Source organism: Tamandua tetradactyla, chromosome 1 (genome assembly GCF_023851605.1).
Source record: "Tamandua tetradactyla isolate mTamTet1 chromosome 1, mTamTet1.pri, whole genome shotgun sequence".
NCBI lineage: Eukaryota > Metazoa > Chordata > Mammalia > Pilosa > Myrmecophagidae > Tamandua > Tamandua tetradactyla.
Window position 1 is genome coordinate 25,998,620 of NC_135327.1, and position 144,179 is coordinate 26,142,798.

A 144,179-nucleotide genomic window follows, 5' to 3' on the forward strand; every position below is an offset into this window, starting at 1 on the left:
GAAAAGAGATTGTTAGGGCAGAACAAATTTCAGATTTGGTGACCCCATTCTGGAACTCCCAGAAGTTAGAATTAGGAATGGATACCACAGAACACAAGAAACGGCCCACATGCATTTTCTTTTGAACGAAACTTCATAATCAAGCTTTTAACGGTCTCCACATTTTCTCCTGAAAAAACAATTTCTTTCAAAAAGACAAGAGAAACCTCAGCAGGATATAAGTTCAACAAAAGAGTAATGCAGTTGAGTCTGGAAGTCATAAGTGAAGTTCAAAAACCCAGAGAGGGCAGGATTTTGACCTACTACCTTCTCGAAGATGTAGAGCTCTGGAACATAGAAAAATCTCCTGTCTGAACATGGTAACAGATTGGGGGAGGGAATGGGAAGTTTGGGTTTTTTTTAATATAGATATCTTTTGGTATTAAACTCTTAGTTTACAGAAACATCAACTGGCATCACAGTGAAAATAGAATTAAAAGGGGTTTCAGTTTGTTTCTTTAGTCAGTAACAACTATTTAATAAACATCTACTGGGAGCCAGACGCTGTTCAGCCCTGAGATTGTAACTGGACAAAGTGGATGGACACAGCCCCTACTCCCACGATGCTTCCATGCCATTGGCAAGAATGTCGGTACACAGTAAAGCAAATCATTAAGTAATTGGATTTGGGGTCAGGATGAGAAAAATATATCTATAGAAGGGGCAGAGAAGGGCAAGCAGAATGAGGAGAGGGGTGCCCTTTTGAACAGAGGGCCTCTCTGAGAACTATCTGAGCAGAAACCCCAAATAGAGAAGGAGAAAGCTCAGCTTTCATGCAAAATGTGAGAGAACTTTCCAGGCAGAGAGAGCTGCATGTGGGCATGAATTTGGCATGTTCCAGGTCAGTCTCACCTACTTTTCCTTCAGATCCCACATCAAAGGTCAGTTCCCTGGGAAAAACTCCCCAGACCCCTCAAGCTAGTTGGACCCCCCATTACTAAAGCTGTTAGGAAGAGCCAGGACTTTTCCTGTACAGTGGTCTTCTGAGCTGTACTTTGTGCATGTCTCTCTGTTCACTGCTGGGGCCCCAGTACTGAGACCTGGACCTGGCATTCAGAAGATGCTCCACTGTCTCCTTTAGTCCTCAATGACCCTACCAAGTGGGTGCTGCCACTATCCCCATTTCACAGATGAGGAGACGGAGACTCGGAGAGGGGAAGGAGCTTGGCCAAAAACACCCACTAGGTCCATTCGACTCCAAGCCCAACTGGCATACCCCATCCTCTGGGCATGTGATTAGTCTTGTCAGAGCTGGGACAACATTCTTTCGGTGGAGCCGAAGACTGGAGGCAACAGCATGGCAAACAGAACAGAGAGGCTGAAATTACCCGGATGGTGGGGATATCGTTTGAGGCACTGAATCAAGCTTCATTGAGCTAGACATGCATCTGGATCACCAAGTCTTCATTTTCTAAGCCAGTTTGGGTCTGGGCCCTTCGTTGGTCACATAAATATTTTCATACTGGGGTAATGTGGTGGCGGCGGACATGCCCACTTCTCCTGGGTTATTGCAGAAGAAATACGTATCACAGAAGAAATGACAACCTATAGCAGGTCAAAAGGTATAGATGTTTATTTGGCCAGATGTGGTGACTCATCGAGTTTCCTAGAAGGGTTACTCCAGATTCCAGCCACTCACCCTGTCCAAGGCCATGGCAGGATAGACAACCCACTCCTTGTTGCTACGACCAGCCCAGAAGGAATGAGACGCCTGGAGATGCTTGAGATGAGAAAATTCTGAGCCTTGCCTGTGTTTTCCACAATACCGTGAATAAATGATTAATTTATGCCAAACACTGAAGTGGAGGTGCAGTCACGTGACAGCTGTGAAGCTTGCGAGAGATGAATCCATCAATCCCCGGCAGCTTGGGAGCTTTGTGCTAGGCACCCAGGGGCATGCAGGCACAAGACATGCTCTTCACACTTTAAAAGCCTGTGCTTTGCCAGCGAGATAAAAGGGAAAGGCAGGGAATTGTTAGCGAACAATGCGAGGCAGACTGCAATCAGAGGCTAAGTGGTGTCCTGCTGTCTGGAAGGGCGACGGGCAATCAGAAGGGGCGAGGCCCCCTCCCCCAGCCTGCCTGGACTCCTCAGAGAAGCGTTCTTCAAACCGGCATGGTTCACATCCCACCGCCATGAGTTTTGCCATAGCTGGGTACCCACACACATAATTTTTTTCTTTAATTCAATAACTACTTTCTTCCTTAAAATGTTTGCTTTAGCAAGAAACAGCATCAGTTATGCAAATGGAAGCCAGTCTTACATGCCATAAAGAATACAAAATTAAACGTAATGAAAGCACAAACACCATCATCAAACGTCTAACCAGGTATTATTGCTTGCCAAAGGCTCTGGGCTCCCGGCTGGCTCTCTCTTTAAAAGGGAGCGGCCTCATCATTCTGTGATTCAATGCCAAGGTCAGGTCAGGTCCCATGTGAAAAGATCTCATGCCCCACACTTTGGGCAGGATGGCAAGGTAGCCATAGGCAAGGGCTTCTGGACCCCTGAGCTGGGCTCCTGACGTCACTCCATCCTCCTGCTCCTGGGCACATAGCTGAGCTCTCTAAGTCTCACATTTCCTCTTGGAAATATGGTGACACTGATGATACCTAGCTGGTTCAAAGCATTGTTAGGAGGGCTTTAAGGAAGATGACATATGCACGATGACACATATCAGAATGGCTCGAGAAATATAAGTTGTTCTTACTTTTGCCACAGCAGCAGTGGTGATGATGCTAGTTGGTGACCCACAGCCTCGCCTGACTGGTTCAGAGCCCCTGGCCTCATTCAGCATTTATTTACCCAGCGAATACTCATGAGTGCCTTCTTGGTATCAGACATTGTTCCTTCCCTCCAAAAGTTTATACCTTACTGGGGGAGCTGACATTTGCCCAATAAAAAGTAAGATGACAGCTGTGACAGTGGCTGCAAGTATAAGTTCAAGGTGCGGGAACAAGGCAATCTGACCCTGTATTGGGAGGAACATAAGGACCCCATGAGTGAGGAACCCTGGCGCTGAGATCCAAAGGACAGAGAACAGGGAATGTCAGCTTGGGTGGAGGGAATGTCCTGCCATGCAAATGAGCAGGTATGGGCAGTCAAAGGGAAGGCGCTCCAAGACCTGGCCCATCAAGCCAGAGCAGATCTTAATTTTGGTCCTGGGGATTTTGAGCCACCCAGTGTCCCTCCTCCGTTCAGGGGGAAGGCCACAGCAGGCCTCACTAGACTCTGGCTGGTGAAGGTGTGGCCAGTCAGCCCCACCGTCCAAAGGGCTGCCTGGGTACGCCCAGACTTTGCCCTGGAGAAGTGCTGCCACCACCCCTCCACTCCCATTGCCTGCTGTGTGTCTTCCAGCAACAACTCCTTGCTTAGGGCACCACAACAGAGCCTGAAGCCAGGGGCACACAGAGGCCAATTCTAAAGCAACTCTTTTGCAAAGTGTAGGAATTGTATCAGGTTTGCTTCAAGGAGACCTAGTGACACAGGAGACAATTCCAGAAGACGGTCCAGCTCAAAACCAAGAATTCGACACTGGCTTCCGAATGCATCTTAGGAGCAGCGTTCCCCACAGAGGTGCTGACTGTGCCACAAGCATGAGGGACTGCAGTCCATGTCTGTTCACAGAAGGCAGTTTCTGCAAAGCTGTGCATGAATCATAATTTTATTATTCTAATCAGAAGCCGTCCTTTATTGAGTCTCTGCCATGTGCCAGGCAAAATGTGAAACTCTTTCTATACATCATCTCTCCTAACCATCAGGTGACCTAGGAGGCAGGTGCTCTTAGGATCCCTTTTACAAAGTCTGGGGATCAGGCACAGAGCAATTAACTTGCCCTAGATCATAAAGGTGAAGAAAGAGAGGTGCTTGGGCCTGAACTTTGATCTATCTAATGTCAAATCCAGGCTTTATATAGAGTCCTCATGCTCTCGCCTTTGTGGTTTTGTGCTCTTGCCCTGACCCGTCTTAACCCACACATTTCCCCTCCCGGAAGACGAGCTCCTTGGGCACCAGGCCAGTGTTCTCATTCCCTCCCGTTCCCAGCATCTTGCAGTGACTGGCATGGATTGGCACCCAGTTGCGAACGAAGTTTGCCAAACTGAGTTGATATCTGTACACATTTTAAATGATGGATGGTTGGTGTCTGGATGAATTTTCACATCTGGGCTATCACTTAGAGGTGGGGGAGCCTGGGCCACCCTCTGGAGGAGAAAAGGGAGCTCTGCTGGCCTGGGGGACCCATTTGCCCATCTCCACCTGGAGCTGGTTCATGAAAGACATCATCCTGGAGCAGAGGCAGGGGAACATACAGTGGACCTGCAGGAATGCTATGGCAAGGCCACTCAACATCAGGAGGGGTCTCCCCAGTTGCTACTCCTCCATCCCCAAGTCTACTTGCTCAGAAAGAAGGCGGCCCATCCAGGAGACAGCTACAAGCCCTGGCAGCCAATGGAGACAGCTGAATACCACTGGTCTCTATAGAAGGTGTGTGTTATGGGCTAAATGTTGTTCCTCCAAAAGACATGTTCTAGTCCTAACACCTGTCCTGTGAAAGTGACCTTATCTGGAAAGGCTCAAATTTGAAGATGTTATCAGTTAAGATGAAGCCAAACTGGATTAGGATGGGCCCTAATCCGATATGACCAGAGTCCTTATAAGAAGGGGAAATTTTAGGGGGTAGAGCCAAGCAGATTTGGAGACAGTTTGAAGTTGGAGGGTAGAAAAATGATGGAAAGGAATCCAATGCCTTCTCGGATTTTGGCCTCCAGAACATGGTGAGAGAATGGATGTGGAAATGTTTTCAAATATATGAAGTTCTGTCTGGATGAAGAAAATTCTTCATACCCTTCTTATTACTGAAACCAGGGTGGGGAGCAAGCCCCTACGCTCCAGAGTTTGAAGGTAGGATCTCAAAGTTCTTGCCTTTAGCACTCAATTGACTTTCATCCTTATTTCAAACTCAAATCATATTTTCCATAGAAAAATTTTGGAGGTCAAAAAGAGTTATTCCCAGAAGCTGAGCTCACAACCCAGCATGAAGAGAGGACCTCCCTCCAGCTTCCCTCCCTCCACACACTCCTTGGAGACATTACTCTTTGCTGGGCCACCTGAGCCCATCAGATGACCTCCAGGTGTTTGGTGACAGGGCCCACTCACTGTCACCAAGTCATCCATATCTCAACACCAAAGTCATCTGCAGCTTGAAATGATCTTGGAATCTGTTAACATCACTGCTCTGAACTGGTTGAAGACAAAAGGAAGTGGCAAACAAAAACCCTTTGAAAAAATAGATTAGCATGCAACAAACAGTCTCCCACTTCATCCCTGGAGGAGGCTGAGGTAGCTTTGAACTTTCTGCCTTGCATGCAGATTTAAAGGACAGCCGGGAGATGCAGAATCTACCATATTTTAATTCTTGCTTAATTTCCTCCCCCCCAACATCTTTTATCTAGGGAATGACTATTAAAATAAGTGGTCTCCAGGGGCTTCCTACTGCTGAAGTCTAAAAGATAAACTAAAAATTATCATTACCAGACATTGGCACATGATATCTATAATTCACAGCAGCAAGGAAAGTAATTTTATTCTTGTTTTACAGAGAGGAAATCGAGGGTCAGAAAGGCTCAGAGACTTAGTCATACTCTTCTTTTTTTAATTTTTTTTTTTTTACATGGGCAGGCACCGGGAATTGAACCCGGGTCTTCTGGCATGGCAGGCGAGCATTCTTGCCTGCTGAGCCACCGTGGCCCGGCCTTAGCCATACTCTTACAAGGGAGAAGTTGAGTCTGGAGACTTGAACTTTTGGGTCATCAGCTCATAGATGGTATTATAAAACTCTTCGCATGAGCTCGCCTTGGAAATAAGTGTGGGTCCAGAAGACATCTGTAGGCTGAGTCCTGGAGTGACCCAAAGTTTAGATCTTGGGAAGAGAGAGAAGATCTAGAAATAGGGACTGTAAAGGAGAATCCGGCTGTCATTAAATTGCATTAGGCCACACTACTTTCCACTTAAAATGAGAGAGGGGTGCATATTCACGAACCCGAGGTTACCCGGCATATTTTCAACAGGCTCACCTGTTTGCTCAGCCACACTTTTTGGAGAAGTGAGCAATGGACTGGACACACCAAGGAGCACCCTGGCTAGAGGAGAAGATTGCAGGGACAAAAGACTAGACTAAAAGGTGGTCTTCCTACAGCAGGCCAACAGGGGCCGGTTTCAACTAGTGGCCAATGGACAGCATCGGTCAGAGCACCAGGCCAATACCATCCTGCCTGACTACATCGACCAGAGTGATTCCAGTAAAGAAAAAGAAAGAAAAGCCCCCAGGCAGTGTCAGGATCCAGAGTAATGAGAAAATCTAGACGCTGGTCTCAAAAAGTTGAAAATCTAGTGGAAGACAGGACCAGAAGGCACATGTAAGTAAAGGTAAAACATGGCAAATTCTAATAAGGCACAAATGTCGAGTTTCTGATGGCGATGGTGACCATGTAAGTCGAGTCTTTCAGACCACTTTAGTCCAAAGTTAGACGAGCTTAAGGGGACATCCTGTGCCTCTTTGAAAGTGTAATTAAAGCAAATCATTTCTTTCTTCTCTCAGCTCCCCTCTAAAGCATAACTAGTCTGCAGTGACCCCGCTGAAAATCTTCCCTCCCCCAACTCTTGAAAGGGGAGGGGAAGCCAAGTGCGTGACCCTGGGTGGAGGCCCCTGAAACGGGATCCTCGTCCCACAGCCACTTTAGTTTTGCCACGTGATGCCCGGCCCAAAGGGCATCACTTGGAATGTGCCCCGGAAATGCCATTGGAGTGATGTGCTGGGGGCAGCCGCAAGGTTTCCAAAGGCAATTTTAGGAAAGGTGGGGAGGGGCGTTTTTAAAGATCATTAAACTTTCAAGTGAAGAAAACGTTCTTCATCTCTTTCCAAAATATTGTCAGGAGACAGGGAAGGGGATAAAGGTCAAGGGTTAATGACCTGGGGGGACAGAAACCCCAATGTGACATCCACTTTTCATTCAAGTCCAGTGTGGGGTCGTGAGCACTCAGAGCTTCACAAATGACAAGCAGACACCATCCTGGGCGGCTGTGGTCCGGGAAGCCAAATGCAGGCTATTTTCCTATAGAATAAACTTTCTTTCTCTGGGTAGAAGGTTGAAAACGTAGGTCATGTTTCAACAGACCGATCAAGGCTATTTCTTAGTGGGGGGAAATGGTTTCTTTGCAACAATGTATGAAAATTCTTACCTTTTCACACCCTCAGAAGCAGAAAAAAGCTTACTATGCCAGTGTGTTGACCAGGATTCCTATAGCAGTTTTTATCTTCTTTGCTGGGGACCCACCCAAATTGTATGTGTTAAATGTGTCGGGCCTTTGAATATAACCAAGTTCTCTTTGACCACTTTCTCTTTCTTGAAAAGAAATTTCATTTTAAATACATATAGGTCTACAAATGAAAACTTCCATTCCAGTTTGAGTTTCGTCTGGAAGAAATCTGTTACTTCGTGACTTTTTGGAAAATATTTCAAATTGAGGGATCCTTTTGAGGTTTAGATACATGAAATGGTAAATGGCTGCAGAGTCATCAGTGGTAGGAGAAAGGATCATTTTTTGCTTGCTTCAAATATTTACTGTCTACTGGTCCCTTAGATTTCTTTGAAAGACCAGTTTTTAAATACATGTTATCATGGTCTATCCAGGCAGGAGCTGTTTGTAGATCAATCACTGATTGTATCAGGTCAGTTTAAAGCCTGGTGAATGGAGCAAAGATTGGTCTTGCTTGTTTTTGGTTTTCTACATGGGCTATATCTAAATTCCTCTTTTTTTCTTTTTGCATGGGCAGGCACCAGGAATTGAACCTGGGTCTCCGGCATGGTAGGCGAGAATTCTGCCACTGAGCCACCATCACGCTACCCACTAAATTCATTTTAAATCAATCTTTCTTGTGTCGCTGAACGATATACAATTCTCTCCTGTTATTGCCTGACATTTTCTCTTGGTGCTCCCCTCCTCCTCAACTAAAGTTGGTGTGTTTGGGGGAAACACTTGCAAACTTATCTCGGGGGCTAAGAAAAATCCCAGGCAAAGCAGAGGCTATGAAATTAGAGGCTAACCTGAGAATGAGTCCCCAGTCAGCTGAAAGATGTTTGGATTTGATTTTGGCCATGGGTCTATTTCCACAACCGAGTCAAGAACTCTGACATTTTTTCCAGGAAAGAGAAAGGCCCTGTGGGAAAGGTCAGGAGAGGGCAGCATTGCCTGTGCACCTCTGGACACGGTTACATAGACTGGGGCTTCTGTTCCACCTCAGAATAGAGTTATGAATAAGATTTCACGGTCAGTGGTAGCCTGAGACACTCAGGAAAGCAAGGCCTGGGTCTCATGAGAAAATACTTACATAAACCAAAAAGGAGGCCAGAGGTTGTCTAAATAAGCTTTGAGAAACAATAATTCTGAAATAAGCTGAAACCAGTTCTGGGGCGTAATGAATGTTCAAAGCTTTTCCAACAGCGCAGATGGCAGCAGAGTGAGGGGAATGTTCCCAAAACGCAATTAAACAACTAGGGCTGAGGGTTTAGCAGAGGTCCCGTCCCCTCGGGCCCAAGTGGCTACAAATTTCAGCCTTGCACTGCCGATACTAGGACTTTTGCACCTGCAAACCCAGGGAAGGGAAGGCAAGCCTCCAGATGACGGAATCTGATTAATGATGGGACCTGCTGTAAACATTCAGTTCCATCACGTTGGCAGCAAGCAAATTCGTCATCTCAAGAGGAATTTGATGTTCTAAATAAACAAGTGTGATCAGGATGATAAGCAAACTTCTACCTAACTGAAACCTCTCATTATGAAGAGAGGAAGACAGAGGTGGGGTGCAAATTTGAGCAGGACAGGAAATGTTCAGCAAAAGATGAAATGACTCCACGCAGACCAGCGGGTGAGCAAGAAAACCAATTTATCTCCAAGAAGCTCCTGGAATGTAAATGGCTTAGATCAAGCTCAGCATCTGCATTTTGAAGATGTCAACCTGCTTCTAAACCATAAATTCCTCAGGGAGCAAGATCTTGACTTTTGATCTCTCTTAGTATCTTATTCCATTTCATTTCATATATATTTTTTTGCGTTCTCATCCAATCCATGCAGTAGCTTTTATAGGAGACATGCAATAAATTATTCAAAATAAGGTATTGCAAGTTTGTTTGCATCAGTGATTCTCAGCCGGGGGTGAACTTGCCACTTGCCCCCACCCCAGGGGACGTCTGTCAATATTTGCAGATGATCTTGACTGTTGCGACTGAGGGGAGTAGGGGGCTGCTACTGGCAGCTCGTGCGTAGAGGCCAGGGACAATTCTCAACATCCTACAATGCCCAGGGTGCCCCACCATAGAGAAGCATCTGGCCCAAATGTCCAGGGTGCCAAGGCTGGCGACCCCAGGGCTACTGCCCTGGACATTCGGAAGTATTTAGTCGGCCAGATGACTAACCCTTACTGAGGCTTGCATGCCAGGCTTTGTGTATAATAATCAGAAAAGAGTCTTTAGTGGGCAAGGGACAGAAAGCCAACTCAAATAAGCTAAGTCAGAATGGGAAATTCATTGGCACAAGTAACTAAACTTCCTGATGGGTGCAATTGTAAGAACATTCTTTCATCAACTGTCACAGTACCACGCTCATGCAAGGTGTTATAATGGTGGTGGTGGGGATATCTATGGAAACTCTGTATTTTCTGTAAACCTACTACTTCTCTAATAATTTTATTTTTAATTCATGATTAAAAATGCTACTTCCTGCACTCAAATCCACCCTTCCCTTATTTCTTCCTTGTTGAAAATCTCTTTCAGAAACAGTTCAGCAAACTTTATGGTTCCTTAAAAAAAACACCGCACATCATAAATGCTCCTGATACTTTCTTCTTGGGTTCTTTAGTTCAGAGAATGTCCAACTAGACTCAAGGGATTTTTTTTTTCTGGCTGAGGAAGAAGCAGCAATGGGTACACGTGTGATCTGTTTTTGCTCTTTGCAACTTGACAGCTTGTCTTGGTTGAAAGCTCGTAATTAAAAAAACTGTATATTTAAACCTCGTCATTTAAAAACTACGTAAAAAAGCAATTGTATTACCTTTTTCATTGCATTTTCTAATTTAAAACAGTTTTTTAAAAAATGTGTTTTGTACTTTTGAGTCTTACAATACTTTAAGATCACAAGCTCCTGAAAGCTGGAACTCTGACTTCTGTATCTCCAGTTATCCAGTGGCTTTGGACATCAATTGAGGTTGAGGAGAAGCTGGTGAGAGAAGCAAACAAGTATTGCTGTCCCCATTTTACATTCAAGGAAACCAGTGCCATGCCATTTTGGAGGGATCTCTCCACGGTGACATGGAAAGTTAATAAAAGAGCCACAACAGATTGTTCTCTTTACTACGCTGTTCTTCTGAGAACTGTTACAAAAAGAATTTTCTCCCTTCTTGTGGTCCACTGTCTCCACTGCCTTCTGACCCCACCGCTCTGTAAAACTCTGTCCCTTTGTCTCCTGGGCTGTTCATTCCTGTCCAGAGACTGCTCCGTGGGTTCACATTCTGGTTTCCCACCCACCCAGCTATAGTCATAACTCCAAGCAGGGAGATGATTGCCTGGAAAAGCCAAACAAGGCAAAGTGAACGAAGTGCTACTGGATTAGAGAAATGGAAGCGGTATCTCCACCGCAAAGGGCAGATGCCTTGAGGGCAGGATTCACCTTTGTCTTCCCAGCAACACACACACACACTCTGTAGCAAACAAAAATCCTCATTTGCACAATCAGTCAGTGAGCCTCAGAGTCATGGACTCATCAAATGCTCTTCTGAGCATCTTATGTGTGTTACATCACTGAATTCTTAAAATACCTCTAGAACCAAGGTTAACACCGCCACTGACACCATGGACCTTTGATAGTGTGTGATGAGAATGACGCTTTGCATCTGTGGTCTTTTCCCAAAAAACCTGGTAACTCCTGCCTAACCGTAAGAAAAACATTAAAAAAAAAAAAAAACCTAAGGGACAATCTACAAAATACCTGACCAGTACTCCTTGAAATAGTCAAGGTCATCAAAAACAAAAAGTCTGAGCCACTTTCATAAACCAGAGGTGCCTAGGAAGACATGACAACTAAATGGAATATGCTGACCTGGATGGGATCTTGGGGCGAAAAAAAGGACATTAGGGAAAAACTAGTGACATCTGAAAAAAAACATGGGTTTTAACTGCTAGTAATGTACCAGTATTGGCCCCATGGCTGTGATGATTGTACCTGGAAATAGAACATGTTAATAACAAGAGAAAATGGTGAAAAGGTAGATGGGCGCTCTCTGTATTATTTCTGCAACTTTTCTGTAAATTTGTAAACTTCTAAAAGTCTAAAAAAACAAAATTTTAGCAATCACTAAAATATATATATATATAACTCTCTAAGGTAGGTAATATTATTTGCCCCAATTGATGGGTGAGGGGACTTTTCAGAGGAGTTAAAAATCTTTGTCTCCCAACCTGATTATCATTCAGGTAACTTCTGAGCTCCTGCTCTAAGACTTGTGTTTACACTGCTGAGATCCTCCCAGAACCCCCAAGAATTAGATCAGGAAAGAAGATCTGGAAAGGGCAATTTCTGCTTGGAACAATGAGTGGCCTAAATTGCTCTGTAGGGAAGACAGAGAAGGAGTTGGCAAGGTCTGGGTGCTGGGAGGTCTCACACAATAATTGAATCGCTGGAGCACTCCCAGGCAAAGCCATTGCAAGATTGATTTAAAGGAATGTCGGGAGACCTTCTCCGAACCCCTGCAAGTCTGAAATGTCTGAGTGGGTTGAAAAATGGCCCCAATCTAGCAGAGCCTGGGTGGCAGGAAATAGTCAGGAGTCACCTCTAACACCAGAAAGACACCAAACTTTCTCTTCTCTAAAAAGGCAAAGGCCCACAGCTGCTTCCAATCACAGAAAGTGACCCTTCCATCCAGGGCACCGCGTTCTCCCACACTCCCATCACAGGCGCTTCAAAGCATGGCTTCCTCGCCCTGGCGCAAGGAAGAAAGAACATGCCCTTTCCACATCCTGGATGCCATGTTCCCCTTCTCCCCTTCTCCTCACTGATGCTGCTGCTTTTCTAATCGGAGAAGCGCCAAAGAAAAGGGCCAGATGGAGAAAGCATACCCTTTCCCCTGGCAATTGTAACTGCCCATTAAATTTCCCCCAAAAAACATTCAGTTTTATAAACTTCCAGTGCTGCTCAAATCTGCAATGACCTGCAACGGAATCTTTTGGTTTTGCCTTCCCAGCTTCCAGCTCCCTTTTCCAGGGAATAGCCCAGGCATTGCCCCTCCCTATGGGCTTGGTCTCCATTCCTGACCTTCTGGTAGGAGAGATTCTGCCTCCAGGCTTGGCTTCTTCAGAGCCCCCATAATGGGTTCAGGAGACACGAATAAGAGCTGAGCAGGTGTGAGTTGGATTTTGTCACTAGCCGACTAGCATCTCCATTCCCCTGAACAACACAGAAAGCCCGCGTGATGAGATGCAAACCACGTGTGCTGGTCCTCATCTACACTGGTGCCCAGGGCCTGGCTGGTTTAGCAATGGGTCCTGCCTCTTTCACACAAAAGGGCCCCCTTTGCTGGTAGTTATGCGGCCGTTATTTATGATGCTACCTTCTCTCAAGAAAGTCGCCATCAACTGATGGCCACTTAGTCCTCCTGCTTTTTTCCTTCATGCTCAACTTGAGCGCATCATTATTGCTTGTGGCTTATTTTTGCAAAAATAGAGGTATCCTACCAATACTGTTACACAATACCCCATCATAGTGACCAATCTACTCGCTCTTTACTGCAGAATGTTCCATTGAATGAATACACTATAGTTTATTCAGCATTGACCTGTTGCTGGACGCAGAGGTTGTTCCCACTGTGTCAGCCTCATAAAAAATGCCTGGGTGCACCTGTCATATGCTCTGGAGAACAAACCATCCTGAAGTGGAAAAGTTGCTTGAAAAGGAACTTGCTCTGGGCTCTCCTTTGACCCAGGTTCTGTGGCCACCATCCATAGAACCTTCCAGCTTGGCCTGTGAGGACAGAGCATGGAGTACCCTCTTAGAGCCCCCATGGTGAGCCAGCTTAACAGCTATCTGGCATTTAGAACTGCAGGTGTGTTACTGCATTGAAGCCTGTGAAGTCAGTGCAATTATCATCCACCTTCTACAGCTGAGAAAATTGAAGCTCATAGAGGGGGAAGGTAAGTAATTTGCCCAAAGTTACATAACTGATAGGTGGGAAAATACAGATTTGACCCCAGTCCTAGTCTCTCTCTCCCAGGGGTGTGTGCCTTAGGGTCCGATACATTTGAACGATCTGCTCAGCCTTAATGCTTTAATCCTCAGTGAACTCTGTTAACACAATGTTCACAATAATCAATTTTTCAGAGCAACTGGTGTGGGGTGGGAAAGGAGGTTCTCCTCATCTGCTTTGAGTTATGAAATCAGGATTATGTTGATATTTTTCATGACGTGTCCTGGAGGATAAATGATTATTTTCTTTCATTCATTTGTTTTCTTGTTCTACCAACTTTGCCTCCAAAATCCTCCCCGGTATAACCTCCCTGATCCTCCCAATATTTCACAGGATGAGGAGGATTTGCTGCTTCCTGAGTATGTCGGTGCTTGGGGGCAGGCCAGGCACCGCACAGACAGTCGGGCACTTCCAAGGTCTTTGGCTTTTGCTCTTTTTTGTCCACAAACTTTTTGGTTTCCACAGGGAAAACACACTTCTCCAACACCCCCAGCTAGAAACCTACATGAACGTTTCACAGATGGAATGTGTCTGAAGCCAAGTGACACCAAGCTGTGTCCTCTCGTGTTGCGGCTACCATATGCCTCAGCCACTGGTTCTGACAGTAACACGGGCTGGACAAAGTAGAAGACAATGACCAAACTCAGCCTCACTCTTCTCTCACTCTTGCTTCCCTCCAACGTTTTCCAAAAATTCTTTGGAGGGAATTTTCTTGGAATTTCTGGGTCACTGCGTAGCAGGTAAGATGGGCAGCCCCACCCAAGAGTCACTGCCACCACCTTTCCTTGGTGGTGGTGTGTGATGGCAACCCTTTGAACTTACCACTTTCATACCAGCCACCTGGGACTCACTACCAAAATCAGTGTCATCCCAGTAGGGATCTAAGAGAAGCAGGGAGACTTTCATGCATCAAGTTGGGGGGTGGGGGTAGTTCTACTTCCAGACTGTATGGCCACACCCAACAAATCCTTCATCCAAAGGGAAACACTGACAGATTTAGCCAAAGTATCAAGGACATAACACACATAAAAGTTTCACCTGGTAAACCCCACCCTGAACCAACCCCCGCCCCAGGTTAAAAACTTGACATTCTAAAGTATCAGCAAATAAGGATTTCCATGGCCAAAGACACTGGAGACATTCTCAATGGCATCTCCGGGAGCTGAGGGAGCCCAGGGTGTGGGCAAGTAGAGTCAGGCAGAGGCACCCCACCAAGTCTTAAATATCAGGTATGGGTAATGGGTAAGATAAACACCAAGACCATGGATAGATCTTAACAACATAGGACTTAATGGAAAAATTCAGAAACGGGATAAGATATGTAGCAAAACCATTTATATAAGCTGAAAATGCATGCACAAAATGTACCTATGGTGACAGATGTCAGAATAGTTAGGGGTGGGCAGTAATTGACTGGGAGAACCTTCTGGGTTTTGGAAGTCTTCTATACATTCTGAGAGGTGGCTGTGTGTATGCATGTCTAAAGTCCATCAAGGGATACACCTAAGATGTGTGTGTACATGTATATACACATTTTGCAAAAACACAAGCAAAATGATTAACACATTTCTGTGGTTCTCAGCAGGGCAGAGGAGAAAGGGAGTGGAGTAGAGTGGTAAAAGGGTACAGGAAGATGGATGGTTGGATGGATGGATGGATGGATGGTTGGATGGATGGATGGATGGATGGATGAATAAAGCTAGTAGGTGGGGAAGAGATAATGTTGGCATTCTTGACCCCCCATAGGAGGCAGGAATCCAAGCTACATCCCTCAGAAGCTGATTTTAGCTTTGATAAATAAGGAATTTATCAAAAGGACATCAATGAGCTCACAAAACTGAGACCAATATTGGTGAATCTAACTCAGAAAACAGGCCAGTCCCAATGGAGACTGGACAGCTGAAACCATGGAAGGAGACACCACATCTGGCCCTGCCCCCTGCCACAGAACTCCCCCATCACACATGGACAGGCTCTAGTGGTCCCTGTGTCTTTGCATGTCTTCCTTAAGATGCACAGTCCTGAGTGGGAACATACAATTGACCCAGTGAGGATGCATGGCTGAGCCACCACAAGGGGAGGTGAGAAGGAGGGTGACTTTCCATTGCCCTTTGGCCACTGCAAGGGCAAAGAGAGAGGGTGGTCTGGTGCCAGACACTCACTCATGCCTTCCTGCTTTGACAGAGTTGGGGAGGGATGAGCTGAAGGTCCCCAGGGCCAGTTCTAGTCAGAAACCAAATGGATTTGTGTAACGTTAGGCTCCAAAGCAAGCAGCAACCAGGAGCAACACTGCTGAGATGAAAAAAAGAGGGTCAGTGGTGGGCTTTGAGTGCAGTGATTTGTCAGGTGTAGGGGAACTGACTGTGCCAGTTTGTCCAGGACTGCGGGAAAGTCACAGGCAAGCCAGTACACCCTGGTCACCCAAGCAAATGGTTTCATCTGGTTAGGGAAGGAAGAACGGGCTCACCTAAGCCTTAGGCTGAGTCAGTGCCCAGTGCCCACCTGGGCCTCTTGATTCTTAAGGTAGATTTCTGAAAAAGTATGATGGAGTTTGGGAATGCAACAAAAAAATGCTAAATATTAATGGCTTCTTCCCCCAGGTGCTTCTGATTTAGTCTGGAGTGTTTAGTTCCATGATTTGGGGTATGATGGTAATGAAGTAAAATCCCTGCACTTTCCTGCTAGTTCCACCCAGGGCAAAAACTCCATTCCATACAGTTACCAAGTTAAGTCCATGGAGTACATGACAGAGCCTTGTAAATTGTAAAGCCTTATGCAAATGTAAGTGAGATATTATTACCACCCTGGTTTGCAAAGGGCTCTTGTGATATATATGATTTTTTTATATGACAAAGATCTATGCTTTTCTGTGCTGGATTAATAATTCACTTTTATGCTAATAAAACAAAGACACCCAACTGCCAATGTCTCAAAAACAAGCTCAAATCTTCCTATGAATTCTAATGTGTTTTTGTTTTTCCTCTTCTTCTTTTTTCATTTTAACCGGCAAATGGGAACAGGTGAGTTGCAAAGTCTGTGGACTATTTGGAGCCCCCCTGTGCAAATGGGCCATAGTTTGAAAAAAGAGAGAGAGAGAGAGAGAGAGAGAGAGAGAGAAATATTCTGCCTTTGTTTGGCCTCAGATTGTGCTCCCACTACAGGTCGTTTGAATTACCTACCCACCTTTTAGGCCAAACGAGAGAGAGCTGTACCACTTGGACATTTTTTCCCCCTTTCCCTTAAATCTGCCTGTTTCCCTTGCTGTCCACACAGGTGCGCAACTGGGCGGGCCCCACTGTGAGGAAACTAAGAGGGGGAGAGCTGCCTGGACGGCTAGAAGACTTCTAGAACTTTCCCGGAGATCTATCACATATACTTTTCCTCTGTGAGTGACTTCTAGTCCCCAGGGACTATTTTCCAAAGCCTCATACCTCGATTCCCAAGGGCTCTCTCAGTGCCTCTGGTGAGAAATGAATTAGCCCTTAGAGAGCGGGTTTAACGCAGAAGTCACAGCTGCTCCCATTTCTGGGAAGCTTACAAGTCTGGCCCTGTTCAGGGTTCTCTGCATGAAAGGTGGTGACAGGGAGAAGGCAGACTCTGGAGTTAGGCCATTTGGATTTAAACGCTGGTTCTGCTGTTTCTAATGGTGTGATATTGGGCAATTTCCTTAACCTCTCCATGCCTCAGTTTCCTTGCCTGTAGAAAATGGAATGAAAATAATGTTTATCCTGGAGGGTTGCAGTGACACAATACAGTGGTCCTTAAAGTGTGGTCCAAGGTCCCAAGACCCTTTCAAGAGGTTGGCAACACTATTTTCATGACACTGTTAAAATGTTATTGGCCTTTTCAACTCTTATTCTCTTGTGAGGATACAGCAGACTTTTCCTGGGGCTACCTGAAATGTGGCATCGCAACATAATGTAAAAGATGTGCAAAATGGAAAACAATGCCCATCTTGTCACGGAAATTATTTTCATCTTGGAAAATATTGTGATTTTCCATAAAAATTTTATGTTCACACGTAATGGGTTTATTATTATTTTTAAATGAATTTAAGAAACGTCTTTCTTCGTTTTAATTTTTTAATATAAGTATCAATCACTGTTTTGTAATAGCAAGTTTGTAACAAAAGCTCTATTTCTGATTGAATACATGTACTGCATTCCAGAACAGTATTGAATATTAGTACTGTATTTTCTTTAATGAGTAAATCTGGGAGCTGATTCTTACAGTCCCCAATTTACAGAGGGGGAAAATAATGCACAGGGAAGTTTAATAACTGGACTTCACCATAGAGCCAGGTGCAAACCCAGGCCTGTCTGGGTCCAAAGCCTGTGTGCCTGAGGTCCTGGCCTCCTTTCCAGCCAATGTGTTCTTTCACCTAGTGTCTGGTTTGCTATGGTTCTGCATATATCAGGTATTCTGAAAGGCTTGTGGAACAATAAATGAATTAATGAATGACTCAGTACAACCCGACTAAGCTTATTTTGTGCCTCCCAGGGGACAGACCTCCCACTCGGGCTGGAAATGTGTTTCCTGAGAGCAGGGATACTTCTGTCTTGGTGTCTGAGCCAATCCCCAGTCCAGGCGATTCTCATAGCAGCTATTTGATATAAAAACAAGTCCAGATGAGTTTGGGAAGTGGGTCTCTTCTCCATGAAACCAAAAGCTTTTCTCTAACAAGAAAACCACTACCATCATCAACCCCATCATTAAAATCTTGTGTTTTGAACATCGGAGAAAAATCTGGAAGCTCAACAGGGAAGTATCTGCCAACAGTGAATGCTAAAGAGTTCCTATTAATTAGGAAAAGCCTTCCTGGGCTACCCCTAATCTTATCTGTACCTTCAGTGAACTCGTGAAATAATATCTAAAGCCAGAGCCCATCTGTTTTCTGCCTCTTCTCACTTACAGGGTAGAAAATGGCTGGATGCACCCAGAGCAATTTCATATTCAAGGCAGATTTGGACTATCCTCAAGCCAGGGCTACTGAAAGGGAGTAGCCCTTTCCTTCCTGCAGGGAGGAAAGTAGCAGGGGCTGCACCAAGGAGCTGACATGGCAGGGACCTTCCAGCTGGGGCTTTCCCTCCAGTCTCCACCTCAACCTTCCCTAATTGTATGGCCTCGTGGTGGAGTGATTCTGCTCAAGTGCATATATCCACGGGCTGCGACTCCCGTGCCGACATGCGTTCTCCTCTGCTACACCAGGCAGCCATTGGAGATGCAGGTACATGTAATTGAAAGCTGCATTTCCTCCCTCTGCACATGAAACCAGTAAGCAGTGGCGATCAATAGTCAAGCTTCCTCCAGCCCTCAGTCTTGAGATTTAAGGTAGAAGTCAATTAAATTTCTACCTTTAAGTTCTCTGCTACACCAAAGCATATTATTTTATTCAATCTGTCAGTAATGCCCAACAATCTGGCTATAAAATCAAAGTACAATCTGTGGTTGGCTTTGCATGGTTTTTGTTTTTACTCCTGGTCCTGCATCATGCGCTGTGTGTTCCTGTGTCTAAGGGTTTCTTCTCACCCAAGGATTGTCTCTTCTCCAGCTCTGTTAATGTGTCATGGCAGACCTGTCCCCAGGAGGGGCCCACGGCTTTACTCTCTTCACCACTTGTGAAAATTGAGTCATTACAGCACAGGGAGTTGGTAATTATTTATAATGTACCCCCCACCCCGCACCCTCCCCCCCCCCCCCAGCTGGGAATCCTTTAGCTTTGGGGTCAGCCACACAGGCCAAGGCAGGTACCAGGACAGCTGGGACAACAAGCTCATCTTTGTTACCCGGGGGGCTTCAGGCTGCCTTCAAGCCACTAGTGGTTTAAGATGGGAAACGTTCTTCCTTCTCAACAGTGTCCTTAATTAAAGACTAATATGCACCTTCTGTTCTCAGGCTCCGACTTCTGCAGTGTTATCTTCAGACATTTGAAGATAGCGAATTTTGAAGCGCTTTCTCCCCTGAGTGTCCCTTGCTATAAATACCAAACACAAGGTACCAAATAAAACACCAAATAAAAGGTACCAAATATAGGTACCAAATAAAAGGTGATTCACGCGCACTGACCCAGGAATTGGGTTTTGAATCAGAGGATCTCAATGGGAGAGAGCTCAGTGACTAATTGACAAGGCTAAGCTTTTCCAACTTTAAATGCATGTTAAATGAGGACTGAGATGGCAATGCAAAACAGAGCAGCCCCTGTGGGTGAGAGGCTCTGCGGGAAACTGAGCAAGATCACAGGCAGTTACAGTTTGTGCTTCCTCAAGCCAAAAATAGGGTCTGTTTCTCCAAAGCTTCCCCATCATTCTCTCTGAATGAAGACAGAATGAAAGTCTTCTAGTCCGAATCTCAGCTGCTAGAAATCTATCAGATCCTGATTCATTTAAATTCTGTTCCTAAATAAGTCCGAAGAGGAATTCTTACTCCATGAGTCCCATAACGCCCAACACTAGACCTGAGACATTTGGAATATTCTAGAGGTTATCATGACTTTTTTCTTTCATCTTTTCATCCAGATGAAGGCAAAAATTGCAAGACGATTCAAGCCATCTACTCCTTTATTAGAGGGTTTATGGACTGCAGTTCTCAAATCTTGTGGTTGACTGACCCTTTAAGTGTTTCATTTTATAGCTCAGATGATTCCATTTAGATGAGCCATTGTGAAAATTACAATGGCCAGGTTAAATCGGATGCTGAGACCCAAATGGGTCTGTACGGACTATTGAGCAGCTCTGAACAGCTCCCCCTTGAGCCACATCTAATGAAGTTATTTCAATCGTAGGTACCTCCCATCTTCAAAAAATAATACCAACCTTATAAGCAGGAGTGTGTATTTAAATTTGAAGTCAATTTCTAGCTTTTCAATCCCAGAAGAACCTCATTCCTAGGTCCCCAAACACTGTGTAGATTTCTGGGTCATGCTGTTTAAAATAAAAGCATAATCCTTAACAAAGCCATCGGGAGGTGGTCTTTGCCCCACTGTTGTCTCACTCTCTGTCTCTCTCCTGCCCACTCTACACCCCGGTCACCACTGTCCTTTTAGGGTTGCTCTCACTCAAAGCTCACTTTTCCTAGAAAACCCATTCCCTATTCATCTGAATGAATTCCTGTCCATCCTTCAGAGTACAGCCTAAAGGTTCCCTGATTATGTGGGGTCCCCCAATTATTTTCTCTCATCTCATCTGGTATGGTTCCTTTTTGGCATCATCAGATTACAAACATAATGTGCAATCTTTTGTTTAATGACATCTTCTCTACTAGGTTGGGCCTGGAAGATAGTAGATGCTCAATAAACACTTGTTGGATGCATGGATGGATGGATAAACTGTGGCTGGCTGGCTGGATGAATGGATGGCTATTCATATATGGATGAATGGATGGTAGGTAGATGGATGGTAGGTAGATGAACGGACAAGACAGTCAAAAGAACAGATGGATGAATGGATGGATGGCCAATTGTCATGGTCAGGGACATGTGTCAACTTGGCCAAGTTGTGGTAGCTGTTTATCTGTTTGGGCAAGTGCTGGCCTGTCTGTTGCAATGAGGACATTTCATAGAATTAGATCATGATCACGTCAGCTGCATCCACAGCTGATTCCATTTGTAATCAGCCAAAGGGGAGTGTCTTCTACAATTAGTGGTGCTTAATCTAATCACAGGAAGCCTTTTTTTTTTTTTCACAGAAAGCCTTTTAAGGAGGTGTATTAGTTAGGGTTCTCTAGATAAACAGAATCAACAGGGAACACTTGCAAATATAAAATTTATAAAAGTGTCTCACGTGACCACAGGAACACAGAGTCCAAATCCACAGGGCAGGCTGTGAAGCCGACTACTCCAATGGAGGGTCTGGATGAACTCCGCAGGAGATTGAAGTGGACACTGTGATGTACCACCTATTTGCCCCTCAGTGAGGTCTGATGCATCATCTGTTGGGACTGCTGTTGGCAGGCAGCCTTCAGCCACCGATCCCTTTAGGGATTGCCTTAGCTTCAGAGTGCAGCCTCACCCGAGATCACACTCCTTTTCAGGCAGCCCACATCCAATGACTGATATTGAAGGGGTATAAAATTCTGGCCTGGCCAAATCTAAAGAGCCATTCTAGCTCCAGAGCATCCCATGGGGTTGGCCAATACTGTCATTGGCCTGTATCACAAGTCAACTTCTCCCTCTGCCCATCCTGCCTCCCTAATAAATCTCCTACAGATTGAACTCCATTTCAGAATCTGCTTCCCAGGGATCCTACCTGCAACATGCATAAACCCTAGTAATTAAAAACACTCTCCTTACAGATGGATGCCCCAAATCCTCAAAATTCATGTTCCCAGTGGGGAAAAACAACAAGCCATATTCCCAACTGCACCCCTAAATTGAACTATAACAATTTTTCCAAAGACTCTAGAAGAAATGATCTTTCTGGAACCATCAACAGCAATGAGGCATCTAGAAGTTTCTTTCAGATGACTGAAAGTAATTTTAAAAGTAGAAAAAAGTCACAGGAAGTATAACCTGGTACCTGGCAACATACTAAATACCCAATAAATGTTTGTTGAAACAATGAAAGCTTCTTTTTTCTTATTCTCTGTTTCTCGCCAAAGAATTTAAAACCAGAGAACGATAAAAAGACTAACACATTCAGCCCCATGCAGTTATTTTCTCCAAATCACTTGTTTTTAGCACAAAAGGGATAACTACTTGTGATGTATTTTTCCATTATTTTCTTTGTGCAGGAGGCTTTTAAATTAATTTATTCTCTTTCTGCATCAAGTTGTCTTATAATTGAAGATTTGAAGTGTTTGTCTTCCAAAGGTTTGCTGGTGATGTCTTTTTTGCTGTTAACATCTTCTTTGTCTATGTCTGTGATCCCTGACAAATTGCCCATGGAACAGCAACTCAAGCGCATAAATTATGAGACCACATGGGCACTGCTCACATCTATTTCAGTCTAAATGTCTTAGAGGAGAAGTTTTCGTTTTGCAAAGCAAACACAATCAAACCTTGATTAACTAGGATATTTGGGGAATGGAACAGCCTAGATAATTTAATTTTCTGGGTAATTTCCAGTTAACCAGAAATCCATTGATATTTTCAACCGCTGGGGCGGAAAATCTTTATAAAATGTGTTATTCTACTTTCCATTCTTTTCCAGTACAATAGAACATAATGGGAAATTTCTGAGGCCCAATGTGACTGGGGCAAGAATATTGGACTTCAAGGCTGAAGCCCTAAAGTTTCAACCACAGCTTTGCCTCTCACTCAAGCCAGGACCAAACCCTGTGGTTCTCAATGTTCCCTAAAAAGAAAGCACAAACTAATGCACTAGATCTGTCCAACCAAATCTGAAATTTTCCTGGTTCCCAGCATCGGGGCTCATTCCTTTCCATATCATTTGGCTTTAGGGGTAAATGAGACTGTAAGGGAGTTTAGGTTGAGGTTAGTCTCACAGTAAAAGTCAATCCCTTGATTTGTAAATATTTCCACATGCCTTCTATATGTTCAAACTGCGTGTTGATGCTGGTGAAGGAACAAGCAGCATCTGTTCACGAGAACTTGCTTTCCTGTTTCCTGGTTCTTTTTCCTCAAGATAGAATGGGGAGTGAAAAAAAACATGAGATGTGGGGTGAACTGGACCATAACCAAAAGATATTCTACTGTGTGTAGTCTCTAGAAGGCATGTCCTAATGCATCTGTGGAGGTTCCACGGGATGTGGTGGAAAATATACTGGATTTTGGGTCCTGCAAAGGTGAGGCTTTATCCCCACTGAGGCTCTTTCTGGGGTCCCTAACATACTGTCAGCTTATCTATGGAGCGTGGCATGTCTTGATCTCAGCACCATTGACATTGGGGAACAGATAATCATTTGTTGTGGGGCTGTCCTGCCCATCATAAGAGGCTGAGCAGCATCCATGGCCTCCACCCATTAGAAGCCAGTAGCTACCTGCACCCCTCAGTTGTGAAACAAAAATTACTAGAAATTGCCAAAAGTTCCCTGGGTTTCAAAACTGTCCCCAGTTGAAAAACACTGCATTAAAGGTGCTCTTGTTCCCTTTCTTGAGAAGAAGAATACAGGATTGAGCAAATCGAAGCACCATATATTTGATGGCTTCCCTCGGGAAATTCAGATCTAAACTAGTGCTCACCTGGATTTCTTAGCTGCTGTGGCATCCAAGAGGCATCATTTCCTATGCTCTGAGTTATCTGGCAACTAGCATGTTTGCACAGGTAGACCCAAGTTGCTGTGCACAGGTGGAGAGAATGCTTCCTGATGCTAAGTGAAGCTAGTAGGAGGGCAACAGAAGTAAGTACAAGATGTGTGAGGAATCATTCTGACCTTTTCTGCTTTGTGTGAGAAAAATTGAGGTTGATGACATGAAATCAAGGCGATAGGTCTTGATGCACAAGTTGATTTCTCTCTCTCTATTGAGGACTATCAAAGAAAAATGTTTATTTGCATTAGGATGGAGACACACTTTCTAGCATCCCTTCACTTTCTTAGTCCTTAGTACCATCTGATAGCATGTGGTTCATGTATTTGTTTGCTGGCTCATGAGATGACACCCCATGCCTCCCGATAAAAGTGCTTGCAAGTCTTTTTTGCTCCTATATGCTCATATACCTACTACAGACTAAGCAGTCAATAAATATTGAATGAACAAAAAAAGTTTTGTGCAAAATATTCAAAAATATTTTTGAATGAATAAGTTGCTAAATTCTAAAATTGGTAAAGAGAACCTCTCTAGATGCCTTTTTAAATCTCTGATAGTGAGAAAAGTCTTCCATTATCCATTTTAGAATCTTCCTTTTCTTCTCCCTGACTCTCTGTGAACTGTTTTCATTCATTCACTTAGCCAGTGTGCCTGAGCAGGCCCTCTTCCAGCTGGTAAGAACACCAAGAGGAAGACATTATGGGCCCTATCTTCAAAGAGACCCTTGGGGCTATATATATATACCTGTCTTATTTCCTAATTCATTTGGCTCCACTCAACTCAGATCTTTAACAAGAGGAGGGCTTTCTAAGTATGTCTTCCCATCTGTGTGTGTGTGTGTATGTGTGTGTGTGTGTGTGATGCATGTGTGTTTACATATGGGAGGGAGGGGGCCTTAAGGCTGGGCATGTCTAACTGGAACCCTAGCATTGTGGTTTACATCTTAATATAGAAAACACTACCCTGGAGTTTCTATTTACGATGAAGTCAAGAGGGCCAGTTTCTGAATTATACCCTATTACACACTCAAAAGGGAACCAGAGTCCCATTGTGGCCAGCAACAAGGCTGGTTCACCCTGCCTTAGGTGCTGCACATACAAATATCATTGAATTCTTAAAGGAATCCATTCACTCATGCATTTATGCAGAAAAATAATTCATCATTTATGGACTGAAATCACAGTAGACTAATCCAAGGATGATCAATTGTAAAAGCTGTTGAATTTGCTTCTGGAAGTAACAGAGGGAAAGTGAAAACAGACATCTGTCACAGCAGGAGACAAGGTTTCAGACACCACAGAGCAACCCCTTCTGTGTTCACAGACCAAAGATCAACAAGCTGTCACTGAGCGGGAGACTTGGAACTTGCTTTCCATCATTGTTAGTACAGCAAAATCCATTTGCTTCAAATTTAGAAGTATGGAAGCAAGTCTTGCAGCAGAATTGATGGATATGTTTGTGGTTCAGCATGAATCCTTAACCATGCTTTCCTTGTAGACATCATTTTATACTCACCAACCAACCAACCACCAAAACAAACAAACAATAAACATATTTTGCAGCAAAACAAGATGCAGTGATTGTTCCTTTGAGATTGAAAGATTATATGGCCATAATCCTTTGGGTTGGAATGTTAATTATTCAACTATTAATGTTTGACTGAAGAAAATTATCTGAAAAACTTACATCTCTGCTGGTGGTCACCAGTTCTATTGACTTGGAAAAAAGAAGGGGAGAGACCTGTGAGTAACAGAAATTAGAAAAACTAGAGAGACTAGCAATGCATGTACTTTTTTAGAGTAGTGCAGTATTTACCCAAGTGTGTTAGATATTACACTGGTGATATGATGATGATACATAAGTGGCACATGGGTAAAAATAATTTAAATAGTTTTATATTTATTTTAATGCATATTAGAAAAATACACATACCTAGCAAACCAAGCCTGTGATTTCACAGATATTACTTAGAGCAATAGTCTCTTCTTTAAAACAGAGATGATACAAGTAAAAGCATTAAGTAAACAATGTACCTACATGTGGCAAATGGCAAAATGCATTAAGATGCTCTCAAATGACTGAAGTTTGATATAACGGATTAAGTTATTACTATTAGGGTTCATTGAATTAGAAAACAGACTATTAAGATCCACCAATATATCTGCTCCCTCCATATCCCCATTCCCACTTTTTCACCCAATGCCTTGTGTCCCCATTGACTTAAAGTAGACTTCAGGAGATAGACACATAGAAGAATAATATTGTGTTGACCTGTAAAATAAGTCTACTTATTCTTGCAAAGAATATAGGAATTTTCTTTACAAGGAAGTATTGTTTGAATTAAGAATGTTTGAATAGTTATTAAATATCCAAGAACTACTAATTCAAAGGGGATAAGTTTTGGGTTATTGCACTGTGGATAGTGCCCTCATGTGGCTTCAAAGTTTAGCTACATTTAAGAATTTTAAAGCACTTTTCTAAATTATGAACCACAAAATATGACAGATAATGACAAACAGGTATCAAGACTATAGAGGAAAGGAAATAGAATGAGAAAATGTGATCATTTGCCATTACCTAATCTTTGTGTTGAATGGAACAGAATACCAATATGGCGGACAGGATATCTGGTCAACTAGTTAGGAAAAGTCAGATGTCCAGTTTACCCAGGAAACTGTTTGTCATGGTTTTGATTAAAATGTTAACAAATCACACAAGACATTTTCATTGTCAGTTTTATTTTATCAAAACAAAATAATTTAACAATATAAAGAAGGAAATAAATGTCAACAAACTACCAAGAAGCCAATCGTTTCCCTGATTATGAACAATTGATAGGTTTAGTAAGTCTTGAACAGTAGGCTGTATATATAATATATTGAGTTATCCTCTAAGGCCAAGAGTGGCAGAGGCTGACTTTTTCCTCCTGGCTCCTTTTCTTCCAATGGCGAAGTAATGTCTCAAATGTTCCTCTACTTCTCCAGATCAAACTATGTACATTCTCATTAAGTGCCAAGCATGAGTGAAAAGAATCTAGCCCACAAGATTTGCTAGGCCCTGACACCTCTATTTAATGAGTCCTGAAAGATACAGTCAACAAATTGTGCTTAAATATAGGAAAACATAGTGTTTCAAAAGCCAAGGAGTCTCCTTCACAAGAACTGGTGGAATAATAACTGATGTGAAGAAAAATACAAAAGCCATGTTTGCTGCAGTAGTAAAAATACGATCGTCCATAGAGCCAGGCGGGCCATTTTCTCCTCACCATATTAAATTATGTCTGGGGAGTTGAGCAGCAGCACATTCTAATGATGACAGTTTCCATAACTATAAAAATCTGCTGCACCAGGCAAATTTTGTGCAAAATGCAAATTTCTATGCTGGGGAAAAAAATGAATAATGTGATCATTCTAAGTAATAAATGTAAATGCAAGGATATACTTTTTGGCATGAGAATGCAATTTGTTCATCTTTCATGCCAAAGACTGCGGTCACAGTACACTTTTACAAGTCTATTCTTTCCATCTCAGCTTCTGAAGAGGGATTTTAGGAAGGAAATGTTTAACTTGTCTTTATTCACCCAATATGTTATTGGCAGTGTTTTTATTAAAATTCAGAGAACTTCCTTCATCAAAGATTGTACCTAATGAGATGGACAAGCTCTTCACTTCTACCAATGTCCGAATAAACCCAAATGATGCATTAGAACAAGGAGGATTCAGGTCCTCCATCAAGAACAAGGTGACTATACGTATCACTTAACAGCACAGGTTGCCAAGAGTAAGGATGGTTTCTGTAAGCCCTTTTCCTGACACATTGTCAATAAGTGAGGCCTGGGTTGGATGCGTGCAGTTAGAGATGAACCTGGGGGTGAGTCTTGAGTAACATAGACCATGGGACTTGTATACGTTGCCCTGAGAGAACAATAAATTCTTCAAAGTACTCATTAAACCAGGCCATCTCAGCATCCCTGGAGCAATTCCCAATGGAAAGATCTGAGGTACCAGTTTAGAGCCCTACCTGAAAGTATGATGTAAGTTGGCAGCACTGGGCAAAGAGGAGAATCCCTGATCTTTAAACTCTGGTTTGTCTTATTCTAAAGTAGGTTTGTTTTCCCTTAGCCATAGGAGAGTGGGAAACAGCAGGAATTACCAACTGATAAGACTGAAATTTTATTTTCAATAACCCAAACTGGGTCATACGTCACTGATGTCATTCTCGACATGTGTTTCCATGATTACATCCCACTTTAAGAAAACCCATAGGAAAGTTAAGATTTATAAAATCAGAGGTTGTTCATTGCTTTATAAAAGGACTGATTCTTCATTTAAAAAAAAAAAGTTTTTTTACCTTAGCATACCCTTCAACAGAACACTGCTCTAGAGTCATTCAAAATACATTTTGATTTATTTCTTTAAAAATCCATTGAAATACAGCTTTTCAGAAATTCAGTCATATAAAGTACAATACACTTGTAAACATTGTCACCAGTAGCTAAACGACTGGCTGAGACAGGATGGTTTGGCAACCTGCCCGCCTTTGTAAGAGAGACACAGGAAGCTAAAGAGATTAGATCAAAGCTCATGGGAGGCTCATGGAAGGACTGCCCTGGAGCTGTGGCTTGCTGATTTGGGACCAGTGATCCAGTTGACAACTCAACAGTCACTCAGGAGGAAGAATCTGGAAAACAGTTTTCTCCCTGGACCAGTGCCCCCAATGACAAAGTCAATATTTGAGGCCTGGTGGCTCACGGGTTCATCCAGCCTACAGGCATGTTGTCTTAGTTCACATGGTAGTGTTTTGTTTTTTAATGTTTCAATTGTCAGCCATCATTTGTAATGGACTGGGTGATTGCACCCCCAAATCTGGAATTCTGACTCCTATTGAAAAGATTAGATTGAGCTCCCTTGAGCTCACCTTCTTCACAGCAATAATCAGCTGAAGGGGCCTATGCTGCAGATGCCCCTCAGTCTCCACCCAGCAGGACCCATGGTATGATGGTTTCAGAGGACTGGGCACCTCCAGACTACTGAGTCTGCAAAAGAGAACAGTTTCTCTGTTGTCCATGCTCACATCCCAAGAATCAAAGCCTGGGGCCTTGTTTCAGCTTATCCTGTCCAATTCTCTCACTCTCAGTTGGAGAGAACGAGGTGCCGAGAGGGTATGTGTCTTACCCAAGATTTCACAGCTAGTTAAGCCCTCCCCACAAGCTCAGTCATCTTTCCTAGACTGTTACTGGGGCATGGCTAATTCCAAAGGGCGGTTAGACAATCACCATATAATTTTTGTTTGGTTTTAAAAATGCACTAAGTGAATGTCTAACATCCTTTTAACCTTCCTTCTTATGTTTGTCTTGGCTATGCTTGAAATCACTTGGATGTTTAAGAGCCCGTATGAAATGATCACAAACATACGCTAAGCAACTGGGGGAGCTGGTCGCGTGTTGACGTTTTCCATGAATAACCTTAAAATCAGACAATTCACATGAAGATACTTACAATTTGCCCATACTTAGTCACAGGCCAGGATTTATTCATGTGTGAGATGTTTTGCATTGCTGCCTTCCCTTTGAAGTACAAGATGTTATGTGAACACCATGACATCAAAGTTCAGCCAAAAGAGCTCAGCTATAAAGTTTCAACTGGACAAAACTATACCAAAAGCGAGTACAAAATTTTGTTGAAATGCAGCAGTGTAGACCCTTTAAGTTTTTCTTCTCCCATTTAAGGAGAGGGAGAGGAATGCAATAAATCTGAGACTTTGCTCCCTGGGTTGGCTGACGTAGATTTGCTATTTTCTTCTGCACAGGGGTGCACTGGCTTGGAATGCTGGGAAGTTTTATCTCTGCTGTTCTGACTTGCACAATACAGAGGCTGATTTAATTTGACAGCAAAGTAACATCAAGCCCCCAAAATAAAATTACTGAGATGGAAAACAGCGTCAAAACTCCAATTAGTCTTGTATCCTTGAAGCTTCTGGAGGAAATCTAAAAGGCCCCCCTGTCACAATGAGCAGGCATCAATTTAAGCTGCAGAGATGACTAACGTGTAAGCCTCTAATTGAAATTGCTCAGAGCACAATATGACAAAAAGAATCAGAGGAAAATAAGTGAATCTTTCCCCCTAAAAAAATGACTCATTACTCAGAGACTGTTCTATTAACTTTTAACACGACGTTCCTTCATAAGAGCTAGAAAAACCAAGGGTTTTGGAGGTCTCTCCTGAAAAGGTGCCAGGAGCAAAAGCAGTACATGCTTGTGTGGCTGGACCACAGAGAAGCACTGACCATTTGTGCAATGTTTACAAATAATCAGCATTTCACCAGATCAGAGGCATTTTCAAGTATATTTACAACTTCCCCTGAGGAGGCAAGTTATAATGACCAATCTCAGTTTTGTCAATACATCAGGATTTTGTCTCCAGCATGAACAGAAGTTATCTTGATGCCCAACTCAGGGTGCCATCTCTTTTTAAAGCTACCCCAACTATCCCAAGTTTGCTTTCCAGCTTTGAAGCAAACCCTCAGCTCATTAGTGGAGCAGGTGGCTGCCTGTAGTCGCTTGCTCCTAAGGATGTCCTCTATGGCTCTCCTGATGGGTGCCATTTTACTGGAGGCAGGGCTTGGGGACTGATGGGGAAGAGGAAGCTGGCTGAGCCAAGGCACAGTCTCTGTGGGCATTTAGAGCGCTTAGACGTGGGTCCATTGCCACCCTTGCCCTGCCTGGCACCTCGTGAACATGCCCTGGAGACACGCCCAAGGGGGACTGGAAGGACGATGGCTGAGTCTGCAGTTTGGAGTTGGTTGGGTGAGGCTTGGAAAGAACCCCAATGGCTTTCCTGATCTTTAGGTGTTTTTTACACGGGGTTCTGATCTCCTGTCTGCTCAACAACATTTACTTGCAAAGCACCCACAGTCTTTGAGGATAGAAACCTCCTTTCCAGAAGCTTCATATTTCTATAACTAACCGGTCTTCATCATCGCTGCTGGTATCACTAAATTCCACTCGAGTTTGCTTTCTCATCCCTTCCAGACTTCTCTTCTTGATGGTTTTAGAAGGAGCTTCAGGGATTTCTGTGGGCTGTCCTGGGTTCGAAGGAACCACACAATCTGTGATTAATCCAGGAACTTGATATTTTTCATTGTCATCCCCTGAAGGCAGACAGGGAATGACCTTTCCCTCACACCCATACTGGACCCTGGAAGGAAAAATGACCTTGTCTCTCCCTTCTTCTTGGAGTGAATTATTTGATCTTGGCCCTGAGGCTGGTATTTCAAGGTGTGTTTTCCCAGCTGACCCCAATGAAACCAAACCTGAAAGCCTTTGTCCAGAGGAAGGTTCCTCTGGCCAGGCTGGTGGAGACATGCCCTCTAGGGGGGCTCTTCTGTCTGAAGGGCTTTTTGCCCGTGTCTCCCCTGCAGCCTGGCTGTGGCCTTGTGGCTCTGCAGTGGGGAATCCCAGGGTTGCGTGGCCTGCTCTGGCCCCTAGAGAAGAACAAATGGCAGCTGCAGAGGTAGTAACATCATGGGAGGGAGAGCTTCCTTTGGAGTCAAAGGAAAAGGGCTCTTGAGCATTTGAGAAAATGCATGGTTTGGTGTCTACTGAGACTTGCTCCTGGGAAAGAAGCAGCTGAGTCTCAGGCAAACCTACGTCAAGACCTCTGCCAGGTGGTGGACGGCCATCCTTAGCTGGTGCCAAGTGGGAGTCGGACTGCAGGGATAGCCCTGGCAGGGCAGCGGTGTTCTGACAACTGTCGTCATGCTCACCAGTAGAAGGAGAAACATTCTGCAACAAAGTGCAAAGAAAAAGAAACGGGGAGACTAAAGGTTAATTGGTACACGCACACACACACACACAGACAAAACTGGCCAGAAACACGGTCTTTAATGAAAACAAGGTCTTGAGGTCTTAATGACTGTTCACTGTGTGTGAACTTCAATATGATGTCCTCAATAAATTTCCATTAAAACTAATTGATGCATTAGCTTGAGTAAAGCTCATTGTGAAGACAAAACAGGTTGCCGAGATAGTTCTGTGCTTTTATCCGGCTTTATTTAAAACAAAACCACTCAATTAGCCAACCAGCTCTGAGCTTACGATTTTAAGTCGCCATTGTTCATGAGGCGAATGTGTTACTCTCTAGCATTTTCGGTTAAATTTAAGGTTTTTTTTAGATTACTATTTTTCAAAGTGTGGTCGAGACTAAAATTTCAGTTAGTTTCTCAACATACAGCTGCACAATCTGCCAGGGGTGAGGGGGTCACCTGGAGCAGGATTCCTGAGTTATGACAATGCCTCTATTTCATGCAGGAATTATGTACAATCAACCATCAGAAGTCATCCCAATGGCTTCCTTCCATGCAAACTTCTTGGAGGTGGTTATTGACTTTAAGGCCAGAAAATTGCAGTAGTTGACCTGAGCAGAGCTTTGTCCACTGGGCAACAAGAACAAAAGAAGGGGTATAAATCCAGCCACGAGACAAACAGACACACTCAAAATCATAATCCTCACCTCCACAGTTAATTTGTCTATTTCTGTGACATTTCTTGAACTTGTACTAGGAGAGATGGTTCCTGAGTTTTGTCTGAAGTAACTTCTGTTCTTCCCTTCATTTCCACAACAAAGGGGTGATTCCGAGGTGGCACAAGGGGGCTCCCCTTGTTGATGTAGACCTAAAAGAAGGGGGGCACATTTATATACAGCTGAAATTATAAAATAACCAAAGAGTAATTTCCTAGGAGAGTGTCTACACCCTTGTCTCACACGGTTTGTATGAAAATTCATTTTACCTTCATACTTGTTCAAATTAAACATCTCCGCTTCTATAAAAGAAAGAAATGGCAAAATCAACTCCCAAAGTAAAAACAAAACAAAAACTCTAGGGAACTTATATTTTAAAAGATTGTTCATGTGGCTTTTCTGCAGCATGCCATCTTCCTGATCACATTGGTTTAGATTAATTGTAGATTGGCTTGAATGCTCTGCCTGTACAACCAGGTAGAAAGAGTAGAAATTTCACTCTCCATCGCTTTTCATCAGCATCCTAGAGGGTAGACATATTTTTGTCTCAGAGCGTGGACAGCAGAGGCTGAAACTGGTTTTGGCGTGGCCGTCGTTTTGTTGTGGGAATGGTGATTGTTGTGATTTGGGTGTGGGTGCGGAGGGGAAGGCAGAGAAGTGGCATCAACAATATCCACAAAACTGCTTCTCTTTCACTGCCCTTTCCTTACCCTTTACCATCACTGCACCTCCATTTCATAGCCCCAGCTGGGGACACAGGTTAAAAGCACCACAGAATTTCTGAGAGGAGGTTACCTCGTGAGCTGGGATTGGAAAAAGACTTTTAAGTGGCTGTGTCACCAGAGAAGGGGCATTAGATCCACTTTCAAATTTTCTTTTATTGAGATTAAAGTTACACATACATAGAGTTTTAAAAAGTCTAGCCTTTCTACCTGTTAGGAAAAATAGCAACCCCTGCCCACCCAACCGTCTTTTCCCACACTGGAGTCTTTTGATATTTACCCTTCTCACTTATAATAATATGCTTAGAGTGCTCCGTCCTCAGCTTTTTCCATTTGGAACAGAGTTTCCATCAGCACTACACATGCACACACTTCCTGTCCTCCATCCTCCCACAGTTACACAACTGTGGTGCCAGAACTTTACTATTGAGATGAATGTCTGATGTTCGCATTCTTATGTCCAGGAACATGACTGTCAGTGCCGAGCCATGTCGTTTACTTTGATGGATTTGACTTTCTTGCACAACATTGTTTTCCCTAAAGTTAATTATTTTGTTTTTCCTTATGCTTAGCTTTCTATTGACTTATTACTAAAATCACCCTCCAATTCCCAATTATCTAAGGTTTGTATCCATTTCATTTCCTTGGAAATTGCTCTCCTGGAACTTTCTGACATGCTCCACAGGGACTGGTGCTCTCGATGCCCAGCTATGCCCCTGGGACCTCCCATCACCGTCACTGCAGTAATTCTCTTTTCCCCTTTCTAGGCTCCTGCACATCCAGGACCTCCTTTTTCTTGGTATACCCATTCGCTTTCCCAGTGTAAAATCTCCAGGAGCACATGAAATAAAATTGCTTACACTTTGACAGCTTGTCTGAGTGTAACACTCCAAGTTGGAAACCGTTTCCCTTCAGAATTGAAGATGTTGCTCTATTGAATTCCAGTTGTTGAGAAATCTGGAGCCAGTATGATTTATGATTCCAGATCCTTCGGATGAACGTTTTTGTTTTTCCCTTTCTGAAAATTCCTGGGTTCTTTGCTCCCAATGCTGCCATGGCACCAGGTATATTTTCATCCATTTCTGGCACTTAATGGGCCCTTTAAATCTGGAAATCCATGTTTTTCAGTTCTATAAAAATGTGTTATTTTGTTGACATTTTCTTTTCTTCTGTTCTGCCTTTTTTTTTCTCTTTGTAGGTTTGCTCTTATTAGATTATTTGACTCCTAGATGAACATCACTTTTTGTTCTCTTTTCTCTCCTATTTTCTATTTGTCTTTGTCTTTGACTTCCCTCAACTTAAAATTTCAACTCATGCATTTCTATTACTGCTATTATGTTATTTTTAATTTCTAAGAGCCCATTCTTATTGGCCTGTTCCTTTTTTATAACATCTTGTTCTTATTTCATGGATCCAATGTCTTCTTTTATAGCTCTGGCAATATTAAGAATTGCTGCTGTTATTTTTGAAGTTTGCTTCTCCTACATAGTCTTTCTTTCTTTGACATTCCCTTGTTTTGATCTCTTTTTCCTCAAGTACCTCCCAATCTTAAATATCTGCTCATATTTAAGAAATGGGCCCTAAAAGTGAATGGGAGTTCTTTATAGGCACAATTTATCAACCACACGCCTCTCTGTAGGGTGCTGTGGTTGCCCTATTTAAGTGGGAAATCCTGATGTCACATATTTCAATCTTCCACCCGGGATAGCCAGTGTCTACAAGGAAGTTTTCCAATTTCCTGCCAGGATTCTGGAGTCAAAATTGAGGAAGAAGATTGGGAGCTTAATATGTAGTACTAACTATTCGGATAACCCCCCTTGTTTTCACTTTCCTACTGAACTAATCATATGTGCTATTCCCTAGTATTACATATGCTCTTCATCTTCTGCCGAGCTTGGGGAGGATGTTATCAACCTCTATGAAGCTGGGGTAAGGTAGGAATCTGCGGGTCTGTTTCTTAGTTTTTCAACCGATCTTCCTATCTTTTGTCCCTTCCCCCTAAACCCCTCACTCCCACAATGCCATGAATTTCTGAGTTTTTAAGGCTGTCCCCACTGTTAAATCAGGTTTACGTTCTCTTGGGTTTGCTGAGTCACTCACCCCTCAGCCTCTGCACGCCACCTTCCACAAGAAAGGCATTGTTTCTTGTCCTTATGGGCATGTGTGTTACAAACACATTCCTTTACTAACTCCTCCTGGGTTTTTAGAGGCAAGTGGAGGTGATTGCATGTGTTTTATCCTCCATCTTAAACCAAAAGAGCAGGTACACTTCTCTTATCTCAGGAGCTAGGTTACTAGGCTACCAAGTACACTAATCCTGAGCAAATCTACTTTTCTTTTTTTCCTTTGAAATCTTTTTTTTAATTTATTTTTTTAAATACATAAAAACACCAAATAAATGCAAACATTCCTATTTTGACCATTCTGTTCTACATATATAATCAGTAATTCACAATATCATCACATAGTTGCATATCCATAATCACGATCATTTCTTAGAACATAGCAAATCTACTTTTAAAAACCAGAGAAGCACAAAGGCTTTGGAAAGGAAGCAACGGTTCCCCTTCGATGTGATCTTCATTTAAGCCACCAGTGTACCAAGATTGTCTGATGGTACAGAGGCAGGTTTTGACATATGTTTGTATGGCACATATGCCCTGGATCCTGTCCGTGACCCAGGCACCACTCACAGGCTGTGAGGCATCAGGGAGAACAAAACAAGCCTGGCCCTGGCCATTCAGGAGCTTTTTCTTTAATCGGGAAAGAAAAGCAAATACAAGTAAACAGAGAGAATTTCAGATTGAGGGGTGAGGGTGTTGAAGGAAATGAGCAGAGGGTGGGGATATTATAGAGAACGACGACAAATGGAGTATAAGAGAGTAATGGCAAATGGAGACTATTATAGTAAATGGGGAGCATATTACAGAGTAATGGGGAGATGCCTGATGTAGCCAAGGAAGGCCTCTCTGAAAAGGTGACATGTGAACTGAGACCTGCAGGATGAGAAAGAACCAGCACATTCCACACAAAGGAGGAGAAATGCAGAGACCCTGCGGGCTTAAGGAACTGCCCAGGGTAGAAGGAGGGTCGTGAGCAAGGCGGCAGGGGGGAAAATGAAGGTGGGGAAGTCAGCAGGGGGTTAGATCTTATAGGGAGTAGGTAGCCGTGGTAAGAGTTGATATCTTTTTCTACTCTCATTGTGAAGAAACCAAGGAAAAGGTTTCAGCAGGAAGTCTACATTTTTTAAAGACACATCTCATTATTATCTGCAGACTAAATTGGGGGGAGAGGGGGACACAGGCGAGAAAACAAAGTTACTATGGTAGTCTACGGGCCAGAGGAGATGGCTCAGAATAAGGCGTGGAAGCAGAAATGGAGTAAATGGATGGATTCAAGAGATAAATATATTTGTTTTCATTGCACCTGTGAAAAATCACCAAAAAACAATGATGATAAACATAGCCCCAAACACAGACACCTGCTCTAAGTAGATTAAGCTGTGTCCCTCCAGTGACAAAACACCCAGGCAATTCATTCAATTCAATGAAGAGGTAAAACCAATTAGTATAGAGAAAATAATCAGATTGGCCGAATGCCTTTCCAACAGGTTGTGTTTTTAAACTTAAGCAGAAAGGTCATGCACCCATTTGACCAATAAGTTCTGACTCATCTGCGAAAGTGAGGGAAGAAAAGCCGTTGATTTAATTTGCTTTTGACCCTACAGTCTACAGAGAAAAGTGAGTTATCCTCAATAATTGTGAAAAATGCCCAAATAACGTCACTGAAATGTGTTAAACTAATTTGGGTTATTGAGGGAGGATGCTAACTTGCTTTTAAATGAATGGCCCTTTTCAAAAAGTAAGTAGCGTCTTGGTCAAATTTTAAAGCACAGAATGTGTTCCTGTTTAGCTTTTGCCTCTTACTATATGAATCACTTCCTACATCTTCAGAAATTGCAAATTCCTCCGTCTTAATGCAATCTGGGGAAATTCAGCCGCTCTTACGCAATTATGCGAATCTTATTAGAGAGACCAGCTCTCATCACAGCTCTCCGTGCCGTTCTGTTCTTCTCCTGATTAAAGGCTGGGTTTTTAATAATTTTCCTCAGAAAGAACTGCCAAACCACAATGAGGGTAAGAGACTACTTAAAGTGTTGTAGCAATTTTAAATTTAGCCATATCAAGAATGCTATAGGAAACTATAATTAGAAAGAAAATGAAGTGAAGAAACAAAATGAATGAAACTTACAAAATAACCTCAGACATCTTTAATACTAAGCTTTCTTCAGCTCTTTACTTTCTAGGCCTTATTAAAACACTAATAAATGCCTGACTCCAATATCACGATCTGAAAATATGTGTGACTTGATGGGTTTCCTTAGGTTGCTTCAATTCACCAAAACCTCCATTAATTTGGATTCCACAAACGCTGAATTAAAAGGGAGAAAATGGGTTCACAAAGTTGACCTGAGCAAGCTGCAAGTATATAAAACAAGAATAAAGGCGTCATCTCCTGATTGAGATTAAATTATTTTGAAGCATCATTGTCATTAAACGATGCACCACACACTAGCAATTAAATTTGGCCATTATTTAAATAAAGCTGAGCGGGATTCTGCAAGCAATCACTTTGTGGGCAGTTATTTGCTCATTTATTTCAATATTGATTGAGCACTTACTCTGTGCCAGGTGCTATGTTAAATGTAGGGAATTCATTCAGGGATGAACAAAGCAGACATGCCTTCATGGAGACTACAATCTGATGGGGGAGAAATTCAGTGAGCAAATAATTAAGCAAAAAATTCACCAAGCAAATGCACAAATTGTTATGAAGGAGAAAGTATGTGATATTGCATGATGGTCAAACAGGGCCCTGCCTCAAATTATTTGCAGGGAAATGCAACAACAACAAAAAACATACACATACTGTAAAATCACTCCATTGCAGCCATTCTGGCTGGTTTTCTCTCTTATAAGTCTGAACTATCCATTTGTGTAATAACTGATATTTTTTAAGTCCCTATTGCATGCCAGACATTATTCTAAAAATTTTGGACAATAAGTTCATTCGTTTTTGCAATCCTATTGCATTTTTTGTTTATAAAGTCTCTCTAGGAAAAAAAACAATTATGGCCTAAAATGATGGAAGACTCATTGCTCTAAAGAAGCCAGGAGACACAGGACATCAATTCCAATTCAGAACTGTTTAGAAGGCAGTGAGTGGCAGGAGCAGCTCAGGTTTAGCTCTTCAGGTAGGGACTCAACAAAGGACCGGAAAAACAGATACCTAAACTTCTAGTACAGCCTCGAGTATTTCTGTACTATTCTAATGCAAATTTTTGAAAGTTTGCTTCAAAGTAGTCATAAATGAACCCTTTGTTTCCGAAGCCACTTTTCTTAGTGGTTTTCATTGCTTGTCCGTTGTTCTGAGGAAAGCAATCATACAAGAACTCTCCTCCCACAGAAAGTTCTTACCTAGTTTGTGTTTAGTGCAAAGTAGTGTTTAAAATCTTGCTTTAAGCAAAAGTTTAACCATGTCCAGACAACAAGAGCATGCCTCTAAAACAGTGTAAAAAATAGAATTATGAAATCATGTAAGGAAAAAAGAAAATTATTTATTTTAATGCCATTTGAAACCTTAAATGCCCAGACGCTGGAGGCCAGCAAATCTACTTAATGTATCATTATTTTTAAAAAAAAGTTTCTCCTTGCTAAATGAAAATTGTACATGCAGGTCTACTCCTTGGGACATAATTGATGTACCTGAAACAGCTTCTCATCTTTCCTCAAGATTTACATCCTAAAATGAAGGAGAAATTATTCTGTTTCAGCAATTTCGGAGCACTCTGACTTACCTAATAGCTTTGGGGAAAAAATTAATCCTTCTCTATTAATTCTGATGAGAAACGACGTAGGAAGGTCATTAGCTCCTGTCAGAGAAGGATAGGGAAGGCAAAGAGGGAAACAGAGACCTGGAGAGGCCCCTCCCCAACCTGTTTCCTCCAGACACTTCAGGAATACACTGGGAAGAGGATTCGTGTGTGAGAGCCCAGGGAAAGATGGGTTAGTTCGCCTGAGGCCCTGGGGTGAACTAATAAAAGAAATTACTGAAGAAAATTGGAGTGAACAAAGGTAAGTCTACCTTTATTCCAGCAATCTATTCAATCATCATCATACAGTATTTGGGAATTTTATCTTTTAGCTGTGTGTGATCACGAAAAGCTTTCACTTCAGAAACCACCTGTAGTCAACAACCTTCTTTACATTTCTATTGCCGAGATTAAAGTGTTTTAATCACTTTTCTCCTCTCAGATATTTCCTCCAAAACAGATGATGGGAGCTGGTTTGAGGCATTTCAGTAACTTTTTAAAGCATGGTCAAGGACAGAATCCAATCATGTTCCTTCACAAATAAAAACAAAGGCTTATGGAAAAGAGAGAAATACTGAAAACTGCCCAGGAATAAAGTTTTAGTTTCCTGACTCCGTTGCCTTCTGGTTCTTTGCTCTTCCTGTGGCTTCTTCCATGTCCAATTTCCTTTGGCCAAAGGACAGCTGCCATATAGGATAAAGGCCCACTCTCACTCATTTGGGCACGTTCACTCACAGCATCTTCAACGCCCGATTTATAAGTGGGTTCACACCCTCAGGAACAGGGTTTGGGAATGGAACTTTTATGGGGAGGGACATGATTCAATCCCCAACATATAGTCTTTGGAAAGTTTATTTCAAAATTTACTGAGGAAAATATGTTTTGTGGATTTGGTTAAACTAGCAGTTGTCATACGTGGGGGTGCTATCAGCAGGTGATGGGTGGGGGCCAGAGGTGCAGCCAGCCAGCCTACAATGCTCAGGAGAGTCTCCCCAGCAGAGAATCACCTGGTCCTAAGTGGCAAGGGTGTCGAGTTGAGAGAAACCCTGGTTTAAACTGAGGACCATAAATGCTGCAGGGCCAAGGCAGCTGACCCGAATAAGGGAAGCTGAGGTGTGTGAGGTGCGGAGAGTGGAGAAGGGAGAAGTGTGCCCAGCCCAAGACTGCGGCTGCGCAGAGCAGAGGGGCCAGTATGCCAGATCACTGATTTTTCAAGAGAAATGGGAAGTTGAACTTCATGCGTTTTAAAACATCGATAACCAACATATCTGTGGCCTAGATTCAGCCAATGAGAAGCTAGTTTGTGACCCCCTGTTATTAAAAAGCTCAAATACACAGACAATAGTGGCGAAGCTTTAGGCTTCTCCCAGGCTTTGCTCACTCTTTGGTGGAAGAAAATAAAAAAAAAAAAATGTTTATGGTTATGATGTACAGGAAAGTAAACCCACTTTTGATAGTCATCTGGTAGTGTCTGCTATCCTGCAATCACTGGATATTAGATCCAGCAATCACCCTTTGGGGAACCCAGCAAGAATGTTTGCTGCAATGGTTCTGGTGGGGAAAACGACATGAACCAACACGGATGTCCATTGTGGAAAGAGCTGGCTCAATAAATCATGGTATATCCATACTCTAGGATTTTATGCCACTATTAAAATGATGCATACGTACTGGCCTAGAGTTAGGCATGCCCAAGAGACACTGAGAAGAAGCGTTGTGGATTACTGCATGTGGCATGATCCGCTGAAGTGCCTGTCCATGTTTGGATGTATGTGGAAAAGGTGTGCAAGGATATGCACCAACCTAACTCCAGGGGCCTTAGGTGGGAACTGTCAGGCTTTCCTTGAATGTGTCTGTGTCACTTTCTGTGTTGCAATAAACATGGTAATTGCTTTGAAAGACAGATAATTTTCATTGTACAATTCAGACAGGAACTAAGGAGGCAACCCCCTCAGACTGTGCTCAAGGGCACGTAGGGAGTGTCAGGATTCAAATCTATCCCTTCATCCAAGAGTCAGAAGGGACGGCTAAGAGAGGAGGCATGTCCAAACCTAAAGTTTAGTTTCTACAGCAGAGAAAAGTTGAGATTCTCATGAAGGGAAGAGAAAAGTATTTTTTTATCCATCTCAAACCAGATCTACAGTATTTCTGTACAATCCTAATTTTTTTTTTAAGTTTGGCCTCTTCTGGGTAATCATTTTTGAATATCTTTTTCAGAAACCACTTAGTTCTCTGTGGTTCTCATTTCTCTTCTCTCTTTGATGACAGGCAATCAGTTCGAGAACACTTCACTTACCATTTTCTCCAAAAAAAAAAAAAAAAAGAGTGGGAAAGTATGCTTAAAATCTTTTGGTAGATTAAAAGTATAATCACACCCAGACAGTACGAGAATGCCCTAAAGAGAGGATAAAAATTGTGAGGAAGAAAGGAGCCCAAATGAAGGAAAAAATTGTTAATAATTACTTGAATTCTTTAATGCCAAAATTGAATCGTGTGTCTACTTTATGGATCACTACTCTCAAACTTTCCTAACTCTACATGAAAACTGTAGAGAAAAAGTTCAGGCTTTGGAATCGAATTACTGTGTTTAAAGCAATTGCCTCATCACTTCCTAAGATTTACACTCTGGAGAAGGAGGAATTGTTCCAGCAATTCTATAAGCAATATTACTTAACTAGCGGCTTTAGGAAAAGAATATTTCCCTATTAATTCTGACAGGAGAAATAATGGTACAGAGCCATTAGCTCTAGTCAGAGAAGTGGGGAGGGTGTTAGCGGATGAGAAAACCCTGGAGTTTTTCTTTGCCATTTTGTTTCTCCCCGGGAAATACGGTGAGGTGATTTGTGACAGAGAGAAGTGCCAAGGGGGGCTCTGCTCCCCACCTTAACCTCTCCAAGTCCCTTTCATGGCAGACAAGCAGAAGTTGAAAGGCTTAAAAAAAAAATCTAATCTGCTTAATTTCAGAGAATTACATCACTAGCCTCACATAATATTCAGCTAGTCTACCTCTTAAGCACAATTAGGGAAATCTTTTACTGCAGAAAGAAACTGTCAGAGCAGTTCTCTTTGCTTTTCTATTTTTTTTTTCAATGAAAGACAGCTGCTTTGGTAGTTTTAGTCTCAAAGAAATTTTCCCTAAACTATGTTACTAGGGGGAAAATCCAGTTAAAATTTTTTAAGTCACTTAAAAGCTGAGTCATGTACAGAATTCAAAAGAAGAGATTTCAGTGAGAAAGAAAATAAATGAGACAAAGAGGAAGAATCAAAATGCCCTCTCCTCCCATGCGGTGGAATTAAATATAAGTTCATTGTTAATAACTTAAGAAGCTCAAATCTAGTAGCTGAAGTAGTAAACAATGTTGCGAGAGAAGAAAAATTAGAACCTAATTACACAATGTAATGGCAAATACCACAAAGGAGGTGGATTACGAACCATACTTCAGGGACACCTAATCGGGGGGAAATCAGAAGTGACCCCACCGAGGAACCACTAAAATGTCACCTCACACAGCCACCCAAGGAGAGACAGCCACGATGGTGGCGCAGCCTCAACAGGTCTTCCCCCAGAGACATGGTAGAAGGACCCATCAGAGGAGCAGAAAAATATATTTATCAAAACTAGCCACATTCCAGGGTATTTCTCCATCCTAATGCAATTTTCTGAAACTTTGACTCTTCTAAGTAATCCTGTTTTATTTCAGAACTACTTTTCTTAGTGGTTCTCATTTCTTTTCTATTTCTTTGATGAGAGGCAATCTATTTGAAAAACCTCCCCCTCAGAGATTTTTTTTTCCTAAAAGATGTTAAGTGGAAAGTCATGTTTAAAATCATTTCTTAAGTTAAAAGTTTGTGCCCAAACAACGAGCAAAGCTTTAAACCAAAACTTTAGAGAGCAAATGGGGGCATGAGATGAAGAGAAAAACATATACAGTGATTGAAAATACCATTTGAAATCTATAATGCCAAGACTTGATCAAGAATATCAACTCACTGAATTATACAGTATTTCTCATTATTAAATGAGTTTGTAAAACACAATCCATTTCTTGAAATATAATTGAGGTATTTGAGTGATCTCATTTTTCCTCAAGATTTGCATCCTTAAAGAGAAGAATCTAATCCGTTTCAATGATAATACCTGGAAAGAAAGATCTTCCCTTCTCTCCCTTATTAATCCTAATAGAAGAAAAAAAAAAAGGGATCATGTCAAACTGGAAGCAGAAAAGAGCAAGAAAACACTGGAGTTCCTTCTTAACAATCTTGGTTTTCCAGTCACCTTAGGAAAGCATTTCACATGCCGTCTCTGGGAAAAGATAACTGTTGAAGGATCATCTATCTAATCCTTTTCTCAAACCTCAGTTTCCGGCTAGTAAAAGTTAATTGATGAGAAAACCAGGAAAGAGAGAGGGGTGTTTTTTCTGTTTTCATACATGTTTAGATATTCTATCTCACATGGTACTTAGGTAATATTGTTTTTCTTCAGAACTTCCATTGCAATTTTCTTCACTTTTTTGCGTCATAGATAAAAAGCAAGTGCTTGGAAAACTGAAAGCTTTCTTCCACTCAAGTTACTTTTTCTAAACAGTTTTAGTGGCAGAGCCAGTTTAAAAATATTGCAGTAATGTAAAATCTTGCTCAGATACAGAACTCGGTATTATTTCTTAAATTCTCTTTAAGAGCAAGGGGACTGAGATTAAGGTCAAAGAATAAAAGCTGCCCAAATACTCTTTTAATACTTTCAGACCAAAGATTTCCTCAATAATTTGAGTGGATTATTGTATGTATGGCTTTCTTAATAATGAAAGAAACTCAACTAGGTGGACTAGGCGGTCACCGAAATCCTTTCAACTTGGCTTCATCTTTTCTCAAGATCTTCCCCCTCAAAAAAAAAGTGCTTCTTTAACTGTCATCCTGTAGCAATGGAACTCAAAGTAGCGTCTTTCAGCCAAAGCCTCTATGTGGTTTCTATGGATTCTCATAAAAAATAAAGAGGGGGCAGTCACGAGTTCTTTCAGACCAAAGCAAGGAGTAAAATCTCAAGAGTTAGCTCTGCTATGAAGAGAACAAGGGGACTTGAACTCTTGAGGTCTCACGTAAATTGGAAGCTGAGGCACAGGGAACAAAGGGGCAAGGAGTCATAATAGGAAGAGATGCACCAAATTCTTACAAAATTCTATGAAGTTCTTCTTTTGTCCTCACACCAGCTTTAGAAATTCTATCTTTTATGACGTGAACTTGAATTATGAGACTTTTTTTTTTTACTTCTGAAGCTCTCTCAGACTCAGTACCACCTGTGATCTCCCTTTAAATTTAATCAGTCTGCTCAAAATGCATTGGAGATTTAACACCTCAGTTACCCACAAAACCAAGTATTTACCTGAAAATACAGGCACGGTGATAGATGCAAAATTATGGAAGGAGAGAATTTTTTTGTAAAAAGAAATAATAGCGCCCCTGAAATATCTTTTAAACCTACCAACCTAATTAGGAAATCTGATTTTGAGATTCTTTTTTTTTTAAGAACAGCAACTGACCTGTTGGAACTGTCTAGAATGCCTACATTTCAGACATCTGAAATATCTTTATACCTTTCTTGAAGATTTCTACTTCATCCTGCACAAAGAGAATCTGTTTTGCAATTCTAAAATTTTAGAAGAAAGGAGATGCCCCATCTGGCAGACAGTGGAAGGTGGTCTTTCACTGTTGTCTGGAGACGAGCATACACAAGGTCCTGCAGCCAAAAAAAAACACCTGGAGGAAGGAGGGAGGAAAAGGACTCTCCAGGCAGACGCACAATTCTACGCAGGGGATATACAGAAGCTGGGGGGGGGGGGTGGAAAGAGCAGAATAAAGAATACGCAAACCTTAGCAGAGGAAGAAAAGACACTCTTTAGAAACACTTCTCCTTTAAGCCATTATTCCAAGCCTCCCCTGGAGGGGGACCTGGGGTAGGGGGGAATCTCACCACGCAGCTCGTTCTCCCTTTCGACTTCGTTATTTTCTTGAATGAACCTGGTCGATAAGATGACCTCAATCGTCTTAATCACAGAGTTTGCTTAAAGTGCTCACCAAATGAACTAACTAAATTAAATATGTGAAACTGAGGTCAAATAAAAAAGAGATTAAACGGGGGTGGGGCGGAGAAAACTAAACCGTAAGCAGTTGTCATCCCAAATGTATGCAGGAACTCTTCTTGACTTATCCTTAAAAATATATGTTATTACTAAATTCAGATCAGAAAAAAGAACACACAGCTTAAATTATCACTGACTGAACGAACAGAATGGCTTGAAAGAAAGTAAGTTTACACTGTTTCTATGAAGGTTGACAGAAAAATAATGGGGAAATTGCACGAGCAGCCGTCAAAACAGGAGGGCTAGAAAGGAGTGGGTTCTGTTCGGTTTTCTCACGATGGCCCTTTATGACAGATGAAAAGCAGGCGGTGTGGAGAGAGCCGGGGGGAAACGGAAGGGGCTTAAACCCCAGCAGACGCGGGGACAGCAGCAAAGAAAGCTGACAGCCGGCCAGAGAATGAAATAATATTAATGATCATATCCCGCGTGCTTTCTCTCACTTCGAGGAGTTTTCTGTTTCTCTATGCAAAAGCAACCTTCAAAACTTCTATTTTAAGAAATTATGCGTCTATACCACCTCAAACGTTTCTCTCAGGCAGAGACAAACAAGGCTATCCATTTTCCTCGCAGAATATCCTCTAATCCTGCGTTCGCTGTGAGCGACTGTCAAATAGCCTGCATTATTATGAAAGTTCTCTCAGGGAAAGAAACCCATACCCAGCTTCGAAGAAATGCAAAGGGGGAGAGCACGAGAGGAGATGAAATAGCATGAGGTGGATAATACAATCTAAAACAGGTTTTAGCGGAGAAGGCGCCCTGTCTGTAAGCCGGTGTATCTCCTCTGATTACGTCCCCTGAGCGGGTTTTCCCGCCGGAGTGCACGCTCCGAGGCCTTCGCGCTCCCGGAGCTCACAGAGGGAATTAACCCTTTGTTCTTCATCTCCGAGCTCGGAGAAGGAGCGTGAACGCGGCCTTTCGCTATTGGAGGAGGAGACGGTGGAAACCCCGGATGGCGCCCCGCCCCCTCAGCCCCGGGTCTCCGCGGAGGGGGCGGCCACCTGAGGGGCCTCAGGCCCTGAGAGGGAAACGCCTCAGGCCCTGAGAGGGAAACGCCTCAGGCCCTGAGAGGGAAACGCCTCAGGCCCTGAGAGGGAAACGCCTCAGGCCCTGAGAGGGAAACGCCTCAGGCCCTGAGAGGGAAACGCCTCAGGCCCTGAGAGGGAAACGCCTCAGGGCAGAGACACAAAGGGAAGCAGAGAGAGAGCGAGCGAGCGAGAGAGATCAAAATGGGCTGATCTCAGGGGAAACTGGGGGCTGGGGGGGGGGGGGCGGGGGGGGGCAGCTGGGGGGAGTCATCTTCCAACCCTCCCCCACCCCCCACACAAAGATGCCATCAGCGATGTGTTTGAAGAACGAACAGCCCAGAAATGGGCTGTGTCATGAGAGCTCCGAACTTCGCAGGGATGGGCAGGAATCCCCAACCTGATGGGGCGCGAGTGAAACAGATTTGAAGGCAAGTTAGGGGTAAGCTTTCAAGCAGATGAACTCCCCAGGGTTGAGTCTCCTCTGCCGAGCTTGCAAGGAAAGGTCACCAGTTAAAATACTGGACGGTCAGTGCACGTGAACGCAGGTGAACAAAAAATATTTGTTGTCGTATAAAGTATGCCCCATGCAGTATTTGGAACATACTGGTGCTAAAAGCAAACAAACAGACACTGTTTATCTAAAATTCAAGTTTGAGTGGGCGTCCTGTAGTCTCATTTGGTAAATCTGGCCTTGGTGGAGGAGAGGGGAGGCTGCTTTGGGGGCTGACTGCTCGGGCCAGCGCTTCGTTGTTGGGTGGGGCAGCCCCTCTTCCTTCCGCCAGCTCCAGGCACTAGCTGCTGTTAACCCAGGATGGCTGCGGGGACCTGGATTGATCTGGGACAAGTCATTACTGTAAACAAAGACACCCGTGGGGTCCAGGTGGTGGCTCTGCCTTTGAAGATCACGCAGGCTCCTCAGAGATCCCCCCGGGAGGGAGCTGGCCCCCAGCTCTCGAAGGGGTCTCCACAAAGATTCAGGAGAGAAGGCCCACAGGCAAAAAGCCAGGCAGTGGCAAAGAGAACCAGCATCCCAGAGTCCTTTCATTGCTTTTAAAGAAACCGTAAACAGCGCCATGCAAAAGCACTCTCCACAAGGTCTGTTTTGGAAAAATTATCAGTCTTTTTGATCTCAGCAATATTTCTCCCATTTCTGAGCCCCAAGGCTCTCCGTTTTCTTCCCCTCAAATGGTCCCCTACCCTGTATCCACTGGGAAAGACTATGGAGTATGGTCCCTTATAATGAACCTCCTTTCAGGCAAAAAGCCTCTCATAAATGCAACAGAGAGAGGGAGAGAAGAGGAGGAGAGTGGAAATGGCATGGGTGGGCTGCAACACTCAGTGTGGTGGCCTCGCTGCGGTGCCTGCAGATTGAGGTACATTTTCCAGTGCAGAGTTTTGTCAGACTCATACCTTCTCCCTCGAGAATGTTTTAAAAGTGTGTGTGTTGGGGGCTGAGAGGAAGGGTAGGATAAGCCTCTTTTCTTCTTTTGAATAAAAAAATTTCAAACCTTTGCCATTTTTTGTGAAGCTCATAATTGGCATATACATCACAAAAGGACAGGGCTGACTCTTTTCCATTAGAAACATCTTTTTCACGTTGACTTGAGGGCGAAACTTTCACCAGAAAATGGCTGCCCTTCCGAGGAGAGAAAAAGAGCTCCTTGAAGTGCCGAATCAAGCAACCCCGTCCTCCTTCTGCACCTGTGAGGCGCGAGAAGACATGATGAAAGAATGAAAGGGAATGCATGGTCCAGATGGCCTGGCTGGGTGAGGGGCAGACCCTGGCTTCCGTGTCCGGTGTGTGGCTGAGACAAATGGGGAGAAAAGTTCAGCCACCTCAGGAGGACCTTTTGCCTGTGGAGGGATGGTTGACAGTCCCAGAGGAGGAAGGGATTTTCCAGGAAGTTCAGAAGGACTCAGGAGGCCACAATCCAGAGACAGAAAGGAAAGGGTTGACGGAGGGCCACGATAAAAATTAGTCTCCTATATCCTTCCTGTTCTAGACATTTTTAACCTTGCTATGCAAACATAACCTTCACAAATTCTATTTTAAAAAATTATTAGCCTATTTGCCTCAGAAATATTTCTCCCTATACGTGAGGACCCAAGGCTATCTTTTCCTCCACAGCAAGCAGCCCCTGCCTCGTGCGCACCAGGAGAGACCCCGGTGCTTCTGTGATGATGAAGGCTCTCCGAGGGGGAGACGGCGAGGCCTGCGCGCCAATAAATACAGGGCGAGGAGATGGGAGTCGGTGAAATAGTGCGGGGTAAGTAATAAAATTTAAAATAGGTTTCTGGGTGGAAATGCACCCTGTGGTTCTTAATTTTTTATTATAGGCAACATTTCTCCTTGGATTGTAGATTCGGGGTGTGCTGGTTTGAAAGGAAGTGTGCCCCCTAAGAAAAGCCATGTTTTAATATAAATCCCATTTCATAAAGGTAGAATAATCTCTATTCAATGCTGTATGTTTGAAACTGTAATCAGATCATCTCCCTGGATGATGTGATTTAGTCAAGAGTGGTTGTTAAACTGGATTAGGGGATGACATGTCTCCACCCATTTGGGTGGATCTTGACTGGTTTATTGGAGTCCTATAAAAGAGGAAATATTTTGGAGAATGCGAGAGATTCTGAGAGAGCAGAGAATGACATAGCCATGAGAAGCAGAGCCCACCAACCAGCGACCTTTGGAGATGAAGAAGAAAAATGCCTCCCGGGGAGCTTCATGAAACAGGAAGCCAGGAGAGGAAGCTAGCAGATGATACTGTGTTCACCATGTGCCCTTCCAGATGAGTAAGAAACCCTGACTGTGTTCGCCATGTGCCTTCTCACTTGAGAGAGAAACCCTGAACTTCACAGCCTTCTTGAACCAAGGTATCTTTCCCCGGATGCCTTAAATTGGACATTTCTGTAGACTTGTTTTAATCGGGACATTTTCTCGGCCTTAGAACTGTAAACTAGCAACTCATTAAATTCCCCTTTTAAAAGCCATTCTGCTTCTGGTATATTGCATTCCAGCAGCTAGCAAACTAGAACACGGAGTGTATTTTCTCAATGAGGATTCTAATGCAATTCACATCATATATTTAAAAAATAATAATAATAATAAGATTACTTTTCCAGTTATGTTTTGGTTCAGGGGAAGCCTGTGGTGGTCAGGTCTCTGCAGCAGCTGTGACAGGGTACTGGGCTAACCTCTTTCCGGAATCATTCGTTACAATCTGCACCAGAGGAGACCTGGGCAGGCGTGGGGGGACGCCAGGGGCTGAGTGCGGTGGAGAAACCCGTGGAAGGGCCCAGACACCCCCAGCTGAGAACAGCGGACTCCTGTCAGGACAAGGTGGTCCATTGGGGGGTTTTCTCCTTCCTTCTTTCTCAGTAAGTGAGGTGGGGTTGGACACAGATAGGCACACACATACACAGTGGAATTAACCCCACATGATGAGCACAACCGTCCATTCTTATCCTCAGGAAAATTGGAAAGGCCTTGAGAGAATTCTTGAAGGTCCTCTGCCTGATTCCTACATGTCTCTAGGACAAGGAACTTATGTTTGATAAGCAAAACTTGTACAGAGCTATAGTCCCCAGAGGATGACATGATACTTCAATATTGATGGAATGTGAAGATTTTTTTGATGGAAGAGAAGGCATGGCTGGCCATATAGACCACTGGATATTATCTTTTATGACAGCCTTGGCTTTGGTTGAATTTAAATTCTTGGCTATTTCTTGATCTGCCTGGGTTCTTTGGGTTTGGGGGCTCTCCTACTGTCTACTAGGGAGAAAGACGGGGTTGGGTTCCCCTTCATTCTAGGGAGGCCAGCTATGTCCTTGCCATGCGAAACTCACACTGTGCCAGGGGGACCAAAGGCAAGCACTGGGGGATGCTCGTGGTAAGACAGTGGCTTCACTGGGTGAGCCCAACTGAGCCAAACACGGTACTGGGCTCTGTCTGGCCCAGGAAAGTGAGAGCCAGCAAGTCAGGACACACCAGAGTACACTGGTTGTGCATTTGTGACTATTTCCTGAGTGTCTAATCTGCACTCGGCATTGCCCGAGGCACAAAGGATATGCAGTAATCATGCCACACAAGGAGAACAACTTCTGGTACAGGAGATGGGTTAAATGAGAAAATGAATGGATGAATGAGATCATTTGAGCTCGTGACAAGAGCTACGGGAAAATAAAGCAAGGTACCCTGAGCAGAGTGACAGGGTGGGTGGGATGAGTAGATGGGCAGCTGGTCACAGAAGACCCCTTCCACTCTTAGCTGAGCTCCTGTGGCACCTCCCACCTAGGCCTGCCTGGGCCTGCTGCTACCTGCCAAGCAGAGCCGCTGACTTCTTACTTGAACCTGAGTCAGGTTTCCTTCCTTCCCTGCTTAGCACCCTCCATCAGCTCCAGAATCCTTCCCCTTGTTCTGGCTGACAAAGTCCATGAGACCTGGCCCTGCTTACCCTCAATCACCAGGTACGCAAGACCTGTGCTCACCACAGTATGCCACATCCTGCCTCAGGACCTTTGCACGGCTGTCTCTGCCATCCCTCATATCTGGCTCCTCCTCTTGTATCGGGACATGGTTCCTTCGTCACCCTGACCCAGCACACTCCATCAGATAACCCTGTTCCCCAGGTTTGTAAAGAAGATGGTCTAATCTCACCTCCACACAGAGGCGGCACCATAAGACAGCTAAGAACCTGGACTGTGGAGGCAGTCAGCAGGGGGTTGAATCCTGCCCCTGCCACCTGCATCCTGCCTGACTTGGCCTCCTTTTCTAGGCCTCAATCTCCTCAGCTAGAAGCGGAGAAATTCTCAGGCTTCCTCCAAGGGCTGTTGAGAGAATTAATGAGCTGGCACCCCAAGCATTAAGCAAAAGATCTGGGACAGGGAGCCCCAAAATGTGCTTGTGGCTGCAGCTGGACTGTCAGCTCCAGAGGGGCAGGGGCCACATCTGTCTTGTTCACCAGTTCTGTCCAGCTTCTACAACGTCAGGTTCATTAGAGGGGGATGGGGGGCGGGGGGGGGGGCTTAGTGCCCAACACCTCAGGGGTCCCAAAACCAAAGAGGACTCCAGGGAGAATTCATAGCCAGACAGGCTTTACCGAAAATCTCCTTTTCTGATTAATTCCCAGCAGCTCTTCCCTCCAGCCCCCACGAACGAAATCAATAATGATTTGACTCTTCTCCACTATTCTCGCTGATTATAATCATATTTAAAAGCCCTGACCATTTTTTTTTAACTCCATTTAATGTCAATTTGCATTCATCACGATTTTTTTTTCCCTTTAAAGGAGTAGCTCCCCTTAAAGGCTAAATCTGCATTTGGAAGGCAGCAGGCCCTACATCTGAAGGTAATTTGATGAAGAAAAGGTCCTGTCTCCACTGGGGCCCCCACCCTTGTGGGGAGCAGGAGCCCCCCAGGTTACAAATCAGTCTAGGTTTGTGCGTTACTCGTGTCGGTTTTGCTTCTCTCTGTCACACACACTATTAATTTTCTTTCAAGGTGTATAGACATATCCATGAGCTCTCCCTGGGAGACCAGTGGGATGTACTCTGAAAGAGCAGGAAAACAGATACAAATAACAGAACATTCTCATGGCGTTAGGACTGAGTCCCACGCCTGGTGCGGTGTAAATAACAGCTAGGTGTATTTATGACTGTTATTACTGCAGCTCACCATATAATTTGAGATTTCTTCAGTGGGTGACAGCGGAAAAGGCACAGGGACTGCACGAAAGTGTCAGAGATGAAAACCAACCACCATCCATACCTGGCCATGCTTGTATGGGGGAGGTGACCTTGTCTGACCACAGTGGGGGGAGCTTGAAATCAGAGCATCTGAAAATGCAAGAATTTAGAGAGAAGCACTTGTCCCTAGCCTGGGAACATGAAGTTCAGTAGTAAGACCCTTGAGGCAGTAGCACATCCTTAGATTTCAAATTTTTACATGGTGTTTTTTAAACTTACCTTTTCACTGTGCTGGGTAGTACAATAATGAATCAGCATTTATTACTGCTGGGAGAGGGTCAGAGTCTAGGCACAAAGGAATACCTTGGCAAGTAACTACCTAGAAAATAGCATTACTAGCATGGATGTTAATTTACTAGCATGGATGTTAATTAAAAATTTTCTTTTTAGGGAATAAATTTTGGACTGCTTTCACCCTTTGTCCCCAGCTCACTGTGGCAGAGCATGTGAGTTTCCTTCCTATTTCCTATCCTTTTTCTTAGTAATAAGAAACCTCACATTTTTGTTGAGGTATGTGACTGCTCTGCTAAAAACTACATTTCCCAGTTTTCCTTGCAGCCAAGTAGGACCAGGTGACTGAATTCTGTCCAAAGAGACATAAGAGGAAGTGACAGATGCACCTCCCAGGTCATGCCCTTAAAGGAAAGGTGGGTTCCCTCTTCTTCCTCTTGTCTCCTGTCAGCTGAAATGCAGATTTATATAATGACAGGCGCTGGGGCAGCCATCCTAGACCACAAGAAGGAAAACCTACGTTGTGGAGAACAGAGCAATAAGAGGGAAGGAACCTGGGTCATTACACTGTACTGGACCTGACGGTTCATGAAATAAACTTTACATATCTCTTAGACTGTTATTTTCAGTCTTTACGAGAGGATCCCAAATTTTATCATACTTAATACTATGACAAAAAGAGAGATTACAGAGTGAGAGTCTTTTCGCTATTTCCTAAACTTACATAAAAACCTATGAATTTTCCATGTCTGCCAGCCACCAAGTATTAAGCCGTCGTAATTCTATCATATCTTCAAGTTAACTAGGCCAGGGATCAGCAAATTATGGCCAAATCCAGCCCTCTACTAATTTTTGTAAATAAAGCTTTATTGGGAAACAGCCGCACCCATTCATTTGCATATTGCCTGAGGATCTTGTCCCACCATGGCTACAGGAGAAACAGTGTGGCTGGAAAGAATTGAAAAAACTTACTTTCTGGCCTTTAACAGAAAATATTTGCTGACTCCTGATCTGGATTATTTAATTACACAACTATGATTAATTAACTCCCTTTTTCAAGTTAGCAAGATTATTTTTTAAACAATCTGTAATCAATCTAAATAAAAATAAATTACGCCCTCTAATGGAAAGATGGTATCACTTGCTGGGACAAGACTGTGAATTATCACCCATGGCCTTTCTCCCCACTTTCTGGTCAGCAGAACTCCAGGGGTGTTTTGTACCCGTCTAAAAAGTACTCTTCTTCTCACCTCCTGCAGCCAACAGTGGCCTTGCCACCCAGTTTTAGCTGGACAGAGATCGAAGGTAGGATGCTGGATGCCCCCTGAAAAGTTTTTTAAAGGTGTTCTCAGTAGTGCCTTGGGCCCTTTTCCTTTCCCTTGCCTGAAACATAAACACCCTGGCCTAGAAGTAAGGAGTGACCTTCTAGCACAAGGAAACATGTAAGTTTGATGTAAGTTAGATACTGCTGTGAAACACACACATAGACAAGCAAACAAACAAAATATATGGTTAACTTTGATATAGTGAATGTATATATGTATATGTAATTATAATGATTAATTTGTATATACATATGTTTTATAATTAAAATCCTTACAAAGTCTCTGATTTCATAGGGAACTCCCTCAATTACTACATTTTGAATAATAAGATACTGTCTAGAAAGCCACATTAGCCTAAAACAATGACAATCAATGTTGGTTTGGGACAGTCATTGTTATCAACTGACAAAATTGGTTTAAACAGATCACGGGGAGGGCCTTTAACACAGATTTAGTCATTATTCTTGAGCACATGGGATACAGCTATAAACACTGGATGTGGATGTTGTTGGAAGCAAGTCTCTTAAAGATTGCTTTAAATGGTAAGAATGTGTTTGTATGTGGATATGTTTCATATATTAAAAAAAAGATTGCTTTAAAAATCAAAATAGGACATACTTATCTTGTGGAAATTGCCAACAGGCGCATAGAATAGAAATGAAAGTGACTCTCTGTACGTTTGTGAATGGGTGCTTATGACTGTGGATAAATTTCCATGATGGTCCGAATTATACTCAGCTTCTAGAAGTACCAAATCTTCAAAGAGCTGGGATGAAAGTGAAGATGCTGTGTTCTGGAAAAATCCATTAGATGACTCTAAAAGATGGTTCTAGTGATGACAAAGGCTCTGATATCAAAGGTGTGTGCTACAAAGGTGCACACAAAACTGCATGCTACACGTCAACTAGTTCCGTCCTCCTATTCCGTATCATCAACAGCCTCTTCCAACATGAGAAAGTTAGAATGGGCATAACCCAAATAAGCCTAAAGATTGGGAGAAAGATCAAAGGAGAAGGTGGAATTATATAGGGAGGACTGAATTTAACAAATGAGTACGACTGCTGTATCACTATATTCATATTTCTTTTAGTCTCCAATGTCTTGGAGCAACTGGAAGTACAAACCTAAAATTGTGGAACTGTAACCCACACCAAACTCTGAAATCTGTTCTGCAACTAATCGTTGCAGTGGCTTTGAAATTAATTGCTTTTTTGTATATATATTATTTTTCACAATTTAAAAAAAGCCCATTACATGAATGACATTTTAATGAAAAAGATATTTTCTAAAATTAAAATTTCAAAAACTGCAAAAAAATTGAGTGTGATGATTGCCCAACTAAGTGATGATATGTAAGATACTGATTGTATAATTTGGGTGGAATATATGATAAATGAATACATCGCAATAAAATCTGGAAAAAAAATTTTAAAAACCTATGTAAGAATCAGATTGGATTTCATATTTGATTTTCTTTTGAACTTAATGCAGATAAGGGAAATGCCTATATGTATGAACTGAAAATACTGTAATGATGATGAATGTTTACAATATTTAAAAACTAAAGTCACCTACAATTTTTTTAAAAAGCATGCTACATAGTCAAAATAAAATTGCTTTGTGAAATGTGTCTAGAAAACACAGTACCGCCAAGCTAATACTTTATGTAATGCATGATTTAAATAGGAATATGCAACTAGAAAAGTAAATTAAATGCCTCTTTATCCACATCTTTTCTGTGCTATATTTCAGATTAGCCCCCACATCAGTCTTTGCTTTGAGAAAGTAAGGATAGTTTTACATTGGAGCCTAAGTGATAAACAGCTGCATTTCATGATTCATAGATAACTGGTATCTTGGGTTCTTATGTGAGTGGGGAGAAAGTTTAAGAGAATGAGAGGAACAGGAAGAAATTAGACAGAGATGAGGTTTCTGGAGAAGCCTAGACTCAGGCTGAACCCACAGCGAGGTCTGGAGTATGAACAGCTTCGCATAACTTTTCCCTACCCGGAGGCAAAAAGCCCGGGATGCTGTATGCCCATATAGCATGTTAAATGTTCTATGCCAATTAGTCAGTGGCAGGGGGCCACCTGTGTGTAGGTGGTGGGTAGGGGCATAACTGCTCAGGCATCTCTGGGCAAGGCACTCTCGGACTCGCGTCAGTCAAGGGTAATCCTTTGGAGAGGAGTTGAGACAGCCACACCCTGAGTGCCTGGCCTGGTAAAGAGGAGCTCCAATTGCTAACATGTACCACAAAGCATGTACAATGTCACTTACTGACTCTAAGCAACTCTTTGACCCCATCCATGTGGAAGCAAGGGTAGATTGCTTTATGTGTCCACAGTCATCCCTCCAAACTCAGGCCCCCTCCAGGGAGCGTCCCTTCCCAGTAGAAACTGGCTGACTTAGAATCACCAGCACCCACCTCCAGGAGGGGCACATTCTGTCCACCTGGTCCAGTAGAAGGCTAAGGACTATGGAGGTGACAGACACTTCACTATGCTGCAGCCAATCCTGGGATTTTATCAGGAAGCTCTCTTTCTGGTGCAATTGCTAAGTGGGTAGGAGGTAAGCCGGGGCCCCCTGGGGACCACCACCTGCCGAGGGATGCAGGCCACACAGGCGAAGGCAGGCTCAGATGTGAAGGGGGACAGCCGGGGCCCTGGCGTTGGTCCAGCCTGGGCTTTTCCATTACATGAGCCCTTTTGCATTGGATTTTAGTCCCTGGCAACCGAGACTTGCCATCCAGACCAAAGCGCTCGCTTGACCCTTATAAAACTCACACCTTGTTTTCTTACACCCGAGAATAAAACAGGGGTGGAGGTGGGGGAGCATGGACACTTGCTGGCCCCACTGCCTTCCCAGACATACTAAACGTGGGACTAAGGATTTACCGCATGTCGGTTAATGACAGACTTAAAATTCAAACCATGGCTGTCTGCTTCCAGCCCCCGGAAAACCGTCTGATGTGTTTGCACATGAGACATGAGCCATGACTTTGATGAAAGAAGCCCATCTTTTTCTATAAAGGGACATTTCCAACAAACATTGATTAATCTAGTTTCTCATTCTTCTAAGCAAAATAATAGAGAAATCATCATTTTCTTCCTTATCTAACTACACAGATGACTGCTTGCTGACTTCTCAGATTTATTGAGTGGCACAACTGGAAGCAAAGGACAGATATGCCCGGTGTCCTCAGCAGCCTTAAAGCAGCTGCTGGACCCAAACAAATCTTGTTAAGCCAGCTGGGAAAATCCAAGGAGAGGTGAGGAGGCTGAAACCAAAAAACAAACAAGCAAAAAACGTAAAGACCCTCCTCTCCTACTAGGAGACATTCAGAGGGAAGCAGGTTAAGTAGGTTGCTTTAGATTTAATGCAGAATTACTTAAAACTGACTAAATGTGTTCCCTGTTTCCTAATTGAAGAAAAAAAAAAGCCTTATATTTACACATTGAATCCGTAATGGAATGTTACTTAAGTGAATCACAATTAATTGAAATTAAACACAACTAGCATAGAGTTTAGTAGGTAAAGCAGGTAAAATTAATAAGTGGAAATGAAGAGCTCCCCCCCCCCCCACTGAGCAGCTTTCAATATTCTACTCTACAGAATGAAAAAGGGAAAACATCTACAGACCCAAGAAGCAGTTTAAAAAGGAAAATAATTGCTTTCATATTAACACATATAAAGCCAATTTCTTTTGAACCATTAACGTGTGGATTTTTAAAAATCAATAACATTATATTTACTCCATTTGAATGAAGATAAATGGGAATGCGTGCCTCTGGTTCTCAGGCATCCTCACCATAATGCTTTTTACAATCACTGCAACAGGGAATTTCTGTTGTTTTTCTCTACTGAACTTGGAGAAGCTTTAAAGGCCCCATGTTGGAGAAGACTACGGGAACTCTGTAAAAGGGGCTTGCTCTGCCCTTTAAGAAGCAAGATCTGTTGCACTTTAGATGCTCAATGATTAGCTATTGAGGGCAGAAGGGTGAAGCCACCTTGCCCAGAGGCAGCTGGATAGGATTTGCACAGAGCAGCCAGAGTTATCAAATCTGACAAATCCATCATCAGAAGAGGTGGGCAGGTGTACCCTTGGGGCATGTCATCAGGAGGGGACCGAGGAACCCCAGCATGGGGCCAGGTGGGAGAGGCAGACCTCCCTCCTGGTGCAGGAGAGGGTCAGCTTCTGGGAACACACAAGAAACTGTCCTGGAAGATGATGCCCCCGAACCACAGAGAAGCCCAGGTGATCCTTGAGGCATGGGCTGGCAGGTAGGTATCTGGACTGGCAAAGAGCTGGAGTAAGCAGAGCACACACTTGTACGGGAAGAGCACAGAGCCTCCAGGGACAAGGAGAGGAAGTCCCCACCATGGTCACCCATGTGACAGCACACTCCCAAGGTAGCTTCTGTGCCTCTAATAAAAGTGGGTACCCTCCGGTTTTCTCCCACGGGGAGGCAGAAGAAACGCTTCTCTTCCCAGAATCCACCCACCTCAAAACAGCAGTGGTCACAGTAATTTCAGCATTTGGCTCAAAAGGCCAGGGTGAGGGAGTGATAGGACAGGGGAGGAGGGGGACAGCCAGCTCCCTCCCCCCCCCCATGTCCTCCCAGCAGTCAGTAAAGGTCTCAAACTAGTTGACTATATTTGGGCCTAGAGTGTGTATGTATGAGTGGATGTGTCTATATGTGAGTGCATAAGTGGATGTGTATGTTTGTGTGTCTGTGTATGTATGTGAGTAGGTGTGTGTGTCTGCATGAGTGTGTGAGTAGATGTGTGTTTAAATATGTATGCGTGTGTGCATGAGTGTATGGGTGCCTCTGAATGTAACTTCATTACATCATGAAAAAACTGGGAGATTTTACGTTAGAAAAAATCATTCTGTAGAGAGACAGATTAGCAACAAGGAGCTAGCAGACTCCCCACATTATAGTAGAGACTTTATGGCAAGAGGCACTGTCTTCAATTATACATATGTAATACATAAATGATGGCTCAACAGCCCTACAAAACGGATATTGTAATTATCACTCCCATTTTACAGGGAGAGAAACTGAGATAGAGAGGAGCTAAGACACATACTCCAGACCCCAGGACCCCAGGGACAGGACTCAGACTTGGTTTCAGAGCCGGTGGGCTTGGCTACTGCCCCATGGCTGTCTCAGCTGGCAGGCTGCCACAGACCCTCTTCTCTCTGAACCCCTACTTTATGATATTTGCTTGTGCATTCTTGTACTTGTGCTTTTAAAAACATGACCAGTTCTGCAGGAACCGTGGTCTCAAAATTGAGGAGGACAAAAGCATCTCACACACTTCTCCACAGAAAGCTCAGGAAGTCCTGATCAGCATGGAACGGCTGGGAGCCTGTGTTTTGCAGGAGAATCCTAGATTCTGTTTTATATCATTCCTGATCGGGAGCCCTGAAGAGCTCCTTCACGGCCCAGTTCTGTGCCTTTATTTCTTTTACCCCTGTCTCCACACCCCCTACTCTTCTTCCCCTTTCCCTTCCTTCTGCTCCCAGCCGGGGCTCCTGCCTCTTCCCTCAAGTAATTTTTATTCTTGCACATCTGGATAGCATTTACATGTGGGCAATGAAACTCCCTGAGAAATCTGGGGTTGCTTGTGTGCTGAGACAATGATAAGCTTTTCCTCTTTTCCAGAACCCAGTCTATTGCAAAATGCACCAGGATTCTTTTAGCAAAACCCCTGTCTCCCTTCCTCTGGCTTCAGCTCGCACAGTAGTTCAACCACCTGAATGCCCAAGTGCATAAAACAGATTCACGCCAAGGGGCCCGCTGGTACTCAGAGCAAGTCCCCCAGAGTGCATGGGACAAGAGAGGCTTACGCCCACCCCTAGAAACCCACCTGGGACAGATCAGAGCCTAGAAAGGAAAGGAGGCACAACTGGGGAATCGTGGCCAAGAGCCGGCAGGGAGAAGAGCTGTGCAGCCGGTTCCTCGCAGGCCAGCACTAGGGGGCGCCCTTGAAGCTTGGAAGACGATTTCACAGCAAATAAAAAGTCGTGCTTCGTGCCTTCCGGGGAATAAATTTACAGGGCTTGTTTTTGAACCCCCACCAGAGGTTAAAATAGTTTCATAAAGAGTTTTGGTAAATTCATGGGTAAAACTTTTGAGGTTATGTGAGGTGGTTGTCAAAAAAAAAAAAAAAAAGAAAGGAAAAAGCAGACTTTTTTCTCTGCTTACGTAAAGCCCAGAATCACGGAGCCAGCTCGGGTGGACCAGAGGGGGGGGTCTGCGGGCGCTCGCGCTTTTTCTAGAAGGGTCCAGGCAGAGATGCGGGTCTAAGACCCTCTTCCGTGGGTCAGATGGGGGGGGGGGGGGGGCCCGGGAGATGAAGCCGCGCTAGGTGTGCTCGCAGAGCCGAGCTAGGACCCTCACCCCCGCTGCCTCCGAGACCCTCCCCTTGCAGAGGCCACCTTTCTGCCTTCTCCGTTTTTCCATCCCGCTCATCCCACGGGCCGGGGCAGAGCTTTTGCACTCTTTTTTTTTTTTTTTTTTCTGGCACGCAGTCAAGAATTAAGCAAAAGTTAAAATTCATGAGGAAGGGTTAGAAAGAAAAAGAACTTTCCCAGATTGATCAGGAAGCAGACGAGAGGAGACAGAAAGAAAACAGCGGTTGAGGGAGGGGGCGGCGCGCGGTTAACTTATGATTCAGAGACCCGAACGCTTCGAGTTCGTTTTTCAATCTGCTCCGGGGGAAAAAAAAATGAGGAAATTGTGGGAAATGGAGAAACAAACATCCCTGAGAGTGCTTTGCACCCGGGGGTGCTTAATGAAGACTTAATAATTTCTAATGCGAATACTTATAAAAATGGCTTTTGTCCATTCGCGGCATGACAGGTGCCTCGCAGCCAAACGGGAGAGCTGTAAATGACTGAAAATGACTGCAAATGATCGCTAATGTCTATGCCGAGGGTGGTACAAAACCCACTTTTTCATGTCTCTGGAAGTTAAGGAAATAAACAAGCCAAAATTTTAGGTTAGTTTCAGCAAAGTAAAAACCTTAGCAACTCAACTTAGATTTTTCTTTCTCAATGTACCAACGTGGGCAAGACTCCGAAGGTGGAGTGGGGGCCCCACAACGTCCACTGCTGACCCCACGGGGCCATACTGGAAATTAAAGGAGGAAGAACATTTGGAGAAAATTATCGAAATTTTGAAGCTGGCAGCCAGGCTTGCTGCTGGAGCAGCTTCTCCATGCCCCCCGCCAGCCTCCGAGGTTGGGGGGAGCTGCATTGGCTCTCCCGCGCCAAGGCCAGGCCCTCACCTGGCAGAGAGAACAACAGGTGTGTCGCCGCAGCACAAAAGCACCACTCGCCCCCTCCCCAAGGCCAACCAGCTCCCCCCACGTCACTCCATTCAGTGATGCTTCCCTTTGGCTTCAAGGCGTTTTCTCCAGGCAGGGTGAAAATTCAGCCTACCCCCACCGGCAGCCCTGACAGCCACCACACCTGACAGCACGCAATGCTTTGTGCAACATGCTCACATGCATCACGCACACATGCATTGAGCCTCTCATCAGTCCACGGGCAATGAGACAGGTCCTTCTGATAGCCATTGGGCTCCGGGAGCTGCACCTCCATTTTACAGAGGAGGATCTGAGGCAAAGAGAAGGGATGACCCCTGCCCAAGGAATTAATAAGAGGAGAAGTCAGACAAGTCTTCTGAATCCAAGAACAAACTCGTACCCCGAACCACCCTTGGCCCCGAGGGAGATGAGAGAGGTTTGGCTTTCCAGTTGCGTTGGAGACAGCTGGGTGAGATGGGTAAGAAGGCTTTGGAAGTACCTGGCATAAAACGATACCAGTGAAAATAAACATGACAAGGACGGAACTATGTTCCCGATTCTACTTAGATAGTGAGACCTAACCTTTCTTTGTTTAAAAGGGAGATTAGTAAAAGGTTCCGGCAGGTGTTAAGGACGTATTAGCATCAAAATGCGACTTTCTCCATGACAGCAATCAAGAGGCTTCGAAGGGACCGAGAAGAGAATTACCTTCTCATTATGATTCGATGTCATTTAATGTCAGTCTGTGTATCACCTCAAGATCCCTCCCAACTCAGTTCACCTGGGGAGGCTATTCTATCACACCTTGCCACTAATACCTTAGGTAGAATTAATCTTAAAGGCTCACCTGTCTCCAAACCGCAAAGAGCCTGGCCCCTCGTGAAGGGAAAGGCCCGACCAGGTGAGTCCTGACCCCTTCATAATTTTGCTGAGGGTCACTCGCCCCCTTTGTACCCTCGCTGTAGGCCAGGTGCGGCACCAGCCCCGAGATTCTCATCTTTCGTCGGCCGGACCCTCTGACTCCATTGGCTACTGGCTCTAGCATTTTACATAGGAAAATCCTGGAACAAAACTCCAGCTTCCTTTATAGGGTTTTGCTGAGGAGGGGCTTCCCAGCTCAGAGAGAAGAGGACCTTTCCGAAATTAGTCCTTCAAAAAGCAGAACAGTTTCCATTTCGGCTTTGGGGCTGCAGGGATGAAGCGAAATGTGTGCGTGCAACTTTTTTACATAAAACACGTTTGTCTTTAAAATGTCTACATTTAAGCTTTTCTTTAACCCAAAATGCTGTCCCACCCTTTCACCCCAACCCAAGACTCAACCACCCTGTCTTGCACCGGCCATTTTGCCTTCCCACCTTCGGTCGGTGCAGAAATCAGAATTCAGAACGTGCTGCTCCATTCCTACAGGAATCTATTAGTGACTGCCAAGGGAAACACTTAGCATTTTAGATAAATAAGTAAACAGTCGTTAAGTGCTGTGCGTCTCTGTTTCCAGCAGTTTAGTGCGGCAAAAATTCTCTATGATCCAAAAAGGAAAGAAGAGATGATGGAACGACAGCCTGACTCTCCCGCAGGACACGTGCGCTTCTCCATCGGCGGCGGGGGCCGGACACGGACAGAGGGGCTTTGGAGAGGGAGGGGCGCCGGAAGTGCTGCAGCCCCTCCCCTTGTGCTCCTGTGCCTGCTGCCCCCGCTCCCTTCTCCGCTCCAGCCGGCCTTGTCAGGGCCCCTCATTTGGAAGCTTAATCCTATCCGTGCGCTGCCCGCATTGCATTTGTAATGACTTGTTTACCAGTCTGGGCCGGCTCCCCCTGCCAGACTGCGCTCTCCCCAAGGACGAGGGCCTGTCGCGTCCTTGCTTGCCTCCTCCTGCTCCCACACACCGCGTGGCATTGAGCAGCCCCAGTAAACATACAGGAAAAACTCGGGCTTCTGGGACTGCTGATCCATGTCACAAAGGTTGCAGGCTTGGTTCACCAGCACTGACCCTCCGTGGGTCCCAAGGGGGCTCACCTGCTCCCACATGTACTCCTAATCCCATTAAACCATGAGGAAGAGATGACTTCCCTGCGTTGTATGGAGAAGGAGTGAACATCTTGCTGTTTACCCCCCCGGGCACTCCCTGCTTCTGGCCACAGCACCACAGCTTCCTTGGGGGGCCAGCTCTCCCTCGCCCTAAATTACCATGGCAAAGGTGCCCCAGCCTACCCCTCTGTACAGGGACAGGCAACACACCCCACTGCCTGACCTTAGAGAGGCACAAGACCCAAAAGAGGCTGATGAGATCCCAAAACTTTGGTTATGAAAGTGGTCAAGTCTCTATGACCTTGGAAAGGCTGGGCAAGAACCAAAGGAGCCAGTGACCATAATCCCAAAGAAAGCAGAATCAATCCTGATGACATCATTAGAGCCTCTGGATCGAGCTGAGCCTGAAGCCATTATCACCATTCTTTCAGTTACGTGAGATCATGAATTTCTTTTTTGTCTAAACTGATTTAAATTGGGTTCCTTTTCTTCACAACCTACCTAATACAGGCAGACAGAATTTACATTTCCACCTCCCATGACAACATTTCAAAATATGAGAAGCAGGGTGTCTGCAGGGGAGTAATGAGAGTGTGCAGAAGGCAACATGGCTATTGTATTGGGATCATATGTCTGTGAGCCTTCTCACATTATCCTGGGGGTCTGGACTTGGTCCCCAAATCCCACACAAACCTAGACGGGGCTGAGAAATCCAGCGCTCTGGCTTCTGTTTCTAATGAGGAGTGAGAGGCTGCTCAGCCTGTGACTCACACCTGGCACATTGCGGTCTGCTCTCAGATCCCGGGGGCCCCGCGCACCTCTGAGCCTTCTGGGAGGTGGCTGAGTAACACTTAGAGCCCAGCAGCCTGCAAATCAATTCATCTCTTTTGCAAATCGCTAACCCGGTCTAATGAATTAGCCAGGCAAAGAGGATGTCCTGCGTGGTTTTCTATCATTCACTGTGTCAAATCTTGCGCCGAGCAGGCTGAGACGGCGTGCCTCAGCTAAGGAACAAATCTATTATTATTTGGAGAGAACATCAAATTGTGCCCAGTGGACTGAAAGTTTGGCCAAGAGAAACTCTCTTCTCTACAATCTTAAAAAAAAAAAAAAAAGTCTTACCAGCCCTCCATGTTTTTTTTCTCCCACTGGATAACTCCAGCTTTTTACATGGATAGAAAGGGCAGCAGACACCCAGATGGGGTGCAAAGTGGGGTGGGTGGTGGAAAAAGTATCCTACTCACTGACACGAAAGGGAGCAATTTTTTACTCATCTTAGGCAAAAAAAAAAATAATAATTTTTTTTGAGTAATAAAATCAAGGAAAGAAGTACTCTAATGTGCCACTCACTGGTGGGAGTGTAAATCAGGAAGCAGTTTGGAAATGCCTATTAAAAATTGGCAATATAGCACTCAAAGACCCAGCAATTTCTCTTCTTGGGTTCTGGCCTAGAGATGCCCTCATGCTTGGGCCAAGGAGATGTGAGCAGTGAGCCCACAGAATGTCTTGAAGTGGGGGCTTACTGGAGACGAGCCAACCACCCATTAGGAGGAGAATGGCTGGGAAAAACGGGAAGGCTCCCACCTGCAGGGGCTCTGCCCCGGTCTGCAAGGACAGAGAGGACAGAGCCCCCTCTGCAGTAACAGGGTGGGGTTCCTCAAAACACCGAGACAAGCCAGCTGCCCAGAGAGTGGGGCAATGGGAAGATTCACGTTAGACGCACATGCATGCACGCGCACCCCAGCTCCTGCTTTCCCCATGTACCTCTAATCTATCAACCCAGAGATAAAGATCTGCCGAACAGACCCCCATGTGGGCAGGAGGGTGCCAGTTACTGTGAGAATTAACCTTGTCTCACGGGTTTTAATTTGCTAAAAGAAGTATCTCTCCTGATTACACATGCAATTAAAAAGTCCTCATTAGTCTTTGTTTTCCCTCTCTCTGTAGCAGCGCCTTCTCCAGGTTCTCTCTAACCTGCATGCACCTGGCCTGTAGCGCTCCTGCGGCGTCTCCATCTCCGCCTTCTGCCTGCCCCAATCCACACTTCCCAGGTGCCTTGAGTGATCTTCTAAAAACCTAAATTGTTGGGGGGGTTGGGGTCTCCCCCCCAGCCCTCCTCTCTGGGCAGGTGTGCCCTGGCCCCCACCAGGTCTCTGGCCTCAGGGTGGCGCAGCACACAGGGAGCTTCGGGGGGCTTGGGGACCACGGCTCAGGACAGAGGGAGGCAGCCCTGGAAGCGCCTCCCCTCATGAGCCTCAGGATGCCCCTTCCTGGAGGCTCAACTGGGCGTGGAGTTTAAAACTACAACTTTCAAAAGTTGAGAAAATTCTAGATTAGAAAAAGCAAGCCAACAGGGATCCTACTGACAGAAAAAAAAAAAGGGATGTGGTCCCAGGAAGGGCTCAGATCCCCCAGAGGGGATGGTTTTAGGTGATTCCCAGGCACAGAGTTCAATAAAACTGAATTACAGTGAGAAAGCCATCTACTCTTTTATCTTGCAATCCTTCTGATTAAAGAAAGAAGAAAGTCTCAACTTGGTGCTAATATGACTTCCATGGCTCTCAACCTCTCCAAGTCTCTCTTTTTAAGCAGAGGGAATAGACCCTACAGTTCATGACCTTCTGCTCGACAACAGTTTCAAGCTCGATTTTATTTATGAAAAAAAAAAACTATTCATGGGACATTCAGTTTTGAAATGTTCTGTTAATGGCATGTGATACCGGTTTTCTGTTTTTGGTAGCAATAAATAATTTCTCTTTAAAATCAACATATTTAAAGCTTCGTAAACGATTTTAAAGGAAAACATAAGTAAATAATCGCACAGGTGACATGCAAGTACAACAACATTTCCAAAGGTGGGGTGTCCAGGGCTCGGATTTGACATCGGGGCTGATAATCGGCCGCCCTGGGCCTCGCTTCTCCATCTGCGTGACGAGGGTCAAGTCGCTCAGCACAAGCTGGCGGAAGGGATTAAACTGTGGACAAGCCTCCTAAATTGAAAGTGCCTTCCGAGGTTAGCTACTGAGTGAGTTTTCTAGAACCGAACTTCACCAAGTGTACCGGGGATAAGCCATGCCTTTTTCAGTTTCCTGCAAGAAACTGAAAAACCATAAATTCAGTGTAGTTCTTATCGTTCAATACAAACATCTCCCAACCAGCAGGACTTCAGACAGATCAGCTAGGCCCAGGGCCGTGCTTGTCTCCTCTCCAGGGTTCCAATTTTAGTCTGTGTGCCTGCAGAAGCAGCACGATTTCCAATGTGGCAGCAAAAGCCCAAATAATTAACCTCCACCACCTCAGTGTTCGCCATTCAGTTCCGCAAAATGCGTTTCTAAGGAAATATATAAGAGCACTCTTTATACCACAGAATGTTTTAATGTATTCCAGCATTAGAGCAAATAGAACAGGTCTCAGTTAATGGAACGGGTCCTTCTAACACAACAGACTTCAATATTAAAAAAAAAAAAAACGGATATGTCATTGGCTAGAGAGAAAGAGATGCGCACAGCAACACAAAAACAGGGCAAACCTAATTACGAGACTCTTTTTGCAGCCCAGGGTCAATGACTGTGGATTAGGAGAACAGTAATAAGGCTGTATGCGGATGGGTTTTAAGCTCCCAGAGAACAGAAGGTCCCACTTGAAATACAAACCGAATTCAATGCTGCCGCCCTCATCCCCTCGGATCCCCACATTCTGAAAAGAAAAGGATTCATTTCAGAGCTGTGACCTCATCAGGAAAATGCACCCGGAATTGTATAACCACAACAAAAGAGAGTCGCCAGTGGCTTTCGCTCAGGAGAAGTCCCCCCCTCTGCGTAGAAGTGTGGGGTGCTCAATTGCTTTTTCTAATGGAAAAATAACTCTCACATGTGTACACCTAAATACGTATCTATAAAGTTTCCTGTCCTCAATGAGCCCTAAATTTGAGAAGGAAGCAGTGGAAAGAGCATTTTCACAAGACTTGGTGAGGAACCTTTCCCATAGGTGAGAAGGGATAGATTTGGCAAACCGACAACAGCTGGCTCGAGTGGGTGTGCAGAAACTGCCGAACAGAGAACACACCCCAGTTCCTCAGCTGGTACCCAGAAAAGACTCAGGTGTTCCAGGTGAAAGAGGAACCATCACAGTGAAGGCGCCTCACCCATATATTTAACCCACACCCCCAACTTTCGAAGCTTGTCCCCCACCCAAGACACAACTCCATTATCTTGTGTAATCTCTACCCCCAAAAAACAAGCCATGCTGATGTTTTGACAGGTGTTGAGGCTTAACACTAAAACCAGAGGTGGTGTACCTTGCAGGGGTCAGGGACTCTCGAGAATTCCTCCCTCACCCTCTCTGCTGGACGCATTTGCTGTTGATCGCAAAAGTAGCTCAGATGGATTGCATCTTTTTCTGCCCTTTCTTTACCTCAGTGGTTATCAAGTATGTCATGCCTGAGAACCTTTGTTCAGAAGTGGATTCACAAATCAAATCTTTATGATTGATTTGCAGGGTTTCAAAGATAATTTTAATGTGAGCTGATTTTTTACTTAAGGGCTGGTCTTGGGGATGAGTCCCTCACTGTAGCATAAGGGTGGACCCCAGGACAAGACGTTGCAGTGAACATTCTAAGGTTCCAAAGTCATCATGTTCATCTCCCCAGAGGCTTCATCTGTATGGGGTGACATTAGATGGGGTGACATTAGATGAAAATGATGCTTAAGGTTGAAGGTGGGTGAGTCCATAAAACTGAATTATGCTGATACCCAAACTAGACACTCACTGGCTTCTGCTACTGATGCATCTCAAAAAGACAACCAGAAAGCAGACCTCCAGGTTGCACATTCTTTCCTGCTCATTCTTAGAGAAGATTTGCAGGCTGGTTTTGATTGTCCTTTCAACTGAGGCTGGGCTTGAAGGAAGCTCTAGGTAAAGAAGTGTACTTATCTTTGTTCAGCTGTTCGTTCAACAGTTTCTGAGCCCCTGCTCCTTTGTCAGCACCCAGATGGAAGGCAAGATAATCCGGCAGCCTTGTCGACGGGGCCCTTATTAACTAAGACCATTGCTACTGGGGCAAGACCACCTTAGGTGAATCCACTCGTGGCAGGGAGTGGGGGGCAAAATTTCTCGGGAAATAGTGGAATGTAAAGGACTTTGAGAATTTATCTTGAAAAACAATGAAACTAAAAGCTGTGATGATAAGCTGGTAAACCTATAAAGATCAAATAAAAATAAACCTTTAGTTTATAGGTTATAGTTGCAACTATGAACTAACAGTTAAGATGAACAAAAGATTGATCTAATGGTAATCTACTTGTTTTTAAACTTGTGTTTTTACATGCAAAAATAAATTATATAGTAGACTGATGGGTTATTCTTCACTTTTCATTTACTTTCCTAGCTAAATCAAGAGAGACATTTTCTCAAAAAAAAAAAAAAAATGATAAGGCCTCATCAGCTTTTCCTAGAGCTTCTCTCGAGCCTCTCTCACATCATTCTCCTGGAGTCATCAGCCTCATCAATTTTCTCCTTTTCATTAGTCACCTCGTCTGAGTCTACCCATGGTATGAAACAAGCTGGTCTTCGATGATCATCCAGCAATGTCCAACAACTTCATCACATTCTACATCTTGCACACAATTTGTGATTTAACTTGAGAGAGAGTGAGCAAGAGAGGTGTCTGAGTGGAGCCTGAATTTATCAGGGGTCGGTTTCCTAGGGAAGTCCCATGCTGTAACAGTCACTCTTCCCCAGTCAGTTCTGGGACTTGGGTGTCCCATCAAGAACACTTGAACGGTGAGGTCTTCCCTCAACAAGTAGGTGCTTGCTTCTGACTTGATACGTAAGAAACTTCTCTTGACCATTCCTTTCAAAGAGGGTCCTTCAAGTTTGAGGATTGAGTCAGCAGCCCCCAAACTCTACACCTCCACCCTGACCCTAAAGGAACATGGAATGAGGAACCATGTTCTTTGAAATAGCAACGCTCCTGGGTACTCCCGGGACCATCCAGCCTGGGTTGTCTGGTCAACCGACCCTACTTGGGAAACTGCCAGTTTCCTACATGCCCTGGAAATGTCTCCCAAGTAGGACCACAGAATTAAGGACAAGGAAAAAGTGACTCATTTTTCTGGAGAGTCCCAAAGACTCCAATCGATGTAAAAGCTTATAAATTAGGTCCTTATCCTTCATGACTCCTTGGGCCTTCTGCTTGCTGATTACTTCACTGCCAATACATCTGTGAATTCAAGTACCAAGTCACTGCAATAGTGGAAGGCAAGGGGAATTCAGCATCCTTTAAAAATATTAAAAAACAAACAAACAAAAAACACCCTCTGACCATAGACCCAGGTTCGATTCCTGGTGCCTGCCCATGCAGGAAAAAAAAAAACAAAAACACCCTCTGATGCTCGTCCTCATAAACTATAGACAGAAAGAGTCTCCAAAAATAAAGAGGATAAGGAGCCTGTTATAATATTTTATTTTTGCCCTAGACATGAGAGCTCTTTTTTTTTTAATTTTTTTAAATTGACAAGCCAAAACAACATACAAACATGAACATTCTTAACATACAAACATTCCATACGTGGTATAACAATCATTGGCGCACAATATCATCACATAGTTGTATATTCATCACCATGATCATTTTTTAGAACATTTGCATCACTCCAGAAAAAGAAATAAAAAGAAAAAAGAAAAAACTCATACATACCATACCCCTTACCCCTCCCTCTCATTGACCACTAGTATTTCCATCTACCCAATTTATTTTAACCTTTGTTCCCCCTATTTTTTTTTCTAGACCCCTTACCACTCCCTTTCATTGATCACTAGTATTTCAATCTACTCAATTTGTTTTAACATTTATTCCCCTTTTTATTTATTTATTTATTTATTTATTTATTTATTTATTTTTTTTTTTTTTTAAAGGAAAGACAGAGAGAAGGAAGGAAGGATAGAAGGAAGGAAGGAAGGAAGAAAGGGAAACATCTTTTTTAAACATTTTCTTGTTTTTATTGCATTCCGTTTCTCCGTTTCTGTTACATGGGCTGGGGCTGGGAATCGAACCGAGGTCCTCCGGCATAGCAGGCAAGCACTTTGCCCGCTGAGCCACCGCGGCCCGCCCTATTTATTTATTTTTAATCCATATTTTTTTTACTCATCTGGACATGAGGACTCTTGATTACTTTTTTAAATGTCTTATTGATTCTAGAAGTTCTTCCACGATCAAGGCCAAAGGTTTTCCCTCCCTACCTCGTAACTGGACAGTTCTCCAGAGTTCATTCTCATATTTGCTGGATTTCATCAAGCTTTCCAATGTACTGTCCTTCAGGTCACCCCAGGAGATGACCCCATCATAACCCTGCCATGGAGAACAGTCGCCCGCCCCCAGGCACACACAGGCTCACACCCACAGGTACAGTGAGGCCGGCTCCCTTGCCAAGAAGCCAGCTCTGATTTCTCTGCCGTCCATCCAGCCAGGTCAAAGGAGACTTGAGAAAGTTGTTTGTAAAGGACGGAGGACCAAGGCCCAGCATGAAGTTCCTTTGAAGTGACAGCACTTTGTCATCAAAGCCCAACTCCCTCAGAGTGCCTGTCACTCCACCGTAGAATAGTGATAGTGGCAAGTGGTGGCAATAACACCCCCGTTCGCCTCTGCTTCCCAGGTGGCACCGATTTTAACGTGTCCTCCCCATGGCGCTGAGACACTGTTGTCATGCTCTGTCGGGCCCGTGTGCCTGTGCTTTACCCAGCAGCCTTCTTGCTCTGACACATCCCTAAGGACTAGTGGGTGGGTGATGGATGTTCCCTGAGCCAAGGCTCCAGCCACACCGGCAGGCGCGCACCGGCCCTTCACCTGCCACTCTGTGCTTTTTCTTCCTGCTGGGGAGGGAGGCCTGTGAAAATGGGCACCCGTGACCCAGGCCTCTGCCTCACCTTGCAGCTCGAATAATAAACATGAAAGCACAGACATCTGTCCCCACCACTGGTGGTGCCAGGGCATTATCCCCATGTAGGGCGACTCTGTCCCCAGTAGGTATTTGAACCATGATGGCCTCCTTGTCTTAGCTCAGCTCTCGGGTTTTGTTTCTGATTGTTTGGCTTTGGTTTTGTTCGTCATTCACTGGAGCTTCCAGTTTGCTCTTGGGATTTTGGTATGGAAAAAGCAATGGAATGGTTATGTTGAGACGAGAAGCATCCAGAAGTGGGATTTCGAAAAAAATGAGGGGGCACTTCAGGATCACTGGGGACCCTCTTTCATCCATGTGAGTGAGTGCAAGAGTGAAAAGGACAATGGAACAGCTGAGGATTCCAACCCATCTCTCTGGATACACATGCAAATTAGGAAGAAGCACCCACTTGAGTTGAAGGAGGTATAGGGAAGCACCCCAGGGCCCCAGGGCCAGAGTGAGCAGCTTGACAAGGTGGGCAGAGGCTGGATTTCAGCCTCTATTAGCACAGTGCACTGTACGCAGAGGCCCAGCCCACCCCCCCGCTAGCCTGCCACCTGGCCTTCTCCGAGGAGAAGCTATGTGGTCCCACAGCCTACCATTCCCAACCCCCAAATGTGGAACCTGCACCACCGATGGAGGCTAGGGTGATTCTGTTTTAACAATTTTGTACTGGTTTATAACAGCACTTTTCCACCAAAACTGTTTTCAAACAATGAGAGCACAGATAAGATGCTTTCTTGTACACTGAATTTCCATCTGTGTTGATGCCTTTTTAGTTTAAGAACAAATTGTAAGGTCACTTCCATGGATGCGCAGCTATAGGGAGGAAATGTTGCAAAAAATGGTTCACAAATGGAAACACGGCTGTCGACACCTTCCACAAACTGGACTCGACTTGCACACCAGCCAGCCCAGACTCAACCAGCCCTCCCCAGTTCTGGATGCTGAGCCTTTACCCATCTAGCCCCAACCCCAGAAAGCCTCTTTCCATTCTTTCCACATCCCAATTTCCCCTGCACTTCCTGGCCCAGAGGAAGCTCCATCTCACCAAAGGACACCCCACCCCTTGGGACCTCCCCTTGGCTGAACGACAAAAACACTCATTTCCACGCTTCCCACATTCATCGGGCACTCTGCATAGGCCATTACTGCACTCTGTACTTATTACGCCAGGTAGATATTAACAATCAACAGCTGTCAACAGAGTCTGCAAAGCACTTGCCACACTTTGAGCCACCAGCTAGGCAAAAGAGAGCTTCAGCGTCCTCGCGGGACAGACAAGGAGATCTGCCATGGGATGTGGACTGCTCTACCAATGTCATTTCCAATGTGATTTGAGCCATAGTGGGACACTCAGCCAGTCTATTGGCAACAGGGATTATCATTTGGCTTGCTACTCTTCAGCGCATAGCACAAAGCCCAGGGATTCAAACATAGAGGGTGATGTTCTCTAAAGGCAGCTTGGCTCAGCCCACCCAAAGGGGCTGGGAAGAGAGAAGGTGACCCCCACCATTTGGGACGACTGGAGAAACTCCTTTTGGTCCTGTTGGGTTCTACCAATGTCCACTAGAAGCCTTCTGCCCCATTTACTAGACAGCAGTGGCTGCCATCTCTGCCAGAGTCTTGGAAGGACTTCCATTTGAACTACTAGCAGTCACGGACACCCCAACATGAGTGAAATTTCAAGAACAGGGTTGGATGAGGGTAAAGTTGGGGACAGAGTCCATGAAAACAGAGAACAAAGAACTAGCCAGCAAGTACTATGGTTCCTGCAGGGCCCATGCCAAAGGTGGAGCTTTGGGCTTCCAGAAGTCCAGCACCCCCACTTCTTTGTCTTGCGGTGTCCTGAGTTGAGCCCTGCCACCTAGGTAGGTCTCCGGTGGACCTGGATCCTATGCTGGGCTGGGAGTTGGAAAAGTATCCACCGAGAGGGAAGGAGAGCATGAGGTGTGTATGGAGAACACAGGTGTGGCACCTAGCCACCTGCAGCTGTCACGGGGGCCTCAAGATCAGGAGGGACTTTCAGGGCATCTTGCCCTCTGCTTGGGGGAAGCCTCTCTCTTGTCCTGGGGGTACAACTCAGTGTTTAGCCCTGAGATGCCGTCCATGGGGTGGTGTCAGCCAGGCATACCCCATGGGCAATCCCATCAGCTATCTCCACTGGAGGAGAAGGAGGATAACACAGCCAAGCGGGTCACAGAAAATGAAGACAAAGCAAAGCTGGGATCCCTGATCTACTTTCACCAACCCCTACCCTACTGCATCCCAGCCTCTCCCGGATGGATCTTGATCCTTGAAGCTCCTTAATAAAGACCAGGCTTTTCATTCTACAGCCAGACACCTGCCTCGGTTTTAGCTTTCATTTCTCACAAAGGAACAGAAGGTGAGTCTTCGTCCCTGCCCATGGAGAGGGCTTTGGGGGCTGGAGGTGGGGGAGGTGAGAGAGTACAGAAGCGCCAGGGGCCTGCAGGGGGCACTGGGGCTGTGCAAGGGTGGAGGAGGAGGCTCTCTCCCCCCTGCAATGTCCCCAAGGACCAAAACCTCAGACAGACCCCGGGGGTCAGACCTCCGAGCCACACAGACAACAATGAGCCACCTGAGGATGGCAATTCAGTCACCAGGGGTCAGATGGGGCCCTGCAGCCTTTTCACAGATGGTCTTGATTTTTCCAGTCAATCCCCTATAAGCAAGGCTAAGGCTGTGCTCCTTACTGCTGAGGGACCACAGGTTGGGGGCAGAAGCGATGGGGTGAAACTGAGGTCCAGAGAAGTTAAGCCATTTGTCCTGGTTGCTCAGTGACCATGGCTTAAAATAGCCCTTTGCCAGGAAGCTGTCTCCATCAGTTCTTCCTTCATTTTCCTCCAGGAAAGGCAAAAGGTGCCCCCCTTCCTGCCTCCCAGGTGAGCAGTGTACTCTCAGCGTGTCTTGCCTGACCTAGATGCCCACTTCACTGGCTCATCAACTGCCCACCCATCCACTGGCTCATTCAGCCTCACCTGGTGGAAAAAAATCAAGCGACCTTCCTTTTCAGAGACTGGAGAAGATGGATGCACCCAGACCTCTCCTCCGTGTTTGCCTTGGGCCTGGGGTGACTCTGCGCCCAGCACCGGGCCCAGCCTGCGTGGCCGGCACGCGAGGGCGCCTGTGGACTGGACTCAGCCCCGCCTCTCAGGATTCCCAGCCCGGACCCACACACTACTTTAGAAGCACTGTGACCAGCCCATAGATGCCACACTTGTGTCACTGTCACATGCCTGTCTCCCAGCTGGACTTAGAACCCCTGAGGGCAAGGAGGGCTGGCTCCCCACTTCTCCTGCCTCCCCAGCAGGAGGGGGGCCTGGAACCTGTGGGGGGAGGGGCCGTGTGGGCCAATGGAAGAAGTGCCTCCAAGGACAGCATTACCTGCCACTTCTGAAGACACCTGCGGGCCGGTCCTGCGTGGGTCCAGCCTCTCGAGCCGGTGAGGGTGGCTGCTCTTTCTCAGAACCACCTTGTGCAGTCTGCTGGCTCGCAGCTGAATGCATCTCTGCAGGAAGTTCCCTTTGTACCTGTGGGCAGAGAAGCAAGGGGCAGTCACCAGCCTGGAGAACACCTGCCCGGAAGTGAATGCGTGGCAAAATCAGCAAGGGTGGTGCTCGGAGCACACAGTTCCCAGCGTGGGGGAAGATGGGTCTCTCCCTCTAACTGGCTGGTCGGCTCTGGGCAACCGTGGACCCACCCAAACCTCCCTCTCCCACTCTGGTGACTCGGGGAAGATAACCCAGCTCGTGAGCCTGTTGTAGAGACAAAATGAGATAGTGCTTATTATAAAATGCTTCCCACACTGCTTGGCACAGGGAACATTTTTAATAAATGTTAGTTGCTGTGATTAAATCCTGAGTTATATAGTCTTGCCTATTTGTAAACAGACTGTCCAGTGGAACTTTCTGTGATGATGGAAATGTTCTATAATCAGAGTCACCCAATACAGAAGCCATTAGCCCTGTGTGACTACTCAGCATTGAAATGTGGAAAATGTATCTGGGGATCTGTTTTAAATTTTATTTCTTTTTTGTTGGATTTAAGTAGCCATGTGTGGCCAGCGGTGACCCTCCTGGACAGCACAGGACTACAGAAAATACTTCAGAATCATGAGCATCATAAACTTTCCATCCAGATGAGCCCTTCTGGTTCCCTGACCTCGCTGTCTCCGAAATGGAGTACTCATACCCCAGGAGCACAAGACAATGGTGGAGGAAGAATGTGTTGGCACTTCCATGTATATTTTCATCTAGACATTCTGATTTCTGTGGTTAAATGTACTTTGTAATGTGCAACGTACAGCAGTTGTGGGGCATGTGTATAATTTGTAAATGAACAAATATGCATGTATCAGGAAGCAAGCACAAATTCAGTTACCAGTGGGAGTGTGCCACTCAATGCACGGCAGCCAGCCAGTCTTGTGCCCCCATTTTGCAGGCAAAAGGAACGAGGCCCTGCGCAGCTGTGACTTTTCCTAAAACCCACAGAACGTGCGGCCCTGTGCTCTGTCCTCTTCTGCTAGGGGCCGCCGCCAGAGGCCAAAGCATCTCTGCGTGGCTTCAATTTGCACAGTCAGCCACAAAGTTTCCGTTCCTTTTCCAAGCCTCAACTTACAAAAGTTCTGCTCCCAGGAAAGCTCTTCAGCACCACCCAGCTGAGGATGAAGAAGAGGCTACCTGCTTGGCCATTTCCCTTCTTCATTTGCCTAAGCCACTGCCAAAAGCCAGTTGCAGTCTCCCCATCATTGAGGGCTGTTAGAGGAATTTTAAATAAGACCTGCGTAATGCAGTGGCCTCCTGGTCACTGATTTTTTCGGCCAGCCGCAATGAGATTTTTTCTGGAGTCAAAGTCCTGAGCAGAAGCTCCTCTCACACTTTCGCTGGGGCCTCCCTACTTTGGGCAGGGGTTGTCCTGCCTCAGGGGGCCTGGCACGATCTTTGAAGAGGTTGGCCCTGGTTGTCAAGACAGCAGGTTCCCCAAGGAGCCACGGGGGCCAGGCTGGAGAGAGAAAGGGCTGCTGTTTCTCTGATCACCAACCTGGAACTCATCAGGGCCCCTGTTGGGCCAGGGCAGTGTGTGATTTCAAAGGGCAGGGACAAACGGGCAAGGCAGGCCACACAAGGAGAATTCCTCTATGTGCCTTCATCACCTCTGTCCCCAAGTCAGCTGCCACAGGCTTGCGGAGGCTGAGAATGGCATCATTTGAACTGCAGGGTGGCTCTGCTTTGGGAAAATGAAAACATGACAGCCTCCACTCAACCCAAATAACCACGAGAGGGTGGTGCAATGGTGGCTCAGTGGCAGAATTCTTGCCTGCCATGCAGAGACCCAGGTGCAATTCCTGGTGCCTGCCCATTCAAAAAATAATAATAACTAGGAGAGTGCAGGGAGAGTCCCATGCCCTGGATTCTGATTCTGAGCTCAGTAAGCTGGAATTTGGATATTTTACCCATGGAGAGAGCCCAAGTGGACCGTGACATTGTCTTCAAAATGATTTTTTGCCTAGTCATGGTCAGGGTCTGTTTCTTTCTCTCCTGGGGTCTCCCAGAACATTCGTGTGCAATCCCCCCAAGTAGCAGGATGCTCAGAAAGCAATCCCTGCGGTCAGCAGCAGCTGCGAGCTTATCGCCACCACCAGCCCATGAGAGGCCTTCTGCCTGGTAGCAGAGGCTGTGGGTGCCCCATCTCAGGCACCTTCGCCAGGCTGCACCCCACGGCCAGCTACTGGGATGTTGGCTGCGGATGGTCCACACTTACCCCTTCTCGAGAGGACGGCCCCTGTCTGATGGGAGACCCTGGCCTGGAGATGCTATCAGATGCTCTTTTAGCCATTGACTGACAATTTCAGGGTGTAACAGCTGAGCCCCTTCACCTCCAAGCAGGTGTAATTCACACTCCAGAGCCCCTCATGCCGCCAGGCCAAAGCCATATCTTATTTTATAAACTGGTTTTTATCAACATTTAAAGCTTCGACTCTTTGAAAGGTGCCAATAAGAGAATATAAAGACAAGCCAGAGACTAAAAAAAATATTTGCAAATCACATATCTGACAAAGGACTTGTACCTAGAATACATAAAAAAAAACTCTCAATACTCAATAATAAGAAAGCAAGCACTCCATTTTTTAAATGAGTAAAAGATTTGAATAGACACTTCATTAAAGTAGATACGTGAGTGGCAAATAAACATATGAAAAAGACGCCCAGTAATTAAGAGAAATGGGAATAAAAATGACAAGATACCACTACACAGCTATTAGAATGACTAAAATTTAAAATGTTTAAAGAGTTAGCAATTGGAATGCTCATAAACTACTAGTGGAAAAGTCAAATGATACCACTACTTGAAAACCGTTTGGCAGCTTCTTAAGATGGTAATTCTACATCTACCACGTGACCCAGCCAGCCCACTCCTAGGTATTTACCCAAGAGAAATCAAAGAGTTTATCCATACAAAGACTTGTACATGTATGTTCACAGTACTTTTATTTGTAACAGCAAAAACCAGAAATAAACCCAAGGTCCGCCAGTCAGTGAATGGATAAACCTGTTGTGGCATACTCATCCAAAGGCACACTTCTCAAAGATAAAATGGAAGGAACTGTTGAACACACAACAACAGGGGCAAATCTCAAAATAATCAGGCTAAGTGAAAGAAGCCAGGCAAAAAAAAAAAAAAAGAGTAGATGTCGGAGGATTCAATTTCTAAAAAATTCCAGAAAATAAAAACTGATCTAGGGTATGGGAAGACAGAAGAGGAATGTGGAAAGGAAACAGCAGGAGGCGGGATGTGGAAACTTTGGGGTTAATGGATAAGTTCATTGTCTGATTGTATTATTGGGTGCAGAGGTGTAAACAAATGTTAAAACTTACTAAATCATACACTTGAAATATGTGCAATTTATTAAAAGTCAATTATGTCTCAATAAAGCTGTTTTTTTTTAAACTCAGCCTATCAAGAGAATTGGTGAAATTTTAAAGATAGATCTGAACAAAGTATCCAGATTATAGCACAGAGAGACACATTTATTCATCAATAAATAAAGAGAGGTCCAGACACATGAAAGATGGAGTAGACAGTCTAATGTACATTGTTTCAGAATTCTGGAAAGAGAGAGAGAGAATGGGGGAGAGAGGGAGGGTATTTGAAGAATGATGGCTGAGAATTTTCCAGATAGATATCAATCCATAGATCATAAAGTCCAATGAATTTTTAGTGGAATCAATAAAAGAAAGCATACTTCTATATACATCAAAGTGAACACCAAAGATCAAAAGATCTTAAAAGTAGCTCAAGACAAAAGCCTTTCAAAGGACAGATGAATGCACACTAATTGTGGTCTTCTCCCCCACAAAAGGGAAGCAAAGGGATAGTGGAATAACTGCTTTGATATGCTGAGAGAAAAATAACTGTCAACCCAAAGTTCTATTTCCAGCCAAAATACTGCTCAGTAGCAAAAATGAAGTAAATACATTTTCCAGGGAAATAAAAACTGAGAATGTCTTCCTCTGTAAAGGGCATTCTAAACAATCTACTTCAGGCAGAAGAAAAGGATCCTAGAAGGAAAGATTCAAAAAAAAAGAATGAAGAGGGAAGAATGGGCAATTAAGTGGGCAAATATAAATGGCTTAAAAAGAAATAATAGATTGGGAGTATATATAGCAGGCAAAGACTACATAAATTTAGAATAAGTACAGACTCCCACAAATTGTAGCCATCGAGTATGCAAAATGTTAAAACTGACCATAATAAGTATTCGTGAGGATCTGGAGAAAGGGCAAGTGCTCACTGAAAGTTGATGGGAAAGTAAATTGCTGCAGCCTCCCTGGAGAGTGATTTGGAAATGACCAGCAAAGGTGCCAGCGTGATTATGTTATAATGCAGCATTTCCACTTTGAGGTAGCGTTCTTAGAAAACCTCTTGTGTAAGAAAGAAGGTCCACTGCAACGGTCAGCAAAACATATGGACCAACCTAAATTTCTGTAAGCAGAGGAGTGGAAAGTGAAATGTGGTAGATGTATAGGGTGGGGCACCCTACCTATAGCAACAAGATGGATGAATTGAACCTACAGATGCCAACATGGATAGATCTGCTAAAACACAATGTTGAAGTTAAAAAAAAAAAGCCAATTTAACAATGATATAGTCAGTATGATATCATTCATATACATTTTTAAAGACACAAAGCAATATTACATATTATTAGTGGATACGTCGATTTGCGGTGAAAGTGTGATTGAAATAATTCATGCCAAACACACAACAGTGGTTTGCCCCTGAAGAGGAAGGAAGGATGGGGGTGAAGGAAACTATGTAATTATCTATTCTGCTTTCTTTTATATTTTAAAAGCCTTTGACACAAATATGACAACATGTTAATATTTGTCGGTACTTCTGATGAGAAACACTGAGCTCTGGCATGACTTCCTGAACGCGGCTGCCTGTCAGCATTTTCCCAACACCAGGACTCAGGAGTGGGCACCGACGCTGTGTCTCCAAACACTGATCAGCATGAAGACACCTGCCGAGCGCACATTTCCCTCAGCGGCTCTGTCATCTACCCAGGCCACTCCACCTCCAGAAAGCTGATTAAATTGGGGGACTTTGTGAACAAAATGAATTGCTGGCCTACCCTATCAAATTTTGCAGCCAAAGCTATATAACTAGTGGCTTAAGAAGAAATTTGCCTTTACAGAGAACCCTTTCCTTTAAATACTCCTTGCATACATCTCTCCAGCAGAAGCTGCATCCCAGTCATTAAAAGCTCAAGTCGGAGCAACTGCTCACCAGGAGTGTTAGGATGGAAACCACAAGTCAGAAAAACTAAATGCAAGCCCTCGTTCTACCAGTTGGGGGAGTATGTGAAGCCCTTGTGACACCCCACCACCTCCTGCAAAAAGTCAGACTTCTATAATCCCTTCCACCTTGAGCGTGGGTGGAACCAAAAGAATATGACAAAGGTAACAGGATTGTTACCTTTAAAGTAATTAAAGTTGCTAATCAAAAGGGAGATTATCCTGATGGGCCTGACCTAATCAGGAGAGTCCTTTAAAAGGGGGTCTGGGAAGACCAGCTGGAGAGAATGGAAGCAGCGGAGACACACTCTCTTTCCTTTGCTGGCTTTGAAGAAGATGCTGCTATGAATTCTATGCCACAAGAAAACAAACCCTGCTGACAACTGGGGGAGCTCGGGACCAGAAGCTTTCCTAGCTGAGCCCCCAGGAGAGAACGCAGCCTGGTGAGACCCTGAGCAGAGAACCCAGCTAAGCTGTGCCTGGCCTTCTGACCCTACAGAAACCTTGAGGTAGTCAATGGGTACTGTTTTAAGCCACTGGGAGGTAATTTGTTACACAGCAAGGAAAACAATACACCATTTGAGCAAGCTCTCTTGAAGGACAGTTTCCTTATCTAGAAGATGGATAATAAAAATCTCCACCTGAGAAAACTTTTGCAAGGATCTGCTGGTATCATAAACAAGAAATCACCTCCTGATATCTGGTCCAAAGGTTAGAAGTTATTAAAAGAAATTGGAATTGGGCCCATTTCCAGATAAGTGCACTGGGGCCTCTGTCTCTCAGGAAACCCCTGGCCTCCCTGCTATGGTCTCCTGGCCTCTCGTGGCCGTGGTTCCTGTAAACTTAGACTCCTACTGGCAGGCACTGCCAGTCATTGGTGACAGTGATTTAGTCACCATTGAGAGGGTGCTGACCTTCCCTGGGAACCGGCTTGCAGCCTTTGCCCCAGTGACCACCCCAGAAGCCATTCCAACTGCCCCCAAGTTCTCTCCTTCTTACAGATGTGAAAGCTGGGGAAAAAAAAAAAAAAAAAACCTGCTCCAGAAACAGCAGTTTTGTGGAATCAGGACAAATGCCCCAGACTGTAGTTCGCTGTGTGACCTGGGGTGAGCCCGTGCTCTCACTGAGCTTTACTTTCCTGTTGTGGACAATGAGGGTGACCTGGACGACGTGCCAGGCATGTGCTAAGGGCTTCCCCCGAATCCTCAGAACAACCTTCCAAAAGGTTGGGGCTCGATGCCTGGGTCTGAATCTTTAGCCCTGAAATAGCCGTGTGGCTGCGATCAATTTATTTCCACTTTCTGGGCTTCCATTCCCCAGTCTGAAAAATGGGTAGACTGGTGGTACCTGCCTGAACTGGTTTTCTATGCTGCATAACTGATTATCACTAATATAGCAGCTTACAGCCACACCCTTTATTATCTCACAGTTTCTGTGGGCCAGGAGTCCAGGCTCAGCTCAGGGGGAGCCTTTGCTCGGGGGTCTCATGAGGGTCAAGATTCGGCTAGGCTGCAGTCCTTCCTGAAGCTCAAATCTTTCCTCCAGCTCACGGTTTTTGATAGAATTCATCTCCCTGCCATTGTGCTGAAGTCTCCTCTTTTGCTCTTACCCTCAGGGCTGCCTGCCTGTCCTGATCGGTGGCTCATGCCACAACAAGGAAGTCTGCTCCTTCAGAGCCAGCAGGCCAGCAGGTGCTGCTCTCGAATCCCTCTAATTTCTTCCATCTCTGATCCAAGCTCTTCCTGGGGGGCAGGGAGGGGAGGCAGGGAGGAGAGAGGAGCCACCCTGTGGTCCTGTGGAAGGAGACTGGGTTTGTTTCCTGGGGCTGCGGTAATAAAGGACCTAAACCAAGTGCTTAAAACCCAGAAACGTATTCTTTTTCCCTCTGAATCAGAGTGTGGCAGGGCGGCACTCCCTCTGGGGGCTCTGGGGAGAGCCCTTCCCTGCGGCTAGTGGCTCAGGCATCCCTGGGTTTGTGGCTGCGTGCCTCCCAACTCTGCCTCCATCTTCTCACAGCCTTCTGCCCCCACGTCTCCTGCATGTCCTCGCCTCTTCTCCAGGACACCAATCACTGGACTTAGGGCCCACCTAGCCCAGGATGCCCTCATCTTAATTAATTACATTTGCAAGCACCCTATTTCCAAATAAGGCCACATTCTAAGGTTCTGGGTGGACATGAATTGGCGGTGGGGGGTGGCGGGCGGAGCGCGGTGCTATCCAACCCAGTAGTTACTAAATGTAAACCCTTTAACCCTGGCGCAGGCCTAAGGAGGGTCTTCCCTGGGCTATGTTTGGCCCAAGAGCTGGCGGGTTTGCCAGGCCTCCTGGTGAGGTGGCCCCAGCCTCAGTGCACCCCAGGTTTTGGAAGCCTCCCCGATTACCTCCACAAGTGGGCACCTGGCACGCAGCAGGAGCACAGTGAATGCTGGTTGGATTAGTCGGGGTGAAGTCTTGGGAAGATATGAGCTGTTCAGAAGACATCCCCCTTCTCACCCCAATGGACACCTAGAGATTGCTGGCTGGTGGGCGATTTCTTGGATGTGATTTAGTACTTTCTCCGTGTCAACAGACGTGTGAGATGCCGAGGGGAGCGGAAACCACGCCCCAAGTGCCCTGTGCTCCCAGAATCCCACAGGCAGCTACTCTTGGGTCTGGCCAGCATTCGTTACCCCTCTATCTGAGAACAGCACCCATATTTTCCTTTGGGGACCCACCCCTCCCCACTCCCAGGCGGCGAGGCCTGGACAGCCTTGTTGAGAAGGCCATCGTTCTTCCGTTCTGGTTCCTGCCCCCTGAGCCCTGAATGACCCAGGACCTCTAGCATGTGCCCCATAGATGAGACCTAGGAAAGGGCGGGACGGTGTCTGGGCAGCGGGATGCCAGCTCCTCCAGTTGTGGTTCAGGGGCTGGCATCGGCAACCTCACCTGGGAATGTGCTAGAAACACAGACTCTCAGCCCCCACCGGACCCTTGCCAGATATGCTGAATCAGATCAGCAGCACCAGAGAATTCCTGGGGACCCACACGCCCCTTTCAGACCAGGACGTCCTGGGGTGCACGGCCCATTGGCTCACGGGCTCTGGAGTCAGGCTTGCTGGCTCAAACCCTTGGGGAAGTCGCCTGTCCTCTGGGTCTCCGTTTCCTCAGGAGAAAAATGGGGGTCCTGGTGCCATCTACCTCATGTGGTCACTAGATCTAAGGAGGTGACAAATGCAACACCACGACCGGGTGTTGCCAGGCATGCAGCAAGGACCCAGTAGGGTTTGCCCTGGACGTATGGTCCTGGCAGACAATGATAACCAGGGCTGCAGAGGTGGAGGTGCCATCTCCAGCCCTGCAGGTGTGAGCAGCCATACGGAAGAACTAGGAGTTTGGCTGGCTCTTAAAGAATAGGTAAACTTTGGGGGAGAAGCATGAGGGTACCCCAGGAAGGGGTAGGAGGATGCTGGGAACCGAGATGTGGGGTAGGAATGCAAGAGAGCACTGAGGGTCCGGGGCAGAAGACAGGAGAGGGCAGAAAGAAAATAATACTGAAAAACTTCAAGGGGGTGGGCGGAAAGCCTGGGTTAAATTTGCTTTTTAACTTGTATAGTTTTGAGCAAAAGAGCAAGACAGTCAAAGAGCTCCAAGATGAAAATGGCATTAAAATCCCGAGGCCCTGCTTACTGTGGGCAGATGTGTGTATGCACGTATCTCAGAGAAAAGTCTGGAAAGGCATACATCTTACTGCTAAGGGTGATTATCTCTGAGTATTGAGATTACTAGGATGTTTTATTGTCTTCTCTTTGCTCATCTGTAATTTCTAATTTTTCTGCAAAGGACAGCCATTGCTTGCATAATTAAAAAAGCAATAAAAGATGTAAATAATTAACAGCTTCTCTCTTCAGGGCTTAAATTGGATGGATGTATTTTCAATCCAGTTATTTCAAATATTTGCTGGATTCCTGGCCTTAGAAAGGCACCATTGAAGAAGTCACAGCTGGTGGGGCAGTCCTGGGAGGACTGGCTGGGGAAACAAATCCTTTAACCATGAAACTCAGACCTTACTACACAGGAGCTCTTTCTCTGGAGCACAGAGGGGCCTTGTGAATCCCACGTTCAGTTTGGGGGCAGGGTGGGGGATTAGTTAAATCTCAGTTTGCAGTTCCTAAAACGTGGACACGTGTGGAAATGATGTAGATGGCCACACGTCCTACCTTTTAGGGTTGATCCTCAGTTTTTTCTGCTTGCCACTCCCACGAGGCTTCCTCACCCTCCTGCTGGGCAGTCCTTCCTTGCACTCTGGCTCAGACATCCGGTCCTGGGACATCACCCCCGGAGCTCTTGGGCAGGAGAGCTGAAAATACCAGGCACGTTCTTAAAGCTCCCATGATGAACAACCCAGGAGGGCTCTCTCTGCAGACAGTGTGCCCGTGTAGAGAAATCAAGGCACTGAAATGCTGCATCATCAAGTGACCTGACCCCGTGAGAGGCTCTGACCAGGTAGCTGAAGAGTGTTCTTGGATAGAACTTTCTGGAACTGTCCCAGACTGGATCCACAGAGAGAAGCTCAGACCTTCAGTATAAACCACGGGCCTGGGGTCAATTCCTTTTCCCTCCATCCATTTTCCCTACCCATGAACACCCACGTCTAACTGCCAACTGTGTTTTGGAGGGAGGAGGGCTAGACTGGACTTGAGATGCCCCCTCTCAGAACCAATGCATTCTTCAGCAATCTGCCACTTAATAAAGTAAGTGCTACCACCACCCCAGCCAAAGCTTAGGAAAAGAAGACACAGCCTAGAGAGTTAAATTAGAACTGAGATTCTGGGACCCCTCTCCAGGAGCCCTGGCCAAGCCACCCCACAGCATGACAATGCCCTCAACTATAAAATCTGATGCACATACTCACTCTCAAAATGGGATTACAGGCCTATCATCTAATCTCCAAGTGAGAACTCCCTCGTGTACCCACCGCATTTCCCTTTCTGCCTCTGTTTCCAGGAACTTGAAAGGCAGATTTGGGTCCAATCATAGTAATTATTTCTCCACAGCCCTCTGACAATGACTCTCTCTTTTTAAAAGACAGCTTTTGCTTGGAATCTCTCTTTCAACATCAATCTCTATTTCATAATCTTAGATTACCCAGACTGCTCTCTTGGGTGGAGTTCCATTTGACTCTTTGCCTCTGCCACCAGGAAGCTCAGAGTTAAATTTTGTGTCTAATTATGGAAAATATCTCACGCTGAGTCTCAGGTACAATAATCCTTTCCTTTGAGAATTTATTTTTTCATGATGTTTTGGTTTTGGTTTGCTTTTTTTGTCTTTTTTTCTCTCCCGCCCTATATGTGGCAGCTCATTTCCCTCAGCCACAGGCTGGAAAGCCATTATTAACGGACTGAAGATGCTACAAGGGACTGCACCACGTTTCCTCTCCCTCATTACAAGTCTCTCCAGGCTAAGTCCGCTCAGCCCCCCGACCCCCCGAGCAAAGCTAAGCATTACCTTCCATGTCTGCACCAGCCCTCCGTCTCCCAGGCTTGTGCTGATCCAACCTTCTGGCTTCGCCTTGCTCGGGGGCCTGGGATCAGGACCCAGGCCTGGGCATTTGCCAGCAGGGAGGTACAGATGCGAGTACACGGACGAGGTCCTCTCCAGCTCCGCGGGCAGGGGGACACTGCAGCTCAGGCAGCACCACGTCAGCCGGGGCTCAGCCTTCAGCGAAGGGAAGGGGCCACCGGCCCCACAGCTCTGGGGGCTCCCTGAGTGGGGAGAGGAGGCCAGCTCAGTCTGAGCAGGGGGTGGGCCCTGGGGCTGTGTGATGGTCCAGAGGAAGGAGCTGGCCTGGAGGGGGCGGCCCAGAGGCACTGATGGGGGGTCTTCCACAGCCCTGGGTGCCCAGGGTTTCGGGACAGCCCCAGAGGACATGTCCCTCGCCGCAGCGCTGCCTGCGCAGAGGGGGCGGGTGGCGTGGGCCTCACCCTCTGAGTCCCGGGCCATGACGGAGACATGTGTAGAAGTGGCCACAGAGGAGGCCGTGTCCCTGGTGGCCGTGCCTGGCATCTCCTCAGCTGCCGGCATGCTAGTGTCTGTCTTGGCCCCTCTCTCCCGTCCCACCTGCATCCTTTTTAACTCATCCCACGACCTGCAAAAGCCAGGGTCCTCCCCGAAGCTGTCTGCCTCATCTGGGGTCCTGCCTGAGGCCGGGCTGGGAGACACAGGGGTCCCCAGCCCTGGCCCAACAAAGGGGGCTGGTTGCTCAGTCCACGCTCTGTTGCAGAGAGAGTCCTGGCCTTGCGGGGGCCCCTGGGCGACTGCTAGGGGTGAGCGGGGCTCTCTCTGTGGCAACCTGAGCAGGTATTTTGGGGAAAAGGCATTGTCTGCCTGAGCAAGGACACCAGGAGTCCGCGGCTGGGAGCCGCTTCCTTCAGGGACCTCGGGGCGACCCTTTGGGGACTCCTTCTCCCTCGGGCCTGTCTGCTTCAAGACAAGGGGCTCTGAGGACACATCCACCTGCCAGGCCTTCCCACACTCCATGCCGTTCTCTCTCCAGGGTGACCCCCCTGCCTCCTGCCGAGGGTTCCTGTCCTGGCTCCAGGGCAGGGGGGAGGTGAGTCGTACAGGGCCATCTGGGGTCTCTTCTCTCTTGCCTCCTGCTCCCAAAGGCTCCAGTTTCTCTGGGCTGCTCATTTCCTCCACCTTCAGCTTCTTCCTCTCTGAAGGCAGCTTGTCCTCCCTGGGCGGGGGTGCTCCAGAGCTGCAGCTGGCCTGTCCCGATGTGCTCCGCACACACTGAGAGGCCTCCTCCTCTTCCTCCCCATGGGCGCCTCCTTCCTCGGGCTGCCCGCCTCTGACCAGCTGCCCTCCCAGCTCCAGCCTCCCAGTTGGAGGAAGCAAAAAGCTCTTATTACCCAAACAGGGGGCATCCCTGCAGCTGAGGAGGGGTGACGATGCAGCCCTGCTCAAGCTGGGCTGCTCGCTGCCTCCTGGCCCGGCCACTGGCTCCCTCTGCTTGGGAAGCCCAGTTACCGAGGAGACCTCCTTGGCTGTCTGTCCTCCCCAAAGGCCCGACTTGGCCCCCACCGAAGCGGCTCCAAGGGGGCAGGTGGTGCCTCTGCAGACAGGGATCTGCAGGTCCCCAGGGCCAGCTGCGCCCTTGTCCTGCACTGCCTCTCCCCGTGGGCGTGGCTCCAGCTCCGTCTCTTCACCCACTCTCGCCTCTTTCCCCTTCCTTCCTGCGTGATGGCTGGTTTTCATTTTCTGGTAGATTCTCTTGAACGTCTCATCCCCGTACACTCGCCACTTCTCCTGGGAGAACATCTTCAGCTTCCTCCGGCTGCATTTCTTGCCTGCGCCTCTGCCCTTGCCAGCCGCCCCCTCTCCAGCAGTGCCCCCCGTTCCATCGGGGGCCTGGGTGTCGCCCGCGGGAGCGCACGGCAGGTCCTCCACGGCGGTCTGTCTGACCAGGGCCCGGGGGTGCGTGTGAGAGCCTCCGGCCCAGGTCAACCCCGAGGGGCAGCCCAACCGGGTGGGGGTAGGCCTGGGGCTCAGGGGTCTCTGCTTCCTGGGACAGGCCTCCCGGGGGCCTGGCTGCTCCCGCCACGTCCTGGTGCCCTCGACGAGGGGCAGTGAGTTGCTCCTGGTGACGGGCCCGCATTCCACGGTGGTGGAGAACTGCGTGGGCACAGAGTGAAAGAAAAGGGGCCGTGCCCTGTCCCCTGGCCTGTAGGCGGAGTGTGCTGAGCAGAGGGTGACCTGCCTGCGGCGGCCGGGCTCCAGGGCCCGGAGGTCGAAGTGGAAGGAGTCCTTGTAGGTGTAGGGCGTGGGCAGGTCCAGGCTGCCCTGCTGGGACAGGATGGTCTTGCGAGGGCGCACAGTGTCCAGCTGGGGGTCATCCACCACGGCCTGGTTGTGCGAGATGAGACGGGCGATGCGCTCCTCCAGCTGCTGCTTCTCCAGCGCCAGGGTGGCTGCACGTGGGCCCGGCTCAGCCCCAGTCCCTGCCCCTGTCCCCGTGGGCCCCGGGCGCCCCTGGGCCCCAGCCTCAGCGCTGTGTTCGGACAGACTGTGCAGGGGGCTCGCGGGGGCTGGCGGCTGCTCGACGCTGTCTGAACGGGACAGGTAGCCTGAGTCCGTGCTCGCCCACTTCCTCAGCCGGCCCTCGGAGACCTTAGCATCCCCAGGCTTCTCCCAGGAGGTCGCCTGCTGCCGCTGCAATGGACATGGCTTGCTGGCAGTTGGTGACTTTGGTTCTGGCAGTTTCCATGGTGCCTGGGGGCTGGCCAGCGGGAGCCCAGGGCAAGCTGTAGGGTTAGAGTCCAAAGGGGTCTTCCCGTCTGCAAACGGGGACCCTGGACAGGGACCAGCATCCAGCTTCACATCTGGGTTTCTGGCCACGAGGGGCAGGTGCGGGGTGGACGGTGGGCAGGGTCCAGCACCCAGGGCCCCCGGTGAAGGGGGTCTCTCCAATACCCCATCACCCCCACTCTGGCTCTGGCCCTCCACCCTGCCGTGCACCCTGGGGGCCGCTCCAGCCTTGTCCCCCTCCTCCAGCAGGCCTCCCCCACCCACATCGGACTCCGAGGACAGCCGCGAGTTGTTGAGGTGTGTTTGCGTCCGCCTGTGCTTGTACAGGTTGCTCTGCGTCTTGAAGGCGATGCCGCAGGTGGCACAGGGGAAGGGCCGCTCGCCGGTGTGGGAGCGGATGTGCTTCTCCAGGACGCTGGGCTTTAGGCAGTCACGGCCACAGTGCGGGCACAGGTACTTGCCCGCCTTCCGCACCTTCCCGGGGCTGCCCAGTGGGGGCCCCAGGCCCGGCGACAGGACAGGCAGAGCACCCACGATGTTCACGGTCAGCGTGGGGGCTGGTGGCTTCCCGACTTGGGCGGGACCTGGCCCCTCAGGCTGCAGCAGGGGGCTGAGGATAAAGGGCAGGCTGCCCCCGTCCAGGCTGCCCGTCACCAGGGGGGCACGTGGCTGGAGGCCCCCGGGGGGCACTGTGTGGTACAGCGGGATGGGCAGGGCCTTCAGGAGCACAGCTGGGGCCAGGCCCTGCTCCGGCTGCAGGAGGACAGGGCCCAGGGCGAGGCGAGCCGAGGACTGCCCATCTGGGGCCCCCCGCAGGCTGGGTGGGGGAGCAGTCTGGTCCCTGGCAGGTGGAGCAGGGCAAGTGAGTCCTGGCACCTCCATCCCACATAGTCCAGGCGGCCAGGATGCGGAGCACCTGTGGGCAACAACTGAAGGTTACCGGGGTACCCCATCTCCTCCCACACTGAGCTCCTCCCTGCCCCCCACCCCATCCCGCCAAGCGCTTATATCACCCAAGGATCACGTGACAATCTTTCCCGATAAACCACTGTTATTCCCAAGTTAACAAAGAGGAGGCTGAGGCTTGGAGAGTGGAAGGGAATTCCCACAGGACTGCAGGTGTCAGGGCCAGGATGTGGACCGGAGTGAGCTGAATCCTGACTTTTATATAATATGCCCAGAGGGAACTCCTAATTCTCACCTCCCTGGCAGGCTGGGCAGCTGGCTCAGAGCCCTGTGCAGAGGGGACACCCCCAAAACATGCTCATTCCTGAAAAAGAAATCTCGGGCAGTTTGTCAGGGTTCTCAAAGCCCACAGTGACTCCAAGCACTAATGGCATGTCCCTACTTGGGTTCTCCAGGACTCAGTTTCCAGATCTGCAAAATGAACAGGAAGCCAGCAGTTCCCTCGGGCCCTTCCCACTCTTGGGTTCCAGATCTCTGCCACTAGATAAGGATAAGTAAGAAAACTGACCCAAGGGTAGGACTGACAGATTTAGCAGATAAAAATACAGGACTTCCAGTTAAATGTGAATTTCAGATAAACAATAAATACTTTTTTAGCACTAAGTATTTCTCAAATATTATATGAGAATAATTTCTGTTTAAGTACATCCCAAAGCTCATAGGAATCATACTTGTATCTACAAAAGAAAGGAACACTTCCTCCACCTCAGGATCAAGCTTGGGTCTCTGCTTAAACATGGGGTTTCCGAAGCCCCTCTAGACCCGGTTGGGGCACAAGTGGTTCTTTCTGAGCTAGGGGAAGCAGCTGGGCAAATGCCAGGGCACAGAAGCAATAGCTGGCCACTCTTCAAGCCATGGAAGGGAAAGTGAGATGCAATGGGGAAAAGGTGGACAGACTGTTGCTGAAGGATCAGGGGTTCCCAGAGCTGCCTTCCTCAGGCACTCACCCCCCCACCCCCCGCCCCAGGAGCTCCCATAAGCAAAAAAAAAAAAAAAGAAAAGTTCCAGCCTTTGCAGCAGCGTAGTTTGTGCAGAGCAGAGCGCCGAGGAAGCATGCTGGGCAGGCTGCAGCCAGCTCACATGGACTCAGACCAGCTGATGAGAGACAATGATTTGAACTTCAAGAATTTTGCAAGCCGGTTGTTAAAAACAGCCATCATTAAAAGTTAAATGACATAAATTTATAGCTAAATTTAAACTACATTAAAAATAAAGGTACTTATTAAGTTTATTTTTCCAGAAACTTAAGGCCTCCAGATTGTTCCTAGGCCAGATAAGCCCAGAAACCCAGCGACACCAGTCTCTCCCAGACCACCCACCAGTTTCATTCTTCTACCCCATAATGTTGACACCCCTTTTCAGCAAGAAGAAGTTAGAATGAACGTTGCCCAGAAACCCCTGCAGACTGAGAGAATAACCAAATGAGAGGAAGGAGCTGTAACTGAGATGTTAGGATTGAAGAAATGATTATGACTACCAACTCATTATATAGCTATTTCTTTTTACTATCTAGTGCATTAGAATAGCGAGAAGGAAATTATCTGAAATTGTTGAACTGTAGTCCAGTAGCCTTGATCTTGATCCAAGATTGTTATATATAAATATAACTATATAGCTTTCATGCTGTGATTGTGTGATTGTAAAAATCTTGTGACTGATACCCGCTTTATCCAGTGAACGGATAGGTGAGTAATAAAACAAAGATATGCATGAGAAAATAATAATAGGTTGGGAATGTGGGGGAAAAAATCCCCCTATGTAAACTATGGACAATAGTTAATGGTACTACTTTAATAATCTTTCATCAATTGTAACAAATGTAACTACTGTTAAAAAAAAGTAGAATTACAAAAAATTGCTATCATCAATTGTAACTAATTTTCCTCACTAGCCCAAGTGTTGGCAGTGGGGAGATGTATGGGAATCCTGTATTTTATGCATGATCTGTAAACTCACAACTTCTCTAAAACAGAAATTTTTTAATTAAAAAACAATAGGTCGACAGAATTGCCTGGGTCCTCAGCTGCCCTGGCTGGAAGTCACTGGGAGGGAGCGCCGGGCTGCTGCGTTGATTTGACGCGCCCCCAGCCTGTTTCCCGCCACGTCCCTTTACCCATCACCAGCCCGGCCGCGCGGACTCCGGGGCAAGGCCCGGTCCCAGGCATTTTACTTGGGAGGCGCCCCGGGGAGGGGCGTGGGGAGGCCGGGGGCGCACCTCGCCGGCCGGCGTGTCCCCACTGGGAGCAGCCGGATTCACAGGCCCCTCCGCGGGGTCCGGCCGAGGGTCGGGGTTGGTGCAGGCAGCGCCGCTCCCGGAGCGCACTTCCACAGCATGGGCGGGACCACAGCAACCCCGGTGGCCCCTGGGAGCCGTGAGCGGAGAAACGCTGGGGGCAGGGGCCCTAGAATGCCTCGGGGTGGGATGTCAAGATAGAGAAATCAAGAAAATGAGCGTCAAGCTCCTGGCACAGCTGGCCCTCTGCACCTGTTCTGTAATCACAGCTCACTCCACGGCTTTCGCGGGTGCACAGTTCCCGGGGAGACCACCAGCAGCCAACCCCTTCCTCCTGGGACCTCAAAGGACCACAGGCATCTTTCTCCCACTCAGAATCAAGGAGGTGGAAGTCATAACATCGTTCTTAGACTGAGGGCTGGGAAGGCGGCCTGCTAGGATGCGGGCCGCATCCTAGTGGGTGTCAGGGAGAGGTCTGGGAAACCCACCCAGCCCACCCAGGGGCCACCATGCAGAGAACTCAGTGGAATCCTCCCCTTTTGGGGGCAGCTTGGATCCCCCTTCCTCTATTCCCCCCCCTCCCCCGCCCCGTGCCCTGCTACCTCCCCAGAGCGCAGCAAGTTTCTCTGCAGCTTTATGGAGCTAGTCTACTGCTTTATGGAGGAGAGGGAAACACAGGGGAAGCCGCTTGCGGGAAGGAGAAGGCTATTTCCAAAGCCCCTCCCCCCATTTTCTAAAACAACTAGTGGATGAAAAAAGAAAGGCCATGGAAATGCCATCAGTAGGTTTAAAAATTCAGGTCTGGGGTCCTGAGAAGTCCATGCAGAAGTCCATGCGGAAACCTATTAAACAGACTAACTTTCAGAAAGAACTTGGGTGCCGAGACTGTGGTTTTAGTGAGGAATTTTCCAAACTTCAGCCATCCTCTGCCACCCACCACCTGCCTTATGGGGAGACACAGACCATGGCTTCCTCCCCTCACTGTGTAAATGAGTCTCTTTCTCATGAATAACATCATTTTAAAAGGGATCTGAATGGTTACTAAAAAAAGAAGATAGTTACTTTTTATAATTACATTGCAATTAATATATAACTATGAAATTCTTGGAAATTTACAGGTGGGCCTCCTTCTATCATCTTGGTGTGCCCCCTACTTTGGTGAACGCCCTCTAACTTAAGATGTTGACATGGGAAACCCCCAGATATATGTCTCTTCTTCCCTCTGCTCACTCTGCCCTGTGCCCCCAGAGTCTGCAGCAACTGGTGACCCTGTCCTTTGGCTTCTAGTTGGGTGTGACCAGAGGGAAGTAACACCAGGTCCAAGGGAGGAGGGATGACAGTGAGGTCAGGGCTGGTTCCAAGGTGTCCCTCTCCTGAAGGTCACACTCTGGCCAGGCGGCCCTGCCCAGGTTCCAGTAACAGCTCTGCGGTTGGCCTCTCAGGCCTGCAGGTCTTACACCCCCCCCCCCATTACTACCTGTCACCATGTGTCTCAGCACCCCTTCACCAGGCCCAGCCCTCTGTAAATAGTTCCCCTGGTAAGTTCCTCTCATTTGCCCCACTTGGGTACACCATCCAGACCTGCAAGGGCCCAGATGGCAATATATAAAATATATTATGTGCGTATTATGTGCATGGATGAATTTTCCCAGAGAGCAAGAGGTTTTCTAACTTCTGTCAGAGTCTAGAAAGCTCTATGAGGCTAGGAAGGCCTGATTCAGAGCACCACCTCCCTGAAAGCAGGGGCCCACCCCAAGGCTGCTTCAGAACCTGTTGAGACCAAACACATGTTGGCTTATTCACTATGACTTTAACCAAATTAATGCCAAGTGGTGACGAAATGTATTGCGCTTAAACAAACTGTGATAACTGAGCAGGCAAGAGAACAGTTTGCCAACAAAAACTTACATGCAGAAAGTCTGTGTAAGTTAGAGAAGACAATCATTCTATAAAACTGCCTAATTTTCATACACAGATTATGTGGCTTTCCTACAGGATGGTCAATCAGTTGCATATGTTTGGAGAACAATGCCTAATGCCAGGTCAGCTTTGGCAAGTTAGAAGGTCTGCCATCTCTGGTTCCGTGCCCCTGGGAGAGGGGGCCGGGGAGGGGTGCTCAGCTGAAGATGGAAAACCTGGGTTCAAGTTCCAGTTTTCCGCTTGGTGCGCACTGTGTGTAATAAGGATAAATGAGGATGAGACAGATACTATCTACAAGCACTTATCACAACATAAGTGCAAAATGGGAGCAATCTGTTGAAAAGTATTAGTATTCTTTTCTCTTTTTCCTTTTCTAAGAAACTCATTTTTACCTTGATCTGTGTAAAGAGAGAGGGAATCTTTGCAGACAAGTGGCAGAGGAAGCTGACCCTCGTATAGACTCCTGGGCCCTCACCCTGCCCAGGGCTTTACACATATGAAGCCATCCATCCAACAGCAATCCATCAGGAAGGTGTTATTATATTCCAATTAGGTAAAGGAGGCGCCAAGAGATGGAGTGTTTGCCCAAAGTCAAGCACTTGGGAACTGTATGCTTAACTAGAGAAGGAAGGCAGGGAGAAAGAAAGAGGTAAGAGTCAGCTTCTGACATGAAAAATGGATTTCTGGTATGACAATAATCTCATTGAAAGAGAAGGGCTTTTCATAATTCCTTTTGCTTCATTTAAGTTTGCAGGGTCCAAAGCACCCAGAGTTCTTCTCTGGTAGTACAGAGAAGAGGCCCCTTCTAACAAAGATATAAATCTTGCTTCCTGATGGTTGAAGGAAGCAAGTGATATAAGGGAAAATAAAGAAAGTTCTGCCCTTTTTCCAGTTGTAGAAGATGATGATAACGGACAGGCTTACTTGAGGAAGGCAAGTAAGAGAGAAAGGTTTCAACTGAGTAAGGAGAAGGTGTAAGTGAGAGAAAGACCAGGGCTGTCCCCAGCTCCCCATTGACAGACTCTGTGAAGAGATGCCCTCATCTCATCCACAGACTGCAGAGGAGAAATCACAAGGTCCTATCAATAGATGCAGAAAAAGGATTTGACAAAATCCAAACTCTTAGCAAACTAAGAATAGAGAGGACTTCAACGTGCTAAAGGACATTTACAAAATACCGACAGCTACGGCATATAGAAAATCCAAAGGAATCCATAAGAAAACTATTAGAGCTATAAATGAGTTCAGCAAAGTAGCAGGGTACAAGACTGACATGCACAAAATCAATTCTCTTCCCACACCCTAGCAACAAACAATCCTAAGAGGAAATTAAGATAATAATTCCATTTACAATAGCATCTCAAAGAATAAGACATTTAGAAATAAATTTAACAGAGGATATAAAAGACTTGTATACTAAAAACTACAAAACATTGCTGAAAGAAATTAAAGAAGCCCTAAAAAAAAGGCAAGACATCCCTTCTTTATGGACTGGAAGAGTTAATATTGCTAAGATGTCAATTATGCCCTAAGGTGACTACAGATTCAGTGCGATTCCTATAAAAATTCCATCAAAAATTTTTTGTATGCAGAAATGATAAACCTCACCCTCACATTCATGCAGAACTGCAAAGGGCTCTGAATAGTAAAACAATTTTGAAAAGAACAAAGTTGGAGAATTCACAATTCCTAATTTTAGGTTGTACTACAAAGCCACAGTATTCAAAGCAGTGTGGTACTGGTCTAAGATAGACAAACACACCAATGGAAGAAAACTGAAAAGTCCTGAAATTGACCCACACATCTATGGCCAATTGATTTTCAACAAGGGTAGTATACATGCAATGGGGAAAAAATAGTCTGTGCAACAAACGGTTTGGGAAAACTGGATGTCCACATGCAAAAGAATGAAGTTAGAGTCTTACCTCACAGCATATAAAAAAAAATCAATTCAAAATGGGTTAACTTTAGTGCATTGTTCGTGGGAATGCAACATGGTGCAGACACTGTGGAAGGCATTATGGTGGTTCCTAAAAAGTTAAATTACCATATGACCTGGCAATTCTACTTCTAGATATATACCCAAAGAAAACGATACAGCATTTATATACTTGTACAACAATGTTTATAGCAATATAATTCACAGCAGGCAAAAAGTGGAAACAACCCAAGTGTCCAGCAGCAAACTAATGGAAAAAACAAAATGTGGTGTATACATAATGGAATATTATTCAACCATAACACAGAATGCAGCTATAAAACTGCATTTTATGCCTGCAACATGGAAGAAGTTTGAAAACATTATGCTCAGTGAAATAAGCAAGGCACATAAGGACAAATAGTGTACATATCATTTACAAAAGATGACTAGAAATAACAAATTTGGAGAGATAGATTAGAGATTAATAGGGATTGGGGAAGGAGGAACATTTGTTTGGGAAAATAAAAGAAATTTTAAAAATGAAAACATTTTCCAACATGTGCTTTCAATCCTGAACCTCCTCAGAGCATCTGATTATTTTGTTAATTTAGCAGAGAGGCTTTACCTTTGAGAACCTTAAAACTTTATGCTTAAGAATTCTTTCCAGTTAAATATGAACCAGAAATTACTATAAAATGCAGCTGAAACTCCGGTGCAAAGATAAATTAAAATAAGAATTCACGTGCAAAAAGAAAGCAGCGATGCAAAAAAAACCCTTTCTCCCAGGAAAATGTCTTTTACATAAAATGAGATCTATTCATAAAACAGATACCAAGGGCATCTCAAATGTACTTGGTTTGTTTACAGAAAAAAAAACTCTACAGCTAAGATCATACATAATGTTGAGAAACTAGATGCTTTCCCCCCTAAGATCAGGAACAAAATAAGGATTTGTACTGGAAGTCCTAGCTAATATAATAAGACAAAAAGGGAAATAAAATGTTATACAAACAGGACACCCTCTGTCACCACTATTATTCAACACTGTACTAGAAGTTTTAGCTAGAGCAATCAGGCAGGAAAAAGAAATAAAAGGCATCCAAATTGGAAAGGAAGAAGTAAAACTTTCATTATTTGCAAATGACATGTGACACTATACTTGGGAAATCCTGAGAAATCGACAACATCGATTTATTGTTTGAGCTAATAAACAAAGTCAGCAAGGTGGCGGGATACAAGATGAATGTGCAAACATCAGTAATGTTCTATATACAAGCAATGACCTGAGAAGTCAATTAAGGAAAAAATTCCATTCAAAATAGCACCTAAGAGCGGGCAATGGTGGTGCAGTAGCGGAGTTCTCAGCCGCCATGCTGGAGACCCAGGTTCGATTCCTAGTGCCTGCCCAGGTGGAAAAAAAAAGGAAAAGAAAATAGCAACTAAAAGAATCAAGTATCTAGGAATGAACTTAACTAGGACATAAAGAACTTTTACACAGAAAATTACATAACATTGCTAAAAGAAATTAAAGAAAATCTAAATAGGTGGAAAGATATTCCCTACTCATGGATAGGAAGGTTAAATGTAGTTAAGATGTCAATCTACCTGAATTGATCTACAGATTCAATACAATACCAGTCAAAATTCTGACAACTTACTCTGAAGACCTGGAAAAGCTAGTTACCAAATTCACTTAGAAGGGGAAGAGACCCCCAAATAGCTAAGAGCATCTTAAAAAATAACCAAGTAGGAGGATTAACACTTCCTGAGTTTAAAACTTATTATAAAGTCACAGTGGTCAAAACAGCATGGTACTGGCACAAAGATAGAAATATTGACCAAAGGAATTGACTCAAGAGTGCAGAAACAGACCGCCAAATCTGTGGTAAACAGATCTTCAACAAGGCCCCCCAAATCCACTGGATTGGGACAAAAGAGTCTCTTCAATAAATGGGCATGAGAAAACCAGATAGCAATATCCAGAAGAATGAAAGACTCTTACCTTACATCCTATACGAAAACTAACTCAAAATGGATCAAACACCAATATAAGAAGCAGGACCCAAGCTTCTACAAGAAAATGTAGGGAAACATCTTCAAGACCTAGTAATAAGAGTTAGCATCCTAAACTTTACACCCAAAGTACAAGCAACAAAAGAAAAAATAGATAAATGGGAACCCCTTAAAATCAAATGCTTTTGTGCCTCAAAAGACTTCGCCAAAAAGGTGAAGAGGCAGCAAACTCAATGGGAAAAAATATTTGGAAATCACACATTGGATAAAGGTTTGATATCCTGCATACATAAAGAAATCATACAACCCAACAACAAAAGAACAAACAACCCACTTATAAAGTGGGCTAAAGATATGTTCAGGCATCTTTCTGAAGGGCAAATGCAGATGGCAAAAAAGCACATGAAGAGATGCTCATATTCATTAGCTACAAGGAAATGCAAATCAAGACTACAATGAGATACCACCTCACACCTGTGAGAATGGCTGCTATTAAACAACAAATGTTGGAGGGGATGTGGAGAAATTGGAACACTTATGTACTGCTGGTGGGAATGTATAATGGTCCAGCAGCTATGGAAAACAGTTTGGCGGTTCCTTAGGAAAATTAAATATCGAGTTGCCCTATGACCCAGCAGTACCACTATTCAGTATATACCCAGAAGAGCTGAAAGCAGTGACACAAACAGACATTTACATACTGATGTTCATAGCAGCATTATTCACAATTGCCAGAAGATGGAAACACACCAAGTGCCCTTCAACAAGAGAGTGGATTAACAAAATGTGGTATGTACATACAATTGAATATTATGTAGTATTAAGATGAAATGACATCCCAAAGCACAAGACAAGACGGATGAGCCTTGAGGACATAATGCTGAGTGAAATAAGCCAGACATAAAAGGACAGATATTGTATGACTCCACTTTTATGACCATGGTAAAGGTAAAATCAGAGGCTTCTAATACAGAATATAGGGGAATTAGAGATACATAGAAGCTAGAGATGGGTGAACGGTTGGCTAATGAGGTTGAATTTAAATGTAAGGAAATAGATAGAAGTGAAGGTGGTTCTACAAGTAATGCTACCGTATTGAAAGTGAACATGATTGAAAGGGGTTGCATAGATCCAGGTGTCCCACCAATTAACACTACAAATATAAATGAGTTTTTGCATGAACTACTGCAAAAGAGGGAGGGACAAGAGTTATGAGGTTTGGATTTTCTATTTGGTGTGGGTGTGTTTATTGGTTTTCTTTATCTTGGGAACAATGAAATTATCTAAATTTGAGAGTGTTGGTGGACTGTTGACTTTGGACATTATACATGATGTCTAATGAATTGAGGTGGCTGAAGGATGCACTGACTGAGAAATAGATTGGTGAATGATGGTGTATGCATATGATCAAACATCTTGCTGCTACAAAAAGAAACAAACTTGTAAGGCATGCAACACTGAACAAACCTGACATTTGTTGAGACAAAATAAGCCAGAAAAAAAGAGCAAATATTATGTGGTCTAATTTAGAAAATGATTATAAGAAAACAGGGGCCTAGATTGTAAGCTTTTATAGCATTCATATTTAGTCCCGAGCAGTAATTGCCATATCTGGATTTTGAGAGGCTGTTTTATATATGTATAACTTGGTAATTAGAGATAAAAATGAGGCTGATCAGGGAGAGATTAAGGTAATTCAGAATACAAGGATAAAGAAGACATTGCATTTTAGAACCTCATTTACTCCTTGAGACCAAAGGAAGAAATGTTTATTTTGTCCAGAACCTTAATTATCTATAGCATACACTCTAACTCAACCTGTCTGGATAGATCATTTAAACAATCCAAACACAGGGGGCCAAGAATAATAATGAGGGCCTTCAATTAATGTAATGCCTAGATAAATTCCAGAGTATATTAAGCAGATAATCAAAAGTATTGGAAAGGCCCTTTAGGAATCACAGAAAAATTATGGAATGATTAAACTTTACCACCAGGGAAACCCCTGATACTGTACCAAACATTAGGGACACCCAAATCAATAGACCAGGCCTTTGATCTTGAGGCTTACTCTTACAAAGCTTATGTATCTAGCGGAGAAGCTTAGCCTAATTATAGGAATGCCTAAAAGTTACTTCTGGAGGACCTCTTTTGTTGCTCAGATGTGGCCTCTCACTCTCTAAGCCTAACTCTGCAAGTGAAATCATTGCCCTCCCCACTACATGAAACATTCAGCAGTGAAAGTCTCCCTGGCAACGTGGAAGATGACTCCCAGGGATGAGTCTGGCCCTGACACCATGGGATCAACAATGTCATCCTGACCAAAAGGGGGGAAAGAATGTAACAAATAAGGTATAAGGGGCTGAGAGAGCTCAAACAGAGTCGAGAAGCTACTCTGGAGGTCACTCTTATGCAAGCTGCAGTTAGACATTGCTACCTATCATAACTTGTCAAACCCCAACCAAAACCATTCCTGCCAATCTTAAAGAACACTTAGGGCATTGTATACGATTGTACAAAGGTTGCATGCACTAGGGTAACTTTCCAAAACCTACAACCTCCAGATGGGTCCCTGGACCAGATAAGTCCTGAAATGCAGAGGGGCCAGCCTCTCCAGAACCCAACCAGTTCCATCCCCCTATCCCATGTTATCGACAGCCTCTTCCAACATGAAAAAGTTAGAATGGGCATAGCTCAAATACTCCAAAGAGTGGGAGAAAGAACAAAGCTGTGGTGGATTTATACAGAGAAGGTAGGGTTTAACAAATGAGTACCAAACTCTGAAATCTGTTCTGCAAGTAATTGTTGCAATATGCTTTGAAATTTATTGCTTTTTTGCATTATGTTATTTTTCACACACACACAAAGTCAACTGTGATGATAAGTGCACAACTATAAGATGATATTGTGAGCCATTGATTGTACACTTTGGATGATTATGTGGTATGTGAATATATAATATATATCATTTAAAAATGGCATACAAGTGGGACAGAAACCCTAGAATGACCTAGGACTTAGCATCAAGGGATTGAGAAAACCTTGACTGAAAAAGAGAAGAGAGAAATGAGACAAAATAAAGTGTCAGTGGCTGAGAGATTTCAAACAGAGTCGAGAGGTTATCCTGGAGGTTATTCTTATGTATTATGTAGATATCCCTTTTTAGTTTAAGGTGTATTAGGAGAGGCTCGAGGGAAATGCCTAAAACCGTAGAGCTGTGTTCCAGCAGCCACATTTCTTGAAGATGAATGTATAATGATATGGCTTTTGCAATGTGACTAGGTGATTGTGAAAACTTGTGTCTGATGCTCCTTTTATCTATAGTATGGACAGATGAGTAAAAATTATGATTAAAAATAAATAAATAACAGGGGTAATAAATGTTAAAACAAATTGAGTAGATTAAAATACTAGTGATCAATGATAGGGAATGCTAAGGGGTATAGAAAAAAAATAGGAGGAACAAAGGTTAAAATACATTGGGTAGATGGAAATACTAGTGGTCAATGAGGGGGCATGGTATGTATGAATTTTTCCTTTTTTCTTTTTCTGAAATGATGCAAATGTTCTGAAAAATGAACATGGTGATGAATATACAACTATATGATGATACTGTGAGCTGTCGATTGTACACTGTATATGGAATGTTTGTATGTTAAGAATGTTTGTATTGCAAGTTTGCTTATCAATTAAAATATTTAACAAAAAAGAAAAAAGGAACAGGAAAAGCTTTAGAGCCACCAGAACCAACACACTGGACAGAACCCTGGGGAAACCACTGAAGAATCCTAGAGAGATAGCTGGCAGACGTCACCATGCTCCTTTCCAGCTGAGAAAGAAACCCTGAACATCATCAGCCTTCTTGAACCAAGGTATCTTTCCAAGGATGCCTTAATTTGGACATTTTCATAGCCTTGCCTTAATTTGAACAATTTCATAGCCTTAAAACTGTAAATTTGCAACTTAATAAATTCCCCTTTTTAAAAGCGAAAAAAAAAAAAAAGGAATTACCAGGTGAAATTGAAACATAATTTTTTTCAATTTCAATTCAATTAAACATATTGTACTTACCCATCTGGAAGTTCCTGGTACCCTTAAAGCTGACATGACTGAATGTACCTAAATTGTAGGAATTTAAGACAAACTTGTAAACTTCTCAGATTGGCAAGACTATGTTATTAAAATCCCTGAAGATAAAATTTCCATTTATTTCCTTTTGAGTAGTAAGGATTTAATAATAAATGTCATGGAAAACCTTTGATCTTAATAAAGCCTCTTCAAATTAAAAAAAAAAGTTATACTTTAGACAGTTTTATTTCTTCTTTCCTGGTCTGTGGTCACAGATGATATGATATTCTATGTAGAACACCCCAAAGAATTGGTCAAAAACTTCCTGGAACTAGTAAGTGATTACAGCAAAGCTGTAGGATACAAAGTTAACACAAGGCTGCCTGAGGGAAGTTCTGGGGTGAACTGTCCTGAGCCACCGCTGGTTCTGCCACAGCCTGGATAGGGTCTGGCAGTGGGCTAGGAGCATAACTTGGAGTTTGCCAGAGTGCCTGGGGAAAGGAGGATAGGGACAGCTAGTAGGAAGAGTCGCTCTGTACCAAGGGTCTCAGAGTAGACAGCCAGAAGCCTCCCTGAAGAGATGCTAGGGGTAGCGGTAGGGGGGTATGTTTGTGTGCTGGTTTGAAGCTATCGTATACCCCCAAAAAGCCATGACTTTTATTCCTCATTTAATATTGCTGGGTGGGATCTTTTCGATTGTTTCCATGGAGATATAACACACCCAGTTGTGGGTGGTAGCTTTTGATTGTATGGTTTCCATGGAGATGTGTCTCCAACCCATTCAAGGTGGGGTTGCTCACTGGAACTCTTGAAGAAGGAACAACTTTGGAAAAAGCTTTAGAACCAACAGAGCCCATTCAGCCAGAGACCTTTGGAAATGAAGGAAAATGTCCCCAGGGGAAGCTGGGAAAGAAAGCTAGCAGATATCGCCATGTGCCCTCCCAGCTGACAGAAGTGTCCAGAAGCCAAACACCCCAGCAGACAACAGCCAGGTGCCTTCCCAGGTGACAAAGGGGTTCTGGAAAGCATCAGCTTTTTCTGAGTGAAGGTAACCTTTTATTGGTGCCTTGGACATTTTCATGGGCTTAGAACTGTAAATGTGCCACTTATTAAATTCCCTTTATAAAAGCTGTTCCAATTCTGGTATACTGCATTCTGACAGCTAACAAACTAAAACAGACTGTGGTACCAGAGAAGTGGGGTGCTGTGGTTTGCAAATACCAAATATGTTGGAACAGCTTTCTAAATGGATAAGGGGAAGATTCAGGAAGAGTTGTGAGGAGCTTGACAGAGAAGGCCTAGAATGCTTTGAGGAGACTGCTGATAAAAAAAAGTGGACTCTAAAGATATCTCTGATAAGGCCTTAGAAATGATGAATGTGTTATTGCAAATTGGAAAGAAGGAGATTCTTGTTTTAAAGTGTCAAAAAAAATTAGCAAAATTGACTACTGGTTTTGGATGGAAGCCAGATTTTAAAAGCCAATAACTTAGATATTTAGCAGAAGGGATTTCCAAATTAAATGTGGAAAGTGCAGCCTGGTCTCTCCTTGCAGGAAAGAGGTTAGCTGAGAACGGAAACCAGAAATTGATGGTCTGGGAAATTCTGGGCTTCCAGAAAGGGAGACCACAGCGAATAGTGCCCCATATGAGGATCTAACCAAACATGGAAGCAGTCCTCCCTTTACAAGACAAGCGAGGATTTAAGATGGAGTCATCCAGAATGGATTTGTGGAAAGTCCTTCTGATGGGCATGATCCCAGCAGACTGGATAGAAAACCAACAAGAGTGTTGTGAGATCTGTATAAATGGAACTATTGCCAGTCTGGACTAAATGTCTGAAAAGGGACAAATTGAAGGAAAAATAATTTTGGAGGTAGAACAGTGAAAGCTAAGGTTTGAAGCCAAGAAATCTTGGGGCAGGAGACCAGACCCACCCAAGTACTTGCAGAGGGTGAGTTTGCCCTGAAGGCAGAGCATGAGCTTTCCACCTCAGTGTTCTGAGAGTTGTGACCCAGGTCTTGGAGAGGGTGGAGCACATTCCTTGGGGATTGGGGAGAGCCCGGCTGCCACCCGATTGTTCTGGAGGGGATGAGCATGTGCCATGGATATGGCACAGAGCCCAGGTGCGACCCTGATATTCAGAAAGGGTGGAGCTGAGGAAAAGGGGGCCTCCCCAGTGTCCCACAAGGTTGCATCTGGAGAGAGCAGAGCTGCTGCAAAGGTTCCTGGTAAGGGTGGGACGGCCACATTCTAAAGCCCTGAGGATAAATGACTTAAACTTTGAAATCTAATGGACTTTGCCCTGCAGGTTTTTGGAATTGTTCGGGTCTGGTGACCCCTGTTTTCCTTGCAATATCACCCTATGGAAATGGGAATATGTATCTATCCTATGACTCTTTTTCCTTTGTATGCTGGAAGCAGATACCTCGTTCTGAGTTTTACAGGTCCAGAGCCAGAGGAGAATTTCGCCTTGGACAGACCATGCCTACAGTTGACTTTGCTGAGAATTTGTACCGTTTCTGACTTTGTATTGTATTTGTATTCTTACTGAAATAGTTGAGGCTTTTGTGATATTGTGATGGAAATAATGTATTTTGCATTTGTGAAAAAAACATGTCTTTTTGAGGTCCAAAGGGTGGACTGTGCTGGTTTGAAGCTATTGTGTACCCCAGAAAAGCCATGTCCTTTAATCCACATTCAATATTGCTGTGTGGGATTTTTTTTATTGTTTCTTCGGAGATGTGACCCACCCAATTATGGGTGGTAACTTTTGATTGGATGATTTCCATGGAGATATGTCTCCACCCATTCACGGTGAGGTTGCTTACTGGAGCCCTTTAAGAGGGAACTACTTTGGAAAGAGCCAACAGAGCCCACACAGCCAGGGACCTCTGGAGATGCATAAGGAAAACGCCGTTGGGGAAGCCATTGAAGAAGCCTGGAGAGAAAGCTAGCAGACATTGTCATGTGCCTTGAACATCATCAATCTTCTTGAACCAAGGTATTATTCCCTGGATACTTTAGCTTAAACATTTTTATAGCCTTGCCTTAATCTGGACATTTTCACAGCCTTAGAACTGTAAACTTGCAACATAATAAATTCCCTTTTTTAAAAGCCATTCTGTTTCTGGTATATTGCATTCCAGCAGCTTAACAGACTAAGACAGGGGGTAAAAGAACACGAAGTCTGAGATGAAGCCATTTTCCTAGCCAGACTAGGGGACTGACCACTCCGTAATTTACTTAGCAGAGTGGTACAACAGTAGGCTCTGGAGCCAGGATCCAAATCCCACCCTACCCCTTACACGTTGCATGAACCTGGGCAAATTGCTTTCTGTGACTTAGTTTCTATAAAATGGAGAAATATTTGCACCTCTCCAACAGGGTTGTGTGAGATTCAAATGTTAGAAATGTGCCTGGCCCAAAATATATGCTAGACAGAGGAAATAAATACGTTAGCTTTTTCTTCCCCACTAACCAGGGAGCAGGATTTGTAGGGATCTCCTCAGCTGTAGGCAAAGCAAAGAAATATATATTTTGAGTACATCTAAGTTGTAAAGTGAGTAAAGCTTTTCTGAACCATGAGGCTCTTTCTGAATCAATACACTTAATGGCTGCATACCAGGAACCATTGACCCAGGCTGGCAAGGCCTTCAACAGGGTCAGCAACATTGTAGCTCCTCAATAATCATTTGCTGAATGAATGAAACAGCATCAAGAAGAGCACAAAGAAAGAAAAGAAATGGCCTCCCTGAGAAGAGCCGTCTCGTCCCCTTGGCAGATTCAATGAGAGCTCAGCCCAAGACCCAACCCAATGACTACCCCAAAACCCTTCTCCCCAAAAAGAAGGGACTGGCCACAGGTAGCACCCCACCCAGTGAAAGTGGAGAAGCACCCCACTCCGGACCCCTGTGTGCTCACACCTGCAGGGCAAGGGAAGCTCATTTCTGTGAAACTTCAGCCCACAGAGGTTCCTCACTCAACCTGTATCTCCCATGTGCTCGCCTCTCTGATTTCTCAAAATCTACCTCCACGTGCAACATGCGATTCACTTGAATTGAACCTCTCAAGCTGGACAAAAAGAAAAACAGCAATTTAAATCACTTGGGCCAGGCCCCCAGCAGTCAACTCAGCAAGCAAATAGCCCAAGTGAAAGGAGGAGTCCTGTACCCTTGGCTCCCGCAGGAGAGCTCAGTGCCTGCTGGGAGCCCCGCTCTGCTGCGTCTGGTTCCAGTGGTAGAAGGTACATATTTTGGGTACAACATGCACTTAAAAATGCAAGATCCTGACTGCATCTGTTGGTTAAACAAAGAAATAAGACAAGTTTCAATGCCAAAGGAAAAACTGGCTGAATTGGAGGTACTCAGAAATACTGCTAGTAGACTGCAAAGAAGGGCCTCAGTCCTTCACGCATGGGGGGGAAAAAACCCTTTTAGGCAGAGATTTGTGGATCCTCTCATTAAGATGCAGAGTCTTCCTCTCCACCCTGGAATCTGGGATGGAGCGCCGCTTCCCAGCCTAAATCTCAGCAGCCTGACGTCCTGCTCTGCCAAAGCCAGTTCGTGGAACAGCAGGGGCCACTTTCCCCAATCCCCTGGCCCTCAACACATGGGGCACCTGGCCACAGATGCACAGGACATCCTGGCCAAGATGAGAGGGACCACCCCAATGAGCCCAGTCCAAAATAGCAGCCCATGGAGAATCACGAGCACGGTGAATGGTTGTCATTTTAAACCACTGCATTTGGGCTGGTTTGTTACGTAGCAAGCGCTAATGGAAAGAGGAGACTGACTTCAACATGGTGCCTGCCTGAAGACTTCTAAGGGTGATTTTGACCACAAGTGAGTTTACCTTGCTGCCCCCACTTATGGGTGTAACTCCATGGATATCCCAGAGTACACTGCCAGAACAGCTAATTACAAAGCAGTAAAAGGAGTCATTGTCACATAATCTCTTTGGAAATGGCATTGGACTTACTGCTGTTTTTTTTTTTTCAAATACCCTGAGGTCTTGACATACTTCAGACCCAAGCTTCTTCAACTTTCCTTCTGCAACCACTGGCCACTCCTCCAGCTGAACCCCATGGGGGCCTCTGGGCTGACCTTATCCTCTGCACCCTCACCCATTGCTTTGAAGGACCTGGATAGTCCACGAATTTTGCATTTCAAGATACAACAAGACACCCTTCCTTTGTTTCCTGGAGTGGAACAGTTTAAGCACTTGCATATTTTTGACACCCGTTTTAAGTTCAAGCAATTTGCTGGGATATAAAATAAGCAGCTGAGAGAGAGAGAGAGACACTGCATGACTCCAGACGGCACAGCCAAGCTTGCATGGACCTGGGGGGCTGGCAGCATGGGGCAGGCTGTGGTGTCTGCCTTGCCAAACCCCATCAGCTGAGAGCCATGCAGTGCCGCTCAGGACAAAGCAAGACGCAAGCACTATGTTTAACTTAGCAAAATACTTCAAACCAAAAGGGGTCAGATGAACCAGAGCTCTTCAGGGTAACATCAACAGGGGTAGATGACCACTGCCCAAACCAAGGCAACTTTCCAGCTAGCTTCCACTTACTAACAGCTCACTGGCTCACTCCTTCAAATGTTTATTGAGCATCTGCCATGTGCTAGGCACTGTTTTGTGTGCTGGGGGTAATAAGGTGACCAACTATCCTGATCTGCCTGGGACTCAGGGTATGCCCAGGAAGGAAACCTTCCATTTTAAAACCAGGAAAGCCCTGGAAGAATGAGACAATTTGGCCAATGTCATGGTGTGCCAGTAAACCAAAGAGCTTATATGATAGCTCTTACATTCAAGTTAGGGAAACAGATGAGGAACCATTTAAAAAGAAAGTAAGATAATGTGTTAAGAAATGATAAATGCTATGTAAGCCAATATAGCAGAGAAAGAGACAATGGGAGCATATTGGAGAGAGGTGGGAAGAATGCAGGAGGGGGGCGGGGAGGAAGGAGAAAACAGGGGAGGGAGAGAGGTCAGTCTCCCTGGGAAGATGACATTTGAATAGTCAGTGATAGAGTGAGCCATGCTGGTATCTGGGGGAAGAGCTTTTCCGGCAGGGGGAACAGGCAGTCCAAAGGCCTGGAGGTGGCACATGCCTGGCATGTTGAGGCCTGGCACATGGAATCTAAAGGACCTGCACTCACAGATACTAGCCTGCCCGATGATATTTTGTGATTCTTTCTGGACAAATCTTTATTTCCCTGGGTCTTTGTTTCCCCACCTGCAAATGGGGAGAATAATGTCTGGGTATTAAACAATTTAGACACTAGAGGCACCATTCTTAGTTGCATGACAAGCAAGACACCATCTTTATTAGTGCTGTGACTATTACTCTCCTCTATAGCATACGGGAAAAGCAAAGCTGAATGCTTGATGGCTGCAAAAGTGAGAACCATCACTAGGCCTACCCTCCTTCCTCCAGGGATCCCCACTTTGAAGGCGACCTTGGCCAGCCAGCCAATATCTCTTTCTACTATGTGCCAGTCCATGCTAGGGGTATATCATGATTCCTTCTGACTTAGAACACACAAAATAAAAAGATGCACAGCACCACAATTCACAATCGCCTGGAAATCTCTAAATACACTGTGTGCTTAGAATGTTGTTTTGGTTTGTTAAAGCTGCTGGAATGCAATATGCCAGAAATGGAATGGCTCTCATAAAGGGAATTTATTAAGATACAAGTTTACAGTTCTAAGGTCATAAAAATTGCCCACACTAAGGCATCCAGAGAAAGATATCTTGACTCAAGAAAGGTCAATTGGTCTGGAATACCTTTGTCAGAGGGGAAGGCACATGGCTGGAATCTGCTGGTCCCTCTGGCTTTTGGTTTCAAACAGTTTCCCTGGGGCGTTTTCTTTCTGCATCTCCAAACGTCTGGGTCTTGTGTGGCTCTGTTGGCTCTTTTCAAAATGGTTCCGTTTTAAAGGACTCTGGTAAGTGATCACCTTGAATGAGTGGAGACACGTCTCTAAGGAAACCACCTAATCAAAAGGCCCTACCCACAACTGCCTTGCCATGGAAACAATCAAAAAAGACGCTACTCAAAAATATTGAATCAGGGTTAAAGAACGTGGTTTTTCTGTGGTACACACAGTTTCAAACTGGCACAGATGTGAAATAATGTAACTGGGAATGTTGCATTTGTGGCAGCTTATTGTTTTAAATAAGTACAATAATAACCCAGTAAAATAGCAAACAGATGCAATGCTGAATTCAGACAGGTCGGCAAAAGGGTTGCAAATACTGATGAGATTTACAAGAGTAAATCCCTACATATTAAACTGCCCTTTGGAAACAGAATGTATGTATAGATATCCTTTGTAAGTACTCACAGTGCACACACTAAATGCAGTAAATAAATACATGTACAGGGGCCTGGGAGCTTCTCTCAGAGGGTGTGTCAACTAAGGTCTGCAAAGACAGACACTGGCTGCAGGCTTGAGAGGTGGCAAGAAATCCGCTTCTTGGGCCCTTGCCGTCTCTCAGTGGTGCCATATTGCACTGGGTTGTTCTTTCTTTCAATTAAAAAAAATAATAGTAATAAGGTACAATTTGCATACAGTCTAATTCACCCGTTTGAGTGGATTCGTAACAACAGATACAGTTGTGTGACCACCACCACAATAAAAATTTAGAAGAGTTCTATCACCCACAAAACCTCTCCCTGCCGGTGTGGTCAGCCCCTCCCCAAACCCGGCCCCTGACCATCAGTGATCTGCTTTCTGTCTATATAGGTCTCCCTATCCCAGAAAGTCAAATAAATGGAATAGAACAGCAGGTAGCTTTTTCATTCCGGTTTCCACCTTTAGCATAAAACCTCTGAGGTTCACCCAGGTGGACGTATATTTCAACACTTCATACCTTGTTATTGCTGAGTGTTATTCCATGCGAGGGTATCCCACTTTCCCTCCCCACCCAGGGCAGGGTCAGAACTTTGGTATCCCCAACGCTGACATGGGCACACATGCAGGTGATGTCAGGGGAGGCTGTGTGGGGAGCCGGGACCCCCACCCCCACCCAGCAGAGAAGAGGACCTCCCCCCATCCCTACTCCCACCCTCGGTACCAGTGGAGACTAAGTGGGGAGCCTGACTTCTCCTCCTAGAGCAGTCTTAGAGGAAGCAAGCCACAACCAAAGGTTGATTAAGATCCAGACTCTCAAAATATAATACCCAGATGACAAAGTTTCTGTTGAAACCACTTGTACCAAGAATTAGGAGATCTCAAACTGAATGCAAAACAACATGCAACAGAGGCCGATACTAAGATGACTGAGATGTTACAATTATTTGAAAAATATTGTAAAGCAATCATAAAAAAAGTTTCTGAGTAATTACAAATATGCTTGAAACAAATGAAAAACATAGAAAGTCCAGCAAAGGAGTAGAAAACAAAAGAAGAACCAAATGTAAACTTTAGCACGGAAAAAAAGAGAAAACCCTCAGTGATGGGGTTCAGTAGCAGAACAGAGGAAACAGAAAAAAGAATCTGTGAACCTGAAGACAGGAAAATAGAAATTATCCAAGCTGAATAATAGGGAGAAAATAGACTGGGAGAGAAAATGAACAGCACCTCACTGACCTCAACCTATGGAATTAAGCAAAAGATAGGACATTCGTGTCACTGGAGTCCTGGAAAGAAAGGGGGATGAGGTCAAAGCTGAAAATGTACTCAACAAAACAATGGCTAGAAACATCACTTTGGCAAAAGATATCAACCCACAGATTTAGGGAACTGAGTAAACCCCAAGCAGTATAAACCCCCCAGAAATTCACACCAAGACACATCATGGACAAACTTCTGAAAACTAAAGACAAAGAAAAAAATCTTGAAGACAGTGAAAGAGAAATGACACCCTACCAAATAGCAGAATCAATTCTAATGATGGCATATTTCTCATCAGAAACTTGGAGGTCAGGAGAACGTGGCACAACATTTTTCAAGCACTGAAAAAAAGAACGTCAACCCAGAATTCCATATCCAGTGAAACTATCCTTCCAGAATGAAGGGGAAATTAAGACATTCTTAGATAAAGAAAAACAAGGAGAATTTGTTACCAACAGACCTATTATAAAGGAATGCCTAAAAGAAATTCTCTTGACAGATAGAAAACCATAAAGTGAGGAATCCTGGAACATCAGGAAGGAGGAAAGAACAATGGAAAGAGTAAAAATAAAGGTAAATACATTCCCTTTTGAGTTTTCTAAATTATGTTCGCCAGTTGAACAAAAATTCTAACACTGTATGTTATGTACTCAATGTTTGTAGAGGAAATACTTAAGGCATTTTACATTATAAAGTGGGGATGACAAAAGGCTATAAAGGGAGGTGAGCTTTCTACACTTTAGTTCCACCAGTGGAACGATAAGGCACCTATCCGCCGCGTCTCACCTACAGCAGCCACGTAATGGGCATGAAGATGCCTGATGGAGCCTGTCACAACCTCTGCGGCCTTGCAGCCCTAGCCTGACAATAATCTGTCTATAGCCTTCTTGGCATGAAAGCGGAAGCCACTGTGTAGCCTGCATGTAGCCCACCTGTGGCTGGGAGGTTGGGGGGGGGCAGTTCACAGGGAGCAGCCAACTCCCTCTGCAAACCCCACACAGCCCAGACTCTCAATGCACCCCCATGTCACCTGCTGGGCACTGCCACTCCTTGCTTGTACTCTGGTGTGTAGCCTAATGTTTGCCCAGCACCTCCAGACAAGCTCCAGTCTGGCTAAAGCAGCTTTGCTGCTATCTGATGGCTGAACCATACCTTCTCCAAGGAGGAGAGAGCCCCTTCCAAGTCTGTTCTTTCTTGGGGACTCTTCCCCAGCCCTATGGTACCATCCAGAGTTTCTTACATTGTGGAGTCACTCTCACTCATGGCTAATCATTTCTATATTAAATCTCCCTGGTGCAGCCCATGGTGTGGGTGTGTGGCTTCTCTCTTCTGACTGGCCACAGACTGCTACAGACTTGATACTGGGAGTGGTCCCTGGAGATGGGGTCTGGGAACTGCCTTGCTTCTGCCCTTGGACTTGACTGCAATGCTGTGCTCTCTGCAATATCAGGAATGAAACGGGGGATAGCACAAATTTGACAATTCAGTGAAATGGGCCAATTCCTCAAAAAGCTCAAACTACCAAAGTTCACCTAATATGAAATAAATAAATTTGAATAGGAATATAATTATTAAGAAGACAGACTGTCATTTTAAAGCTCTCAAAAAAGAAATCCCCAGGGTCAGTGCTATCACTGGAGAATTCTACGAAACATTTAAAGAATGAACATCAGTTCCATACAATCTCTTCCAGAAAACAGAACTGGAGGAAACACTTCTCAGTTCATTCCCTGAAGCTAGTTTTACCTTAACACCAAAAACTAGACAAAAACAATACCAAAAAGGAACAAGAAAATAAAACACAAATTAACATCTTCCAAGACTATAGATAGAAAAATCCTTAACAAAACAGAATTCTGCAATGTATAAAAAAAAGAATTATACACAATATGCAAGTGCGGTTTATTCCAGGCGTGTAAGGCTGGTTTAATGTTGAAAAACCAATCAATGGAGTTTGCCCTGTTACATCAGGGGAAGGCATAAAAATAACAAGATTGTATCAATGGATGTAGAAAAATTTCCCGACAAAATTCAACACTAATTCACGATAAAAATCTCTCAGAGACACAGAAACAGAGGGACAATGTCTCAACTCAACAGAGCATCCACAAAGACCTCCAGCTAACATATGCGATGGTGAACAACGGAATGTTTCCAGATCGGGAGCAAGGCAAGGAATCCCTCCCGCCACTCTCACTCAACATAGTCCTGGAGTTTCCAGCCAGTGCAAGAAAGCATTAAAGGAAATAAAAGACACACAGGTAAGAAAGGAAAGAATAAAACCCTTCCTATTTGCAGGTGACATGATTGTCATGGAAAATCCAGAGGAATCCACACACACAAAATCTCTAGAACTACTAAGTGAGTTCAACAAGGTTACAGGATACAAGAGCAGCATTTAAAAAAAAATCAACTCTATTTCTAAAGACTAGCAAAGAACAACTGGAAACCAAAATTTAAAATATGACATCATTTACATGCACTCCAAAAAACTAAAAACTGAAGTGTAAACCGCATAAAACATGCGCAGGACTTACATGCTAGAAACAACAAAATGCTTATGAAAGAACTTCAATATCAAAATAATGAAGGTGCATATTGTGTTCACAGATTGGAAGAGTCAACCTAGGGAAGATGGCCGTTCTCCCCAAACTGACATATGGGCTTAATGCAGTTCCCATCGAAATCTTATGAACCTGGACAAGATCATTCTAGAATCTATATAGAAAGATAAAGGAACTAGAAGCACTCAACCAGTTCTCAAGAATTAGGTGGGAGCATCACTCTACCTGATTTCAAGACTCACTGCACAGCTGGAGTAATCCAGGTTGTGTGTGGTGTGCTGGAATAACATACAGCCATGGGAAAAATCAGGGACGTCAAGTAAACCTTGCACCTTATACAAAAATTAATTCAAGACATAAAACAGGCTTAGATGTAAATGGAAAAACTATAAAACTTCAGGAAGAGATAGGAGAAACTTTCCAAGATAGAGCTAGGTGCAAAGCTCTTAGACTTGACAATAAAAGCATGAGCCATAAATGCAAAAAATGAATTAACTGGACCTCATAAAAATTAAAAGTGTTTGCTTTATGAAAGCCCTGATAAGAGGATGAAAATGCTAACTACAGGCTTGGAGTAAATATTTGGAAGCCATAAATCCAACAAAGAACTCATATCTAGAATATATAAAGAATTATGAAATTTTAACAGTAAAAAAAACCCCAAAAAATCCAATCAGAAAATGCATAAAAGAAAATAAGAGACATCTCATCAAAGAGGTTCAACAGATAGGAAATAAGCACATGAAAATATTTTTAAATATCATTAGCCATCAGAGAAACACAAATTAAAACCCCAATGCAGTACCACTACACACCTATCAAATGGCTAAAATAAAAAGCAATGATAACACCAAATGCTGGTGAGGATGCAGAGAAGCTGTGTCTTTCTCTCAGACATTGTCTGTGGTAAGGTAAAGCAGTACAGTCATTCTGGAAAACAATTTGGCAGTTAAAAAAAACAAAAACAAAACTAAACACACATGTACCATTTGACCCAGCAGTTGCACTCATAGGCATCTATCCCAAAATCATGTTTGCACAAAAGCCTGTACAAGGATGTTCACAGCAGCTCTACTTGTGACAGCCTCAACGACACTCAGCCCAGACGTCCTTCGACAAATGAATGCTCAAACCAACTGTGGTCCCATTCCACTCAGTGGAATACTATGCAGCAATAAAAAGGAGCCAACTACCGATATCTGCGACAACTTGGATGACTCTCCAGAGAATTCTGCTGAGTGAAAAAAGCCTATCCCGATTCCATTTATTTAATGGTCTGCAGGAGGGATGGAGGTGGAGGGCAGGAGTCAGGGGAGAGGCTGGGGGGCTGTGGCAGGAAGGCTCCTCATGGAAAAGAGTGCTATCAGTGCCAAAATATTCTGAGGGTGATCTTCAAGGCCTTGGTGGCAACCGTGCCACAGATCACTGCATCATTCCTTATAGCAGCACATGCATCTATCATGATCTCAAGACGAAAAGATGAACCCATCAAAATAGAAAAGGAGATAAGTCAAGAGGGAGAGGACTGAGACGGGGAACGCCCGTCCCCGAATGTGAGCGTGGCTGCTGTAGGGCTGCGTGCCCACTCTGGGCGAGGCACTGACTCGGCACAGCCAGCCCCCCAGAGGTCTCCCCTGCAGGTGCCCCTCCGCCCTGCACGGTGACCGTGTTTCCCCTCGGCAACCAGGCCACTGCCACCTGCGCCCTTTGGGGTGGTCCAGGTCCGTGATGCGTCCCCTGACCGTCCCTGTCCTGACTTCCCAGATCTTCATTCCCTGGCTTCTGGGTATCTTCACCCACCCAGGCCATGAGGTTGCAGCGGAGGAGACATGTGCCCTCATCAGTATCAGCCTTGTTAGCAGAGAGACCCGCTGTCAGCTGCAGCGACAGGGTGAAAGGCCCGTTATTTTAAGCCGGTCCTGCTGTTCGCTCTGCTTTTCCCAGTGAGCTGATGCTATCATTTTTCTAAGTTGCGCCCCGTCTCTTACTGCCGCGGGGCAGATAACATCTCTTGTTTCATTCTTACAGAAAGATTTGCTACAGGAAAGGAGAAGCACATTACCTCTCAGAACATGGCCTCTGCCACTCATCTGCGATAGCCTTCAGCTCGCAGCTATTTTGGATACTGGGAAGCCAACTCTGGGGAAAAATACATGGTCCCCTGGCCCCTATAAATCTCACTGAAAAATGCTACCTTCGAGTAGCCGATCAGTGCAAACTGCCATAAACAGCATCTCTATCAAAGACTTTCTTGATATAGTAGATTGTACTGTATATTTTGTTTTCAAAATTTGGGGGCTAAATAATCGATGTTTCTAACCAAGTCACACCTTCGGTTTAATTAGGTCTATCATCTTAAAAACCTGTTTATGAAGCAACAAATTTCCTGATGGGTTTTGTTTGTATGTTTAGGAGAACATGGAGTGTGGACCTGGATTCTGACAGTCATTATGAATTGCAGTAAATATTTTGACAAAAACAACAGCGGTGTTAAGCACACAAGAGAACTATTGAAATGGGTGATGCCAAGCTTTACAGAGCTTTTACTTTCACACTGCATGTCTGAAGGCAAATATATCATTAAGACCATGGGATAAAAGAGCTGGTTTCTTTTTTTAACTAGCAACTGAGATATACTGCCATCATGGAGCATGTTACCTACCTTTATGAAGAGTGGTGTCTTTTCAGCCAAAGATGTTCCCATTCAAACGCAAATGACCTGGTGTGAGCCTGAGAAGACATCCAGCCACCCAAAAGGGACAACAGAGCTTGCCACCCAGAGGAGAACAGAGCCCCAGGGCTCCTCCTTGCACGCCCCGTGGGGAGCCTGCTCCTGGGCTGAGAAGGCATCTCAGCGTCTTCCACCAGGCCCTACTCTGCAGGCAGCGTCTCAGGGGACAGATGTTGCATATGCACCCAGAAAAGGAAAGAGGAAGGCCTCCCATTGCTCGGCCTCTGAGTCAACTCTGTGTTTAACTGAGAAAAGCACCATGTCTCTCAGCCTCAAGAAGGAGACTCAAGCAGAGATGAAACTTGGGCTGGCTCAGAAATAGGAAGTAAATTATTTTCTATACATGACTTAATGCACAGTAGCAACCTTCAGAAAACAGGAAGAAACAGAAGCAGAGGAAAGAATAAGAGCCACAGCTCAGAGACTTGCTCAGTAATTGTGATTATTGATCTAACAACCCATAAACAGAGGCAGCTGCCCAGAGGCGTAGGCGTGCACACAGTGCCTTAGAGATGCGCCGTTCTGTGCAGGCTATTAAAAATTAGAGCAGGTGGCTATTTGCCTGGCTCCGTGGTTGGAGTGAGCACTTGCAGAGTTGCCACGTGTAACCGTGGGAGTGCCCGAGGGTCCACGTGTCCGTCCATTGCATTTGATGGTGGTAGGGGTCTCCCAGCCAAGGTCCTCTGAGATTCTATCTTTATTTAAATTTTTGATGTTTTGTTCATCATGGGCTTATTTGCATTAATTTTCATTTTTAAAGCATTACATCAAAATATCACCTTGATTGCATCCCTGAGGAGGCTAAACATAGAATTACCACATGACCTGACAATACCACTCCTAGGCATATACCCCAAAGAATTAAAAAAACAGATACTTGTACCCCAACACTCACGGGAAGGGTCCCTCGAAAGATGAATAAACAAAATACGGTCTATCCATACCATGGAATATCATTCAGCCATGAAAAGAAATGGAGCTCTGATATAGCAGGGATGAACCTTAAAATCATTATGATGAGTGAAATAAGCCAGACACATAAGGACAAATGCTGTAAGATTCCACTTATATCAAATACCTAGAATAGGCAAATTCACAGAGACAGAAAATAGGTTAGAGGGTCACCAGGGGCTCGGGAGGTGGAGAATGGAGAGTTATTGCTTAATGGGAACAGTGTCTTTGTTTGAAGGACTAAAAAGTTTTGGTAATGGCTGCTGCTGATGGTAGCACCAAAAGGAGAATTAATCCTGGTGAACTGCCCAGTGAAAAATGGTTCAAATGGGAAATTTTGTGGTTTTGGTGTGTGCTTACCACCAAACTACCCCCCAAATTTTTTTTTTATAAAAATACATATTATCTTGATTACTACGGTTTTGGGTGCCCCCTTAGTTTTGCACCCAAGGCAAGTGCACTGTCCTCACCTAGTCCCAGCTCTGCTCCCTGTGACTCTGGAAGGAGCCAATCTGGGTGAGATGTAAGGTGATTACTCTTCAGCTCATTGAAAAATACAATTATTTTAAGTAGTGGTGGCTGAGTGGGGGAAACTCTCTAGTGCAGAATATTAGCTAGCAGAGAGAAACTAATTTGTGGGTCAGGACAGGTTAGATGCAAAACTGGCTGTGCAGAGAGCGGGAGTGCATTCACTATTGCAGGCCATTTTCCAGTGTTCTCAAATGGGTTCATTTTCACTGGGAGGAGGATGTGTCTGTGCCCCACTCTGCCATCAATAATATCCAGCTGGTCGTGGCCTGCCTTCAGCTAAGTCGGGTTTTGGGGTCGTTTCACTGGGCAGAGTGCGCCCCCAACTGCGCTGGACCTTAGAAGAACCCAGTGGCTCAGATTGGCGTGGATCCCTGCTCTTCTCTCTGGGACCGCAGACCTCCCTATGACCCAGCAATCAGAGAGGAAGTGGCCAACACTGGGGCCTGCTCCAGCTCTGAGACCAGCACCCACTCTGTTTTAGGGGTGTCTGCCCCTTACCTATAGTTAAATATTTAAACATCTCCCCAGGCCATAGCAGGCATATAAACAAAGCAATATAGGAATCCAGAGGAAGAGGGTTTGGGGAAGCCCTAGTGGAAATGCCAACACTGGGCATTGAAAGTTACCTAAGAGTCTGAGGAACAGAAGAAATAATTCGAGCCAAGCTGGGAGGTCTGAAAGAACCCAGCAGTGTCAGGGACCTGGGAGTGTTCTGCCACAGGGAAGCTGGGGAGGGAGAGGGGGTATCTGGAAAGAGGGGCTGAAGAGACCAGACTTCCTCCCGGATTGGGGGAAAACCCCAAAAAGCTTCTAAGGAGGAAAGTTTAGGGGTACAGCGCTATGGTGGAGGAGAGGTGGGGAGAAGGCTGAACAGGGAGGCCCCAAGCACCACTCCTCGCAGGGCGCCGGGGCCAGCAGTTCACCCACTTAACCAAGGACATCTTCAGGAAAGAGCGGCTTGCCACTTCCTGAAACCAAAAGCCTCCACTCTGCCTCCTTTGTCCAAAATTGCTGCCTTCATGCACTTTATTAAGATAAATTAATACGAAAAGCTTCCTGCACCAGAGCTACTTAAAAACTTTAGCATGGATTAAAATCAAATATTTCAACAGATGAATGGATAAATAAAATATGGTATATCCATACAACGGAGTTGACAATTCAAAAGAATTAAGTTCTGATGCATGCTCCAACATGGATAAACCTGAAAAGCAAGATGCTAAGTGAAAGACCACATATTATATGATTCCATTTATAAGAAATGTCCAGAAAAGGCAAATGTCGAGTGACAGGAAGTAGATCAGTGGTTGCCAGGGGCCAGGGAGGGGGAAAGATGGGGTGTGACTACTAATGGGGACTCACTCTTAGGAGTAATGAGAACGTTCTAAAGTTAGTGGTGATGGCTGCACAACCTTATGAATATACTAAAAATCACAGACTTGTACACTTGAAAAGGATAAATTCTATGGTATGTGAATTATGTCTCAATATAATAGATAAGCAAATTTCCTCCCTTCTAATTTTTCTAAGCACCATCTTATCACACAACTCTCGAGAGCACGCAACAGGTGACCCACGCGCTAAGCCCGTGGCAATAGTCACCAAAGAAAAAGAAAAATAATTTCCAAAGAATTCTTAACTTGTCTTCTTTGACCACTCTTTTTTTTTTCTCCTTAAGGGAACAACAAAAAAAGATAAATCACTCACTTGCCAAGAGCAAGGCTCCTTTGGCAAAGCGCAGTCTGCTTTACAACAAAGCAACCCCGAGCATTGCAATTAAAACCAGCAAAGCCAGAGACGACAACATTAGCCAGCAAAACCAGAGGCGACAAGGGAGACACAGGTGGGGAGGGCAGCTCACTCAAGGTCAGTGCTGCCCCAAGAAGCTACGGCCAGAGAGAGAACAGAATGATCGCTGCCTTTGGGTTTCGGTCCTAGGACCCTCCCCAGTCCCCAAATGCACAGTCGCACGAGCGACTACAACCCCTTTCTGAAACTAAGAGCAGGGCCACCTGATCCTCCCGGGGCTGAGCGCGTGGTTGGGTCTGAGCAGGAAAGTGGGGCCCTGGGGAGCAGGGTGCAGGGGCTGGATGAGTCAAAGCAGGAGTTGATCTAGGGGCAGCCTCTCTGGGCTCCTCCGGAGGCCCGTCCCTCTCACCACTTCCTGCTGCCTGCCTTTTCCCTCCCACACCCGCCGTGGTCCTCTTCAAAGGACCAGACAGTGCCTAGAACAGAGCCTGGCAGAGTCACCATCCCAAAAGCGTGGGTTAAATAAGTGAATGTGAGTAGACAGGTGATTTTTTTTTTAAAATACTCTTGTACACACCATGCATCTTAACAAAGTACCACAAACTCGGTGGCTTCAAACAAAGACATGCACTGTCTCATTGTCTGAAATCCTTAGGGGAGAATCTTCCCTGGCTTCTTCCTAGTTTCCTGTGGCTTCCGGTGGGTGCCAGCAATCTTTGGCTTCCAACTCTGCCCATGACAGGACCTTCTCCCCTGTCTGCATCCAGACCTCCCCTTCTGCGAGGATACCAGTCATGACAGATTAAAGGCCAGCTATGCCCGCTGAAACTGTTGCATACCCCAGAAAAGCCACATTCTTTAGTCTTGATTCAGTATGGTAGGGTGGAAACTTTGGATTGTTTCCATGAAGACTGGTCCATTCAATTGTGGGCGTGGCCTTTTGATTAGATGGAGATGTGACTGCCCATTCAAGGTGGGTCTTCATTCATCTTCTGGAGTCCTTTAAAAGAGGGAACATTTTGGAGGAAACACAGTTGGTTCAGAGCTGACAGATGCAGATATATGGAGATGTTAGGAGTGGGGGGGGAGGGGGGAAAGGAGGAGAGGGGGAGAGGGGGAGAGGGGGAGAGGGAGAGGGAGAGGGAGAGGGAGAGAGAGAGGGAGAGAGACAGAGATCCTAGACATGGATATTTAGAGAGGTAGAGCCCAGCAGATGTCACCATGGGCCTTCCCATGAGATGATAAGCATGACAGAACCCAGAGTTGGGTCCCCGCAGAGCTAAGTGAAGGGCCACAGACACCTAGAGAGGAAACCACTGGCATCAGAAACTGGAAGCAATGGAACCAGGAACAAGGACCAGCAGACGCCGGCCACATGCCTTCTCACGAGACAGACATCAGGCTTTCTTAAGTCAAGGAATCTTTCTCCGAATGCCATAATTTGGTCTTAGAATTGTAAATGTGTAACTTAATAAATCCCCTTTATAAAAGCCATTCCATTTCTGGTATATTGCATTCCAGCAGCTTTTAGCAAACTAAAACACCAGTCCTACTCCGCTTTGGCCACATTTTAATTCGGCACATATCAAAGACTCTATTTCCAAATAAGGTCTCATTCTGAGGTCCTGGGGGTTGGGGGAATATGTCTTTTGTGGGAACACAATTCATAAAAAGCCAAGGTCATGTAAGACAGGTCAAGCCATGGGATCAGCTCTTCTCTTCAGAACGGATGGGAGGGATGGCTTGCAGCCTTCTCCTGTCCCGCTGCTCCATCCTGCCCCTGAGTGGCCCAGCCCATGTCATGTGTACTGGTGGAGCCCCATTTCTCAGGCCTCTGCCACGCCCTCAAACAGCCCTGGCCACATACGCCCCTGCCCTTGTCCACACCTGAGGCAGGACTAACTGAATCAAATCCCTCAATCTACCGAGCTGAAGCCAGGCCTTGCTCGGAGAGAAGACTACGTGGGACCTGCCTGGCGGGGCCAAAGGCTCCAAACCCGGGTCTCGCTTCAATGCCAGGTGCCATCATGCAGGCTGCTGGGGAAAGGCTGTCGGGGACAGTGCCCTGCCTTTCACTGAAGCCCATTCTCTCTTTAGGTTTGGGTCCCCGTTCTGACCCCTGGATGCTGGCTCCGTAGTCAAAAGGGGTTTGTCATCAGGACCTTGGCCTGGTGAGCTCCCCAGAATAGGGGTCCCTCCATGGGTGTATGACTCCGAGCCAATGGCTACTATTCTCAGCTCATACTGAAAAGTGCTACCTCCCGCCACCCCCGGGAATGTCACTGGACAAGCACCCCAGGCAATTATCTGTCTGCACACCCTTAGGGCCACTTCAATGATGTTTTTATTTAAAGCATGATGCATCCAGCCAGGTTTTCATTATCCATGTTAATGGGGGCCAAGGGTCAGCTGAATAATTGAAATGGAAAATCATTCCAACAGCGAGTGAGTCTCCCCTCCTCCTCCTCATTTCCTGCAGGTCCCAAGCAAGGGGAGGGGCGCTGCCAGGCTGTGGGAGGGGGACCGCCCGTCCCAAGTCCAGCTCTGGCAGAGACTTTGTTACTTGTTGGGGGGTGTAATGGCAAAGGGCTGGACCGTGTGTGTGCCTTATCCCATGTCGCACAGCTATATGTCACTTTTACTTACTTTTACAACATACTTCTTTAAATTCAGTTGCTTTTGTTTAATTTGCCCCAAGCTATAGCATTTCATGTGGTCATTACATATTTTTGTAACAAACTTTTTAAATAAAGGTACCACCTCTAATGGACTGGAGTTAACAGTAATCAGTAATATCTTAATATTCTTTCAACAATAACCAATGGACCACACCAATACTATGGGTCAATAACGTGTGGGGGGGGGGGGGCGGCATAAGGGGATGTGAGGATTGGGGTTTTGTTTTTTTTTTCTTTTCTGAAGTAATAAATATGTTCTAAAATTGATCATGGTGATATCTGCACAATGTTGTGATGACACTGTGAACCAGGGCCAAGGGTCAGCTGAATAATTGAAATGGAAACGTCATTCCAACAGCGAGTGAGTCTCCCCTCCTCCTCCTCATTTCCTGCAGGTCCCAAGCAAGGGGAGGGGCGCTGCCGGGCCGTGGGAGAGGGGGTCAAAAATATATAATGACCGCATGAAAATGCTATAGCTTGGGGCAAATTAAACAAAAGCAACTGAATTTAAAGAAGTATGTTGTAAAAGTAAGTAAAAGTGACACACAGCTGTGCGACATGGGACAAGGTACACACACGGTTCAGCCCTTTGCCGTTACACCCCCCAACAAGTAACAAAGTCCCTGCCAGAGCTGGACTCGGGACGGGCGATTGTATACTTCAGATGGATTGTATGGTGTGTGACTCTATCTCAATAAAATTGCATTAAAGAAAAAAAAAACTTTAAAGGTACCACCGAACCCTGGACTGGGCCCTGGACCAGAAAGAGGATATTAATGGAAAGACTGGAGAAATCCAAATAAGGTCTGGAGTTCATTTGGTGTCATAGTACTGTCAGCTTCTTGGTTGTGACAAATGTCCCATGGGAATGGGCAACACTAACCATGCGGGTAGCTGGGTGAAGGGTACAGGGGAAGTCCCTGTACTAATTTTGCCAACTCTTCCATAAATTTAAAATTCTTCCAAAATTGAAAGTTCATTTCTTTAAAAGCGCGACCTACAGTGACGTCATGACCCTCCAGGGACCCGCACACCAGCCTGCAGGAAATGTTGGACCCGATGCGACCTAAGGCCCTTCCAACTGTGAATGTTCTGATACCACGAGCAGCGGGGGGTATCAGAACCTGCCGTTGGATGGGAGCTCGTTTCTCTGATCCAAAGCCCCTCCGGGGAAGGCTGTGTGAGGACGAGGCCGAGGTGGGGGAACGCTCATCATCCGGGCTGGGTGGGCAAAGAGCAGGCAGAACTTTGCCAATACAACGTCCTTCCGACTGGAAGACACTTTCCTCCAAACTGTCCCCACCGGCTTCCTCTGCTCCGCTGCCTCCTCCCCTCTGCCCATGCAGCAAAGGCCACTCAGGAAATCACCGCCCCGGCCCTGTCTGGAGCAGCGCCCGTTCCTGGCTGGCTGCACACACGGGGCCGTGTGACTGCGCTGCTCTGGGGGACAGGTACAAAGACTCTCAGCGCCCATTACAGCCAATGTTCTCCAGTCGGTAATTGCCTTCCGTGGTTCATTTCCCCAAACCATCGCCGCCGGCTGCGTCATCTATAATGAAAGTGCCTGAGTGACAGACGCAAGGCGAGGGGAAGGCAGGGCAGTTTGTTCCCTACAAATTGTATCCCTATTTAGGAAGACGCGACATGGCTCTTGAGTACTTGGCTATCAGACTTTTAATCATAGAGTGTAAAAATGAAATCATTTTCAGCACCTGAAGTGATTTTGTTGGCGTCGCCCACTGTTTTGGTGGATTATTTTTTTTTTCTTTGGGCCAGAAAGAAAAAGCCTTATATTTCAGCTATAACAAGAAAAACTGGCGTGTTCCCCCTCCCTTCCTCTTGCTGCTGAAAGTATCTTATGTAAGGAGTTTGTTTGCTTAGTATTTTTTTTTTAAAAGGGAAGAGTTCACCCATCCAGACGGGGAATGCAATGTCGGGGCTCAGACCCCACTACACCCCATCACTTAGGAAACCGGTTCCTCAGTGTCTTCCGGATATGTTTACAAAAACAAAATGCTTAAACATTTCAATAAACAGATTAAAACACAGATTTGTATGTTAGCCTCTGCCAGCTGCCTCTCCAAGCCAAGAAGACTTTTGTCCTTGTGAAACCAAATGATGTTCGTTCCTTGAGTCCAACTGCTGGCCTGAGAGACCCTGGGCTCTTTCCAAGGACTTGCTGTCCTCTTCCTCTTGGTGGCCTCTCCTCTCTTGTCCCAGCTTTATCTCTGGCTGTCCTGCCCTCTGATGTGCTCTCACTCATAGTCCCTGCAAGTCCTTTTTGGAAAGAGGCAGAGCTCAACCTTTAATCCACCCAATTTCCCCCCAGAGCCTGAACTCAGAGTCCCCTCCCCACCCAGGGGGGAGAACTGGCATGACCTCGGGTCTGCTCCCTCAGGACCTCGGAGGCTTTGGGTGGGCACCAGGGAAACACACAACCCATCCACACAGCCTGTGGACTGACCACTTCCCAGACTCCGAGTCAGACTCTGAAGATGGAGTGTTCCCAGTGTGGGGAAAACTTAATTCAGGGTCTGCAACTCATGTCTTCCTTTTCCGAAAGGGAGCCTCTCCTGCAACTTAGGGCTGAAGGCACCTTACAGACCATCCAGGGCAGGCCACACAGGCGCATGTGACCCTCTGCCTCATGATTCTGGTTAGGCGTTGCTACTAGGACACAGCTCCACCTCCACGCCAGCTTGGCAACAGGGCCTGGACGCCTATCATCCCAGTAAGATTCAAGCATCAGGAGAAAACCACTTTAAAGATCTCAGAGCAGGGCAGGGTGTCCAGCTAGGAGGTGGGAACAGAACCCAGCTCTCACCGGAGCCCACGCCATGACCCACAGGCCTGAATTCTGGCTGCCACTGCAAATGTCATGGTGCTGTGCGCATATATGTGCAAGGAGGACACGTGCAGGTGGGGGCATTCAAAAATATCAATGTACGAGGGTGCACGGCCCTTCTTGCCCACCAAAGAGGGTCTGGGCTTTATCCCACCTGCTCCTTCTCTGCTCTCCACCTCTCACAGAGTTTTGTCTTTTCCTAGACTGATGGTTTAGCTTTTAGTGTGAGGTATAATGAAAATAATCGAGGAGAAAAACAAAGCCAAAAGCCACAAGGCAGATACGAATGGAAAAAGAAATGAAAGGAGACATCTCCCCTTTCCCGGTGTCAGGGAAGCATGTGTCACTGGCCTCCAGTTCACCAGTCACCCCATTGTTCAACAAATAGATAATGAGTGCCAACTATGCTGCAAGCTCTCTCCTAGGTGAGAAGGACCAGGGGAGAACAGGTGAGGTCCCTATCCTTAGGCGGCTGACATTCTAGCAGCCAAGAGGATCCTAGGTTAGAAAACACGAGATTTCAGATAGAGATAAGCCTAATGGAGAAAGCAGAACAGAGTGGCTTGAGGGAAAGGGAAAGGAGGGCATCTGAGGAGAAATCTGAGTGATAAGATTCAGCCCTGGAAAATCAGAAGAGGCAGTAAGCGCAAAGGCCCTGAGGTAGGAACTCACTCAGCAAGTGAAGAAAGTGAACAGAAAGTGAATGGATCTGCACTGTGACTGCAAAGAGGAGGCAAAGCTTCGGGAGACCAGGCAAGGGCACATAGAGGACACGTGATGAAGATTCCTTTAAACCACAGGGAGCAATTTTACTCTAAGGACCACAGAACTTGCACAGAAGTGAGGAAAGCAACTTAGAGAACTATCAGGGTCAGAATAGAAGGAGGAACATTTCAGAGTTGGAAGAAGAGGGGCGTTGGATTTGCCAAGGGAAGAGAGAAAAGTGGATGGAGCAAGAAAGAAATCTTGCAAAGTATTGCTCTGGACCATTCTTCCACTTCCCTGTCTCAAGAAACACAGGCAAAGAACTTAAGTTACTTTCACATTGCTTTCCATTTGCTGCCCTGAATCTGGGGCTCCTAGGGCCGTGCTGAGACCCGACCACGTGGGCACTGTGTGGGACTTGCCAGTACGTGTGGATGTGCATGTGTGCATCCTGGAGAAGTCCTAGCTTCTGCATATGTGGGCTTCACTCTTCCCGGAATGAGAAAAACGGAGCCAGACTCTGCTTACAAGGCAGGCATCCTCTGTGAGGCACTGCCCACCCGCCTGGGCAGAAGGACTCCCCTTGGGAGGCCCTGGAACATCCATCACCACGCACTGCAATTAGGTGTCTCTCTCCTTTGCTGGGCTGGATGCTCCTTGAAGATACAGGCAACGTTTTAACTTTCTTAGGCCAGTTCCAATTAGGTACCTGGGTAAGTACTGGCTGAATGAGACCTCTCAACCATGTCAGGAGAGCCAAACTTGCTCGTGGCTTTTTTGAAGAAAGAGTTCATTACAGTACAAAGCAGCTGAGTGGTCATTCCCTGGACTGGCCTCATGGCTCAGCATGATGGACAACCTGGACCACCGACTTCTGTGGGTACTCAAGCATGCTTGTCCAGCCTCCTGACCATTGGCAGTGCCCAGCACAATAAGGTCTCACACCTTGGGGATGTGATCTGCTCCTCCTGCCCTAGTAGATGTGCCCGGGTCCGGTGACATGAGCTACATACAAATCAGGCCATGGCCTTCTGGAAACTCAAGCAGTGCATTCAGCAGGTTTAATATCTCATGGACCCTCCTGTTCTCCTTGGATCCTGTTTCACAGGAATTGGCTGGGGCCTGCAGGCTAGATGCCAATGCACATGGTTCTCTGAGGCAAGAGTGGTGGGCAAAGGATAGGTCAAGCCAACTTAAAATTAGGCCTGGGGGTCACTCCCAGGAGAACCTCTTTTATTGCTCAGATGTGGCCTCTCTCTCCAGCCAACACAACAAGCAAACTTACCACTCTCCCCCTGTCTACGTGGGACATGACTCCCAGGGGTGTGGACCTTCCTGGCAACGTGGGACAGAGATCCTGGAATGAGCTGAGACTCAGCATCAAGGGATTGAGAAAACCCCTAGAATGAACTGAGACTCAGCATCAGGGGATTGATAAAACATTCTTGACCAAAAGGGGGAAGAGTGAAATGAGACAAAATAGAGTGTCAATGGCTGAGAGTTTCCAAACAGAGTAGAGAGGTCGTCCTGGAGGTTATTCTTATGCATTAAATAGATATCACATTGTTAGACAAGATGTAATGGAGAGGATGGAGGGAACTGCCTGAAAATGTAGAGCTGTTGTCCAATAGCCATGTTTCTTGAAGATGACTGTACAATGATATAGCTTTCATAATGTGACTGTGTGATTGTGAAACCCTTTTGTCTGATGCTCCTTTTATCTACCTTATCAACAGACGAGTAAAACATGGAATAAAGATGAATAATAGGGGGAACAAATGTTAAAATAAATTTAGATTGAAATGCTGGTGATCGGTGAGGAGTAGGGTTGGGGGGTATGGTATGTATGAATTTTTTTGTTTTCTTTTTATTTCTTTTTCTGAATTAATGCAAATGTTCCAAGAAATGATCATGATGATGAATATGTAACTATGTGATGATTGGTGAATTACTGATTATATATGTAGAACGGAATGATCAAAAGTTAGAATGTTGGCATTTGTTTGGTGTTTCATTTTTTGGTATTTAAAAAAAAATTTTTTAATTAATAGAAAAAAAAAAAAAAGAGTGGTGGGGAAGCCCGGTGGGGTGGCAGGAGCTGGGAAGGTGGTGGATGCCGAGGGGGGTTCTGATCAAACTGCATGGGTCACAGCTGCCCAAAGCCCAGGTTCCTTCCACCTTCCGCCTCGCCCCACTCAAATCCAGCCTCCACCCCATAAACACGGCACCTTTTTCAAGACCCAAATTCCGTTCACACATTCCCATGCAATTAACGCTCTTCAATGGCTCCCCCAGCCCACTCGTCCAGTGTGCTGCCACCACTGCCCCTCTCCAGCCCCTTCTCCTGTCCCCACCCTTCAGCAACTAAACTCCTCCCTGTGCACCCCGCTGGGGGCTTGAAATACTGCCCCTGCCGCCCCCACCTCCTACCAAGCACCTAGCTCAGGGACCTCATCTTTGCTGCCCCCTCCCTGACCAGGTCCGCCCCTCGTGCCCATCATGACTGTAATGAAATAATTAAAGGCATAATGACTTGCTTAGCGGGGCAGACTCCACCAGGGTAGAGGCCTTTCTGCTTACCCTCCAGCTCCCAGCAGCTGCCGGGTGCAGGCTGAGTGTAATGTGGGAAAGATGAGTGAAGATCCCCCAACTCCAATACAACCACTCATAGCCCCTCTGCTCCCCGCAGCCGAGAACACCCTTCCTTCCAAGGCCCACATGCCCGACACCGACCCAGCCACCAAGGTGGAGCCCCACCCTGCAACCTCACAGCACATCCTCTGTGCCCCTCTTGGTGGACATCTTTGCACCTGCTGGAGTGGGTTTAGCTCATTTTAGTGACCTCTAAGGTCCTCAAAGGAGAGGAACACACTTCTATTTTAAGTGTTATAGGCCCTGAAGCACTGAGGATGGCTAACAGCCCAAACTGGTAAACTGGTGGGGGGTGGGGGGACGTGTCCAGGGCACCACTCACCTGTACCCTTCCCTGGATGAGGGGCTGCCGGCTTGGGGAGGTGACATGCTCAGACCAGACCCGTCAGCCAGGCACCAGCAGAGACCCCATGTGGCTGGGCCAGCTGCCCAGGGCCGGCAGGCTCACCCCGCAGCTCACCTCTGCACCCGTGGCAAACATTTGCCCCTCAAACTGCGAAGACGGGCAAGTGGCAACTTCCCATCCATGGCCCCGGGCTCAGCTCCTGGGCCAGCGGCCGTCTCCCACACATAGGGATCGGGTGCCACCAAGCTTAAAAGTTTGGCTGGCCCTGTTACCTCTAAGAGCACAAATTCCAAACACTCTTGGTTAAAACTATTCAAAATCTCCACAAAGAACTCTTCAAAAGGGGGCTCCCTCTTCAGAAAGTCCACGCCCAGGGCCTGGGTGTTAATTCAGCCCTTACTTCACCAGGCAAGGCCGGCCTAATGGCAGAGGTTGGGGGCTGCTGGCTGCAGCTGGGGTGGGGCCTGCCCCGGGGTCTCACTACTCGTGGACAAGTCACTTCCTTCTCCTGAGCCTCGCTTCACCCCACGGTCCAGTAGGGCCAGAAATCACTGGCCAGGCGAGGATCCAGTGCAGACACTCAGCAGGGTCCTGTGCTCTGCAAAGACCTAGTAAGCACGATTCTCTCCTCAATCATCCCCAAACCTGGGGCATCTCGGCAAATGCATGCAAAGATGAAGGGGCAGCCTCCTGTTCTCCCGAGATGCTGTAGTGCCCAGGGAAGGCTGTCCCACTGGGCTGGAAGCCGTGTGGCTTCCCAGGGCGTACGCTCCCGGTGCCGAGACAGGCTGCATCCACACACTCAACACATCAACTCCCTGGGCCTCACACGTCCACCCCCACCCGAGCCCCCTCCAGTCCCATCCACGCCGGAAGAGCACATGTGTGCTACACGCACACACACCCCATCCTGCAACAACCCACATGCTGCAGGAACGTGACCTGCTTCAGGGCTCGGCGGTTCTCAACTTGGCACACCTGACCCTGCCGGAAACCCGTGGGGGCGGAGCGCACGGGTCCCCCATCCAGGCAGGTGAGCCTGTGAGTGTATTTGCATGTAATTTGCTTGTGTTGACACAGCCTGTCCTGTTCTGCACGGAGCACTTCCCAGCCAACCTGTGATTACTGCTCCTCCGAAACCCACGCCTTTCCCGCCCTCTGCCAGCGAGCTCTGCGAGGAGACAGACCTGGCCATGTCGTGCCAACCTCCCGGGCCCCCCGTTTCTCCTCTGAAGAGTGAACGACATCACACCTCCGCTGGACAGACCCAAAGGGGCCAAGCACACAGAGAGCCTGGTATGTGCCCGCTGTCCAGCTCCTGGGTCCAGGAATCAAGGCCAGATGGAAAGTCTGTCTCAAAGCTCTTCCCAGATGAGATTTCTGAGCCTCCTGTGGAGGGTCCCTGCAGCAAGTTACCATTTGTAGAAAATAAACATACAGAATATGCCTCCTTGAATTTACATTTCAAAGAAACAATAAATACTATTCTAGTACAAGCATGTCCTGGGTAATATTTGGGACGTCCTTACCCTAGAAAACTATTCATTGTTCACCTGAAATTCCCGTTTTTAACTGGGCATCCTGTATTTCAGCTGCCAGCCCTACCTGGGACCTAAGGACCACCAGCTTTTTGTATTATTGTTAATATCCTGTTTTCCCACGGCCTTTACCTAAGCCCAGAGAAGCACCGTCTCTATTTCCTAAATGTCCAGCTTCCCAACTTAGGATAGGAAGGGAGGGCAGAGGTTACGGGTGAAGCACGTTGAGAACTGCTGGGGGGAGGGAGAGGGAAAGAGAGAGCGAGAACACATGCTTCCTAATTTAGTTTGAAACCTAAAATCTGTTCCCCTTTGCTCTTTGGTGAGGAGCCCAGTGGTTATCAGTGCAAACGTGAGGCCACATTTCCTGTGGTGAAGGGCACGTGTGTTTTCATCAACAGAGCCAGGTTTCTAGGGTTTCTCTCAGGATGTGAGGCCGGTGGCGGGAAGAGACGAGCAGAGGAAGAGGTGAGCGAGGCCGAGAGGCCCAAGGGAAGGCCAGGGGCCGGGCGTGGGGTGGGGTCTGGCCCTGGGAGAGGCTTCATCTAGCCCTGAGCCCCACCCCCCACCCCACACCAGTCAACCAAGCCCATCGTAGAGCAGGGTTGTGATAACGGGGCCTCCCCAGATCCCAGACTGGCTGGGAGGGACTGTCACAAGGGAGTCAGCGAGCTCAGGAGCCTGGATTCAAGTCCCAGCTCTACCATGCCCTGTGAGCCTGTATACAATGTTTAAGGCTCAGGCATGAAACTTGCATGGGTGTTCATCCAGAAAGGGCAGGCTGCCATACGCTACGCCTATGCGGAAATGTGTGCACTAGCCAGGGCATCAATTTCCCTTTGAGATTTTTTGGGGAAAGGGGAATGTCATTTTATAGGAAGACCAATGGATTTATTGTGGAGTATAATGCATAATGTTTGTGTTTTAAGACAAAAAGAAAAAAAAAAAGAATTTTAAGACTAAAATGCATAATGCTATTTCCTCCTCCATTAAAGTTTGCAGGACCGCTGCAAGGGTTAGATAAGGAAATGCAGGCAAAGTCCTTCCTTGGCACGGCACAGCGCACAGTGAGATCTTCTTCCACTGGAATGTTGCTTGCGATTGAGACAGGGCCCGGCAAGGTGTCCCTTTTTCTGGTCTTGCACTTCAGATTTCCAGGTGCGTAAGGCCTTGCAAGGCAGCAAAGGTACTCCAGGGCCAGAGCCCAGAACAAGCATGCTGTTGATTTTCTAGTGTCAACCTCTGGTCACATCTCATATGGAGGACAGGGGCCTGAAAGTCACAAACTTTATCTGATGTGCAGAGATGGCCACCCATCCCATACATCTGCAGACGAAGACTCAGACGTCCTGGAAGGGCCAGAGACCCTCATTACCAATGGAAAGACCCCTCATAGCCTGAACATGGGTAGTCCCAGCCCAGAATGATCCAAGTATGCCTGCTCTGCTCAGGCCGAAGACGTCCTGGCGATGGGTGTAAAGGCTGCATTCAAAATGGGTGAACGTGGGCAAGGGGGCTGGGATGGGTGGGCTCAGGATGCCTGGATCAGCTGCCTGAGTGGAAGGATGGACTCGAACCTTAGAGTGTGAGACCTGAGGTCAGCACCCTGCTGGTTCACACCCATCCTCCGGATGGTTCCAGCCCTTCTTCTGAAGAGCTTCAGAAACTCAGTAACGGTAATGCTTCTCGAGCACCTGGATTCTTCCTATGTCTCCATCAATGGAGAGGAGAGCCAAGTGCACAGAGACAATGGGGATTCCCCAGCAATCCTAGAGAGATCACCCCAGGATCTGTCTCAGGTGGACCAATCACAAATGATGTAAGAAGGAAATGAAGGCTACACAGAGGCCCTAAAAAGTGTCACTGAACAATGAGGAGTCAATGGGTAAGCCTATGACAATAGCAGAAGACGCTGAATAATTTAAGAACATGTAAGGGTGTCTCTTCTAATTTGTGGCCAGGGTGTAGTCACACTCATGGACCTAATAATGGCTGCAAATGTACAAATCGAGCTGTCCCAAAGGTCCAACTAGGACTTGCCCCCACACACACCGCCAACTCCCCACTGTGCCTCATTCTTGCCTCTAGCTCAAGCTGGTTATTATCTCCTGTTATCACCTCGAGAAAACAAGGCACCAAGCTCATGCCAACTCCTGCTTTTAAATTGCTCTCCCGAGTTACAGCCTCGGCTCCGACACAGGAGTGGGCTTTTTCAGGGTAATTAGCCTCAAAACACAATTACGGACAAAATCTGATCAACCCCATCACATATTTAGTTCCTACTAAAACATCACACTTTGTCTAAACTATATTAGAAGACGTTCCCCAGTTACGGAATCGACTTTGTCAAGACCAGCCTTGCCTGGGGATCAGGGGACCTCATTCTTCTTCCTTGTGGTGGGAGACTTGCCCCCAAAGCCATTTTTTTTTCCCAGTTGCAAGCCATGATCCAAAATCATTTTTCCAATTTCAGTCTTTCCTTTTTGGAAAACAAAGCACGACAATTTGCAATTCTCCTTTGGCTGATGGCCAGACATCCAAGGGCGGGACCACAGGATGAGCGGATACACCTGGCAAGGACAAGGTCAGAGAGCGGAACATCCTGGATACGTGTTTGCATGGGCTTCCAGACCCTACAAGGGCCGGAGAGCTCCCACACACGAGGGCCAGCTCCCCCTGTCCACCTGACATGCTAAGGTCCTTTGGAACATGTGGCTGAAAACATGCCTGTGACATTAATTAATGCCAGGCAAAATGTAACGGCAGATCTTGGGAACTAAAAATAGATCTATGCCAACTGATTCATCTTCTGACTGCACAGAACTGGGAGCTTTTTTATCTGCTTCTCTTCTACATGTGCGTTACATCATGGCCTGCCTTTCGTTCTCTCCATCTTGGTTGTTTCTCCTTCTTGGGTAGGGGTTAAGCCTTCCAGAAGAGATGGCCCTACTTGGCCACCCTCTGACCTGCAAACATGCTCAATAAGCAAGGAAATCCTTTCCTTTCCTGGCTCACATGGGTGCGAGCCATGTAATTTGTACTTAATATTTTCCATGCGGATGCCTCTGCCTGTTGCCTCACACACAGAACTCTAGAGCCTCATTTCCCATTCCGGTCTCTTCTATTTTAAACTTTGTTGATTTCTACTGGGAAAGAAGCCTATTTCATACCGATTAAGTGGACAGCTGGGTCTGATTGCTTCTGATTACCGGGCGTGGGGCCACTAGGGAAACAGGTTTCCCAAAGCCCCTTGGATGGAGAACTATTCCATATGGCCCCAAAAGTATGGGTCAGTACTCACTCTAGGAAGGAAGGGTCAGCAGCCCTTGATGGGAAAGCAGCAGGACAGGCCAAAAGCAGAATCATACCTTAATCCACATCTCAGGCTCAGGTGGCTTGCTGAAAGGTGGAAGGAGGGGGCCCTGGAAGCCCCCTGGCTAAGGAGCTCTCACAGGGCCTGAGTGGGGGCTGGTGTCAGAGGGACTGCATGTGCTGGAGGAAGCATCCATCATGCGTGCCTGAGAGAACAGACCGGGCTCCCTGCCTAAGCTCCTCTCCTCTGGCCTTGCATCCCAGACCTCCAGGTGCACAAAGAAATCACAAAGTCCCCTCTCACCTTTCAATGGCCAGTCCACAGGCAGGGGGTGCTGCCGCGATCTCCTGAGAACCGGTGGCTCCGATGAGGCAGGAGTGTTCTCCCTGCTCGTCCCATCTCTGCCTTTGCTTCTCCTTATGCCTCCTCTAGAGAAAATCGAGTGCTGGAAACTAAAAAAAGAAGAAAAAAATGTGTGTGTGGAGGGTGGTGGGTGTTTGGGGTGCCGGGGCGGTGGGGGGTGGCCGAGGGATACCGGGGTGGGGGGTGGGGTGGATTTCCAGCCTGTTCTGGGGTGGGGGCGGGTTAATGGCCGTGGCTGGTGCTATGGCTTGCCTGCTTGCGCTCGGTGCCACCGCAGCTCGGTGTGTGGGCGTCAGCAGCTACACGGCTGGGTTTCAAACCATTACACTGAACATTTGCAAACAGATAAAAAAACAAAACCATCCGGTACAAATGGAAACTTCTGTTTTCTTTTCTTTTTCTGCACTCTCTCCCCTTTTACTGCTCCCCTTGGGTTTCTGAGGAGGAGGGCGTGGGTGGGCACTATTTCTTCTGGGCTCCCCCTGCCCCATCTTTTGCAGCATTACCACCTCCAAGGCCACTGAAGTATACAGAGAGGTCAGGTCCTGAAGCCTTGGGAATGTTCAGACATTTTGTGAAGAGGGTCTCTTCTCCAGGGTAATGCTCAGCTCCAGGTAGTGAAAGCAGTCAAACCAAATGAGGTCTGGGGCTTCTATACTGGGCGATCTGGGATCCTCCCAAGTCTCCAAGACTGGCTGGTGCAGATATGGATGGAAGTGGGGTGCATTTTAAGAGCTAGGGGACATTTTACCTGAGACACTCTACGAAAAGGAAAAGGGTCCTGCAGTCAAATCACTTTGCGAAATGTACCCTTTACTACTCTGGCGTAGTCTCGGTGCCCACTGGCAGGTAAAGGCTCTGAGAAGTCCTGCAATAAAGAATTCCATGTAACTTTCTTTCAACCAAAATTTCCAAAACGTGTAAGACCTTGGATGAAGTTATTCTCTCTGCCACACCACCACCGCCACCAGCAACATTACGCATCCTCACTCACCCACAGTGCCGAATTGACCCAAATCAACTCGTTACCCAGAGAGCAAGAAATGGCAGGAAAAGGTAGATATGGGGACTGGGGCAGGTGGAAGTTCAGACCTTCAGCTTGGTATTAACACTGGTGCACAAACGATGAAATGTGAATTTGAGACAGTGGTTCCGGCAACACAAGGGGCATCCAGGCCACGCGCAGTTTCTCAGGACTGTCGGCAGTTTGTCTTCCATCTCACCCCGGTGGCTCTTGTCCTCAACCCCAGGAATGGGGTCAAGGAGTGGGCTTCCCCACCCTAGTCTTGCAGGCACCTTGGGCTTCCCTGTCCACAAACTTCAGCCGGACTCTGTAAAATCCCAACAGAATGTCAGATTCCTGTGTTTTAGGGTATGAAACTGGGAAGGCAGCTTGGGGGGCAAGAAACATACAAACTTGCTAGATCGAAGCCTTCGTGCTGGCAATGGCAATGGCAGGAGGATAGTCAAGGAAACTGACAGGGGACAGGAGAGGGAAAGATGGCGTGCTCTGCTAGACTTGGAGGCACCTTCGGGCCATAGATGCAAGCCAGGCAAGAGGCTAACAGACCGTGGCTCTCCAACTCCCCAGTCGTGGGGCCCTGAGTAAGTCTTTGTCTTCTCAAGAGTCTTGGTCTCCTCATCTGCAAGTGGGTTTAAGCTAATGGATTCAACCCAGGATGAGTCTGCCCCGCAACAGGGCATGTGGCAGTGTTTGGAGGCTGTTACTGGCATCAGTGGGTGGAGAACAGGGATGCTGTTAAACATTCTACAAGGCACGGGAAGCTCCCCGCAACAGAGAATTATCCGGAAAAAATGTCAATAGCGCAAAAGATGGTCTAAGCAGATCCTCCTATCTCCCTTGGAGGTTTTCCTGAAGCACCAGGGAGACAATGCACATGAGAATTCCATGTAAAGCAGGATGTGACTGGCATTTATTTAGCAATAAAGAGAATTCCAGATAATTTAAAGGATATTTAATTTCTTGTTAGGTAGCAAGATGAAAACAGGTAGAAAGTAGAGTGAACTCTTTTGGTAGCATCCCCAGACAGAGAGAGAAAAGCTTAGCGAACACCGATGTTTTTTTTTTAAATTAAAAAAGAAAGGCCCTCCTCACACAGTACATCGGATAATGAACTCTGTGAACAAAGTGAAATGAGTGTAGAAGAACTTTAAAAGGTTTGCAAGCACTTGGGTGGATAGCGATTGGTAATTAGAGCATTTTATAGAATGCATGAAAGAGGCTTTACACAAAGCTGAAAACCATTTGTTGACCTTTACTCTGCGGGTGGGTAACCTGGCGTGAGGCACACTCAAGTGCCTCGTCTGGTTTAGGATTTTTTTTAAAGCAAATATCCAGCCAGAGGCTGAATCCTGCAATCCTTGGCACATGGCAAATTATTAGAGGCCAACAGAAAGAGAAAGTGAAATTAAAGTGTAGATGCATATTACAGCTGACTGCCTGGCCTTGAAGAAGAAACTCTGGCTACATCTGGCTCTGCCCACCCATCCCATAGGACCCCTAAGGCACCAGAATCCGGCCCAGGAAATGATTTTCTCCTCAGCCATGGAGAAGTCCCAGAGCTATCAGAGCCTGACAGGTAGGGCCCAGCAGCTCCTGAGGCTGGAACAAGGGAAAGTCACAGTCCAGGAGGGAAGGAAGAGGGGATGCGTGTGAGGAAATGAATGCGGGGCCAGCGCCCTCCCATAGAGGCTTTCGAGGAAGGGAGGACGAGCCAAGTGTGTGACGTGCACTCTCAACCAGGCCCACACTAGCCACGGACGCTAGCTTCCTCCCAGAGTCAAAAGAGACGGCCGCCACCTCTGAGTCAGGACTTTCTTGTACCTTCCCCACTCATTCACCAGTTCGCTCTCCCACAGGGCATATGGGGATCACCTGTTTGAGCATCTACTAAACAGCACTTTGCTAGACCCTGGGGCAAAATAGTAAAGACAAAAAATGGTGCTTACTTTGATGTAATTCATTCTCATGTTGGATAGGAAAAAAAAATGCAAATAAACGTCCACCTCATTTACTCATTTGTGGGCCAAGATGCTAGAATATCTACCACGTGCCAGACATTGCTTCAAGAGGGGGGAAAAAAAAGTAAACAAAATGACTACCAGAAAACAGAATAAACACTACTACTAAATTCCAGCCCAGAGGGTTTTGCCAGTCAAAGGCTCCAAAACCAAGGTCGCCCCTCTTCCATGACAGAGGAGATCAGTGTTTAGGATTAATGTCCTACAATCTCCAATGAAACAAGTGGAAAGGGGGCTGCCTTCCCATACATGATACCTCATTCTTGTCGCCTGGTCCTTGTGCCACTGAAAATCACCTCAAGTTCTGTAACTGCTAGGAATCCAAACTTGGGACACAAAGGAGGGTGGTTGCCCAGCAGCCCCAACGTCCAGGACCTGCCTCTTCAGGGCTGCTCGGGGCTCGGGTGCTTCCCACCTGGCCTGTTACCCTCCACATCCAGGCCCTCTGCTCTCCCCTTGCCGGGTTTCCTCGCAGCTCCACGTGGCTTCTTCTGAGATCCCACCACCACGCCCTAAAGGGCCTTCCACTAAAGGAGGATCTGATTGGTTCCCTTAGTCCTCTGGGCCAACCCATAAACTGCAAGCCAGCCAATAGGTGACTGTTGTGGCAGCGGGCTACTGCTGCTGAGCCAATCAGTAATAGCCAAGGAAGTACCTGGCAGGCGGGCTTCCCAGAAAAAGCGGACCCGGTACCAGGAGAATCTCCGTTCTGGGAGCCGGATCTGAGAGAGGCTGGCGTGCCAGTCCTGGAATTCTCTGTACCATCTCACCTGGATCACAAATGATTTTTTTTTTTTTTTTTACTTTAGTAGTTAAATATTTTAGTGTCATCTTGACAGTAAAACTCTAGCTAACATGTCAAACTCATGAGTTCCATTTTTCAATAAATTTTTAATTTGTCAATTAAAAATTAACTTTATTATAAAATTTATATGGAAAGGCAAAGGAACTAGAATAGCTCAAACAATTATGAAAAAAGAAAGTTGGGATATTCAGACCAACTATACAGTTACAGTAATCAAGAAAGCCTGGTATTGACCAAACAGGCACACAGATCAATTGAACAGAGCAGAGCACACAGAAATAGGCCCAGGCAAGTATGCTGAATTGATTTTTAACAAAGGTGTTAAAGTTATTCGATGGAGGAAGGAAAATCTTTTCAACAAATGATGGTGGAGCAATTGGACATCCACAGACAAAAAATAAAATAAAAATAAAAAGAGCTAGAGAGAGATCTATCCTAATCCTCCCACCTGATAGGAGAATTAACTCACATGGATTATAGACTTAAATGTAAAATGTAAAACTATAAAGCTTTTAGAAGAAAACATAGGAGAAGATTTAGGGGCAGAGTTCTTATACATGACACTTAAAGCACAATCCATAAAGGAAAAAATAAAATCAACAAATTGAACTTCATTAAAATTAAAAACATTTGCTCCATTAAAGAGAATAAAAAGACAAGCTATATTGATAGTACAATTAAAAATGTTCATTCATGACAAATACATGGCACTAATGCACGGTGTAAATACTTGGGTGGTATATGGGCATTCTGTATTTTATGCATTATTTTCATGTAAAATTACAACTCTATAATAAAAAAAGACAACTAGGAGAAATTATTTGCAAACTATATCTGACAAAGGACTAGGATCCAGAATATATAAAGAACTCTCAAAACTCAACAGTTTTAGAAAACAATCCAATTAGAAAATGGGTAACAGACATGAACAGACACTTTGCAAGGAAGATATACAGATGGCAAATAAGTACAGGGAAAGATGTTCCACGTCATTCCCCATCAGGGAATTGCAAATTACACCACAGCAGTCAGAGTGGCTAAAATATGAAAGTGGCAGCACCACACACCGTCAAGATGCCGAGATACCGGTTACATTGCTGATGCAAATGTAAGATGGTATAGTCTGCTGAAAAAGCTTGTTATAATATTAAACATGCACTTACCATGGCACTCAGCAGTTGCGCTGTTGGATGTTAATCCCAGAGAAGGGAATACTTATTTTCACACAAACCTGTATATAAATGTTTACATTGCTTTATTTGCAATAACCAAAAATTGGAAAATAACCCAAATGTCTTCCAACAGGTAAATGATTAAACAACCTGCAGTCCACCCATACCGCACAATATCACTCAGCAATTAAAAAGGAACAAGCTATCGCTACACCTAACAACTCAGATAAACCACAAGGGCATTATCCTGAATTTAAAAAGAGCCCATCACACACACACATATAACATTCTCAAAATGACAAAATTAAAGAAACGGAGAACAGAGTGATCATTGCCAAGGATTGGGGACGGGATGGGATGCAGCTCTCAAGGGGAAGCACAGACTGGACTTCACAGTGTGGGACCAGTTCTGCCCCTTGATTGGAGTGGTGGTTTTGTGAATCTGTACCTGCAATATAATTACATGGAACTGAACACACCCATGCACACACGTACACACCAATGAGCCCATGTAGAAACTGGAGAAGTCTGAATAAATTCTTTACTTAATTGTATTGTACCAAAATAATTTTTCTGCTATGGCTTTATGTTACCATTGCAGGAAGCTGAATGAAGGAACACGGGGACCTCTCTGAACTACTTTTTCAACTTCCTACAGGTCTGTATTATTTGAAAAAAAGAGTGCACGGGTGATTCAGTGGTAAACACTTGCCTTTCATGTGGGAGACCCAGGTCCAATTTCCGGACCATACAGCCAAAAAAAAAAAAAAAATAGAAGAAAAGATTTTTTAGAAAAGAAAAATATTTCAAAATAAAAGGTTTCAGAAAAGAAAAAGATGATTTATGAATACAGGGGAAAAATTGTGAGGGTAGCACAAAACCGTGCCATGGGGGTCACGGTTTCTCTGGCTCCTGAGAAGACTTGTCCCAACCAGGAGCAGAAAGAATTCCTGAGCCTCCAGGCCTCGGACAGCAGGTGGATGTCAGAAGCAAAACCCACGCACTCCCTGGGGCCAGGAAAGGGTCAAATTGAAATTCACAGTAACCTCTCAGTTCAAATGAGTCAACGTTTTAAATGGCCAGAGGCCTTGCTTAAAGTTAACTGGAATTGAATGGAATGACACAGCAGATGTCTTTGTGATAACGGCAGTCTCAGACAAAAATACCACATTTCATCAGCTCTAAGACACAGTTGCAAGAAGCACCATTCTTTTCTGTTCCACCATGAAAGAAAAATCCACTGCCAATTAAGCTGTGACACAATGCTTTCTTATCACTTAGAATTTTTAATTTTGCTTATTGAAAGAATTCTTTTAGACTTAATTAGACAGATTTTTATCACATATTACTATTGTACATACATAAAAATGAAAATACAAGTGAAATAAATTGGTTGTTATTTCTCAAACTCTTTTACAATTCAGAGTTCAACTCCTCTGAATCACTTTTCGACGCAGTTTTTTCATCAATGTCTGGGGTTTTTCCACACTCTATCATCCTCTGTGCATTGATCCAAGAGCCCCAAGGATGTTGCATATGTTAAAAGAATTCATAAAAGGATTAAAAGTCATTAGTTCGGAAGCTGGTGATTCATATATATGTTACTAGAATTTTAAAATGTCTTTAGTGTTGGAATCTTAAGAGAACTTTTAAAATGATGTACAGTTTTCTTATTTTGAATTCTTCTTCAGTTGTGTTGCTGAACATTTCTGCTTTGCTCACATTCTCCATCCTGTCCCTACAACCATGACATTTGCAGGGGTTAAAAGAAGGCTCCACTTTCCAATCTGGGATCTTCTTCCAGCATGCTGACACCTGGCCAGTTACTTATCAGTTGTATGCGTTAGCTTCAGAATGAAACTTCAGGTTTGCCTGCTGGTGACTTTGCTTTTCAGGCATGCACAAGGAATTCAACCATGCTGTGGCCTCAAGAAAATACCATGAACTGTGATATCCATCCTGACTGCAGGAATACTAATGTGGGAAAATGTTCATCTTAGAAATAATGAAATGTGGTAGACAAACTAAACACTTTCAGATGATGGTAAGTAACTAGGAATAAAATAAAGCAGGGAAATATAGTCAGGAGTGAGTGGGAACAGAGGACTGAGAGGACCTTTCTACAGAGGTGAAATCTAGAATAATGTGAATGATCAGAAGGGATTGGCCCAAGAAAAATCAGGGAGAAAGTGTTCCGGAGTGTATCCGTCAGCATCAGTCAGATCATGCTGCAGAACAAATCAAGCTTGCATCTCAGTGGCTTAAAACAATCAAAGTTTGTTTCTAATTTATACTGCATGTCCACAAGCAAAGAGGCTGTTTTGGTTTGCTAGCTGCCGGAATGCAACACACCAGAGACGTATTGGCTTTTAATAAAAGGGGATTTATTTTGTTAGTTCTTCAGAGGAAAGGCAGCTAACTTGCCACTGAGGTTCTTTCTTACGTGGGAGGCACAGGATGGTCTCTGCTGGTCTTTTCTCCAGGCCCCTGGGTTCCAACAACTTTCCCTGGGGTGACTTCTTTCTGCATCTCCAAAGGCCTGGGCTGAGCTGCAAATGCTGAGATGAGGGATGCCGAGCTGCTTAGGCTGTGCTACATTGCATTCTCTCATTTAAGCACCAGCCAATTAAGTCAAATGTCACTCATTGCAGCAGACACGCCTCCTACCTGACTGCAGATGTAATCAGCAACAGATGAGGTTCATGTACCATTGGCTTATGTCCACAGCAACAAAACTAGGTATGCTCACCTGGCCAAGTTGACAGCTGAATCTAACTAACACAGAGGCCAAAGCATCTTCCTCACTTCAAGCCCCAAGGCTGATGGAGAAGCCACTGTCTGAACATTACCGGTTGCCATGGCAAAGGAGAAGAAAAAGGGTAAATTCCATGCTGATTCTGGAAGCTTCTGCCCAGAAATGGCACATGTCCCTTCTGCACTCATTACCTAGGTGAAAAGAAGCTACTAGAGCTATTTAAATTTAAAGCAGTGGGGGAAGGAGCACCTTCTCACATGTGTTTGCAAGAAGCACCAAAATTACTTGAACAACTAACGATGACCGATCCGATAGAGAGGATGGCAAGCACAAACAGAGAGGTTCCAGCAAGCCTGGTGTTTGGGGAGCAGGGAAAAGGCCCCAGTGGCTGGGGAATAGGGGACAAGGGGGCAAGTGGCAGGAGAAGGCCCCTGTGGCTGGGAGTAGGAGACAAGGGGGCAAGTGGCAGCACCCCAAAATGGAATGGCACTGTCCTAGAAGTCCAGCCATGCTCCCCAAAACACACCTTCATCCTAACCATGACCTCAAATGCCTGCAGACAGAATTAAACAGCTAATTGTATAATGAGGTGGTTGAATTACACCTAATTTCCACAAATGCTTTTGTTGAGCAAACATTGCAATGCCAGAATGTGGTTTTCAATCATTTAATTAGGTTTCCAAAATGCTCCAAAATCGGTGTTAATCACAGTTTTTAAATAATACATTTAATGTGTCCTTAAATACATTACTGTGGCTCAGCGTTAATCCCGCAATTAAGTACATTGAGTAATTGATACACATTTAACACCTGGTGCTTGGGATTAAGAAAATAGCACGATTCCAGATGCAGGTGAAGTCCAATGGGCCCTAGTGATTCTCCATGGAATGGCCAGATGGGGAGAAACTGGGTCCTTGGAACTGGAGGTAGTTGCAGAGATGACTCAGATATTAAAACGAAGAGATTAGGGCTGGATGCAGGGTCAGAGTAGGCCTGGCTTAGAATAACACAGCTGTGCCTGGGAGGACATATGGGCAATGCCGGTCCCTCAGGCCCACACCGGGTGGCACTGAGTGCTCGGTTGGCACTTCTCCTTCCTGCCTGGAGGCTCTGCCAGGATTTGGCCATGTTGGAGAGGCTGATGAAAACAAATGGTTGAAAACTGCAGGTTGCCTGTGCCTTTGCAAATCCTGCTTTAGCACAAGCATCCCTGCCTCTGCATCAGCTTAACTGCAGAGGGGCTCAAGGAAACTCTGCCAGGAGGTAAAGGGCTGATGGTGAACCCACCTTTGATATCCCTATAAAGTTTGAGCCGCAAAGAGAACTTGAAAAATGGTGGGAATTTACAGGTGACCACCATTTTGTTGGCCCAAGAGATGTCTAGTTACACCTCAGCACTCCCAGTTCTTTCTTATGACTTCATCCATGCACAGAAACAGAGGGATTTGTCACATACAATAGAAAAATGTACTGGAGAAATGCAAGACATTTTTAACTTGTATACAATGCTTCATTGATTGACTCAAAAAAAAGAGGAAGTTTTGGGAGCATATTAAAGGATATTAATACCCATTAATAGTATGTAAACCTGGATATTGCCTGGCTTGGGGTAAAAGTTTTGGCTTTTGTAAAATAGCAGTGGCTTAAATAAGATGGATGTTCATTTTTTTTCTAAGAAGAGTCCAGGCACAGGCAGTCCAGGTATGGGTGGTGGCTCCACGAGGCCAAGGACCCAGGTTCCTTTTAGCAGGTTTATCTACCATTCCTAGCACATGTTCTGGCCCACATGGCCCAAGATGGTACACGATCTCATTCCAGGATGGACAAAGGGGCAGAGGCCAGGCACTTCCCTTCCCTTCAAGGGCTTGACAAGGAAATTGCACAACCCAATTCTGCTCACAGCTCCTTAACCAGAACTTAGTTAAGAAGTCACACTTGGCTGCAGGAGAAGTTGGAATTTAAAATTTTTATTCTGGGTGACCATGTATTCAGCTAAAAACTGGGGGATCTGTTACTCTTAAATATAAATGAAAAACAATGTATGAAACATCATGTGACCCCTGCCATCAGGAGTTTGAAGTGTGATGGCCAAATTCCACCTTTTCATCCTAGAATGGGCCAAATACCTACTGAGATGGAAGTTCAGAATGAGGGAGTTGCAATTTTTAGACAGCAATCAAGAGGGAGCTACAGTGTCTACTGCAAAGGATCACTGTAGGCGCAAATATGAATTTGCAGGTGCAGCAACTGGCTGGAAGGTAGAGGCCAGCAGGGTTCCAGGGTCTCCCTGAAAAGAACTTGAGTCTTGGCTCCCCCATTTACTTTCTGGGAGGCAGAATTCTGAAGAAACACTCCCTACACACAAGATTCCCAACCCTACCTGTTCAATCAAACATTAACCTCAATACTGCTTTAAGGAAGTTTGCAGATGGGATTAAGGCCACCAGTCATGACCTTCAAATAGGGAAGTTATTTGGGAATTATCTGGGTGGGCCCAGCATAATCACATGAGCTCTTAAAAAGCAGAAGAGACAGTTAGAGAGCACAAAGAAGGGAGGAGATGTGGTAGAAGGGGAAGGAAGAGAGACTTGAAGCATGAGAAGGACTCAACCTGCCAGGGCTGGCTTTGCACGTGGAGGGGCCCCAAGCCAGGGAATGTGGGCAGGCTCTAGGAACTAAGACCTTAGACAACAAGAAAACAGAGACTTCAGTCTCCTATCATGTGGGAACTGAATTCTGCTACCGCCTGAATGAGCTTGGAAATGGATTCTTCCCTAGAGCCACCAAAAAGGACTGTCCTGAGACAACTTGAAATTGGCCTTGTGCAATCTGGAGCAGAGAACCAGCCAAGCCACACTGTGCCTGGACTTCTGACCACCTAAAGACTGTCAGTTAATAAAGGGGTGATGCTTTAAGTTGCTAAAGGTGTGGTAATTTGCTATGGCTGCAATAAAAAAATGAATCCAGGAAGCGGTTCCAAGATGGCGGCTTAGTGAGGTGTAGAATTTAGTTTGTCCTCCAGAGCAGCTAGTAAGTAGCCAGGAATAGCACAGAACAAGTGCTGGGGCCACATCAGTAACTGGACACACAGTGTACACCTGTCTGGGCAAGCTGGACCAGTTGTGACCCCACACAGAACTGTAAGTCCCCCAGGCTGCGGAGACCGGTGCCCCTCCTCCAAAGACTGATTCTCAGAGGGGAAAAGAAACAGACTTTACTCGCAGGCCAGGCATCCAACCAAGCTCCAATTGCGGAGTTATTAACAAATTCTGACTACTGAAGATAGACCCCCTGCTCAGATAAACCTCAAATAAGAGCTAAAGGTACCAGGAGTTTTTGCCCTGGCCCAGAGGGGGCAAGGCTGATGGAAAAGAAAAAAGAAAGAAAGAAAGAAAGAAACAGAGTTTTTTTGGGATTGGACAACACAAAATACTTGAAAAGGGCTGGACTCCAAAATAAAGGTGGGGGGGCATATGGAACCTGGAGATACATAGAGCAATTTACAAACTTAAGCTATTGATTAACAAACCCAAGGAACAGGGTCCTACTCTAAAAAAGATTTGGTTTTTTTTGTTTTTTTTTTTTGTTTTTGCTTTGTTTCTACTACTTAACTGCTCGTTAGATAGAACTCAGGCTCCAACTGCCCCAGGCAAGGGCTGAATTAAGCTTGTCTGAGAGATAAAGAGGCTGGTCAGGTGAAAGGAATTAATTCCCTGGAGGCTGTGCCTTCCCCAGGAGAAGGGAGGGGCCCAGCTCAGGTGGAATCCCTCCCTCAAGGAATTCAGACCCGAGGACTTGAAAACTGAAGCAGTTAAAGCCAGCCTACAACCTCTCCTCTGTTTCAACCATGCCCCCAGCAGGCAGAGTCTGCTGAAGTTAAAGGCACTGCATCACTTTATGTTGGTGAGAAACTACAGGCAGACAAGCGCCACATACTGGACAGGATAGGAAAAACAGAGTCTAGAGGCTTCATAGGAAAGTCTGTCAACCTGCTAGGTCAGGGAAAACTGATGCAGGTGACTCTTTTCTCCTGAGAGAAGGCCAGTCTGTTCTGGGAAAATATGACTGTGGTCTATAATATCGAGGTAGACCCTCTTTAAAAAAAAAAAAAGGCTCCATGTAGGCAGGGCAAGAAACAGAAAAACAAGAACTGAAAAATTCTAATCTGTTAAACAAAACCTATGCTTGAGGTCTAGAATAAGC

The 144,179-nt window shown here is 45.6% G+C and overlaps 1 protein-coding gene and 1 long non-coding RNA gene across 5 annotated transcripts; both read right to left on the minus strand.

Moving 5' to 3' along the window:
• Positions 1–25,599: 25,599 nt before the first annotated feature.
• On the minus strand, positions 25,600–115,161 carry ZNF831 (zinc finger protein 831). Of its 2 annotated transcripts, XM_077112668.1 has the most exons (6): positions 114,463–115,154; positions 84,690–88,407; positions 83,402–83,541; positions 73,792–73,937; positions 32,042–32,202; positions 25,600–31,314 (listed from the first exon to the last, which is right to left on the minus strand). In XM_077112668.1, exons 2-6 carry the CDS (start codon positions 88,371–88,373, stop codon positions 30,478–30,480), a joined length of 4,968 nt encoding a protein of 1,655 aa, XP_076968783.1. In that variant the 5' UTR covers positions 88,374–88,407; positions 114,463–115,154; the 3' UTR covers positions 25,600–30,477. The 2 variants fall into 2 exon arrangements, with proteins under 2 accessions (XP_076968783.1, XP_076968792.1); XM_077112677.1 differs by lacking the exons at positions 25,600–31,314; positions 32,042–32,202 and adding an exon at positions 63,525–65,548 and having other exon boundaries at positions 114,463–115,161.
• A 14,250-nt stretch (positions 115,162–129,411) lies between these two features.
• LOC143683868 (uncharacterized) lies at positions 129,412–135,728 on the minus strand. Of its 3 annotated transcripts, XR_013175691.1 has the most exons (5): positions 135,541–135,728; positions 133,295–133,533; positions 132,954–133,070; positions 132,143–132,291; positions 129,412–131,096 (listed from the first exon to the last, which is right to left on the minus strand). It is a non-coding gene; the product is annotated as an uncharacterized LOC143683868 (long non-coding RNA). The 3 variants fall into 3 exon arrangements; XR_013175686.1 differs by having other exon boundaries at positions 132,954–133,533; XR_013175682.1 differs by lacking the exons at positions 132,954–133,070; positions 133,295–133,533; positions 135,541–135,728 and adding an exon at positions 132,455–132,884.
• Between the last annotated feature and the right edge of the window lie 8,451 nt (positions 135,729–144,179).

What these genes read in the sequence shown, in the direction of transcription:
- ZNF831 (XM_077112668.1), bottom strand. Translation starts at nt 88,373, where the DNA reads ATGGAGGTGCCAGGACTCACTTGCCCTGCTCCACCTGCCAGGGACCAG. An exon ending in CTGAGGATCAACCCTAAAAG is followed by an intron (nt 73,938 to 83,401) that starts GTAGGACGTGTG and finishes CTCTGCCCACAG; the next exon opens with GTACAAAGGGAACTTCCTGC. An exon ending in GGTGTCTTCAGAAGTGGCAG is followed by an intron (nt 32,203 to 73,791) that starts GTAATGCTGTCC and finishes CCCTTCTTTTAG; the next exon opens with GTCTACATCAACAAGGGGAG.